The sequence below is a fragment of the Panthera uncia genome, assembly GCF_023721935.1.
Source record: "Panthera uncia isolate 11264 chromosome C1 unlocalized genomic scaffold, Puncia_PCG_1.0 HiC_scaffold_3, whole genome shotgun sequence".
Taxonomy (NCBI): domain Eukaryota; kingdom Metazoa; phylum Chordata; class Mammalia; order Carnivora; family Felidae; genus Panthera; species Panthera uncia.
This window is the reverse complement of record NW_026057584.1, coordinates 61,253,584-61,397,762: the sequence shown is the minus strand read 5'-3', so window position 1 is coordinate 61,397,762 and position 144,179 is coordinate 61,253,584. Positions and strand designations below refer to the sequence as shown.

The window sequence follows — 144,179 nt, the reverse complement described above, 5'->3', positions numbered from 1 at the left end:
TTTTGATTTTGACAGATTTCAGTTCTGAGATACACACAGAAGTGCAAAGACCATAGATGATTATAGGCAAATTACTTTTAGACTATGAAACAGAAATGGAATACCCTATCTACAAGGAGAATCCTGACTCCCATCAGTCACCAGGGGCTCTCAGGAATTAGGGAATTCCAAATGTAATTCCTGAGAATCCCTGGTGACTGATGGGAGTCAGGATTCTCCTTGTAGATAGGGTATTCCATTTCTGTTTCATATCCTGAGCTCTTTTGATAACCATCAGCCAACTGAATGATCCTTTCCGTTTCTGTTATGAGTCTGTATCCCATGAACTACAAGCATAATCTATGCTTCTCAGAGCCATTGGTTGATACACAAGGTTTTGTTCATACATGGTGTTGATAAAAGAAAATTAGAAGACAATAGTGGAGTGGAAGAAGCCATAGGAAGGAGAGAGAGACCAAGGAAGACTGAGAAAGGAAGAAACAAGTTGGCCGGTCTAGTAACATGATCCACACTTACTCTTTAGATACACCCCATGAGGAGCTTAGAGGCTTCCCCAAAGTCAGGGCTGTATCCCTCAAGAGAGCTAGAACTTTGGTGAAGACTCTATCTCTGGCAGAATAGCTGGTACTGTTCCAGTTCACAGAAAACTACACTGTGCGGTGGACACATCTGTACTGTAATGGAAGAGGAGTTCAGGCTCTTGGTCTGCTATTAACTAATGGGATGACCTTAGGCAAGCCATGTAGTTCTAAGAGAGTCAGGTTTTTTTTTTTTTTTATCTGAAAACTGAGGCGGTAGGACTCGGTGACTCTCTTAAGGTCCTTTCCTGCTTGAAAATGGCACGATTCTTAGGATCACTTGTATGTATAGCCGGGTATTCAAGTTTATCTATTGCGAAATGGAACCACCCAACACTTAATTGCCATAAAGTAGCAAGCGTTGTATTATGCTCACACGTTCCGTGGGACAGGACAGTGGGGGTGGCTTGTGTCCCACAGTGTCTGGAGTCTCAATTGGGAATGACTTAGTTAAGGGTGACTCAAAGGCACTGGAATCATCTGGAGGCTGTCCCACTGACACATCTGATGCCTGAGCTAGAATGACGAAGTCTGAGCTCACTAGAGTCTCACAAGCAGAGTGCCTATTTGTGGCCTCCCCACATGACTTGGGCTTCACAAAACATGGCAAATGGGTTCCCAGAGGGAGCGTCTTGAGACTGAGCATCCCGACAGTGAGCACTGCAAAACAGGCAGAAGCTACATGGTCTTTTCAGACCTAGCCATAGAAGTCACTAACACTTCTACTATATATATATATGTGTATATATATATGTATATGTATATGTATGTATATGTATATGTATATGTATATGTATGTATATATACACACACACACACTATATACTATATACTATGGTATACTATATACTATATATAGTAATATAATATATTACTATGTTAATATATATATAAATATACAATATATATAATTATATATATAATAAACAAATCAGTAAGGCTAGCCTGGATTCAAGGAAAGGGGAAGGAGACTGCAGATCTTTTTGCAGGGTTAGCAAGTTCATACTGTGAAAGGGCTGTCATTGCTACCATCTTTGGAAAGACAAGTGGTGTCTTACAATCCTTAAAAGGCCAATTATCTGTCTGGAATAGTTCATAGGCACCATCTTAAATCTTTCTGAGATCTTAAGAAGGTATTTAAAGTCACATCATTGGTCTCGTTTTTACTCTGGGACTGTGTCTTCCTGATAGCACCCTGGATTTGACCTTTGCACTGAGGACCTTTCTTACTTTGAGAATGCTTTATGCCCTGGAAGACTGGTTTGAGCCCTCTAATACTTCCTCTAAATTTTGCTGGAAAATTGAACAGATTCTTTCTCTTCAATCATATTTTATCATCAGCAACTAAAAGAAACCAGTGAGCACTTTCAGCTTCCCGCCAGGAAATCTCCTTAGCCAGATCCACTAGTTCATTCAGTATCTTTCTATTTTTCATGTTACTGCAGGCAACGGTGTTGCTAAACCTTTCATGACCACGTATCAAGGTCACCTTTTTCCACCTTCCAACTATAATCTCCTCCTTGTCCCTCTAGCCTTCACTGACAGCCTACTCAAGGTCCATCCACATTTCACTAACAAACTTCCTAAGGCCATTTGACCTTGAGAGATTAAACACATAGTTAATGGCCAGATAGTATATAGATACGGAACTCTGACTCACCATCTTCTTATGGCTGAGAAACCAAGCCATAATCTATAGTAACCAGCCCAGGAAGCCAGCCTACTATAAATCAGACTTGCAGGAAGTCAGAATGCTGATCACTAGCAAAATTCCAGGAACACAGACAATAACCCCTATAACAATCGGCCTAAAGTGACCAGGACTTGATTAGTAACTGACGGCTCCCTTAATTTTTGTCACTGTTTCCAACTTAAGACCAACCAGAAGAAGCTGGATGTGTACCCTAACCAATCACCCAGGACGATGCCCTGCTTCTAGTTAGCCCACCTACAGCACCCCACACCACCAGTCTCTAATCAGAACAATGTCCTCCCTTTCTTCAACTGAAAGTATCCCACACCTCTGCCTGCCTTTGACTTTCTGCCAAAATGCAAGTGATGGTGAAGTTCTAAATAAGAGCTTTTGCCTCTTCTCATCTAGTTGGTCTTACTTTATTTCCACAAGCTTCCTCCTACTGCTCAGTAAAAAGCCAATGGCTTATGCTTTTGTTTTTTTGGTTTTTTTTTTTTTTTTGGTTTTTGTTGTTGTTGTTGTTGTTGTTGTTATGAAAGATTCTCTCTTCAGGTACCAAATTCTGTTCTGGTTATCTATTACTGCATAAAACCACCCCAAAACTTAGTGGCATAAAATAACCACACCAAAACTTAGTAGAATGAAACAAGTCACTTAGGATCACAGAGCCTGTGGGTCAGGAACTCATCCAGGACAAATAAGAATGGCTTATCTATGCTCCACAATGTCTGGGCCCTCATGTGGGAAAACTTGCATGGCTGGAGGCAGGAATGATCTGGAGGCTGACTCATTCACCTGTTCAACACCTGGGCTGAGGCAACTAGAAGCCCAGGCTCTACTGGGGCTGGTGACCACTGGCTTTAGCTCTTGCCAGCATGGGAGCTGGGCTCTGTGATGGAGTGTCCTAAGAGATACAACCAGACATCTCTTAGGAGAGAGAAAGGCAGAAGCTTCACAGCCTTTCCTGACATAGCCTTGGAAGTCACCTTTGTTGGTTTAGTGAAGCAAATCACCAAAGCTAACCTCGATTCAAAGGGAGGGAATTAGATTCACCTCTTATTATTATTATATTATTATTTAGTTTATATGTTCATTTTGAGAGAGAGAGAGAGTGAGTGTGGGAGGGGCAGAGAGAGAGAGAGAGAGAAAGAGAATCTCAAGCAGGCTCCGTGCTGTAAGCGCAGAGGCTGACGTGGGGCACAAACTCATCATCTGCGAGATCAAGACCTGAGTCGAAACCAACAATTGGACGCTTAACCGACTGAGACACCCAGGCGCCTCTAGACTCACCTCTTAATGGGAGAGTGACAAAGTCCCTCTGCACAATTACACGCGGGGTGGGAGATGCTGTTGCAGCCGTTTTTGGTAACTATGATTTGCCACTACAGATCACCCTCTTCCTGACATCTGTCTACTCATTCATTCCTACTACTTATTTTTACCCTACTTCCTCTCAAAAAGAATTTGAGACACCCAGCCATATTTAGAAGATAGACTGGTGGGTGTGGAAACAGAACAAATGAAGTTGGTTGAGCTCAGGTGATAATCTCATACAGGTATTTGTTTATTCATTCCATAAGTATTTTTTAAGCATTAACAGTGGCTTGTGCACTGTGATCACCTCAGAAGATGTGAGGTGAGCAAAATTAACACAGGCCTTGTTCTCATGAAGCCTAAGCCCCACTGGAGAGGCGGACATTTAAAAATAATCCCACATGTGCTCGCTTCGGCAGCACATATACTAAAAATAATCCCACAAATACGTAACTACAAGTGCTATAATCTTATGAGTGTTACACAGCAACGGTCCCAGAGCTAACTAGTGAGTGTGCAACAGAGAAGTCTGGTTTAGTCCAAGGCATCAGAGATTTCCCTGAAAAAGGTGACAGTTAGGCTAATAACTCAAAGATGACCAAAAAGGCAGGTAACTAAACCAGGAGGTTGCCAGATATGTTACATGAGCCACTGGTAGCACAGAGATGTATTCTTATTGTCATTATTATGCATTTATTTCACAGTTTTGTGCAATTTGTGACAAGTGATATTGCCACAAACCAATATATTGGTTTTCCATATTTGTTAGCACATAAGGTTTTCTTGTAAAAATAAATAGTTTTAAGTTTAACAAAGTTGTCAGTTTAAAGAACAATGGTAAGTTAAATAATAGGGTAGGCGTTACACAAGAAAGATAAATATCATGTAGGTGATGTGTGGATACCTGAAGCTTAGAATGCACTAGACTTGCTATGTTGGGGGATCAGGTAGGGAGGGGAGTCATGGGCAGTAAAGGGAGCATCCTGGTACCAAAACCCTGAGGTGGAAAGGGTGGGGGTGGGGGTCCAAGAAATAGAAAAATAGCCAACACAACTTGAGCAGAAAGCAAGAGGGAATAGTTTGTAGTGAGCTAAGGGAAGCCAGCAGGGCCCTGGTGTTCAGGGACTTCAGTTCAGAACTGAAATCACCAAATATAAAAATGAGCAATTGTACTTTTTTCCCTTAAATATTGTACCTGCAGCAGGTGAATACAAAATCAGTGGTATTTGAGTAGTATCCTTATAACAGAACAAATTTATACTAACTAGATAGCAACGATATTGACTTACAGAGTCTGAGAGCTAATATTCCAGTTGGGACTGGTGTTGTTTCACATGTTTTAATTATCCTAATAGCAGTGGGACATCACTGAAGAATTTGCGAAAGGAGAACGATAAAATCTAGTTTTCAAGGTCTTAAAAAAAGGGAATTTTTATCAATATAATTAATGCATTTGCAAAAATTGTACAGAAGAGCTAATAGTAATAATAAACAATATTTTTGCTCTCCAACCTCTTTCCCACCCCCAGAAACAACCACTTTAACTCTCTTCTGTTGTTATTCTTCTGACAGTTTTCTTATCTTTATATATGAATATATGCTTATATCTCTATTTCTTGATTTATTGAGTTGGGGCAGCATACTCAACAATCACATGTGCTTGCTTAGATTTCTTGGGCTCACCTTTCTCCCAGGCTCACAGCTTGTCCTGCCCAGGCCATCCCAGCAGTGACAACTAAGTCTGAGCTTCCAGTTCTACCACAGGAGGTCTTCAGGCCACATGCCCAGATCTGGCTTCCCCAGTGGGACCAAGGAGGTTCAGTGACACAACCTGCATGGGGATGAGGGTAGTTAACTCTCCAGGCAGCACATTATGACCAATGGAAGACAGAAAACAAAGGCAGATTGCAGATATATTTTCTCTTCTTTTCTCCCTCTGATGGATTGTTCCAGGCAAAATATTTCCACACATTCTGTCCAAAGAGGCCCTTTGTGACTGAGTGGTCACCTGCTGAGGAACCAGCTATGTTTATTCGTGGTACTTCATGAAGCAATAGCCAGTGCAGTAAAGCAACGTCTCTTATCTGCTGCCAGTCCTTTCCTGCTTCTTCTTCCATTTCCCTAAGTCTTGCAGAGCTGGGATGACACATCCTAATAAAGCATTAGCCTTTAAGCTTTGCCTCAGGCTGTTTTCTAGGAAAATTAGGCTAAGACAGATATTGCCAATCTTATCTATTGATTTACAGCTATGACTTAACACCATCACTCACATCTTTCTCCCATGTTCCTATAGTTAACTCATTCTTAGTTGTATTAGCTATGCTTGTAACTTTCAGCTTTGTGCTTATAACTTTACTTCTTTTTGCAACCACCTGAGATAGGACCTCTCGTCTCTGGCATTTTGCAGGATGAAGACACTGGTATCCCTTTCCTTCTTTTACTTCTCTCCCTTTCACTCCAAACCTCTGCATCATACTTTCACATGCTTAAGGTTGACAGCATTTGCATCCTCTTCTCTAATCACGATTGTCCTGTTATTTCCCTAAGTGCTGATTCTAAATTTGAAGTGCAATATACAGTGCCTATGCTATGATGACTGTCTGTTGAACAACAAATGTTTGCTGAGAGTTTGCTGTGTTTCAGGCACTGTTCTGTGGGCTCTAGGGATAAAACCATGAACAAAACAGACAAATCCTTGCCCTTGCAGAGCTCAAATTTCAGTGCAGACACAAAGAATAAGATAAATATGTAAAATATATTGTTGGTGGCTAAGTACTAGGAAGAAAATAAAGCAAGGAAGAATAGGAAGAGTCAGGCTAAGTGGCTGAAATTTTAGGTAGGCTGGGCAGGGAAGGCTGCACTCAGAAGGTAACCTTATGGAAGTGAGGGAGAAAGATAAATGGCCATCTTGGCAAAGGGAACAGCATTTGAAGCAAAAGGAATAGCAAGTACAAGAGCCCTAAGGCAAGAGTGTGCTTATCTTGCAGGAATGACAGCAAAGAAGCTCATGTGGCTGGATTGATCAAGGGGGAAATGTACAGGGGACTAAGGAAAGAGAAGAAATAGGGAGCAGATTGTGTAGGGCCATGTAAGTCCTAGTGAGGATGCTGGCTTTTGTTGTAGGAGAGATGGGACACCTTGAGAGGGTTTTGAGCAGCGGAGTGACAGGATCACTCTTGATATTGTGTTGAGAAGAGACTGATTGGGGGCAAGGGATGAAGCAAGAAATCTAGCTAGGAGAAGATTGAAATAATCTATGAAAGTGATGATGGTGGCTTGAAGTAGAGTGTGGTAGCAGTGAAAAGGATGAGAAGTGGTCAGAATCTGGATATATGTTGAAGGTAGAACCAACATAATTGGTGAATGGTTGGATATGGGAGAAAAAAAAATGGAGTGAAGAATGACAATATGGTTTTTGACCTGAGCAACCACAAGAGTGGTGTTGTCCCCTTACGAGATGAGGAAGACAATGAGAAGAGCAGGCTTTGAGGGAAAAGACCAGGGACCCAACCTTAGCTGGGTTGGGTTGCTGTTTTAGTTGTCTATTACTGCATAGCAAATCACCACAAAACTGCCATGGCTTATGGCATCGGTGGGTCAAGATTCAGAGAGAGCTCAGCAGATTTCTCATTGAAACTATCCTGGTTTTATCACTGAAAGTCCTAAAACCCACTGGTTCCTGGGGCACCCCTCCCAAATTATGAGCTCCGGTGATGGGTGCAGGCTTTGCAGCCAAAGAAATTGGAACTGAAGGCAGCACTGTTTTTAGTGCCAAATGAACATGGCATAAACTATCTGCCTGTAGCAGTTGCTATCACTGATTTTTCTCTTGACCACTAATGCTGGCAACTGTGATTTTTAGTTCACAATAGTGGGTCACCTGTTGTTATGTCCTTTCGAGTGGTACAAGTTAAGTGTACAACTCAAGTGCTTTGTGATCATGGTATTAACAGTCCATGTTTGACTTGGCCTGTGGATTAACTGTTGCGCTTTGTATTAAGATTATTTTGGCCACCTTGGATAATCAGGATAGATCCCCACTCAAAATTTGGTTTAAATGTTGAGATTGATGCACACACCAAGAGGCTATGGAAAAGTTAATTTATTTATATCATTGAAGCATCTGGGAAGAGCAGGGCGGACATCTCCAGCCAGCCCTGGTGCTTTGAGAGAGCAGGGAAAGGAGACAGATGGGCTTGGAGTTTCTATTGCGGTGAGGGAGTGTGGGTGGGATGAGGGTTCCCAGTGTGGGTACAGGTTGTGTGGTTTGAACCTCCCAGTAGCACCAAAAGAGAGAACAGGTTTCGTGGCAGCTGGCCCAGATGTAGGACAGGGTGGGGATACAGAAGGGATAAGGCTACAAAAATGGAGTCAGCCTCCTACTACAGAGATAGCGCTAGGTTAATTTTTAAAACTGTGAATAGTGTGACAGTGTTTTCTAAAAGTTCAGATCATGAAAACGGGAACACCTGAAATATCACAAGCATGGTCGAGATATCACTGAAAGGGAGGTTAACTGTGTGATTTTACGATGGAAGGAAAGACACACACAACTGGACTAGGGCAGTAAATAGCCTGAACAGAGCATGCTGTACAATATGCAGAAAATAATCTTAGGTTGGGCGAGACTGAGGAGGAGACTGTGAAAACACATGCGGGGACTGAATCTCACAAGTCTGGTATTAGACAAGGAAACACTGAATTAATCAAATGTTTGTCCCCCAAAGGTACCAATGTTCAGCTGAAAACAGTGACCACAGAATTAGTTTGGGCATACCACATGAATGAACACACATTATTTGATCATCCCCTTTCTGGCTCTGTGGACCTGAGTAAAGTTATATTTACTGATTCATGGGCTGGAAATAAAATGTCCTGTGGGGCAATCTGAGAACAGATCTGTTGGCCTCTGTATTGGGTTGCCAGGGCTAAACAGTACCACAAATCAGGTGGCATAAAACAACAAACAAATTGTAGCCCCTCACGGTTCTGGGGACTAGATGTCTGAAATGAAGGTGTCAGCAGGGCCGGGCTCCCTCTGAGGTTCTAAGAGGAATCTGTTTGGTGCCTGTCTCCCAGTTTCTGGTGGCTCTGCCAATCCTTGGCATTCCTTGGCTTGTAGCTCCATTGTTCCAGTTTCTGTCTTCATCTTCCCATGGCCATTCCCCTCCCCCTGCCCACCTACCACACCCCCCCACCATGTCCAAATTTCCCTCTTCTTAAAGGACATGGGCCCATGCTAATCCAATATGACCTCATCCTGACTTGATTACATCTGCAAAGACCCTATTCTCAAATAAGGTCACGTTCACAGGTTTCAGATGGACTTGAGTTTTGTGGGGGACACTATTCAACCCAGAATGACCCCTTACACTGTAGAGCTCATTCTGTCAGATCTTACCCATGAATGTACTTTCCTTAATATGTTAAGTAATGCATTGAATTACAGCAACAACAAAAAAAAATGTTTACCCCCTCTTAGGTATTGTACTTATTTTATTTTATTTATTTGAATGTTTATTTAATTTTGAAAGAGAGAGAGAGAGAGAGCTCCTGCACAAGTGGGGGAGGGGCAGAGAGAGGGGGACAGAGGATCCAAAGCAGCTCTCTGCACCCACTGGGCCACCCAGGCTCCCCCCACCACCGTCTTAGGTATTTTAATGTGAAAAATGGAGTCTCAAAGCATTTTCTTGGTTTCTATGAAGATTTTAAGAAAAGTGTAGAAAACAGAAAACAAAAGATTGTTGATACCTTGTTCAAATAAAAACTAGACCTTGCTCATCTATCTGCATATTCAGCAGAGAGTGCAAATGTAAATCCTGGCAAATTCTATTCAGTCTATAAACTTCTCTAATGTAGACTTAATAATGGCAGAGCTGCAAGTCAATGTGAATTTACATTTGACTGTATTCAGTTTTACCACTACATAAAAGACCCCCCCCCCCATGTCTTAAAGGCTGCAGGCAGTTCAGAGAAATGTTATTGGCAAAGGAAACAAAGACTTGAAACAACATACTTATGGGACACCTGGGTGGCTCAGTCAGTTAAGTTTCTGACTTCCACTTAGGTCATGATCTCATGGTTTGTGGGTTCGAGCCCTGCTTTGGGGCTCCAGGCTAACAGCTCAGAGCCTGGAGCTTGCTTCAGATTCTGTGTCTCCCTCTCTGTCTCTGCTCCTCTCCTGATTGCTCTCTGTCTCTCTCTCTTGCTCAAAAATAAACATTAAAAAAATTAAAATAAAATAACCTACTTATATCAGAAGACAGAAAAAAATCATTGTTATTTTTTATTAAATATAAGTAACATTTGTTTCATGCTACTGTATTTATGTTATCTTTTAAAACCACCTTAAGAATACATAGTAAAATAGCCTATAAAATTTAAATATCCAATATAAAGTTTAAAAAGAGATCAAATAAATCGCTATATCTAGGACAAGAAGTAAACTATTAAAATGTTATATTTTTCTCACACATATTATTTAATTAGTCATACTATTAATCACTTCTAAATGCCATTGTTAACTAGTCCTATTATTATTTATTTATGTATTTATTGTAGTATTTATGTTTATGAGCATATATTAATCTCTAGCATTCTGCTTTTGAGAGTCGTTTGATAAAGATTTCAAATAAAAATTAGAAATAACTTCATTAGCTTCTTTAGACCTCATAATCACATTTTCTGTTTATTTAATGAAATTGAAATCTGTAGCCCGCTGAAAACAAAACGAATCTGAAGCTAGTAACCATTATTTTAAATAGGTGGTAGACAATATTTAACATTTTATAAGATGAGGATTAATTGTAACTGAAATAAATATTTCATCATATGATTTAATAAAGTGGGTACTAACTACGTTATTTAATAATGTACACCCTAATCTGAAAGAAATCACATGAAAGCTTTATCTGTAGCTTTTATCTAATGTGTCTTTTAAAACTCAGGAGTCCCAGAAATCCTGCCAGTCACACCGAAAAGAATCTATGCGATTAATTTACAGTGATCTGCTGTTCAAAATCCTTTCTAGCTAATGACGTGGACTTAAGGATGAATATTAGGAATAGCTAAAAAGATTTGCCAGTGTTTAAATATATTTAAAAAGCCACTTCTAGTGTTTATTGTTTTTCACCGATCTTTGCTCCCGTGGACTCTCCCCACAAGAATGCTCTGTGTTCCTGACAGCCTGGGAATGGAGGAATCCAGGTCTTTCCACAAAGACTGTCTCCATCGTTCTCACAACCCTACTCTACAATGTCTCACAACTGAAAACATTTCAACATTTCAAGATACGCTATTTCCGACGCTGCTCCGCGTTAACTGAAATACACATAGAACAGAGAAAGATGGGAAATCTAAACTGTTGATGTTGTCTGGATCCATCACGAAAATGAATCGCCCTTTGGCTTAACCCCGGAGTATTTACACCACAGGGCCACCTCTGAGCTTTGAGGTGGGTGAGAGGTATGCCTTTCTTTTGTAAAGTGAGAGGAAAAGCAGAAACAGGAAAGAGTCCATGCAGATGTTGAGGATCCTGTAGCTGATTTCCTTAAACTATTTTCTTCTTGGAAAGCAACTGCAGTTTGAAGACCACTGGTGTAGGAGAGGGAGAGCAGATGGACTAAGGACATGTGGCAGGGGTAGGGCAGCACTGAGGACCCCCTGGAGGTTAACCGTAATGAATTTAAAATGAAATTAGTCATGTGTTTTCCATTAGCTGCAGTCTGTTGGACTGATACAGGCATGAAGAAGGCAGAGAACTGGATTTAACTGGGGTTGTAGATTTAACCAAGCAAGTAGTCTTGAGAATCTAAAGATGTGATACAGTGACCAACAGGAAAAAAAAAAAAAAAACCAGGAGGAAAGAAAGAAAGAAAAAGTAATCACAGTGCACTACTAGATTCTGCAATAATACATTTTTATATAGACTTTAGCTCCAGACACATCATACTCTCTAAGACCAACCAGTCTATATGATGTCACCTCTCCACCCCCATCCTCTTTGCTATGGATTTAGACCTTTTTTATTCTTATTTTATCTTAGTAAGGGTACTGAGGGAAAGAGGTAGGTGATAAACATATGATGTGCACAGTTTGTCATTTTGAAAAAAAGTTCTCAAATTACATTTTAATTTTTTTAAATTATATTTATTTATTTTTGAGAGAGTGAGACAGAGCATGAGCAGGGGAGGGGCAGAGGGAGAAGGAGACACAGAATCCAAAGCAGGCTCCAGGCTCTGAGCAAGCATTCAGCACAGAGCCCGACATGGGTCTCAAACCCACAAACCGTGAGATCATGACCTGAGCCGAAGTCGGACACTTAACAGACTGAGCCACCCGGGTGCCCCTCAAATTACATTTTAAAAGATCACTCTGGCTCTTAGAGAATGGATTTGGTGGAGACAAGAATGAATGTACTAACCACAGGGCAATGTTGCAGTAATCCAAGGGTGCTGGTAGCTTGGTCCAAAGTGGTAGATGGTGGAAATGAAAAGAAGGACATGGTGTGGAGAGTTGTTCAGGATGGAAAATTGACATGACTGGGTTATGGAATGGAAATGAGGAATAAAAAAGAGGAATTTGCCCAGGCTTCTTGCTAATGGCTATACTCACTACTAAGATAGGGAACACTGGGAGAGGGCATTTTTGGTAGAAGACTATTTCTGTAGTTTTAAAGCTACTGAGCTTGAAGTATCACTGATATATCCAAATGAAGATGTCAAAGAGGCACATGCTGTATGAGTTTCGAGGTGATGTCTGAGAAGGAGACATATATTAGGGAGTTTGATGGTATATCAAAGGACAACAAGGTAAATGAATGGATAAAATCTGTTAGGAAGTGAACACAGAATAAGAAGGGACGGGGGTTGTAGGATACTATAAAAAATGGCCATATGCTCCTCTCATCCTGGTTTGCATGATTCATTGCAAAGTGATTTTGTCTCCCATTTACTTTGACCAATAGAATATAGCGAAAACAGTGTGGGAATCTGAGCTGAGATATCAAGAGGTTTGCAGCTTCTGCTCTTGACTTTGAGACTACCACGTAAGAAGCCCAGACTAGCTTTCTTGAGGATAACGGACAATGAGAAGGAGGTCCAGCCAAAACCCATCACTAACCACCGTACATGTAAATAAGGTCATTTTGGATTATCCAGTCCCCAGTTTTACCATTAGATGACCATAGCTGCATGAGCAACCATAGGTAAGAGCAGCAGATGGGTTGAAGGTCATGATCACTTAGCCAAGCCAAACCCAACTTGCTGACCCACAGAATCATGAACAAATAAAATATTTGCTATGATTTGGGGGTTTTTTTTGGATTTTTAATTTTTTTTTAATGTTTATTTATTTTTGAGAGAGAGACACACACACATTGTGAGCTGGGGAGGGGCAGAGAAAGGAGGAGACACAGAATTTGAAGCAGGCTCCAGGCTCTGAGCTGTCAGCACACGGGGTTTGAACCCACGAACCACGAGATCATGACCTGAGCTGAAGTTGGATGCGTAACTGACTGAGTCAACCAGGCCCCCCATTTTTTTTTGATATTTAAAAAAATATTCTCTATTTTTAAGCCGCTAAGTTCTCAGATAGTTTGCTGTGCAGCAATTGACCACTGATGCAGGAGCCTAGTGGTGGAGAAATTCCAATATTTAAATATTGGACGAAGAAACAGAAGATGGTTTCCTGACCCCCCAAAAAAGTGAAAGAGAGAAAGGGAGAAAATCAGAAAGGTGTAGTGTCACAGCAACAAGCAATAGACCCACAGAAATCAAGGAGTGTTTCATGAATGAGGGAATGCCAACAGTATCAAATATGGCTGAAAGTTCAAATCAGATGAGATGAAAATGCCTGTTGGATTTAATGACATCAAGGTCGTGAAAACTCAGTGTGACATATGGGGCAGAGGGAAAATTGGTAAGTTCAGTTTTAGACAGGTAGAGTTTGAGGTGCATAAGGGATGTCTAAGTACGTGGCTGGATGATATGTCCAGCACATAGTTACATGATCTGAGCTGGGAGCTCAGTGGAAGGTTTAGGGCTAGTCAGCATGTAGATGATACAGCTAGAAGCATAAACGACATCCACGGGAGGCTGTGCAGTATGGCATGGGGAGGGGATCTTGGGGAACACTAAGATTGTAGAGGGTACACACAGGCAGAAACACCACAAAGAGAGGCCCATGAATTAGCAGAACTGGGAAGAAGAGGTGTGTGAAAGCTAAAAGAATAGTATTTCAAAAAGGGGTGAGAAGTAACTGTGTCAGATGCAGCAGAGAGCTCTAGTAAGACAAGACCCAGGAAGGCACCCCATTGAACCTGACACGATTTGCCAGAGCATTTTCAGCAGGGTGGTAAGGCCAGCATTTAGAGCAAAGACTGAACATTAGAATATGGGTATTGATATGTAAAGAGAATCCCAGCAGAGAGAAGGGAGAAAGAGAACACTTTAAATGTCAACTGTTTGGGGTTTTGATTTGGTTTTGTTTTGTTTTAGGCTATTTGACTTGAGCTTGTTTGTTAATCAAGGGGGAAATGTAGTTTAAAATACAACAACAACAATGGGAGCGTCTAGGTGGTTCTGTCGGTTAAGCGACTGACTTGAGCTCAGGTTATGATCTCTTGGTTCATGAGTTCAAGCCCTGCATTGGACTCTGCACTGACAGAGTCAGTGGAATTCTCTTTTGGAGAATTCTCTTTTGGAATTCTCTTTTCCTCCCTCTCTCCCTGCCTCTCCCCCACTCACACACTCTCTCTCAGAATAAACTTTAAAAAAGAATAAAAACAACAATGAAAGGTTATACTCTAAAGGGATTTTTCCCCAACATTTGCTTTTCTAGCTTTCATGAAAAATCCTATATGTATTTAGTTTTTACAATACCACCCTTCATTTTAATATATAGTTGGTTAAAATTCCCACATTTGTTTGTTTTTTCCATTACAGTTTTTATATTAGCTGATTCCGGATTAAATCGCAGAGAGATAAGGGGCTCCTGGCTGATTTAGATGGTGGAGCATACAACTCTTGACCTCAGGGCTGTGAGTTCAAGCTCCACATTTGGCATGGATCCTATTTAAAAAAAAAAAAAAAAGTTGAGGTGGGGCAGGCGATTTTTCTCACTTGGAGTTATTTTCAAATCACAGAGGAAGTATCTAGTGATCCAAGAGTTCCCAAATGGCGCTAAGAAAAGAAGTGAAATTCCCTTGTCAAATACTTTGAGAAAAACTGTACATTTAAAATCTCCCTCTGAGAGACTGACAAACCACATTAGCATATTAAAGCCCCAAGGTGTCCTACATTAAGCAAAACAAACAAACAAGCAAACAAAAAAAAAAAACCTATCTAACAGTTTAACAAATTAATTTCCCCCAAGGAAATTCTTTTTATTCTGTATGTTATTAACATGGCAGAAGAATTTCTTCTTAGCACCTCTCCCCTTAGAACACCTTGCCAGAGCAAACTGATTCTATGTTCTGTGTATTTCTGTTAGATTTTACAATAGAGAAGTTCTTCTCCATCTTATCTCTATATTTAAGGAGTCATGTTACCTTAGGGACTTAGAAGAGTCCCTAGACTATCTACAGTGAAGAATAGTGGTGACACCACCAACTACCTTGGGGACCCCTTTATAACACCATGGGGGAGAGAATTAACAAAAGATAGGACAGAGGATAAAGATGGTTGAGGATAGGTCAGCAAGAGACAATGCCTTTAATTAACATTAACGAAATGTCCTGCTTTGTAAAAGGACTGGTAATTTATTAGAAATCTTTCTAGGGGCGCCTGGGTGGCTCAGTCGGTTAAGCGGCCGACTTCGGCTCAGGTCATGATCTCGTGCTCCGTGAGTTCGAGCCCCGCATCGGGCTCTGTGCTGACAGCTCAGAGCCTGGAGCCTGTTTCAGATTTTGTGTCTTCCTCTCTCTGATCCTCCCCCATTCATGCTCTGTCTTTCTCTGTCTCAAAAATAAATAAACGTTAAAAAAAATTAAAAAAAAAATCTTTCTAGAAGGATATGATTGAGGACAGGATCAAAGTGCCTTTTTACATGTCTGGAGGAAGCAATCAACTAAACTACAATCACTTTAAATTAAGACATACAGTTGGAGATGGTAACATATTTTCAGGTTCTGATGAAATAATCATGACATAATCCTCACAGACATGGGTGATCTAATCATGGATTGAAAGGGAAAAATTGTGGAGAACAGATATGTCAGGGTGGCAGTGTGCAAGCTCCAGCATCACTCAGAGCAGAGCAGAAAGCAATGGGATTCCAGTGTGAACCCTGATGAGGTCTAGCCTGACCGGCAACCAACCTTCCCCTGCCCATCTTTTAAAGTGGTTATTGGGGCACCTGGGTGGCTCAGTCAGTTAAGTATCCAACTCTTGGTTTCTGCTCATGTCATGAGTTCGAGCTCTTTGCAGAGCCCGCTTGGGACTCCCTATCTTTCCTTCTCTCTCTGCCCCTCCTGCTCTCTTTCTCAAAATAAATAAACTTTAAAAAAAGTGATTAAGTACAACCAACTTTTTTTTAAATTGCTCTTTCATGTATATACATACTAGTATTTAAATTCATCCACACATCAAGAATCGGAAGACAATCATCATTTACATGAGGCCTAAAATAATGTTTTGGCTCCAGGCTCCCTCTGCTGTCTCTGCAATAACAGACAAACATTTTATGGCACTCTCCTGACTAGATTCCAGTATTTATAAAAGTCAAATAAACACAATTCTTGTGCAATAATAAAGGATATCCTCAGTATGATAACCAGGAAGTTCAATATTTGGAGAAGGCTGAACAAATTATAAACTAGTTAATGAAATATTACATAGATGGAACCAATGGCCATATGAAGGTCATTATTTGATCGTTTTTAATCCACAAATTGTCACTTCATGTGGTTCAACCTTATATATGAACATTTAATTGTCAGAGAACAGTAAGGGATGTGTATGTGTGTGTTTATGTGTGTGTATATGTGTATGTGTGTTGGGGAGTGGTTATTGCTTTTAATCCGTATTATGAAATGCCCTAAATACACTGGTTAATTTACGTGATGCTTCTTGACCAAAATTAACTACGGGATGTGTTGGGTCTAGTGTCTTATATACAATATAGTACATTCTATAACTTGGGTTTAGAAGAAAGAAATCTGCCTTCAGGTTAAAAAGCGTGAAGATACAAAATGTTTCACACAGGAAAGTAAATGAAAGAAATGTAGAAAAGCCTTATGTTTACAAGAGGAAAGCTGGAAATAAAATAGTTAACAGGTTAACTGTGAAGGGAGGAAGTAGGGCAATTTGCATATACTTCAAACAATCTCACCCTATTGTGAAAACCTGCAAATCCTGGAAAGAATTAGAGGTAAAAGCCAAAGTCAATACACTTCAAATACCCTTGATGTTTCACACTCACTAAGGAGAAAGCATCTCCTGGGTAAGTTCACACTTTGCACAAAATAAATATTAATTCTGTTGTTGGTAATTTTCCAAAAAGTTAATATTTTACAGTTCAGAATTTTATTTCTTAAGTCTGCCTTTGAAGCTGGGAAAATGCTTTTTGAAGTTCTGTTTTCATCGTCCTAGGAATTTAGTCTAAGAATGAAAGATGCTATCAAAGATTTACTTACAAAGATGTTCATCAAAACCTTATTTTCATAATTACTGCCCACTACTTTAGTTTTACGGTTGGATAGTGCCTAATATACAGTAAGCACTCAATAAATGTTCTTGAAAGAAAGAATTACAGGAGAAAAGTTGGAAATTTCCATATTGGAGACTGATTGACTAAATTATGAATAAATTGTGGTTTATACATATTATATAACATATGGCCATTAACAATGTTTTGAAGACTTTTTAAAGACATTGGGGAAGTGTTAAGACATTGGAGAGAATGTTAAGCAAAAAGAGATGCTAACCATGTATACAACATTTAATACAAACTTTATAAATATATGCACATGAAAAGACTAGAAGGAAAAAAGAAGTTACTGACTGAAATGGTTTTTATTTTTTCTTTGTGTTTCTCTGTATGTTGCAAATTTTCTATCATGAACACGTATTACTTTTTTGTAATCAAAAAAACACCAAATGTTAAACATTTTTATGATGTTCTGCTAGCATTCAGATCTGTATTAAAAATTTATCCATTAAAAAATCATGGAGTTTAATAAGAGATAGTTGTTGTGGGGTAATTCAGTATCTGTATGAGTACTTGGCTTTGCCCCTTCACTTTGTTAGAACAAATCCTCACTACATAGATACTTTGGGTAATTTATTCAGTGACCTAAATTCAGGAGCCAGAACTAAATTGTGCTCTACTTTTGAGTATTACACCAATAATAACTTTTGCACAAAGGTTATAAAGGGAGGTGAATTACTTCTAAAGTTACTCAAAGATGAAATGTGATATTTTTTTCATCAGAGAGAAATAAGATAACTATCATTGGTTCAAACAGGCACTTTACCTAAATGATCTTTAATCATTTCACAGCTATCCTGGAAATAGGTACTTTTATTCATATATATAATATTATAGTAGAAGTAATAATAGCTAAGAGTTATTGATCAATGGTCATGTGCCAGACTATATCAGGGACTTTTCTCTCATTTCATATTCTGAGCTACCAGGGCAAGTAGTGTTATTATCCCCATTTTGCACTTGAAGACCTTCAGGCCGAAGGTGGAAGCCAGAGCTGTCTAACCACTCCCCCACGTGGAGAAAATTTAACGACCAAGGTCATTAAACCATTTTTGCCCCTTCTTTCGGGAAGAATACATATTGAAAACACTGCATTCTACAAATGGACTTGAGCTCTTCTGTTGAGGGAAAGAGGGGTAGGAAGAGGAAGTTTAGTTAAATTTGAGGTTTCCTTACATTTCTTTGGAGTGGGATAATGGAAATAGCCAATCAGATGTTACTTTTTTATCAATACTAAACAAATTCATCAAAACTAATGTTTCAAAGGCATTGAACAATAAAATGAATTTCCCTTTGTCTTGATTGAATGAAAAGTCTTCAAATTTAAGACATCAGCTATGTAACGGTGTTCCTATAATAGTGGAGATAGTGGTTTTCTATGTCCGGATCAAACTGGGTATGCATTTGTCTGGGACTCATTGAGTTTTTTATTTAAAAAAAAAAAAAAAAAACCCACAACTTACATTCTGACTTTTTTCCTTTGCCTCCTCCCCTCCATCTAGGAATCCAAGGATATTGAATGTGGACAGACGATTAGGATAACTTAAAGATAACCAAATCTCTATATATTCTTGGTTCCTGAAATGGTCCATTCAACTGGTTCTATTATGATATTGATGATAAAATTTACCGCTTTTAAAGCATCTTCTACATGTCAGAGTAGTATATACTTTGTTATTTGAAGCACAGTATCATCTACCAAAGTACACATTCCCAAGAAGGCACCTAACCCCAGAAGTTAAATAGGGATTATACTCCATATATTGTGGCTACTTAGTGAAATTCGAATCCAGATTTGATTCCAAAAAAAACGGTCATCCTTCAAAACCTGTCGCATAGCAACAAATCGATCCTAGAGACTTCCCGATCCCAAATGGAGAAAAGCAACCAATTCCTTCCCGGAAGCCAAGCTTGAGGCACAATTAGAATTTTCTAATAAAAATGCTCCCCCACCCCCTTTTGTGACCAAAGCAGTTATTTAAGCCGTAAAACCTCCCATTGGCCAAGCTCAATTTCACATCTCAGGACGTGGCCTCCGCTGCTGTGAGAAGAGGGTCTCTGTTCTAATCACTCGAATCTGATTTCTGGGGAATCAAGACCCCCAGGAAACTCATTTTCTTGGGGGACCTCAGGTTGGAGACCAAATCCTGCAGGCGACATTTGTTCATCCACATCTGGAGATAACCCTTTCTCCCAACTCAAGACTTCTTTTATCCCCACCCCCACTTTTCCCTCTCCCCGCCAAGAACAGGTTCAGTTATGGACAACGACATTCCAATCTCGCTCCTTTCTTCACTTCTCAAAGTAACGAGTGCACGTCCGGACGTGTGTTCGAGATTGCATGCATCCTATTCGCAGAGCGACGCAACCGCTGGGCTCTCGATAACCCGGGTTTCTCGCCCTGCCTCCTTTGTGAGTCCCAGAGCCTGCTCCGCCCACGTCCCGCCCCCGCCCTGCCCCTCAGCCCCGCCCTATGTTCGCTGTGCCCCTCTACCAGGTCCTGGACTGGCTCAGCTTCCTCAGCCTGGCCTCGCAGGCCTCGCGGGGTCCCGTCCTGTCCCACCTTCCCCGGCCCGCTCCCTCCACAGCTCCCCGGGTGCGGCCCGCCTCCTTCCTGGCCCTCAGTGGCTCCCCCAGCTCGTCCCGCCCTCGCCCCTCTCCTTCCGCTTCCCTGAGCCGCAACCAGGGCTCCGGCAGCGCGCGGTCTCGTCTCCATGGCGACGCAGTGTGTACAGCTCCCAGCTCAGAACACCGCGCGAACCCCGAGCTGGGCTGGCCTTCGGTATCCGCCCTGAGGAAGGGCGGTGTGAAAGAACCACGGGCAGGTAAGAGGCACCACGAGTGCCCTCTTCCCACCCTCGCGTGCAGCTCGACCCAGCCCTGGCCTCCCGCTCCCCCAGGCGCCGCTCCTGAACACGTCAACTTCTCTGCCCCCTCCAGGTTCGGGCTCTGGGGCTCCACGGCTGCCGAGGCGGCGCTCGAAAAGGTAGGATCCGCCAGGCTGGTGGGGCACCTCGCACTTGGCTTCCTCCTTTGTCTGTAGTCCGGCACTCAGGAAGAGATATAGTATTTGTGTCTACATGGGTGTGAATGATAACTGGGCAGTTCTAACAGGCGGTCTACACCACCATTCTCTGACCTCCCCATTCGCGTGCACCAACTGCTCCCCTCCCCTCCAAAAAAACCATGCAAATGGCCTTGTTGCATCGCAGAACTTCCAGCTACTCCATTTGATCCTCGCGCCTCTCACCCCCTTTAAAAAAAAAAACAAAACAAAAAACACCTTTTTTTCTTTTACTTGTTTTTTTCTTTTTACTTGTTATTTGGGAAACCGCTTAATGGCCAGTAGGAGCCAGCATTCACTGACTGTACTTAAGAGTCATTACTAGACACAACTTGCCCGGCCATAAAAAATTCTTCTGGAATTTGGACAAATTGTTGAACCTCCCTAGACCTTGTTTTCATCTTATGTGAAATGAGGGGCTTGGACAGTGAATCACTTCTAAGGTCCAGTCTTCAGCCTTCTATGAGGTAATGAAATGGACTTGAGATTTCCAAAATCAAGATGCGTGGCCTTTGATTATGAAAACTACTCTGCACTGTGCCCCAATGACACTTAAATCAGCACGTGGAATAATTATAAATTTGTTGTTTGACTTCCCAGAGGGCATAGGTGAATTGCACCAATTTGTTCTTATCCCCAAGAGACTCCTGGAAGTTTTTTTGTTTTTTTGTTTTTTTGTTTTTTTTAACGTTTATTTTTGAGACAGAGAGAGACACAGCATGAACGGGGGAGGGCAGAGAGAGAGGGAGACACAGAATCGGAAGCAGGTTCCAGGCTCCGAGCCATCAGCCCAGAGCCCGACTCGGGGCTCGAACTCGCGGACCGCGAGATCGTGACCTGAGCTGAAGTCGGACGCTTAACTGACTGAGCCACCCAGGCGCCCCCCCCCTTTTTTTTTTTAAATAAATCTGAAAAAGACACTGGAAGTGTCTTTTGTTTCATTCTCTTAAAACCAAATCCAGTGATCCCCAAATCCACCTTAATTTTTTTTTTTTACTCTCAAGAAAACAAAGATTTTTACAGAGGCGAATTCCAACACCTTTGTAGGGATTCCACTGCACTACAGAATTCCAGAGCTTCCTACCCCCTCCCCTCGCCACCATCATTTGAGCTAAATGTTCAATGTTTTCTCCTCCTCCTTTGCTCAATCCAGTCTCAAATTGAAAGCGCTTAGAACTGGCTTTCTTCGAATTTACCTTCAGCACTGTCCTTGCTAGGTGGTAGGTAGTAATAATGGTAATAGGAGGAAGAAGAGTTGTAGTAGTTATAATTACAGTAGGAGATAGGTGCTATTATTTATTATAAGCTATTTATATTAATCCTCATATAACTCTATGAGACAGGTAGTATTTAGTCCTCATTTTACAGTTGAGGGAAGTGAATCCTAGAGAGGTTAAGGAACTGGCTCAGGTTCACACAATTTGCTGAGATTTGAGCATAAGCAATCTGACTCCAGAGTCTGGGCTCCGAGCTCTACATTAAATTGCTGTAAAGGAAAGATATAAAATATGTACGTAGTCACTTTTAAATATGAATGTAAATGATAGATGATCATTAAAACCATTTTTATATACATTTGAAGCTATGCAATGAAGATTGTCCTTGAATCCCATTGTGTCCGTACTAGTCTCCTCTAGGATGGAGGATGGTGCTTAATCAGCTGTCTCCATCACAGTAGCAGGGCCTGAGCATGTGGCTATCTATTTCTTAATTTATCCTTTGCATATTAGAATTCTAGGTGGCATATAAAAACAAATAGCCCAAAAGGAAAAGATAATTGCGCAAATGGAATGGAGGAAAGTGTGTGTGTGTGTGTGTGTGTGTGTGTGTGTGTGTGTGTGTCTTCCAGTATTACAAGAGAAACCTAAAATGAGAATTTTGTGAAATGTGAATTTTGAATCCTGGTAACTCATTTTATAAAAGGTTTTTTGAAACCTACAGAATCCAAATAAAACCTTTTTGGCCCACCCTATTGGCTGCTGGTTAGTGAACACTTACCTGGAGGAGTAAGGGAATGAGATGTTTTAAGTTTTTTTTTTTCTTAGCACTAAGTCTATAACCTGGTGTACATATCTTAAATTGAACCAATCACATTTCAGGTGTTCAACAGCCACATATGTCTAGTGGCTACCATATTGGATCGCAAAGCTCTAGTTTAATACTTTCTTTTCTTTTGCTTTGTTCCTTCCTATTCAACAAATATTCTTTGGGCACCAGTTTATGAGGTGCTTGAGTTTTTCAGTTCCATTTCAGCTAGTCCAAAAAACTAGCTGAACCAACTGAGCCTTTGACTGGAGTTTTTATTGAGAGAGTCCGTTTTTCCATAAATGCTACAATCATATCATATAAAACTCGTGTGTTGTACCATGTGTAGAAAATCTGTATTCATGAGAGACAGGGAGCTCACCTGCAGGGAGAAGCTGAAATGAACAAGGGCAAACCCCCATGCCCCTCCTTGAACATAGCTGTATCCACAATTCCTACTTCCACACAGCTTGGATATTTAACTCAACTCTTGGATTCTATGAGCCAACACTTTTCTTCTTTTGCCTAAGCTAACTTGAACATGGTTTTTGTAACTTGCAACCAAGAGTCCAGACCAATACAGCTAAAAAGCCAAGAACTAAGCCCTTTCTTTTAGAAATGAGCCCATGATGACCCCCACCCTGACCCGTAAAGTACATTTTCATTTACAAAATAAATAGTTTTGAACATACCTAATCACATAATTATGTCTTTATAAATCACTTTGTCATGTACATTTTATATATTTACTTAACTGGATACATTTATCTTTTGATTAGCCATCTTTTGACTACCCATCTTTCTATATTAGTCATTCAGTATTTTTTCTTTCTTTTTTTAAAAAATTTTTAATGTTTTTTTTTTTGTTTTTTTTTTTTTTGAGAGAAAGAGAGAGAGAGAGAGTGTGAGTGGGGGAGAGGCGGAGAGAGAGGGAGATACAGAATCCAAAGTAGGCTCCAGGCTCTGAGCTGTCAGCACAGAACCCTCTGCGGGGCATGAACTCACAAACAGTGAGATCACGATCTGAGCTGAAGTTAGACACTTAACTGACTGAGCCACCCAAGCACCCCCCACCTGCCTCTTAAATGTTGGTATTTCCCAGGATTCTATCCTTGGCCTAGTCTTATTCTACATGGGCCAGGCCATCCATTCCCACTTTTTCACAGCTATCCCATACATCATCTTTTCTCTTAAGTTCTAACTCTCTTTAACAGAATGGAATGCCACTTGATTTTAGATGACCTACAGACATCTCCAACTCAGAATTTTCCCCAAATAAACTCATTATCCCCCCTCCCCCTCCCCAGAATGTTTCTCCTCTGGTACCCACATCTTAGTTATCCATACTAGAATCATCAACTTCTTTTCTTCTCCCTCACTTCTATGCCTAGTGACCCTCAGTTTTACCTCTCTTTTGTTCCCAAGTGGCTTTGTACATCCTCTTTTTTTCCTCTGAACTAGGATTTGGCAAATTTCTTCTGTAAAGGGCCAGATAATATGCATTGTAGGCTTTGTGGGCCATACAGTCTTTGTTGAAACCATTCAGCTTTGCCATTGTATCCTGAAAGCTGCCATTGACATTGTACAAATAAGCATATCTGTTCCAATAAAATTTCATTTATAAAAGTAGGCAATGAGTCATATTTGGCCCAAAGGCTGTAGTTTGCCAGCCCCTTCTCTAAATGATTTCAGTAGCCTTTTAAATGGTTTCCCCCACCTCCTTCTCTCTCAAGTTTACCCTCCACAGGGGGGTAAGATAGTTCTAGTCATATGATGATGCTTCAACGCTTTTGTTTGCTTTCCATTGCCTACTGATTAAAACCCAAAATCCTTAGCACATGGTAATTAATGACTTTTAAAGTTTGTTCCCACATATATATCCAACTTCATCTGTTTCCATTTTCTAAGACACTGCTTAACTATTCTTCCCATTCTGTTTACTGCCTACTTGACTAATGAAATGTCACATTCATTGTGAAGCCTGACTCTTGCTTCCCATAGCAGGTAGTACAATACCATATTCTAGGGATGCTGGTAGAAATCATGATACCTGGGGGAATATAGCAAACCTGGAGGACATTCCTCAGAACTGGATTCTGGAACTGGAAAGTTGTTCGGGTACAGTTCTGTTGACTAGACTCTCTCTTCCTTTGTCTTTCCAATTATGTCTCCGTTGCCTGCTGACTCTCCTTGGGTAACTTCCCATCTGTGAGCTCAAAAGAAGGGATTTGATTGATCCTGTTTGGGCAATATGGAAAATTACCTTAGCGGGAAGCATTTAATTCAGTACTTTGAATCTTGGTCTGTCCTATATATAGAAAACTTAGTACTTGTTTCCCCTATAAAATTCTGAGCTTCTCTTAGCTTCTCTTGTATTCCCAGAACTTATCACAGACATGTTTGTGCTAAGACACATAGTAGGTATTCAGCAAATATTTATTATAAATAGATATTGAATATTGGGACATGAAATAGACATGGAAATTGGGAACTGTCATAACTGTGTTGTTCTCTTTACCACTGGGACTATTGAAAGACATCAGAAGAGTCTGCCCATGTTCCAAAAGCCAGAGGGTATACTTGGTAAAGACTCAAAGGCTAATTAACTGAATGTTGTGATGTTAACATTAACCATATACAATAGAAATTAATATATAAAGTGTGCATGTATATACCATTCTTTCTGGATATTATGACCTCAATTTGACTAGGGGCCACTGGGTGGAGAAGAGAATTGAAGTGGCACAAGGCCAACATACAGCTTACATGCCTGTAAGAGGTGGATAAACAGAGGTAAAAATGGTGTTGTAAATTTTTTGAATTGCTTTTTAAAAAATAGATATACGTTTATTTTGTTCAAAGTTCAAGAGATACAAATGGGCATAAAATAAAAATCTCCCTCCCACCCCAGTCCTGCAACCATCTCTTTTTCCTCCTCAGAGTCAGCCATTATTGTGTTTCTTTTCTGAAAGCATTTCCTTTCAGAGATACCTTTTGCATACCAATTATTATTTGAAAAATACATATTATTTCTACAATGGCTGGACCTCTTTCAGCTCAGTTTAAGCCACTGCTTTAACTCTACCTGTGTTCTCAATGACTCTTTTTCCCTGGAGTCAGTGATCTTTCTAAGCAAGTATCATTACTTTGAGGCTTTGGTGATTTTTTTAAAATTAATTAATTAAAAGTCCTCAGAGCTAGTCTGCTTGTCTCAGTCACAGTAAAACCTTCTCTTTGTTTCCCTAAGCAATCTTAACCAGCCCCATAGGACATCTTTGCAGTTTTTCCTTTAGATAAAACATCAAGTTGTTTGTACAGCATCCCTCCTATGTGCCAGGTGCTATGCTAAACACTTTACCAAATAATCCTATTAAATCTATACAATGGTCCAATGAAGTTGGCACCACTGTGATTCCTGTTTTACACATGGAGGAACCAAGGCCTAAAGAAATTAAGTAACCTACTGAAAGCTTACATGAGAAGTGGTAGAACTGGGCTGTGAATCCAGTCTCTTTCACTAAAGAACCCAAACTCTCAACTATTACTCTGTACTGCCCTCCACCCCATAGAGTTCAATTTTATGAAAGGAAATTAAATGGACATTTCCTAGATAATGATAAATCCAGACCTAGCAGAGCCTGGGTTTCCATCAAGGGCTGGGATCTGCGCATCCTAAACTTTTCTTTTACCAGGTGAAAAGGGGAGAATTGTATGCACTGATGTTTCATTCAGGTAAAGAGTAGAATGTAGCAATCTGGAGAGAAAGGCTGTAAATGTAAAGAAGATGTCTATCCAGATATATGGGTTTCCACAGGATTGTGGAAATCAATAGAAAGTACTTCTCTGGACAGAACATCTTGGATTTCTTTTGCGAAGGCCTTACTTGGTTCCTTATTGCATTGTTTCAGCTTTTGAACTCTATTGCCCTAGAGAAGTAGGGCATTTATGCTAGAGTTTGGTCTTCTACAACTCTTTGTCCCAAAAAGATGCCTTGCTTTTCTGATAGACTTTAGCTGTCTTTAAGTTTCTCAGAGGGATAATCAGGTGGATAATATATATACAATGTGTGACTTGATCAGAATTCCCCAGAAAACAAAGCCTGAGGCAGAAGTTTATGTACTAATGCTTTATTCCAGAGTGCAGATCAGCACAGAGTGAAAATCATTTTGAGGCGGACAGATTTATAAAGAGAAAAACTCAATATAAAATAGCAGTTCTCTTTTGTTGTCCACAGTTTTGGCCCTGAATTTTGTATTCCAGAAATCCTTAGTGGATACTACTACTACCAATTTTTTCAAGTCTTGCTTGGGATGTAGGGACAACAAGTGTTGGGGAAGGAGAGGGCAAGTGAATTGTTATTTATGAAAAATTTAAGTGTGCCCTCTCTCATACTTAAAGCAAAAACAAAAACACTTAAAAGTTGGTTTTTCTCTTTACAGTCAAAATTAAATTTATTCAAATATGTAAAGGGCTAAGTTATAGGAAAATTTATTTAAGGTAACCTAAGAAAGCTAAACATTAACAGAGAAAACCTAAGTACTAATAAATACATAGGGGAACTTAAAAGGTAAGAATTGTATTTTTAAATGTATCTTTTTGGATAAAATCAAAGGTTAATTTCTAAATGTATTTGTTGAAATAATATTTTATTTAAAATACTCTTATCTTCAAATACCATGGAAAAATCTCTTATTCTGGCTTAAATACACTCTATGAAGGCGTTTTTCATAACACGGATGAATTGGAATGTGGCAGATAGTTTGGTTTATATATTGTTTTATTTTGTTAAAGTAGGGGAGAAAAGTGGTGTTGTAAACATGAGCCAAGCTGAATTTATGATTTCTAGGGTCAGCTCAGTAGGAAAAGGGAGTCCTTAACCTGCTGTTGATTGTATTTGGATCTGGATCTAGAGTCCAAGTTATGTAAAACCAAAACAGTAACAGAATTAGAGGCTTATTTAATACATCAGTTTTCTAACGTGCAATATTATTCCTATAGCTCTTTTTACATAAACTCCGAGATGAAATGTGGAGAAGGGGAAGGGTTAATTTCTCTAGACTTTTTTTTAACCCAATTTCATAATCCAAAAGAAAGAGGTTTTTCAGTTAGGATGGAAGTAACACTGCTAAATAAATTCACACACACACACACACACACACACACACAATATTTAATACCCTTCTGACAGAATTCTGCATTGTTTTATTTATATTCTAAATTTGTATAGTGTTTAAAGACTTAGGAAGTTTTAATATTTTGGGTTTTTTTTTTTGCAGGAATTATCAAGACAGATGCTGTAAAGATAAGACCATATATAAACTATTTTTTAGGATACTTTAGATCTCTTTTACCATCAGTTTATATAGTTTTTGAATAATTGACTTCAGTGTAAAATTACATTTTAGCATAGATAATAGAAATGTTTATATAAAGTCTACATAAATTACTTCAAATACCTCAAATGAAAATAATAATGATAATGCTAGTTTTAATTTCTGCTTCTATTTTAGGTACCAAAATATAGACAGAATGGCAGAGTGCTAGTGTTTGATCCAAAGGGTAAATGATTTATTACTTTAAAAAAAAAAATGTTTCATCACCATTTTGTCCTAAATATTAAGAAGATAGTCTACTGGAGTGATTGAATGTGATTGAAGTCTTAGCAATTAAATCCTTTAGTATATTGCCTGTCATTAAAAAACTGCTTAAGTATATTTACCAATCAGGAATTCCTGTTAGGAACATTACTACAGATAAAATACTGAGTTGTGTTTTTCTTTTCTTCTCTTTCAGCAAAAGTGATGCTTGAACCAAATGAAGCAATGTCAGAGTAAGATGTCTCTGGTTGTGCAGCTGATCTATCACATGCCTTTTAAGCAATTAGAACTAGATAATGCAATCATTTGTCACCCAATTAAATTTGAAAGGCCAGAAATGCATGGATTAGCACTTTAATTTTTGCTTCAGTCAAAGCAGTTGTTACTTTAGATAAAAGGACATTTAAAATGAAAAATGATTTTTGATAAAAGTCTAGAGGTATAAATAATATTCACTTCCACTTTTTAAATGCCTAAATACCAAGTAATCGGTATTTTACTTATACAACTTTCATTGCTCATTCCTATTTCTTCTTGGTACTTGCTTATTTCTTTCAGAATATCCCTTTAAATTAATATTTACTTTAAAGATTCTTTATTTACTATGAGATGCATCATTACTACTAAATAAGGGAAACTAATCGCCCTAATTAGTTGAAGGGACTGGTGTTAAAAAGAATCATGGTTCAATTTCAGTATAGTAGCTAAATATTCAGTACTTGCTTTGTTCAAGGCACTGATTCTGATAATTCTTCAAAGCCCTTCCTATTATGATCATCTCCTACCTCCTGAAAAAAATCCTATTTTTTATTCCATGAAAAATGACACTTTGAATGTTGATCATAAAACACATTCATAGATATCAATTATTAACAGATTGGTAGAGTGGTGCCAAACTGATATTATTTGGTTTATTTTGAGTATAATTGGCTGGAAAATTTTTTACCTTATGAAATATATATTTTAATTTTTATATTGTCAAAGCTAAAAATGAAAATTACAGTTCACCTTGGCTTTTGTTGCAAATTATATATTAAATACATGTGTTTATCTTAAAAAGAAAGAATGGCGGTACCTGGGTGGCTCATTCAGTTAAGTGTCTGACTCTTGATTTTGGCTCAGGTCATGATCTCATGGTTTGTGAGTTCAAGTCCACGTCAGTAGCCTGCTATCAGCGCAGAGATTTTCTTTCTCCCCGTCTCTCACTGACCCTCTCCCACTCTCTCTCACTCTCTGAAAATAAACAATAAAAAATAATTTTTAAGAGAAAGAATGTACAACACATCAAAGACAGAGAATCTATGTTTATTTCAGATTAAGTGTTATAGACAACCAGAAAAAATAAATGTCCCATTACATATATCAGTCTGCATGTAAATGTATTAATCTACATGTAAATATCTATATTTAGTATCTACATGTAAGTATCTATATCCTGTTACATGGTTGAAACATATTTAAATTTTAAAATGTAAGAAAATTTTAAGTCTTTGAGGGAAATATGATATAACTTCAATAATAATAGTAGGTCATTAATGAAAATAAAATTACTATTGTATCTGTGAATACTGATGTTCATAGACTGTGATAAGTCAGCAGCATTGGAACTGGAGCAAGGGGCAATTCACATCCTGAGTTAAACCCCAGGGATAAATCAAATGCGGCCTAGGCCAAAAATAGAAAAGCAGAGTGATTACTTGTTCTCTTGATCTCATGAATAATTGTATCTGCATGTCAAACTAATTTTTGCAAGGACAAAATGATCCCTTTTTCACGTGCAGAGAAGAGTTTAGGTTTGGTTTGATTGTTGTTTGGAGTGAGGGAGGAGGAGGAAAATGGTTAGTGTAGCCAGTGAGATTCACAGGTGTGTGGCTTTGTTACCTATGTACCTTACCCAGAGTTTAAGGTAGACAGGGCCACCAGTCCTGGAAAAATATGATCAAGTAGGAAAAAGGAAAATCATAGTGGACCTCTGCTTGAGGAACAGTGTGACCTGCAAAGTTGATGAATTTTCTCCATATAGATGTCTTTCCAGGAGTTTCAAACTTCTCTGCATGCAAAGCCCATATTTATTATTTCCTCTTTTCCCCATGGATCCCGTGTGTGAAAGATTTTGTCTACTCAACAAATTGAACTTAATTAGCCATTTTCAGCAATAAAAATAAAATATATCTTTAATGCTAGACGAAATTTTATAGATCTTGAACCTTTGATCTGTTGGGCTTTGAGTCAAGATTAAAGATGTGGGGGAGGGGTGGCACCTGGGTGGCTCAATCAGTTGAGCATCTAACTCTTGATTTCTGTTCAGGCCATGATCCCAGGGTGGTAGGATTGAGCCCCGTGTCAGGCTCCATGCTGAGTGTAGAGCCTGCTTAAAATTCTCTCTCCCTCTTTCTCTGCCCCTCCCCTGCTCTCTCTCTCTCTCTCTCTCTCTCTCAAAAAAAAAAAAAAAAAAAGATGTGAGGGGAAATGTCTGAAGTAAGTCCATAGCATAGCATTCAATTCTCTGAGGTTAAAAAATTGTGTCTATAGGTTTTCCATAATCGCATGTTTTATCCTTCCTAAAATGAATGACAAGTTATTTTCTTATTTCTATTTTTATACTTTAAGTAAATGCCTCTTTGGACGCAGACCAAGATTGGCAAGCAAACTTTGTACCTCGCCAACACAAGTCTCTCTAAATGTAGCTAGGACGATCTCAGAAAAGTAAGTTTTAATCAATTATGGTTTTAGGCCCATGTTTGACAACTATAAATAATTTTAAAACAAAGTTTAAAACCTAAACTTACTGAAAAAATTATTCCAATAGAAATTTGGGACCATTTCATAAATATGCCCCAAACTCTTAAGATACTAAAATTTAGGTTATCTACCTTCCAGCATAAATATTTCAGTGTCGTACTTGACTGACTCTCTAACCTAAGTAGAAACTAAATTAAATACCTTCCATTTCCAAAGGATATTACATAAAGTAAAAATTTGAATTTTTCTTCAACTGTAACTGTATTTGAATTAAAGAAAACAAATCTTTTAGAGTATACTAGTTATCTATTTTTCTTAAGTGGTTAGAGGCATTATTACCAATAATGTCACTTTCTCAAATGGAAATCAAAAGATTAAGTTGAAAAAGACATTGGACTTTGGGCCTTTGATTCTTTGAAACTACATATGAGAAAGACTACAGAAGGTGAGCAGAAAGGGAATTCATATTTTACTGTTAAAATGATTTTTGTCAATTCTCATGTGTATTTTTATGGCATGTTCACTGCTTCCAAATAGTAATATCCCATTTAATATCAGGCCGTTGAGTATGTTGGCTTCCTCCATGTTGTGTCACTAAGGTTATTAGAGGTATTTCCAATTACTTAAATGCCCAGAACTATACCAGATAAATTCCCTTCCTTAGGGATATAACTTAGTGAATATGCAAGTAACATGTTTCATAGACTCTAAAGCATACATATTTTCTTCACATTTTAACATCTCTTAAAATTGATTACATCTTACACTTAAACTTGGCAGTGCTTTTTCTTTTTAAATAACAGTATGTCTTCTAATAAATACATGGTATCTTAGATTCAATGAAACACTAATTCGTGGAGAGCGGGGAGGCAGTAAAGCTCTTTTATTTAGATTAGATATTAGAGCATTTAAATTCTAGTAATCACTTGTAGCAACCTTTGGCATAATGGGAATCTCACCAGGCTAGAAATTAAATACTTAACTGATTTCTCAAATTTTTATATGTAGAGTTTCTTCTTGGATGCTTTCTTTCACAATTAGAAAATCAAGGAAGGCAGAGGCAGACCAAATGTAAATTAACTTTGCATTTTTCATTACCAGACGGGGGTTTTGCTTTAGAAGCATATACTGAGGAAGCCAAGATTCTATTCCCTCTCAGTGTTAAGAATATCAGGAATTAATATCAGGAATTATCAAGCTGTCCAGCCTGTTTGCTAAATCACTGTACAAGATCACTGACTTAACTGTACTCACGTTCTGGATTCACATGTCAATAACTTTGGGGGGAAAATACTTTACATCTTTTTATATCTTGACATGCAAAACAGAAGTTGAATTTTCTTTTCACTTGGTAAAGGAGACATATTAAAAAGAGTCTTAAGACCTCAGAAAACAGACTTGGGATTCCTTTCCCACCAGCATGAGTACCTATCTTTGTAAACAGAGTGCACCACACAAGAATCCTCTGTCTTAATGCATTATTCTTGACATGAAGTTTCAGGCTGAAAGGCTGAACGGGAAAATTAACCCACTTTTATTTCAGCTACTTAATGGAAAGGCAGGCTACTTTATATTATGACCAAGGGTTGATCTTAGTGTTGGACTCTCTCTCTGAGTGTAGCATTTAGCAATGGTAAGAATTGATTGGTAACCTAGAAAAAACTCAAGGCTAGTGTTCCTAGTTTTATTCCAATGTGTTGCAGTGATGTGCCAAAGACATTCATATAATTGAGTGCTTGTATGCTCTACGTTAAAGAATTCTGAAAAGATTTTAAGAATCATTACACAATGACAGATGCCAGATAGAAATAAAATTATAATTATCAGTAAAAATTATTTTTAATGCTTTTCCACAAAGAAGATATTACATTTTAGCTATTTAGTTTATTATTGATATATTGTGTTTGTATTGTGTGTGTGTGTGTGTGTGTGTGTGTGTGTGTAAGCACGTGCGTGCATATGGATATGAACCCATATGAGGCTTTAAACAGAACCGTGACCTAGGAAAGTATTTTTTCACTATTTATTTTAACATTTAGGAAGGAAGTCTCTTCAAAAAATGTTGAAAATACAGCCTCTTTAAGGAATACTGAAAATAGAGCATCTTCAAAGAATATTGAAAATAAAGATACAGAAATAAATCTACAGTCTAAGCTATGGTCATCTTCCTTCTTAAAAGAAAGCATAGGTAATAATGTTTTATGTGAGTAAATGTAGCTTCTCTTTGAGCCCTCTTCCATGACCTTTGGTATTCTGACAACTCTGTAGGTCTGGAGCAAATCAAAGGAACCTGTGCTATAATTTTTGAAATTCATGTTTCAGATGATTCTGATATGCGAGTATGGCATCCATGCTATACATTATATAAAATGGTAATGATGAGGCATTTTAGAATGGATTAAAATACCAATGAAAGCATTAACTTCCATTCATTCAACAATGGTTTATTGAGTACCATGACTGTTTTAGAAGCTGTGGATACAATAGTTGGCAAATAGGCAACATCCTTGCCTTTATGGAGTCCACATTCTAGTGGGAGATACTCAACTATTAAATATAAATAATAAACAGAAAAATAAGACAATGACAGGTTGTGGTAGGTGCTATAATGCAAATAAATGGCTCAGTGTTAGTAAATTGAATGAGACGGTTCCTGTGACATCCCATGAAGTCTTTAATTCCCTATTATGACCTTACCCTGATGACATCAGCGTGATGAGTCTTGAACAGACCGGGTACCCACTGGAGGATCAGGGTGGCTGTGAGCTGATGGAGACTATTAATGAAACAGAAGCAGGTAGATGGCCTGAAGAGCCCAGCCATCCTACTCTTGGAAGGACTGGTACCTGTTTTCAGGGTAGCATTTTTTGGTTTAGGCAGGTGTTTGCTGTGGAGCCTGGAGTTTTATCAGCTTTTTGATTTTTTAGCCTGCGTTTTCCTAACATTGTTGTCTCTTGAGATCTCCTCGATTTCTTCATTTTATTTACGACACAAGTGTTTCTACATGATTTGGAGTAGCTAATGGCCAAACTCCCGTCCAAGAAGGCATCTCACAAGACTTCCAGACACTCAAAATCTTACAAGAAGGCAAGGTTTCACACAAGTTCAGGTTGAAACTGTGAAAGACCTTGGTAGAGCCAGAGCAGTTGACAAGCTCACTCAGTAGTATTTCCCAAAGAGATAATTTTAGGAAACACATAGTAACTTTTTTAAAAAATTAGTTTAATGATAATATATTTCAGTGTATGTTAGAAAAAGGTAAGACATGGTCATGAATATGGATTCTGGAGCCAAACTGACTCCCAGATCCACCACTTAATTAGTGGCATGAAGTTGGGTGGGTTATTTAACCTCTCGGTCTCTCTGTTTCATCTAAGAACAGAGTGAAAATAGTACACACCTCATTGAGATGTTGAGAGGATTAAATGAGTTAATATATCTAATGTTCAAAAGAGTAATGACTTATAATGTTTGTTGGGATTATTATATGTTATTTTTATTCGTATATCCATCAGCTTCATGGATGGTAATATTTGTGATCTGATAAAACTTATATGTTAAAAAAGTAGATTCAAAGAAAAATACTGAATAATTAGTATAGGTGATACTCATATGGCAAAAATAGATGCAGATAATAAAAGAATTGAACTGCTGGAAAATGTTCCAGTAGATTGTGTCATAGAGACTTTACTTCTTAAATATTTCTCTAATCTACTTCCCCCTCTCCATCCCTATTTTACCAGTTCATATTAGTCATATTTCTCACCTAGACTTTTAAAAGAGACCTCTAACCTCTCTCCTTGCTCTTTTTATTTTTTGGTCTCCCCTCAAATGTACTTTCCACCGTCCTGACCAAGTGTTCCTCCAGAAATGCAGATTTGACCATACTTGTTTTCGTACTTAAAATCCATCATTAGTAGGGTTTACTTTTAGGGTATAGTCCTAATTCCAAGGCTCCTGGCCCATAAGATTCCATTATCTACCTACCCCTCCAGCCATATCTGTCACCATTTTAGTCTCAACCTTGACTCCTAAGAAGTGTCAAAGCGCTTTGAGGCACGTTCTTGTTTCTGTGTTGGTTCATGCTGTTTCCTCTCCTTAGAAAAACTGATCCACTCAGACTGGGCAACTCCTGACCACTCTCCAGGTTGGCATGGGGCCTTCCTTTGTTCTTTTGTTTATTCCACACGTTTTTATCACCGTACTTTCATACTGTTTTATCACTATCCATTATGTTTCTGACTCCCCAGTGAGAGTGTGAATGAGTACCCTGAAGTCAAGAACTGTCATTTTTGTGTTCCTGGGACTCTACATAGTGCTGGGCACTGAATGGGTAGTTATTAGTGCTTATTTTTATTTTTCAGTCATCTGCATTTCACCATAACTATTGTGTTTTGACATTAGAAAAATCATTACTAATGTTATGTAACTTCTGGTTATAGCTAGAATACTTCACATGTCTCTTTTCTTTTTAAAAAAAATTTTTTTTAACGTTTATTTATTTTTGAGACAGAGAGAGATAGAGCATGAACAGGGGAGGGGCAGAGAGAGAGGGAGACACAGAATCTGAAACGGGCTCCAGGCTCTGAGCTGTCAGCACAGAGCCCGACATGGGGCTCGAACTCACGGACCGTGAGATCATGACCTGAGCCGAAGTCGGCTGCTTAACCGACTGAGCCACCCAGGTGCCCCCACATGTCTCTTTTCTAATTTGCGTGTGTGTGTGTTGAGAGATAAAGAACTTTATTCTCAAGTATCCAAGCAGTGACATGACCTGCCTTAGAAGAACTATTTTCTTTTCAGCCTCTCCAGTCTTACTTTTACTCTCCAGGCTCTTTATTTCATATTTACCTTCCTATAAGAACAATTTAAGAAATGTATTTCTGGAGATAGAATAGTATTCATTTCTTTTTTTTTCTTGAAATCATATTTTATATAAACAAAACTGTTTTCCATTTACTATTAAAATTTTAAGAGCCAAACAACACTAAGATTAGTTCAGTGTTTTGGGTTTGTTTTTTTCCCTCTTGGTAGTTGTATTACTTTTTTTTTTTTTTTTTTGGAAATCAGGTAAGTTCATTGCAGTGCTGTTTAGTCATGAAAAAAATAAACCCCAGAACAGGGAGCCATATAGTATATATACATTTTAATTTAGGAGTAACCATTTTTAATTTTTGAACTTTTCAGTATTGATTAAATTATGTATATTCTGGGGTACCTGGGTAGAGTGTCTGACTCTTGATTTTGGCTTGGGTCATGATCCCAGGGTCACGGGATCTAGACCTGTAGTGGACTCTGTGCTGAGCATGGAGCCTGCTTAAGATTCTCTCTTTGTCTCTCTCTGTCTCTCTCTGTCTCTGTCTCTCTCTCTCCCTTTCTCTCCCTTTGCCCCTCTCCCTGGCTTGCATGTTCTCTCTCTCTGTCTCTCTCTCTAAAATAAAAATTTAAATTTAAATTAAAAAAATATGCATATTCTATTTTAGGTCAAGTGGGCAAAGATGCAGTCCTTCAAGAGCAGGAGAAAAATAATAAACGTTGCCTTCAGGATATTGATGATAAGTTATCTGAATCGACAGATGATGATGGTGAAGATGATACCAGTGATGATGATAATGATGAAGACAGTCACCCTAATAAGGATACTCATGCTCCATTAGAGTTAATGGCAGAAGTAAGTTCAACTTGTGCATTATAATGTGAGAAAGTTAAAAATATTAAAATAACTAGTGTATAGTCTTGAAGATTGAAAAAATAGTAAAAATATCCTTGCCCATGTACAGATGCTTACCTAGCTACTCATCTCTCTTACTACCTTCACGAAGTGAGAGGTGAGAGAAGATTCTGGAAGTGACTTATTCTGCCCAAGGCAGAAACAGGAATAAAAGTTTGGGTACAAAACTCTGCAAGGACTGCTTTAAGGGATGCTTTCTACACAACTGGGCACCATGCTAGTTATTGGGGATATTTAGAGATAGGTAAGAAAGATATGTCTTTACCCTTGAAAACTAACAGGTATATATTATGTGTATAGTACAATTTATAATAAAATGAAATCTGTGCTAGTAGAAGTATTTAAGAAGTTCTCAGGGAATAGGGAGGATTAAGTGACTGAGAGTAGAAGTAGGAGAAATGGGATAAAGGAAAGATTTTTGGAATAGTCATTGGAGTTTTAGAAACTTGAAGGAAAAGGGAAGCTCAGGAATTCATCAAGTAAACAAGTAGAGATGGCATTTTTGGCATAGGAAGCATGTGCAAAGGCACTGAAGCCTGAAACATCACATGCAAAAGTTGTACATAAACGTTTACTGATAATTCTATGTAGAAAAAAGCAATTTTGGGGCGCCTGGGTGGCTCAGTCGGTTAAGCATCCGACTTTGGCTCAGGTCACGATCTCACAGTTCGTGAGTTCGAGCCCCGCGTCGGGCTCTGTGCTGACAGCTCAGAGCCTGGAGCCTGTTTCAGATTCTGTGTCTCCCTCTCTCTGACCCTCCCCTGTTCATGCTCTGTCTCTCTCTGTCTCAAAAATAAATAAACGTTAAAAAAAAAAAAATTAAAAAAAAAGAAAAAGAAAAAAAAAGAAAAAAGCAATTTTACCCCAGTTGTGGTATCACAGTCTACCTTTAGTTAATATTATACGTCTTCATGTATATTGTAAGAACTTTATAACAATATATTTTAATTTCCCCCTTCTTATTGTCATGCATTTTACTTCCATGTATATTATAAGCCCTATAATACATTGTTACTATCTTTATTTTAAATGGTCAATCCTCTTTAAAAACATTTTTTTAATTGGAAAATATCTTTTTTGGAACACATTTCTGGTGTTCTTCATAGCTTTGTGTAGAACCCAATTTCCACCTGATACTATTTTCCTTTTACCTGAAAAACTTCTTATCGTTTCTTTTGTATAATGTAGTTCTGTGAGCAGTGAATACTCTCAGCTTTTATCTGAAAAAGTCTTAATATCTTAATTAAAAAAAACTTTTTTAATGTTTATTTTTGAGAGAGAGAGAGAGACAGAACATGAGAGGGGGTGGGGCAGAGACAGAGGGAGACACAGAATCTGAAGCAGGCTCCAGGCTCTGAGCTGTCAGCGCAGAGCCCAAGGTGGGGCTTGAACTCACAAACCATGAGATCATGACCTGAGCTGGTTGGAGGCTCAACCGACTGAGCCACCGGGGCGCCCCATCTTCATTTTTAAAGAATGTATGAGCTAGAAATTTGTAGGTTGCGAGGTTTTTTTGGTGCAGACAGTCCCTGACTTTTAATGGTTCAGCATACAATTTTTCGACTGTATAATTGTGTGAAAATGATACGCATTCAGTAGAAACCATACTTTGAATTTTGAATTTTGATTTCTTCCTTACCTATTGACGTGTTGTATGATTACTCTCTCATGTTGCTGGGTAGTTGCAGCATTCTGCAATTCCCAGCCAGCCACGCAATTATGAGAGTAAACAACCAATACACTTACAACCATTACATTTTTCACTTTCAGTATAGTATTCAATAAATTACATGAATTATTCAATACTTCATTATAAAATACATTTTGTGTTAGATGATTTTGCCCTACTATAGGTTAATGTAAGTGGTCTGAGCATGTTTAAGGTAGGCTAGGCTAAGCTATGATGTTTGGTAAGTTAGGTGTATTAAATGCATTTCCAATTTATTTCAACTTATGATGGGTTTATTCCCATCATAAGTTGAGGAAGATTTGTACTTTGAAAGCTGTTCCATTGTCCAATACTTTGCATAGTTTCAGACAAGATGTCTGCTGTTATTTTTGTCCATCTGTATATGTTTTTTTCTCATTATTTAATTTTTTTTTCTTTTGTATTATTATTTTTGGCATTTTGATTACAATATGACTTGATGTGGTTTTCTTCACATTGCTTCGCTCATTGAGATTCTTGGGTCTATGAGTTTATAGTTTAAACCAGATTTGAAAATGTTATTAAGTCTTCAAATAATTGTTTTTTTAACCTCTTCTCTCCCTCTCTTCTTCTGGGCTCCAAGTTACATGTATGTTAGACGACCCAATGTTGTCCCAAAGGTCATTGATGTTCCTTTTTTGTTTATTTTCTGTGTATATTACATTTTAGAAATTTCTATTGGTCTCTCTTCAAGTTCATGATCTTTTCTTATGGTTATACTCTACTGTTAATCCCATCCTTCCTCCCTCCCTCTCTCCCTCTTTCTCCATATATGTGTGTGTATAAAATTTCAGATATTTTATCATCTCTAGAAGTTTTAAATATTTTATATCAGTTATTTCTCTCATCTATTCATATATTATTTTTAAGCATATGACATATTTATAATACCCATTTTAACGTGCTTGTCTGCTATGCTATCGTTTTTGTCAATTCTAGGTCGGTTTCTGTTGCCTAAGTTTTCTCCATTATATGGGTCATATTTTTCTGCATCTTTGCATGCCTAGTAATTTTTTTTTTTACTAAATCATAGACATTAAAAATTTTATATTCTTTGGTACAAACTTTTGTAGTTTTCCTTGAAATATTTTTGGGCTTTGATCTGGGACATAGTTGGGTTTCTTGGAAGCAGGTTTCTCTTTTTGAGTCTTATCTTTCAAGCTTTGTTGGGAGGGTCCAGGGTAGCCTTTATATTGTAGGGACAGCACTAAGGCAATGCCCTTATGAGGACTCTTCCCAAAGCTCTGTGTATTAAGAGGAACTTCTAATCTGGCTGGAGAAAACATGAGCTCTGTTCAGCCCTGTGTGCGATTCAGTAATTGTTCTACCTGCTCATTCCAGCAATTCTTTCTCTAGCCTCAAATAGTTTCTTCATACTCATATGCAGATGAATTCCAGCCAAAGACTCAAAGAGACACCTCTGCAGATTGCTGGAGCTCTCTTGAAAATATAACATTGGCCTCTCTGAACTCCAAACTGTCTTTTTTCCACTCCAATCACTGGTATCTGGTTCCTTCCTGCCTGTGCTGGTACCTGGAAATAGCCCACACCTGTAAACTGAGGTAGTAATAGGACCCATCTTGTTTCTCTTCTCCAGATCACTATCCCATAATACCTATTGTCAAATTATTGAAAACTCTTGTTTCATATATTTTGTACAGTTTTATGGTTGTTTAGGAGGGAGAAAAATCTGATCTCTGTTAGCTCCATCATGGCTAGAAGCCTCAATTAGAGTTTTAGCATAAAATGCTAAAGTGCTTGCCTTTTAATATAATTTAACCGAAATGCTAAGCCATAGAATCATATAAAGAAATCAGACACATTTGCCGTATTTTCCTCTTAGAATAAAGCATATGTAGAGAGTTTTGAAACTTCCTTAATATTATAAGGTGTTTTAGCAAGGGAGAAAAAAATTGATGCCAAGCATTGGGAAGATTTTACTTAACCTCATCCTTTGACTGAACATCTATATCATTCATGAATTATGAAGCATTCAAAGACCCTATTTGCCATAACCAAACTCTTTGTAGTTGCTCATTTTATTGCTTTTTTTTTTTAATTTTTAATTTTTTTTTTTTTTTTGAAGGAGAGAAAGAGCATGAGCAGGTGAGGAGCAGAGAGAAAGGGAGATACAGAATCTGAGGCAGGCTCCAGGCTCTGAGCTGTCAGCACAGAGCCTGATGTGGGGCTCAAACTCACAAGCAGTGAGATAATTACCTGAGCCAAAGTCAGACACTTAACCAACTGAGCCACCCAAGTGCCTTGTCACTATTTCTTTTGTTTTTTATTTTTTTTAATGTTTTAAATGTTTTTATTTATTTTTGAGGCAGAGAGAGACAGAGCGTGAGCAGGGGAGGGGCAGAGAGAGAGGGAGACACAGAATCCAAAGCAGGCTCTAGGCTCTGAGCTGTCAGCACAGAGCCCAATGCAGGGCTCGAACTCACAGACTGTGAGATCATGACCTGAGCTGAAGTTGGACTGAGCCACCCAGGCACCCCTTATTTCTTTTCTATTTTTTTTGACATTAAATTATAAAAGTAATCCATGATTTCATTTTCAGATATTCAAACAATATGAGATTGCTTATTTTCATATGTTATGCTGTATCTGTGCATAAGATCTTTTGTTTTCAGAATGCATCTCTTTTTAAATTCTCAACTTTTATTTTCAAAATTTTCAAACCTACAGAAAAATTGAAAGATTAGAGACAAACCAAGAAACAGACTCATAACCATAGAGAATAAACTGATGGTTACCAGAGGGGAGATGAGTGAAGGGATGGGTGAAAGAGGTGATGGAGATTATGGAGTGCACTTGTGATGAACACTGGGTGATATATGGAATTGAATCGCTATATTATCTACCTGAAACTAATATAACACTGTATGTTAACTGTACTGGAATTAAAAAAAAACAAAAACAAAATATAGTTAACAACTAAAATCACAACATGAATTTTGATGGAATCCTGCCTAGAGAAAAATCTTAAAGACAATTAAAAAAATTTTAAAGACAAATTGGGAAGTCTCAATTTGAATGTAATATTTTATTACAGAATTACTGTTAATTTTCTTAGATGTGATAAGGGTATAATGTTACACTGAAGCATGAACTTATTCTTAGGAGACCCATGCTTGAATATTTCAGGGTGAAATTTTACAATGTCTGCAACTTTCAAATGTTTCTGTGAAAAATATCTAGACTATCTACACCTTACCTATCAAAAGAGAGAGATAAAGCAAATGTAGCACAATGTTAAGAAGTGTTGAATCTAGGTAAAATGTATACGTGTGTTCATAGTTCTAATCTTTCAATTTTTCTTTTCTTTGTTTTCATCATAAGTGTACTCTCTGATCTGTAATATTCCATTGTATATAATATACCACATCTTCTTTATCTGTTTATCTATCAGTGAACACTTGGGCTGCATCCATAATTTGGCTATTGTAAATAATGCTGCTATAAACATAGGGGTTCATGTATCGCTTTGAATTAGTGTTTTTGTATTTTTTGGACAAATACCCAGTAATGCAATTACTGGATCATAGTTTAGTTCTATTTTTAACTTTTTGAGGAACCTCCATACTGTTTTCCACAGTGGCTGCACCAGTTTGCATTCCCACGAACAGTACAAGAGGGTTTCTTTTTCTCCACATCCTCTCCAACACTTGCTGTTTCTTATGTTTTTGATTTTATCATTCTGACAGATATGAGGTGATACCTCATTTCAGTTTCAGTTTGCAATTCCCTGATGATGAGTGATGTTGAGCATCTTTTCCTGTGTCTGTTGGCCATCTGAATGTCATCTTTGGAGAGATATCTGTTCATGTCCTGCCCATTTTTAATTCGATTGTTTGTTTTTTGGGTGTTCAGTTGTATAAGTTCTTTATATATTTTGTATACTAACCCTTTATCAGATATGTCATTTACAAATATCTTGTGTTCAGTAGATTATCTTTTAGTTTTGTTAATTGCTTCCCTTTCTTTGCAGAAGTTTTTTATTTTGATGTAGTCCCAATAGTTTATTTCCCTTGCCTTAGGAAACATATCTAGAAAAATGTTGCTATGGCCAATGTCAGAGACATTACTGCCTGTGCTCTCTTTCAGGATTTTTATGGTTTCAGGTCTCATATTTAGGTCTTTTTTTTTTAACCTTACAATTTTATTTAGTATTATCAATGTAATATAGGTAGTCATAGTTTTAAAAAGTGTCATTATTCTCTCTTTCTTGAAAACTACTCTGGTTTTTTTATTTTTTGCACGTACCTTTTCATTTTTTAAAAATGTTTCTCCATCCCCCCACTTTCAATCTGCAAGTGTCTTTAGGTCTGAAATGAGTCTCTTGTAGGCAGCATGTAGATGGGTTTGTTTTTTTTATCCACTCTGTCACCCTATGTCTTTATTGGAGTGTTCATTCACGCTCAATGTAATTATTGATAGATTTGTATATATTGCCATTTTGCTACTTGTTTTATGGGTTTTTTTTGTAGTTTTTCTCTAATCCTTATCTTGCTCTCTCTAATGATTTGTTGGCTTTCTTTAGTGATATACCTAGGTTCCTTTTTCTTTATTCTTTGTGTATCTATTTTTGATTTGTGGTTACCATTAGGTTTGTATATAACATCATCTGCATATAGCAGTCTATATTAAGTTGATGGTCACTTAAAGTTGAACCCATTCTTTATTCCTCTCCTCACCATGTTTTAGGTATATGGTGTCATATATTACATCCTTTTATTTTGTGAATCCTTTGACTGATTTTTTTTTAAATTTTTTTTTTAACATTTATTTATTTTTGAGACAGAGAGAGACAGAGCATGAACAGGGGAGGGGCACAGAGAGAGGGAGACACAGAATCCAAAGCAGGCTTCAGGCTCTGAGCTGTCAGCACAGAGCCCGACGCGGGGCTCGAACTCACGGACCGCGAGATCGTGACCTGAGCCGAAGTCGGCCGCCCAACCGACTGAGCCACCCCAGCGCCCCCTTTGACTGATTTTTTACAGAAATATTTAGTCCTACTACTTTCATGTTTCCTACTTTTCATACTCTCACGTATGTTCTTTCTTTTCCACTCAAAAAGTCCCCTTTAATATTTCTTGTAGGGCTAGTTTTGTGGTCATGAACTCCTTTAGTTTTTGTTTGTCTGAGAAGCTCTTCATCTCATTCTATTCTGAATGATAGCCTTACTGGATAGTGTTCTTGGCTGCACGTTTTCCCCATTCAGCACTTTGAATATATTCAATATATTCCACTTCCTTCTGGTCTATCCACTGAAAGCCTTATGAGATTTCCCTTATAGGTAACTATCTTCTTTTCTTTTACTGCTTAATTTTTTTTTCTTTATTACTACTTTTTGCCATTTTGATTACTATGGTGTGGACCTCCTTTGGTTGATTTTGTTAGGATCTCTGTGCCTCCTGGATCTCTGGGTTTCTGTTTCCTTCCCCAGATTAGGGAAGTTTCCAACTATTATTCCTTCAAATAAATTTTCTGCCCCCAATTCTCTCTCTTCTTCTTCTGGGATCCCTATAATGTGAAAGTTATTATGCTTGATGGAGTCACTGATTTCCCTAAGACCATTCTTGTTTTATGTAACTCTTTTTTCTGTCATTTGTTCAGCTTGGTTACTTTCCATTACTCTATCTTCTGGATCATTCATTTGTTCCTCTGCTTCTTCCAGCCTGCCATTTATTCCATCAAGTGTATTTTGATTTCATTTATTATGTTCTTTCTCTCTTATTGGTTCTTTTTTTTATCTCTGTGTTAAGGGTCCCACTGATGTCCTCCACCTTTTTCTCAAGTCCAGTGAGTATCTTTATGGTCATTACTTTAAATTCTCTATCAGGCATATTACTTATATCCAGTTCGCTTAGGTCTCTTGCTGTGATTTTGTCCAGTTCTTTCATTTGTGACATATTCCTCTGTCTCTTCATTTTACCTAACTCTCTGTGTCTGTTTCTGTGTGTTAGGGAAGTCTCTTGCTCTTGTAAGTAGTGGGAAGGACATGCACTTTTAACTAGGTAGCACTGGTCCTCTTCCACAGGGGACACGCAGCTACCACAGAGACAGAGCTGGGCACTCCACAAAGGATGAACAGTCAGGGGATGCAGTTTTAACAAGGTGCAGACGTCCTCCGTGAGAGGTCAGGAGAGGCACTGCTGGCAAGGTTTGCAGGGGTCTTCTGGGGGAGAGGATCTGCAACACAAGGACTGAGGCAGGCCTGACTGGAGGGGGCGGGGTGTGGTGTAAGCAAGGTAAGTAGTGAATGCCAGTGTTGTGCTGGTTCCCACAGGTAGTTGTATGTTTATGATGAGGGGCAGGGGAGGGAAATGGAGGCTGCCAGCTCCTTTGTTCCTGGAGAAGTTCCTCCCCAAACTCCTGAGTTGGTAACCAACTCTCCCTCCCATAAGCTCCAGGTGACTTTCAAACTGTTTACAAGCTGTATCTCTGAAGGATGTTTGCTGTGCTATCTCTTTAAGGGTAAGGGCTCAGCTTCCTATCACCCTCTGAGCTCTCCCAGAGCCAAGGCTGCTGAGTTTTAAAGTTTCAGGCTTTAAGTCCCTCTGGTTGTAAGCACTCAGGAAATTTAGACCCTCTGGTTTTCAAAGGCAAATGCTGTGGGTATTCCTCTTCCCCCTGCAGGCTCCCCCTGTGTGATAGTCTGTTTCTCACCCCTCTCTGGGTCTGTGGCTCACTTCTTCCAGTGGTCAGATCTATGGGGTTTAGGTTCCCACTGAATCCTCACCCTTCTGACCCTCTTTGACGTGGCCTCTTTTCTGTATTCAGTTGTAGAATTTGTTTGGCCAGTCTTTGGGTCATTATCTGGGTTGTTTGCAGTGATGCAAGTGTTACCTAGTTGTATTTGAGGGACAAGATGAATTTAGGGTCCGGCTACTCTGACATCTTCCCTGGAAGTCCCATCTCTTTATTTTGAATGTCACAAATAATTTAATGTAAAGCCACTTTTTTTAAACCTGTCTTCTTAATTTAGCTTGACTTTGAAGTTTTAAGCAATTCTCATGAAAGTCTTTAGCCAAATATCCATTGCATGAATTTCTTAATTTCACAGCATTTTGAACTGTTAAAAGGAAATATATACATACACATTTTTTTGTTAACAGCATCAACAAATAGGTCAGTGCTAAGTACATTTTTAAATTGATTCCATGCTCCTTTTCATTTTCTGAGGCTAGTATTATTAACATAATGCTTCATGAAATAGACTAGATATTAATTGATATTGAGAAATTCTTGTTAATTTTGTTAGGTGTAATAGCCATAGTGTCATTGGGTTTTTAATTTAAAGTGAAATGAGATGATATCTGTAAAAAATCTTAAAACAGTCTAGGCAGACTGGGGAAAAGAATGTATAGTAATATTGATACAATCAGATTGACAAAATATTAATTTTTGAAGATGAGAATTGGAGACGTGTACTTCTTTTACTATTTTTTCTACTTCTGTGTTTATTTAAATTTTCCATAAAGATTTTAAAAATATAAATAGTAGCTATATATGATACTGGTCACATTCTCTGTTATGAATTAAACTAGGCATTGAAAATAAAAATAACTACAATAACAAAACTACTTTAAACTAAAAGGTATTCTTCTGGATGACACTTGAATTACAAATCAAAATCAAAACTAAACTTACAAACTACTTAGAAAATAGTGATAACCACAACACTAAATATTAAAGCTTTCAAAAAGAGCTTAAGGTTTTGAATACTTAAGTGATGACAATGTTGATTCAAAGGGGAATGACAACAAATGAACTAAATAGTAATTCCTAGAAAAAGAACAAAATAAATATAAGGAAAATAAGAAAAGGAATTAAATAAACAAAATTCAAAGTAAATACCAAATTACTATATCCATTTAAGAACAGGATATTTGAAAAAAGAATGACCTAGATAAACCACAAGATACCATAATTAAAATGGAAGGAAACCACAAATAGGAATGAAAATAAATAGGTCTTAATAGACAAAAATAGATTTTAAAAATGTAACGGGTGCCTGGGTGGCTCAGTCAGTTAAGCCTCCGACTTTGGCTCAGGTCATGATCTCACGGTTTGTGGGTTCGAGCCCCATGTTGGGCTCTGTGATGACAGCTCAGAGCCTGGACCCTGCTTCGGATTCTGTGTCTCCCTCTGTCTCTCTTCCTCTGCCCTCCCCTGCTTGTGCTGTCTCTCACTCTCTCTCAAAAATAAGTAAATATTTAAAAAATCTAAAAAAAAAAACCAAAAACAATTCTGTTTAATGAGTTTACCATAGCATTTATTAATATGTGAAAAAGTGGGGATTGTGGTAAAGGTAATGGTTTATAGAAAAATCTGCAGAAGTGTTCTATTTCCATTAGAGAAATGTAAATAATCATACCTGTGGAAGAAACTGAAAAAACTGGTAGAGAACTTCTTAAAATGGTGCCTGGGTATATATCAAATGTCTAGAAACATGGGGAAGTGTCTCTTCTAATACTCCATGCCCTTGTCTCTTGCAGAAGAAGCCTAGTATACCTGCCTATGTTCAGAATATAGTACACACAATCAAGAACAATCATCTAAGTTTAGGGTTATTTTTTAATGGAAGCAGTCTAAGTAAGTTTTAGAATAGGACATTAGTTTTATTAACCTGTAGCCTAAGTAAAAAATATATAAGAATATTTAATTTTATGGGGAGAAAATTATCATGATATGTGGCTTATTTTTAATAAGTTACTGAGGGGCGCCTGGGTGGCTCAGTTGGTTAACCAACTGACCTTGGCTCAGGTCATGATCTCATGGTTTGTGGAATCAAGCCCCACATCAGGCTCTGCACTGACCGTGTGGAGCCTGCTTGGGATTCTCTCCCTGCCCCCTCTCTCTGTCTCTCTCTGACTTGTACTTTCTCTCTCAAAATAAACTTAAAACAAAATTTTTTTTAATAAAAAAAAAAAATTACTGAATAGGGGCACCTGCGTGGCTCAGTTGGTTGAGCATCTGACTCATGATTTCGGCTCAGGTCATTTTCCCAGGGTCATGGATCCAGCCTTGTATGGGGCTCTGCGCTGAGCATGGAGCCTGCTTAAGATTCTCTCTCTCTCTCTCTCTCTCTCTCTCTCTCTCTTTCACTCTTTTGCTCTCCCCCCCACCCCTCTCTCCTACTCACATACATGCTCTCTCTCTCTCTAAAATAAGCAAAAAAAGTTACTGAATAATCCTAGTTTTTGTGAATATGTGTTTAACTTATGGAAAAATACTAAAATGATATGATGAAGATGCTAAAAATAAATATCTCTGGATGGCAGAAATATAAATGCTTTTTAGTTGGGGACAGAATGTGTTTATTTAGCTTTTAAATTCCCTACATACAAAAATATTTACTACTTTGTAACAATAAAAATATAATAAAAGTGAAACAAGGGACGCCTGGGTGACTCAGTCGTTTAAGCATCCTACTTCAGCTCAGGTCATGATCTCATAGTTCGTGAATTCGAGCCCCACGTCGGGCTCTGTACTGACAGCTTGGAGTCTGGAACCTGCTTCAGATTCTGTGTCTCCTTCTCTCTCTGCCCTTCCCCTGCTCATGCTTGGTTTTTCTGTCTCTCAAAAATGAATAAACATTAAAAATTTTTTTTTTAAATAGTAAAATGAAATGAATTACAATCTTAGTCATGTAATTATGGACTAAGTTTACAAAAAAAAAAAAAAAAGCTGTATCTGAACCAAAGGGATATTAAAGTGATGAATGTCTTTACTATCTCTGCCAGTTGAACCAACCTATGTATTCTGAAATTGTTAAGTAATATACATATAGTATGGCTGCAGTAACATAGAGGTATCATACTTGTTCTCTGGTGCCTTGCCATGGGAAGTCCTTAAATATTCTTCATTAATTGATTACAGACTTACTCCTGCAAAAATGTAGAAATATTAAAAGAAAAATATTTAATAAATAATGTAATATTTTTAGGGGGTTTATTATTGACATTTAAATTCTCTCTGAAAGTACTTATCTGAAGAGTTTCTTAATGTTTTCCAGTTCCTGAGAGCAGAAATGGGCCAAGACTACCATTTGGCAAAAAAATTATGTCAGATGAGTAAGTACAAAATACTTTTATGTTTTCTTTTTTTTTCCAAAATACTTTTCTGTTTTCTAATCTTTTATTTGTTTCTAAATGCATTTCATAATTTGTAAGATGGTCTGATTATTATAGCCTAGTAAACTCCCTAATAGTATCTCAGTGATTCCTTAATAGTAAGTTAAGTTGATTGGTGTAAGGACTAATTTAGACATCTAGAATAACTTTGGGATAAACTAAAAAAGACTAATCAGGGGTGCCTGGGTTGCTCAGTCTGTTAAGCGTCCGACTTCAGCTCAGATCATGATCTCACAGTCCTCGGGTTCAATCCCTACATCGGGCTCTGTGCTGACAGTTCAGAGCCTGGAGCCTGCTTTGGAATCTGTGTCTCCCTTTCTGTCTGCCCCTCTCCTGCTCATGCTCTGTCTCTCTGTCTCAAAAATAAATTTTAAAAAACATTAAAAAAAAACATTAAAAAAATTTTTGTAAAAAGACTAATCATCACTGGAAAATAAATAAAAATCTTGACCTTCATGATAATGAGTTAGTTAACTTTATGCCTTTAGTTTCAAAGACATGTCAGGTAGTATAGCAAACCTTACTTAATATGCATTTATTCCACAAATATTTGAGTGCCTCCATGTGCCAGGCACTGTTTTAGACACTGGAAGTATAGCAGTCAATAAGACAGATAACAATCCCACATTTATATCTAGTATCAAACAGATAACAAATTCATATATAACTAGTGTGTCATAAATGATAGGTGCTATGGAGAAAAATTAAGTAGGGAAGAAGGAATAGAAAGTACTAGAAAGATGCAAAGCAGTTTTGAATAAGATGGTCTAGGAAGGCAGGACTCATAGCAAATGTACTGAGATGCAAACATGCCTGATGAGGAACAGCAAGGAGGCCAGTGTAATCAGGGCAGAATACCTAAGGGGAAGTGTGACAGGAGATGAGGTCAGAGAGGTTGTGGTTTGGGGATTATGTAGATTGCATAGCACCCTTTCATAATTTAAGGACTTTGGCTCTTTCTCTGAGCAAAGTGGGAAACCATTGGGCACTTTTGAGTAGAGGAATAATAACGATCTACCTTATTTTTCTTTCTTCCTTTGGTTTTTAGTAGTTTGGCTGATGTATCTTACGCTCAGGCTGTTGTTTCTTTTTCTTTTTTTTTTCGTTTCTTTTTATTTCTATGCTTTGTTTTAGAATTGTTCTACTAACCTACCTGTTTTTGAGTTAACCTGTCCTATCTTCTGCTGTGTTCAATCTGCTGTTAAAACTATCCAGTGAGTTCCTGGGGCTCCTGGGTGTCTCAATCGGTTAAGCGACCGACTCCCGCTCAGGTCATGATCTCGCGGTTTGTGAGTTCAAGCCTCGCATTGGGCTCTGTGCTGACAGCTCAGAGCCTAGAGCCTGCTTTGAATTCTGTGTCTCCCCCTCTCTCTGCCCCTCCCCTGCTCATGCTCTGTGTTTGTCTCTCAATAATAAATAAACGTTAAAAAAGTTTTTTTAAAATGTAATGTAGGAATTGTGAGGATCTACTTTCACTTGCCTCACATAGACTCCCCGCTATGGGTACAGTACTTCTTACATCATTGGCTAAATTTTTTTAAGATTTTATTTTTAAGTATTCTCTACACCTAACGTGGGGCTCGAACTCACAACCCCAAGATCAAGAATCATGCGCTCTTCCAACTGAGCCAGCCAGGCACCCCTCATTGGGTAATTTTTAAAATGGGTTTCTTGAATGCTTTTCGCACTACTTATTTTATATCCAAAATAATTTGCCTTGTCTAATCCTTTTAAGCACTTTTGACCTTTAGAGCCATTGAATAAAATATTTTGATTAAAAGTATTTTTGGGTGGTGCACAAACAGAATTTCTGATAAGAAGGACTCCTTTAAGAAAATCGTGTCCATTCCCATTGTTACAAATAACAAAGCAGAAGCAGAGAGAGGCTAAGCGGCTTGGTCAGCACCATTCAGGGAGCTAGTGGCATGGCCAAACTGGAGCCCAAGCTGCCGCCTCCCACAGCACCCCTCTTCTGTTGGGGGCTGGGGTACAGGTGAGTGAGTCTGTAGTTCTCAGTCCCAGCTCCCAGAGTTTCTTGTGCAGCCTAATAGTGGGAAAATTCATGTATTATATCTCCGTATCCATCAGTCATTTTAGAAAGCCTCTGGCTGAAGCTGATAAAATATATGCACTGATATCACCACATCTGTTAGTCACTTTTGATTGTTAGGCCTATAGTATGTCGCATAAACAGCAGGTGCTCAATAAAATGCTTATTGACCTGAGTCAAACCAGTAAACGTCCATTAAATACCATCATTGAGAATGAAAAAGTTCAAACTGGTCTATCCTAATTGGGTTATGTCCCTGTAAAATTTCTCTCCCTCCCTCCCTTATATCAAGCACAGACTTGTACCAGACATTGTGCTGGGAGCTGGAGAGAAAGCAGGTATCACAGCACACATGCTCTAAACCTTTTTGGAGTTGACATTAACCATGGTTTGGTTTGGTTTGTTACTCCACTGGCTCAGCCAGTAATACTGTTCACTTTTTTCTGTCAGTGTCAAATAGCCTCAGACTAGGATTAGAAGACAGGAAAAGGAGCTGTGGAGGGCCCTAAGACCGGCACCATGCCAGGTGGGAAAGAACACTACTCCCAAAAGAGGAGGATGACTGGAAACGGGGCAGAAAGGTGCAGGGGGGGGGGGGGGGGGGGGGCTGGCTGCATGTGCATGCAAAATAAGATTGGCTACCCCTGAAGCAGATTCCAGCCATTGATGTGAAATTAGGGAGGCCCAGGATTAGCAATGCTAAGCAAGTTCAGGAAAGAACAGAGAGTTGGAGACACTGTCTCTGGGGGGAGAAAGTACTAGTTTGATGCTAATAGGAAACACTTGGCTGAGGACTGACCAAAGTTCCTCTCTATATTCAGAACAACAGACAAAATGAATTTTTTTCATCTAGGATGGCGTCAGGTTATTTTATATGTGAATGCTTATAGTATATTGTCCTTTTTTCTTTCTTTTTCATTTTTTTAAATGTTTATTCAGTTTTTGAGAAAGCATGAGCAGGGAAGGGCAGAGAGAGAGGGGGATACAGAATCCCAAGGAGGTTCCAGGCTCTGAGCTGTTAGTACACAGCCCAATGCGGGGCTTGAACCCACAAACCATAAGATCATGACCCGAACCGAAGTTGGATGTTTAACCAACTAAGCCATCCAGGTGCCCCAGTTTGTCTTTTTTTCCCTATCTTCTACCTCTGCTATAGAACACTCCTTTCTCTCTCTCTCTCTCTCTCTCTCTCTCTCTCTCTCTCTATGTATATATATCTCTCTGTATATATCTCTATATGTATTTATATATATTTATGTATCTCTCTATATATTTTTATATATATTTATGTATGTAAACATAGATTATTTACATATTTATGTATTTATGTGTCTGTATTGAGCACCTACTAATAATGAGAACATTCTTGAATACCTTGTTTAATTCTTAAAACAATTCTATGGGGCAGATATTATGAACCCCATTTTACAGTTGAGGAAACTGAGTCTTAGCAAGGAAAACTAATTCACCTAGGATTAGATGCTAGGTCTGGCTTGAAAGCTTCTGATATCCTACTATATTTCCATTTCCTCATTTGATTAGTAAACATATCTCTGGTCAAGGAGGCAGAGACTTGGAAAAGAGGTACTTTTGTGGGTCAATCAGGCTTGAAATGGCTCCTATGGTCAACTAATATATTTATTTTCTTTGTATCTGAGGCAGTTAATTTACATAAAGTAATGCATCTTTGTCCCTTCTGAAATGTTTTAAAAATTCATTTTCTGAATAAAGCCACTGGTTGCCTGTATGTTTCCTTGCTGTCCAATCACAGTGTAATCATTTATATCTCTGTTTGGCTTCAGGGCTTCCCACCTGGCATCCATTGGTTTCTTTTCTCTTCATCCTGCCTTTAAAAAAAGAAATTGTATTGGGTTCCCCCAAGAAATTTTATTTGTCGGTAAAGGCTTGAATTTTATCTATCTTTCACACACAGTTTTTATATGTGCCTAATATTTCCTCAGCCATTTTCCTGCTATGTCATGCAGAAGTGATATATTGGCTGTATGCCATTTCCTGCCAGGCATTGGAAGCATCCTGGGAAAGTGGTTTTTAAATGGGACTGAAGGTCAAGAATCCCAAGTACTTTTTTTAGTTCATCTCATGATTGACTGTGAGATGTTGTGCCGGTCAATCTTTCTATTTACTGGTCTCTTCACCTGTAAGAAGGGAATGTGCAGCTCACTTTTCTCAGGGCACAACAGTGCTCCTCACAGCAGCCCAAGATTTTACACACAAAAAACATTTAGGCCTGGAAGACCTACTCATCAATTATAATAATTCTAAGTGTTTAACAATAATGGCCTGAGAACCAAAATGGTTCTCATCATTTTGGTCTAACACAATTACAGATGTATCTTCAGAAAAGATAGTTACTCTGCAGTTTTCTTTTCCTTCCTTTTTCTTTTTGAGTAAAATAAATCACTCTTTCCTTTTTAACCTAGAGTATAATTTAAAAAAAAAATTTTTTTAACGTTCATTTACTATTGAGAGACAGAGAGAGACAGTGCTAGAGCATGGGAGGGGCAGAGAGAAGGGGAGACACAGAATCCGAAGCAGGCTCCAGGCTCTGAGCTGTCATCACAGAGCCCAATGTGGTGCTCGAACCCACGAAGAGATCATGACCTGAGCCGAAGTCAGATTCTTAGCCGACTGAGCCACCCAGACGCCCCTAACCTAGAGTATAATTTTATCTAGGCATCAAAGGACTGCTTCCTACTATTCATTTATTCCATTTTTTAATGTTTTGAGGGCTCCGGCTCTGTGTCAGTCTCCTAGGGATGCTACAGTGAACAAGACCAATGTCTTATCTACCTTAGAATAGCCTCCAGTCTGGGGGACTTAGAGCCCAATGCACAACAGAATCCCCCAGCTCCCTGCCCCAGCTCTTTAGCTGGAAGGAGACATCCACTGAACATTTAGGAAGGAGCCAAGCCTTTCTCTAGGTCCAAATCCATTCCAGGAAAATGAATGATAATCAGCAGTTACTTGGTTCTTAGTGCACTAAGGACTGGACTGAGTGTTTTATCTGCATTATCTCACTGATCCATCAAAATGGCCTAATGTGGCCAATAGTATTATTACAGATAATAGAACTGAAGTACAGAGATAGTAAATATTTCCCCCATGGAGACCCAACTAGACAGTGGCGGAACCAGGATTCACATCTGACAGTCTTTCTTCAGGGCCCATATTGGAATCTGTTTATGGACTCAGGTTGGGAACAACTCCCAAGACACTAACTGAATGTGCTAGAGGCTTTTCTTACCTTTTTACCAACTCTACTAGCCTGTCAAAGACTTTCTGATTCATCATCTAGAATGCATATTTGTGGGCTAAGTTTTAAAGCAGATACCTTTCCCTCACTCTGAAAATTGACAATTGTAGAAGTCAACAGTTTTTTTTAAACCATGAGAGTAGCTGATCTCATACTCCAATCCCATGAAATGATCCTAATTCCAATATGAAATTTTCTAAACTGTATTCAAGATTTCTTAATAAGTGTTCAACCAAAAAGGATTCCATGGGAATAGTAAGTTGGGGAAACCACATTCTCATAATGGTCTGAGCATATTAATGGTTCTGTAAAATCCTGCAATTTCTTCTACTGTAAATTTTACCTGATTAACCTCATTTGACCTAGTTTCCAAAATATGTATTAATATCTTAAGAAACTAGCTAGTATCCCAAGGGGCAAATTGAAGAAACTCTGCTCTTGAAAAGGCTCAGAGAATATTTAGACTGCTAATGATAAGTATATTTTAGTCCAATTTAAAATGAATCAAGATACTTTTATTAGAAATCTTAAAAGGTGTCTAAATACCTATAGGATCCTTAAAAGCAGGCACACAGTCATGCTAACCCAGACTGATGGTAAATTATATTGGTAGATTAGGAAATAGAGACACTGGTTTGGTGTGTCAGGATGAAAGCCATATGGGATGAGGTCCTCTGAGCACTGGGGCATAGTTGAACCAGCCACAATTATTTGTCTTACTCTAAGCCAGAAGAATAGCACACTTGATGTTTTAGCGCCCCCTGGGGGCCATCAAGATAGTGCACAGGAGTCACAACATTAAATGGCTAATGCAGAATTATGAATGCCCCTCAAGGCAGGTAGGAAGAAGGTAGAGAGAGATCTGGGGTTAAAAAAATAGCCTAAAGAACTCCAAAACAAAAGTTGAAAATGTTTCTAACCTCTAAAACATTGATAACATACCACCAAGCCCCCCAAAATCTACTGATATGGTCCAAAGATGACACATGCTGTTAAGTAGGCAATGACTAGGGTGTAAACCAGGGTAAAAGTTTTCAGGATTAAGAGAAAAAAGAAACATAAGTTTTCCCTCTTTGAAAGATGAGTTTCTCAAAATGGCATCTCTACCATGGAAGAGCTTGCATTTAAAAAAAATCATAATAAAATTCTGTTCTGTGTTCAGATAAGGTCTCTAAGAAAGGCTGTCTTGTAGACATTGAGTGGGAGAGATGAAAAGCAGGATTAACAGACCTCCAGGCACAGTCTTCTCATTAGCAAAGCCTCCACATTTTGCAGGATATGTACCTTGTTTGTGGGATGATTATATTCAAGAAACACTCTGGCTACAAGGCCTATGAGGAAAGCCTCATAGTGGTGGAGATTGCATTTTTTAGACAGGAGGTAGAAAATATATTGAGCATTATTTCTCTTACAATGCACCTATGATAAGTAGAACATTTTCTCTATTTACACTTTGGTATTCCTATGGTATAATTGGTATTTATTGCTTTGTGCATTTTTACTTACTCTGATTGACAGTTCCAATCTCATTCTGAGGAGTGCTTGCTGAAACACTTTGAAGATTAATAACACACACTCTGTTGTCCATTTTCAGTTCTAATCTATGAACCAGAAAATCCTGAGGCCAAGGAGTTTTTCTCACTTATTGAAGAAATGTTGCTGATGGGTAAATTTAAAAATTGAAATTCCTTCTTTCTCATAGAACTATGAGCAGTCACTATTTAAAAACCTATTATCCCAGGAGATTAGTGAAGTACACCCTCAGAAAGTGGTTAAGAAAAGGCTAACTGGTTGTCTTGGATGGTTTAATGAAACCAACTTGTCCTTTGTAGATGGTCAGGGTGACTCCCTTTTCTCTGTGGGGTAGAACTGCCCAAGTAAATCAGGCTCCCTGGGTACCAGGCATCAGGGACTGACACAGTCTTCACAAGGAACAGAACATGCTAATTTCCACACATGTTAAAAGAGCTATCCCACAATTCCAAGGAAAACTAGTACCCTCTAAATTATCCTACATCTCACTTACTCTTATTATATTTAATTAAGAATTACACTGACAATAGTAAAAAAAAAAAAAACTTTATAGACCTATATTTTAAATTTACTCTAAATCCATAAACATCTTTATACCAGTAAGAATATGGTCTTTGTACTACTATTTTGATCCTACATACAGTTAACAAAGTTCAGCTCAGTCTTCATGTTCCAAAGATAGGTATTTCTTAGTGGAGGGAGAAGCAAGAAGAATTATGATTTTTCAAAGAGTAGAAATATCAAGAACATTTTAAGCAATTTTCTTCCTTTCTATGGCAGAGAAATCTCAAAATCTTGAGGAAGATGATGAAGATAGTGAAGAAGACAGTAGCAGTGAGAGTGAAGGAGAGAGCAGTGAGGAGCTAAGTGAAGAAAGCTCTGATGAATGCGAAGACGGGTGATGAAGGTTGCTGCTATGGTTTAATCTTCATGTATTTTCATTACTGTATACATGGAAATATAAAGGAGAAAGCTGCATTTTAGTCTTGTTCTTTATTTGGCACAGAGTTCTTTTAATTTATCCATATCGGTTTGAGTTCCTTCTTGATATTTAGTTCTTACCTCTATGTGAGTTACTCAGAGAGGAAATTAGTAATTGAAAATATTTACATAGCTGTAATTGTGTACCAGGTGCTGTTGTGCACACATTAGTTCATTTAATCCAACAAACCCATGAGGCTTGGGTTAAAACAACACAAATTTATCATCTTACGGTTCTGGAGGTCAGAAATCCAAAATGAGTCTCACTCAGTCAAAATCAGGATGTCAGCAAGGCTGTACTCTTTCTGGAAGCTCTAGGAGAAAATCTCATTCCTTTCTTTTGCCAGCTTCTAGAGCCTCCACACATTCCTTGGCTCCTGGCCTCTTCCTGCATCTTCAAAACGAGCAACACCTGGCTGAGATCTTCTCACATTGTCATCTCTCTAATTCTCTCTCCCCTCTGTTGTGATTTTTGTTAAAGTAACATTTGTTAAGTAGAGCCCTGGTGTGTCAGATGGTTCGTGATGCTTCCACAAAGACCACAAGGGAAAGTAAAATGAGAAGTTTATTATTCACAGGTCCTGGAGGAGGTACATGGCATGCATCAGAGGGGCCACATAAGGAGGTCAAGGTGCAGACAGAGTGGACAGCAGGACCAGGGGCATGCCTTTATTAGGGCCATGAGTGGAGTGCTTTGGGGGTTCTCAGGCTAAGGCTGGATTTGCCAATTCAAACCAAAAAGATCAGGTTTTAGTAAGCTCCGTGGGGGTCTTATCTAAGGGATGCACAGGGGAAAGAGTTGGGAGGCAGGAGAGACTGTTTATCACCAGGGGCACTGGGGAAGTTATATCAGGAACATACACTTACTTGTGATTCTACAGGCTCTTATCTAGTACATGGGCTGTTATCTAGGGCACGTACTTGAGGGAGAGGCTAGTGTGCTTAGCCACACAAAATGGATGCCAAGGCAGCAATGATATGGAATAGTTGAGCCAAACTCTCAATACCTTGCCTCTTCCTTCCACTTTTAATGACACTTATAATTACATTGGACCCATCTGGGTGATCCAGGATAATCTATAATCTTCCCTATTTTCGAGTCAGTTGATAATTTTAATACAATCTATAACCTTAATTGCCCTTTGCCATGTAACCTCATATGGGTTCTGGGGATTGGAACATAGACATCTTTTAGGGTGGGGGACATTATTCTGCCTACCACAGAAAGTATTGTGTAAATATTCATTTTTTTTGGAATTCATGGTATGGAGCTTGGAAGAAACACTTAGGTTGGAAACAGACCAAACAGACCAAACAGACACTTTGGTTCGACTCCATTAGATAACACCTAACAGAGGTATCTCTTTAATTAGAGACAGTAGTTAAAGGTAAGGAAGTCGTGGCTCACAGGGAAAGTGTAGTCTGAATAGAAGAGGACTGAAAATAAAATGGTCTTAAATGAGGGGGTGCCTGGGTGGCTCAGTCGGTTGAGCATCTGACTTCAGCTCAGGTCACGATCTCACAGCTCGTGAGTTCGAGCCCCGCATCGGGCTCTGTGCTGACAGCTCAGAGCCTGGAGCCTGCTTCAGATTCTGTGCCTCCCTCTCTCTCTGCCCCAACCCACTCGCATTCTGTGTCTTTCTCAAAAATAAACATTAAAGGGGCGCCTGGGTGGCGCAGTCGGTTAAGCGTCCGACTTCAGCCAGGTCAGATCTCGCGGTCCGTGAGTTCGAGCCCCGCGTCGGGCTCTGGGCTGATGGCCCGGAGCCTGGAGCCTGTTTCCGATTCTGTGTCTCCCTCTCTCTCTGCCCCTCCCCCGTTCATGCTCTGTCTCTCTCTGTCCCAAAAATGAATAAAAAATGTTGAAAAAAAAAAAAAACATTAAAAAATGGTCTTAAGTGATAACACCTAAGAGGTAGTCCAAGAAAGAGAAGTGCACAAAGGAGACAAGAACAGCCAGGAGGAAAATCGGGAAAATGAATATAGTGGATACCGTTGGTTGCCCACTCAGCAGCTATCCCTCTACATCTTTGCTAAGAGAGCCCTGCTTCTGTCGGATATTCACTCCCCACACACATAGCCATGGGGCTCAGGAAAGACACCCTCAGCCAACAGTACATGGCATTTCTCTGGTGACCGTTACTGTTCCAAACTCTTCCAAAGGGGTACATGTGACCCACATTGGCCCAACAAGATCAAGGACTTTATTTCATGATTGGGAGGAGAGATGTCTCCATTCCTCTGGTTAAGAACCAGGAAGCACGCTGCCCTACTTTCTGCTGGCAGCCACTTTATGATGATGAGAGGGCCAAATCTTAGGATGAAGCTGATGCTGTGGATGCTACAGCAAAAAGCACCTAGATTTCTGGTGATGTTCAGCCACAATATCAACTGCTCTGGAAGCCAGCCCTCAGTTTGCATTTTCTGTTGAGACGGCTTTCTTATCATTTCAACTGGTTTGGATTGAGGTTTCTTGAATCTGCTGCCAAAGGCATCCTAAGTGATGATGAGAACTACCACAGAAACCCAGGAGGGCTACAAGGTCTGGAAAGGTCTGCTTGGCTAAAAGTTATAAAGAAGACAAGATGAGAACTGAAAAGGGTGTTGGATAGCAACAAAGAGGGGGTTGATGACATTAGGGAGAGCACTGTCAGTTGAGTGGGGTGGGGAGAGACCTATTTCAGTGAGCTTGAGTGCACTGGAGATGAGGAAAAGGAAACCAAGGACTTTGATTATGAAGGAAGATGAAGTATTGTTGGAAGACATAAGGGAAAAGGAATACAATTTTTTAAATGTTTAAGATGAGCATGTTTAGTAGAAAGGATGATAATTACATGTACTGATAGCCTATTATGCATTAGGTACTGTACTAAGCATTCCATATGTTCATGTTTTCAGTCTTCATAGCACCTGCGTGGGGTGGATATTAGTATCCCCATTTACATATAAAGTAACTGAGGTCTAGAGAAATTGAGAGTAACTGTCTAAAGAGCACATACCTGGGAATTAGCAGAGGCAAATCTAGGTCTTTTTGGTGTGTGTTGTGGTTTCATAACTATTTGACCATCTGGTCCGCTCTTATCCACACTGACTGTAGGTTTTTGAAAGTGGTGATAGGTGTATAAGTATCTAATGTATATAGAACTTACTTGGTAAATCTTCATCCTCATTACATTTTCTGGACAACTGCACACACATATAGTATACTCCTTTCTGGGACATTTGCTGTTGCTTTGGCCCAGACCTCTTTGTTGAGCCTGGTGTCAACGAGCGTATCCGGAGTTACCATCTCCCTCATGGCAAATTTCCAGATCTCTGTGAGTGCCTGAGGAGCACACCTCTTGAAACCTGTTCCATGGATGATGCACTTGTGAATGTTGATGGTGTATTCTCTGGTCACTCACTCACTGCTGGCAGAATGGCCCTTCTCGTTTGCCCTTCTTTGTGAGAGAGCCACAAAGAGGGAGAAGAGGGCAAGGTATTCCAATTCAGGTTCAGTCTAATGCTGCCCTACCCTTCACCCCTGTGCTGTCCTCCCTAAGAGGTCAGGAGAGAGAAACAGATTGCAGAAGGGGAGATAGTTTGTGAAGTGAAGCCTAATACTCAGAAAATGCATGTAACATAACCTTAGTTTGAGGTAGTTGGCTCTGTTTGGACTGCTCAGAGTTGCCTCTTAGAGTTGCCTCTCCTTTGTTCTCCAGTATTTGTCTTTATAAAGCCTTCAGTTATCCTACAGTTCTTTATATATGAAGCGGGGTGATAACCTGCATTCCCTTTCATTGAAGTGCGGGTTTTTTTCCTTTAATTTTATCCTGGTTGACATGTAAAATACATATAATTTTGGTATTTGCCTAAAATACTGAAGTTTGACAAGGGTGAACCCTTGAACATAACTCCTAGTGCCAGATGTGAAGGAAAGCCTAGATCTATTGGAAATGTTTTTGGGTTCTGGGCAAGTGTCTTATATCATGAAGTACTGAGAGTTCACAGGAGGGAGGGAGGGAGGGAGGGAGGGAGGATGAGGCTGCCAAGGCCAGACTAAGGAGGGCAAAGATCTCTCTGGTTGGCTTTCCTAATAAACTCCCCAGCTGCCATGGGATATGAGTTATAATGGGACATGGGGAGTATGCAGAACTTGGAGGGACTTGTGAAGTGAAGCACTGGGAGATGAGATTGGCTTGCATGGTCTTGCTCAAAATGTACCCTTTGAACCAGGAGATAGCCTGTAGCAGACATTGTGGCTGGTTTCTCCTACGTCCATTCCAACCTAGATGATACGTCTAAGCTAATCATGGTACTCCCATCCTCCTTGCTATTAGGTTTTTTAATATTTTTGTTTTATTTCAGAGAGAGTGTGAGTGAGCAAGCAGGGGAGAAGGACAGAGAGAGAGAGAGAGAATACCAAGCAGGTGCCACACTCAGCACAGAGCCCAACACAGGCCTCAATCCCATGACCCTGGGATCATGACCTGAGCTGAATTTAAGAGTCGGGTGCTCAACCAACTGAGCTACCCAGGCACCCTGCTATTAGGTTTTTAAAAACAGCTTTTATGAGACATCACTGACATATAAAAATTATATATATATTTTTTAAGGTATACAGCCTGATGATTTTATATATATTGTGAAATTATCACCACAATCAGGCTTGTTAACATATCCATCACCTCTACATAGTTACCAATGTGTGTGTGTGTTGAGAAGATTTATAATCTATCATCATAGCAAATTTCAAGTATACAGTAAGTATTGTTAACTATTATCACTGTGCTGTGCATTAGATCTCCAGAGTTTATTCATCTTGCATAGTTGAAACTCTGTACCCTTTGACCAGCATCCCTTTGCTACTAGTTATTACTAGACACGCACAGAATTCTACCAGTCTCAGCTAATAAAACAAGAGCAGGACTTAGAAATGGACAAGAAAGTGTGTAGCCTCATGGCTACTGGCAGCCATCTTGGTGCTATGAGTTTTTATACTAAAGACAGTGGAGCAGAGAGAAAAAAGAACCTAGTCCTCGATGGCATTTTAACTGACTCAGTTGACCAACGCTGGTTTAATACCTGCCCTATCTCTAAATATCCTACGTAAGACAATATATTTTCTTACCATTTAAGCCTATTTGTTTCAGATTTCCTACAACTTGCAGCTGAGCGAGTCCTACCCAATGTACCTGCCACAGGATAGCAAGCATGATGACTGACAACATCCTCTAAGACTGTAAGCCAAACTGGACTCTTTAGGTTACCCTCAGGATGGCCACTCAAAGCCAAGGAAGGGGAATTGGTGGGTTTTTGTGCCAGTTAACAGTATGTGTAAAATAGAAATACACGCATACCTCATTTTATTGTGCTTTGCTTTATTGCACTTTGCAGATACTGCATGTTTTACAAATTATAGTTTTGTGGCAACCCTGCACTGAACAAGTGTATTGGTGCCATTTTGGTAATTCTCACAATATTTAAAACTATTTCGTTATTATTATATTTGTTACAGTGACCTGTGGTCAGTGATGCTTGGTATCACTATTGTAATTATTTTGCGGTGCCATGAATTGTGCCCATATAAGACAGAGAACTTAACTGATAAATGTGCTCTACCAACCCACCCTGCTATCTCTCTCCCTGTCCTCAGGACTCCCTATTCCCTGAGATACAATAATGTTGAAACTAAACCAATTAATATCCCGACATTGGCCTCTAAATGTTTAAGTGAAAAGAAGAGTCACATGTCTTTCACTTAAAATCGAAAGCTAGAAATGACTAAGCTTAATAAGGAAGGCACGTTGAAAGCAAAGACAGGCTGGTCTCTTGCAAGTTAGCCAAGTTGGGAATGGAAAGGAAAAGTTCTTAAATTGAAAGGGCTACTTCAGTGAACATACAAATGATAAGAAAGGCAACAGCCTTGTTGATACGGGGAAAGTTTTAGTGGTCTGGATAGAAGATCAAACCAGCCACAACATTCCCTTAAGTCAAAGCCTAATTCAGAGCAAAGCCTTAACACTCTTCAATTCTATGAAGGCTGAGAGAGGTGCGGAAGCTGCAGGAAAAAAGTTGGAAGCTAGCAGAGTTGGTTCACGAAGTTTAAGGAAAGGAGTAGCATAAAAGGAGCATATATCTCCACAGCATAAAAGTGTAAGGTGAGGCAGCAAGTACTGATGTAGAAGCTGCAGCAAGTTATCCAGAAGATCTGGCTAAGACATGAATGAAGATGGCTACACTAAGCAGATTTTCAACATAAACAAAACAACCTTCTATTGGAAGAAGATGCCACATAGGACTTTCATAGCTAGAGAGAACGCAATGCCTGGCGTCAAAGCTTCAAAGGACAGGCTGATCTCTTAATACAGGGTAATGAAGCTAATGACTTAAATTTGAAGCCAATGCTCATGCACCATTCTGAAAATCTAAGGGCGCTTACTTGGCAAGGATGCAGAGAAAGGGGAACTCCCTTACACTGTTGGTGGGAATGCAAACTGGTGCAGCCACTGTGGAAAACCATATGGAGTTTCCTCAAAAAGTTAAAAATAGAACTAGCCAATGACCCAGCAATTGCACTACTAGGTATTTATCCAAAGGATACAAAAATATAGATTTGAATACATGTACCCTAATGTTTATAGCAGCATTATCAACAATAGCCAAATTGTGGAAAGAGTCCCAATGACCATCAACTGATGAATGGATAAAGAAGATGTGGTATTAGCCATCAAAAAGAATGAAATCTTGTCATTTGCAATGATGTGGATGGAGCTAGAGGGTATTATGCTAAGCAAAATAAGTCAGAGAAAGACAAATACCATATGATTTCACTCATATGTGGAATTTAAGAAACAAAACGAACATAGGAGGAAATAAAAGAGGAAAACCAAAAAACAGACTCTTATCTATAGAGAACAAACTGATGGTTACCAGAGAGGAGGTAGGTGGGAGAATGGGTTAAATAGGTGATGGGATAGGAGGGCACATGTTGTGATGAGCACTGGGTGTTGTATGTAAGTGTTGAATCACTAAAATCTACACCTGAAACTAATGTTACACTGCATGTTAAATAATTGGAATTTGAATTAAAACTTGAAAAAAATAAAGGCCTTTTAAGAATTGTACTAAATCTACTCTATGCTCTATAAATGGAACAATAAAGCCTGAATGACAGCACATCTGTTTACAATACGGCTTGCTGAATATTTTAAGCCTACTATTGAAACCTACTGCTTAGGGAAAAAAAAAATCCTTTCAAAATATTATTGCTCATTGACAATGCGCTGGGTTACCCAAGAGCTCTGATGGAGATGTATAATGAGATTAATGTTGTTTTCATGCCTGCTAACATATCCTTTCTGCAGCCCAAGGATCAAAGAGGAATTTTAAATTTCAAGTCTTATCATATAAGAAATACATTTTTATAAGACTATAGTTGCCATACATAGTGATTCCTCTCTGATGGATCTGGGCAAAGTAAACTGAAAACCTTCTGGAAAGGATTCAGCATTCTAGATGTCATTAAGAACATGTGTGATTCATGAGAAGAGGTAAAAACATCAATATTGACAGGAGTTAGAAGTTGATTCCAACCCACATCCAGGCAGGAACCTCCACCAGCAAAAAAATTTTTGAATGACTTTGAGGGGTTCAAGACTCAGTAGAGGCAGTAATTGCAGATGTGGTGGAAATAGCAAGAGGACTAGAACTAGAAGTGAAGCCTGAAGATGTGACTGCATTGCCACAATCTCATGATAAAACTTGGACACATGAGGAGTTGCTTCTTATGGATGAGCAAAGAAAGTGATATCTTGAGATAGAATCTACTCCTGGTGAAGATGCTGTGAAGATTATTGAAATGATAACCAAGGATTTAGAGTATTACATAAACTTAGTTGACAAAGCAGTGGCAGGGCTTGAGAAGATTGACTTCAGTTTTGAAAGAAGTTCTGCTTTGGGTAAAATGCTATTGAACAGCATTGCATTCTATGGAGAAGTCGTCCATGAAAGGAAGAGTCAACTGATGCAGCAAATTTCATTGTTGTTTTATTTTAAGAAACTGGCACAGCCACCCCAACCTTCACCAACCACAACCCTCATTAGTTAGCAGCCACCAACATCCAGGCAGGAACCTCCACCAGCCAAAAGATTATGATTCACTGAAAGTTCAGATGATGGTTAGCATTTTTTTGACAAGATGTTTTTAAATTAAGGTATGTACTTTAGATTTTTTTAGACATAATGGTCACAAACACTCAATAGACTACAGTATCATGTAAACATAACTTTTTTTTTAACATTTATTAATTTTTGAGACAGAGAGAGAAGAGCATGAACGGGGGAGGGGCAGAGAGAGAGGGAGACACAGAATCGGAAGCAGGCTCCAGGCTCTGAGCCATCAGCCCAGAGCCTGACACGGGGCTCGAACTCACGGACCGCGAGATCGTGACCTGAGCTGAAGTCGGACGCTCAACCGACTGAGCCACCCAGGCGCCCCTAAACATAACTTTTATATGCACCAGAAAGCCAAAAAATTCATTTCACTTGCTTTATTATGATATTTGCTTTATTGCAGTGGTCTGGAACTGAGCCCTCAATTTCTCCAAGGTATGCCTGCATGAAACTGGTTTGAATGGTTAATTTCTGTATTGTGCAGCTGAGGAGGGGAGGTAGGTAAGAAGAGTTTATTTTTCAATTTACATTTTTTATTTATCCTCTTTTTTTTTCCATGGGCATGCATCACTTTTTTATTGTGGTAAAATATTCATAACATACAATTTACCATTTTAACCATTTTTTAAGTTTATTTATTTATTTTGAGAGAGAGACAGCACAAGCAGGGGAGGGACAGAGAGAGAGAAAAAGAGAGAGAGAGAGAGAGAGAGAGAGAGAGAATCCCAAGCAGGCTCCACACCGTCAGCACAGAGCCCAACCAAGGGCTGAAACTCATGAACTGTGAGACCATGATCTGAGCCAAAACCAAAAGTCGGATGCTTAACTGACAGAGCCACCCAGGCACCCCTACCATTTTAACCATTTTTAAGTGTATAGTTCAGTAGCATTTAGTAATTTCATATTGTTGTGATATCATCATCACCATCCATCTCAAGAACTATTTCATTTTCTCAGACTGAAACCCTATACCCATTAAACAATAACTTCTATTCCCCTTCCCTCCAGCCCCTGGCAACTTTCTATCACTTTGTTGTTCTACTTTCTATCACTATGAATTTGACTATTCTAGGTAACACATGTAAGTGGAATTTTACAATATTTGTCCTTTTTGTGACTTATTTCACTTAGCATAATGTCTTCAAGTTCACTGGTATCATAGTACGTATCAATGCTTTGTTCCTTGTTATGGCTAAGTAATATTCCATTGTGTGCATATATCACATTTTGTTTATCCATTCATCCATTAATAGACACTTGGGTTGGGTACACCTTTTGGCTATTGTGAATAATGTTGCTATGAACATTGATGTACAATATCTGTCCAATACTAAAAACTTTTTATTTAAGCCCTATACATGAAGTGGGGAGAAAATCTGGGAAAAAATTAATAAAAAGGCTAAAAAGATGGTTGTGTTTGAGTGATGAGGTTATTTCACTTTTTTTCATTATAAAGTCATATACTTTCTCTAACAATCACATATTATCTTAAAGAAAAAAAATGTGTTTTTTTTTTTTTAAAGAAAGAAACTTTTAAAAAGAGTTAAGGTAAAACTCACCTGAGGTACAGAAAAGTTAACGCAAGGAAAAAACAAAACAAATCAGTATTTGTGGAGTGTCTATTGTATCTGAGCCATTTTAACACATCTTAGTATCCTTTTTGGTATGCTAGAAGCTTCTAATGAGGATAAATACTAATAAGTAAATAAATAGGTAATTATGTTCAAAAAATAATATCATCTGATACAGAAACTTACTGATCTTCATAGAACAGTTATATTCACAAACTTGCTTACGCTTATGCTTAATTGTATACTTTAAATAGGGATAATTGCAATCCATCACCAATACTCCCCCCCAACCCCCAGTCCCTGTTTGCTTAGAATTGATTATGTAGCTCTCCTATTGCTGAATAACTGTACAAATACACTTTTAACTCTAGGGGCAGAGGGCAGGCCAACCCAAGATGGGCCACTTTGGCATAACAATTCTTTTGAGTTAAAAAGCAATTAAAAAAAAAAAAAAAACAACCAGCAGATTCCAGAAAAGCTCTTAACCTCCTCATCAACTGCCTAAAAAGAATTTAAATAGAGAACTTGAGGTAGGAAGAAAGCAATCACCACACATAACTACAGTATAATATGAACTAGATGTGGTAGACAGGGAGGAATCTAACAAAGCCTATTTGATCAAATCCCATTGTTCCTGAGTAGCTTAGCAGACATTTATTGGTAAACACTGTTCACTCTTTTTCATTTTCCTGTGAATTGCATTCCTTCCCTTTGAAGTCCCAGACCCCTAATCTCTTCTCCTTAGTTCAGGATGACATTATTCTTCTTTTTGCCTGCCTGTCTTTGGAATTTCCTATCTGTGTGGATTTCCTACATGTACAAAATGAAATTTAATTTTCTCCTGTTAATCTGTCTCATGTCAACTTGATTTTTAGTCCAGCTAGAAGGACCTTGAAGAGCAGAGAAAATTATTCCTTTCCAACAAATAGTTGGTTAACTTTCATAAGCTTCTTTCCTTCTTTTTTTAATACTTTAAGTTGCATCCTCTTCTACTCTGAAACAAAGCTCTCTGTGTTTCATGCTCTCAGGTCCCTAAGTGTATCTTCATCTCTAATAAAAATTATTTTAAATATCTTTCCATAAAAAAGATAACTTGAAAATGATTACTCTGTAAAGATGATAAATTTCACAGTTCCCTGTCTACTACTGAGCAGTGTGTTAGGAGAAAAATCTCTTCCTCATCACAACAGGCACCAAATTCAGTTTCTTCCTACTGGCATCAGAAGAACTCAACCAAAGGTGAGGCAGAATCACAAATCAGCAGACATCATCATTCTAAAGCTGCCTTCTCTTAACTTGCAACCCACCAATGAAAAACAGTAAGAAGAAAAATGTTAAAAATCATGTACTACACAGAATTAAAAGAATACTTTCAGAAAGTTGTCTCAAAGTAAAACTTGTTAAATTGAGATATTTTACAACCTGTTAAACCAATGGTTTAAATACTAATAAAACTGGCTGATCCTTCATAGGCTAGTTGAGGTTTTGTAGAGGGCTCTGACTTTTTAAGACTTATTTCTTCCTTCTCTACATTTTCTTTTCAACTCCTCTGAATCCTGATATAACAAAAAAAAAAAAATCGATGCAAAACAAGTCCCCACACTCACTCCACAGTTGCTAGGTGCCTTCCAGATGGCTGCCTGAAGATTTTAGGGATATATTGTCTATTCAGCTGTTCCAGTGGTTGCCTGTGGCTTGTCCCTGGCTTTGAAGTTGAGATACTGTGCCTGTAGCCTCAGTGAGAAGATATTGACCCATTTAATCCACATATTTAGGGATTGCTTGAGATTTCAGGCTGTGCAGATCTAAAGGGTCCCTGATTTATCCAAAGGCAAAGAAAACAGGACCTCAGCCTTGTAACTGAGAGTAAGATAGAAAGAATGAGCTCCAGGTGACTAACTACTTTGGGGAAACCCATGGTACTGATTTGCAGATGTTATAGGTGAGAGTCTTGGCTGTGAATACATTCCAGTGAGCTCTTACATGTAAGTTTCTTACATAAAGTTTCTTGACATAAAGGGAACTGAGCTACAGCAGCTCACATGAATCCCTCCCATTAACTTTCCAGTTTTTCTTCCCCGTGTACCTGGCCAGGCTTAGGGAAGAAACCCATTCTGAAACAGAAGTTTAAATGATCAGATTCTCCATTACTGCATCAGAACCTTCCAGAACCTTCTCATAAACAACAGTCCCAGGCACATACATCTAAAAAAAATAAAGGCTAATACCTGTTATTTTAAATAGTTAAGGGCTTTTACACTGAAATAGATAAAATATTACTGTACCCACTCTACCATTCCATATTGTTTCGCCAAAGCATCTCATTTGGAAAGTCAACTTTCTTCCATCCCACTCCTTTGGGAAAGGACTGATTTGTCCTAGTTTTTGTTGAGGGAAGAGCAGAAAACGTGAATACATCTTAAGAGCTCTCCATCAGAATTGCAATCCAGATCTGTTATTTCCCTGGTCTCCACTTTTGCAGTGAAATACCTTGCCTAATATCAAAGAGTTCCTTTCCTCAGGCTACCTTTGGGGTGAAGCTCCATGGGAAAGAAATGGATATTCACATCTCCTTCTCTTTCACCAAAGGGATAGAGATCCTAGGTGTTTCAGGCCACTTCTGGCAGCATCTCTCAGCCTTTTAAACAGCTCTGCTTTGTGAAATATGGCAGGGTATGAGTGGGAAGTGGGAAGGGCCTGCAGTTTTCCTTGAAGAGCTGCTTTCTTGTGGAGCCGTTGTTTTCTCTCAGAAATTGTAATCTATCGCCACCTGCTGGTCCTTCTGTCTACGTGTTTGGAATAGCAGGAATTGAGTTTAAGACTTACACACGATTTGCCCAAATACAAATCACTCTGTCCTCCTTGATTAATTTCTTTAATATTAGAATATTTCATCTTTTGAATACCAAGGAGGAAGGGACCATTTGACGATTATCTGAGGAACTCAGCGCTCTCCGATAGGAGAAAAGACTGTAATTTCCGGAGTCCTTTCCAGCGTTGTGTCTGAAATTCTGCCTTCCTCACCACCCTTTTAACCCTTTCCTGCCTCCCAGGAGTGAGTATGGCGTGGGTTGTTTTCTTTTTTTTGCTTTTTTTTGTTTTTGTTTTTGTTTTTTTTTTGAGGTGGGGGTGTCTATTTAGCTATGGTTCCCAAAGAAAGTACAGAATGATTTGGGAACTATCTTTAAAGTACACAAATACACCGAATAGACTTTTAGCTTCGACTTAAGAAAAGCCGAGTGTAAGGTTAGCAACGCTTTTCACAGCCCTGGTCTCGGGAGACAGACGTTTAAACGGTGAGCACTGCCATTTTTTCCCCCTCTTTTTCGGTCATAAATTAGATACTTAAAATAGACCTAAAGAGCCAGCTGAAATGAACCAACACCGTGACTCTAAATTACCTTTCCTGGAGGCTAAGAATGCTAAATGCGTCAAAAAAAAAAAAAAAAAAGATTGACGTTTCTTATTTACTCACCTTGACGTGGACCATATTTTACGCATAAAAATCTCACCCGCATCCTGTTTAGGCGCCCCTTCCACGCCTTACTCTCCTCCCACCCTTCCCTTTTTTCTTTTGCTGAAAGGCTGTGCTCCAAATCCAACAGGAATATCTTTAAACATCCCTGGGGAAGGGCATTGTGGGCGGAGGGTCGTGTTCCCAAGTTCCAGCCATCGCTGACCTAAAGGAAGGTTGTCCTGAGTGGACAGGATCAAGTAGCCGAGGCTGCAGGCTCGGAAACCCCTAACACCCCGGAGAGAACGGAGGACTCGCACTCGCCCACTCCGTCTGCCTCTGGGCGCCGTGTTCCCCTTTCTTCAAAGCTCTAAACCTTACATCAAATGCAAACGAAACAGCTGGGCGGACACCACTCCCTTCCGGACCACCTCTCACCACCGGTTCGAGTCCCTGTAGAGAATATCTATTTTCCACCCTCATTGTCCAAAGCATCTCCCCACCACCCATACCGGGAGTAATAAAAGATAAAAAGAATAGCGAAAAACAAACAAAAATACGGATTCCAAATGTTCTAAAGAGCCAAAAGACAACCACAACCACCCTCACTACAAATTCTTACCGAGAAGGAGAGGGCGAAATACACTATTCTCCCACCCCCCACTCCAAGAAGGGAAAAACACAGCAGTTAACAGCAGGGAGGGAGACGGGCAGGGTGAGTGGGGCGGGTTGGCCAAGGGCTGGTGACTGAAGCCGACCAAAGGGAGGCCCAAGGGACCGAGCTGCGTGCGCTGTCCTTGGTTCTGAAAGAGCCGTGCCCGCCTCCCAACTTCGAGTGCTGGAACTGGCTGTAATTTCAGGCCCTTAGTTCCTTAACATCCTCGCAGAGCCCAAGAGTCTGGATTGGAATGTGGAATAATCAGCAACTAACCCAAACCATGAAGCCCCCAACTTGGTGTGGGGGGGGGCGGGGGGGAAGGGCTTCTGTTACTCTCCCTGCCTACCTGGAATGTCAACTCCATGAGTACAGAGATAATATAAGTTGCTGGGACAGTGTAAAACTCCCTGAGAATAGTGCCTCTCACGAGGCAAATGATTAATAAATATTCGTTTAATGACTAATTACTAATATTTAGTTAAACATTTTTAAAGTTTATTTTTGTTTATTTTGATAGCGATACAGAGAGCAAGTAGGGGAGGGGCAGAGCGAGAGGGAGAGAAAGGATCCCAAGCAGGCTCTGTCAGCACAGACCCCCCATGCGGGGGTCGAACTCACGAACTGTGAGATCATGACCTGAGCTGAAATCAAGAGTCAGATGCTTAACCCAATGAGCCACCCAGGTGACCCTAGTTAAACATTTTTAAGTTAAGGAGAAGACTTCATTCCCTCCCCCTCCATAAAGGAGTGAGAGGGATGTCCTCGCAATTGCGCGGACTCAACTTTAATTTGTGATACCTGCTCTTATAGATTTCTTTTTCCAACGAGATAATTTCCTTAGCTAAAACGTTAGGGGTGAACGTTTTGGACAGTGGGGTCAGAAGAAGGAGTGGTTGGAAATTTCTGAGTCTCAAGCCACAGGTGAAAGTAAACGAATCTTCCTTTCCGGAGAATCTCCGGTCTTAGGAGAAGGTTGAGGAGACAGGGAGAGCCGGCATCTTTCTGAGACAGCGGACCCCGAAGGGTATCGGGATTTGTTGCCTCCTCCCGACAGTCGGCTTGCTCCGGGCGTCCTCAGTGATTTAGCACCGGCACTGGGCTCTCTGATTGGTGCAACATCTCCTTTAGGGAGGCTCTGGGAGGGGACGTGGGTGGAACTCCCAGCCTCATTTCGGAGTAAACCGCACTTTTCGTGTGTTGCGGTGCCCGGTTTTGAAGGGATGTTTCCTGCTTTGATTGGGCACGCCCACCTTGCCCAGCCTGGAGCTCTGGCGCTCAGAGCTGAGGTTACTGCCCTACCCCGCCCCCCCCCACCCCCGTTCAGGATGCTTTTGTGTCCTTAAAAAGTGCCCGAGCTTTTATTGCAAGGTGGAGAGAGGACGACAGTATTTTCTTTAGTATCAAGGGCAACGCGGTGATTTCAAACCTCAGAGCGCGAACCCTCTTACTGATGGGACTATATCTTCTCAGGGCAGAATCTTCGGTCTCTATTATGGAATTTTCGGTGATTAGTAAGATTTTCTGCATCCCCACAGTGTCGTGGTAAAAGGAGACAAGACTATTCAGAGAGAAGGTGTGGGCTTCGGTTGGACCAGCAAGGCCGCAGACTTGTCCATAAATAACCCCTGCCTGCTGCACCGCCAACAGGAGGCGAAAAATCACTGTGAAACGAATAAAGGAATCACTGGTTACACGATATCATCCAGATACACACAAAGATCAACTTTTTTTTTTTTTTTTTTTTGCCCCAAAGAAAAAGAAATTGAGGAATTGGAAAGAGGAGAACATACATTAGCGACGAAGGTGGCTGAGGGATGGCTTGACCAGGCAGGAGAAGAACAGAGCCCAGACAGCCCTTCCAGGTGTTAGCTCCCGCCGGGAGGAAAGACCCCGCTAACACAGGGCCTCGCGGTCTCTGAGCGCCTGGCGCCCCCTGGTGGAAATTTTTCCGTGAACGCCGTTTTATTATGAGGGGCTTCTCCCAACGCGGCAATTCATTAAATATGTTTAAATATTGCAAAGGGAAAATCCTTTAAAAGCGCAAAATCGAAAGAGGAGTGAGGAGAGTGGGCAGGGCAGGGAGTGACTGTCTGCTCCCCACCCCCACCCCCACCCCCGCCCCCTGGGGCTCGGGTTTCCCGTTTGTCTCAGAGCAGCGCTCGTGCGTGTTATTAACCTTCAGATGTGATCAATCAGGAGGACTTCTTTCCCCATTACCAAGGGGACCAAAGCAAGCAGGGAGTGCACAGTGGATGGGAAACGGGACCTTTGCTCTGCGGATGGCAGTGGGTAGCGGTACTCAGTTGAGGTACTTCGGGGAGGCTCTGAGCTGGATGAGGAAACTGAAGGGAAAGGAGTGGGGGTCTCTCCGGGGGTCTGAGTGTTCCCCCCTCATCTCTGCCTCCTTTGCTTTTACGACAATCCTGGTTCAATAGAAAGCCAGTGAGGACGCAACCCCAGAGCTCCCTTTTACTCAAGAAAGAGTCATCGGGTCGTAGATCCGGGAGGACAGCGAGGAAAGAAAGCCACTGCTCTAGTCTTCTCAAAAGTATGGGAGGGGGAGGGAAAGGGAGAGAGGGATGAAGAAGAAGCACTCAACAAGGCAGAACTCTTCACAGAAATTATCTTTTCCATCGTCTTACCCGACACTCTGTTTCAAAAAATAGAGCACGTTGAGTACAGCCTGGATTACTCATAGGGCCTTTTTTTTTTTCCGGGCCCCAAACCGTGATCTGGATTTATAATCGCCCTTTAAAGCTCCAGAGGCGATCAGGCACCTGCAAAGGAGCCCCACCGCTCTGCCGACGAGCTGCCCCCGCAAGCAGCGGCCTCGTGATTCCCCCGCCGAGCCGGTCCCCGCCTCCCCACTCCGCCCCCGCCTCCCCCAAAGCCTAGCAGCTGCCTCTCCCGACTGCTCTCTTCTCCTCCTGGCGCTCGCGTGCGGGACGGTGCTGGAGGGAGCGAGGAGGCAGCTGGAGGTGACGCCGGGAAGATCACGCCTGTGGCAGGACCGGAGCCGAACGGTTCGCTGCGCGCTGCGCAGAAGAGCGGCGGGAGCGCCCGGCTTACTGTCGCCTAGCCCAGGTGGGTAAGCGCGCGGCCGCCTGGACTTCCCAGTGCCCAGCTTCAGCTCTTCAGCTGGGTGCTCTTCACCCACGGTTTCTTGGCCAACCCCCACTCCCGGCGACCGCCATCTACCCTCCCGAGCAGAACGCGTCCCGCCCGCCCCACTCCTGGCTCTCCCTTGGTGCGCGGCGCAGTGACCTCCGCCCTCACACTCATCCAATCCCGCACCAGCGAAATTCACGCCTAGGGATGTCCAGAAGCTGAGACCTGCGCTGAAGTGGAGAGAGAACGATTTTCCCCAACGCTTCCTGGCTGTGAGCGCGGATCTCACCGAAGGGCTCGTGGGCAGCGGCAGCCAAAAGGCGCGACTCGGAGCGGTAACCTGTTACTTCCCCAGAAGCGGCGGTCTACCGGCTGTCTGCGTTGCTGTATTGAGTGCGCGCGCAGGGCTAGGTGTGGGGTCCCAGGGTGCTTGTGAAGGCTGTGGCCGGTGGCTGCTACTCTGCAGAGTCTTAGATCTACCCAGATTGGCCCGCACTCTCTGTCCCGGGGCCTTCGGTAGCCATCGCGCCAGCGCCGAGCGCAGTACAGGGGCGTCGCGCACCGATCCTAGTCTGCCGCCTTCAGCGCGCAGAGGGCAAGTTCGTTTCTCCGGTAATGTCCTTTCTTGGCCCCCTCAATCTCCGGCTTTGTACAGCGACAAATCCTGGGACCTCAGGGAGTTAGGTGGAGAGGGAACAGAGAAACCCGGACGGAGCCTCATCCTAGGCTTCCAGATGGCTCAAAGCGGGGTGGGACAAGGTTTCCGACCCGCTGCTTTCTTGCTGTCTGGAGTGCAAGGTGATTGTAGTTCTTCCCCGATCAAGTCAGAGAGAGAATGTAAAAATATGACTCTTTTTTCCCCTCACCTTGTCTCACCAAAGTCCCCGGTCCCCGGAGCAGTTACCCTCCTTCTTTCCAGGGAATTAGCCAGACACAACAACGGGAACCAGACACCGAACCAGACGTGCCCGCCCCGTGCGCGCTCCCCCCGCCTGCCCGCCCTCAGGCTGCTGAGAGCCCAATGGGGCTGGTCGTGGCTCGGCTGGAAAATCGCACATTGAGCCTCCCGTGCCCTCCTACCCCTATCCCCCGCACCTCCGCGTTTTGCACTGGCCTTGGGCTCCCCTAGTCTCTGCGCTGCACTCCAGGTCACCCCGCTCCGCCGCCAGACTGGAGAGCAGCCCTGGGCTACGTTGCCCGCGCCAGAGTCCCAGAGATCGCGCGCACGTCTCCTCCTCCCCTCGGCGCACCCCGGCCCAGCGGGTTAGGTGCCCTTCCTCCTGCCTCTCTGTCCCGAGCCCAGACTTCTGGGGGAGCGTCCGCGCCCCCAGCTGCTCAGTCGCCTCCCGCGCAGGACCCCGGAAGCCCTCCCCGCACTGCTCTCGCTTCTCTTTGCAGCCTGTTCCTGCGAGCGACTGGCCGAGGACCCCGGACAGCAGAGGCCCCAGGACGACCGAGCTGATGGCGTCTTCGACCCCTTCTTCGTCCGCAACCTCCTCGAATGCGGGAGCGGACCCCAATACTACCAACCTGCGCCCCACAAGTAGGTTCTGTCCCAGTTTCCTATCAAATAGACTGCGGGGAAGATGGGAGCGCTGGGACGTGAGGAGGCTGCGCTGACGGAAAGGGAAGGGGTAACGCAGAGATGATGGAGGCTGGAAAGAGATGGGGCCCTGACCTGGGTCCTGGCCAGAGGTCGTTTGACTGCCAGGGATGCCAGGAGATTCTGGGGCGCTGGAGAGTAGGAACCACACAAGGTTCGAGCAGCGGCGATCGTTGGGGGCTTCGCTTCGGGGGAGGGACGGACAGAGAGAGTATTGTTTTTGTTGTGTGTGGTTTCTTCGCTTGGTGGGACGACTGGGGTCAGGGCAGAGGGCGGTGTGAGGAGACTGTAGCCTCGGCGGGAATAGAGTTTTCTGTCTCCAGCTCTCGTTGAGCGGAGATCCGGCCCCCCTCCTCCCTTCCCCCCGCGCTGTGCTCGAAGTCTATAATCAGCGGAAATTTCGACGTTAATTGCAGCTTTTAGAAAACTCGGGGTCCCTAATTGCTGGAAATTTGCGTCGAGCTATTGACGAGTGAGGGAGAAGCCAGGAGTGAGAAAGGTGCATAAAACGGTTTGAGATCGAGCCTCGACATTTCAGGCAATTAATTACATCTCAGACCAAAAAAAGAAAAAAGAGAAAGAGAAAAGAAAAGAGAAAGCAAGGATCGGGCAGCAACCTGAATGGAGAGAGGTGGGGAACTAGGAAGGGGCAAGCAGCTTTGCTAGGGCGGGAGGAGAGGGCACCCATCCTTTCTCCGGGGCAGGAGATCTGTTAGCAATTGACAGATTTGGAAGAGAGAAAAAAGGGGGAACCAGATACAAGGCGGGAGGGGGGGGAGGGCTTTATGCTTCCCCACCTCTAGCTCAGTGTGCTCCTTAGCCCATTTCCAGAATCTGTCTTTAATTTAGATGTATTTCCTACCTTTCTGTGGAAGTGTGGCGATGAGGGAATTGTTTTTCTTTTTTCCCATTTTGGATTGGTATGCGCCCTCCCCCCCAATCTATCAGCTCCAGTAGTAACAGCCCCAGAATTTCTATGTAAGAGGGGCTTAGGAGTGGCAGTGTGGTTAGAAGAGCTTATTGCTACGCTTTTATGGCACTTTCTATAAGCTTGAGAAAATGTCAATTGTTCCCATAAACGAAGGTGGGGGATTGTTATCCGGCAAGCCCCCTCTCCAATTCTTTGGCGCAGCTACTGGCTCCTGGCCCCGGAGACCGGGGTTTAAGTCCTGAGGTTGCGTTTCAGTTCCCTTTGCAGCTCCCTCTCCCCGCCTCCCAGGCGGGCTACAATTACCCACACAACAAAGAGGGGCTCGGGAGAGCGGCCAGCCCTGGTGGCACGTGAGCCGGGCACTGGCGGCCGAGCTGGCCGGAACAGGCCGGGAGGAACGCGAGGCCTGCCCGCCTTTGTCTGTTGCTCTGGCCTTGATGGATTTCTTTTCCAGACCTCTCCACATTTCCCGCCCCTTTTTTGTTGCCTGATAGGGCTGGGCGATCGCTGCGTTCACCCACCTCAGAGTCCTGCCCGCATCCCACCCCACCCCCGTTAACCTTACCCCCGGCGGTAGCCCACGGTCTAACGCACACGCCCAACCTCGGGTGCGAGAACCAGTGGAGGCGCTGACCTGAGTCCGCACCTGGCCTGGCGCGCCCGGAAGCCACCGAGGCAGAAGGAAGGTAGTCGAGGACCCTGCCTGGGAAGAGCGTGCAGCACCTGTCCTGAGAACGCCGTCAGTCGCCCCCCAGCAGCCCAGCTGCGGAGCCGGCATCCTAAGCTGCAAGCGCTTGCCCGGCTCTCTACCGGCTCTCACCCTCCCTTGCAGACACACCCTCTACCCGCCTGCTGGCTCCGTTTCTCTCTCCCTCCAAGCTCTCCTGGGAGGTGGCCTTGCTTGATCCGCACAACCTTACTCGGCCTCCTGCTCCAGCGACCCCTTCTCCCAGCTCTCCGCCACTCGGGCTCCTGGACCTTCTTTGAGCCAAAGGGGATCACTCACTTCCTTTCCCCATCTTTCTGTCCCTTTATTTCACTATAACCCCCCCAACTCTGAAAGGCAGTGCAGTGGGTCTGAACGCCAATGTCCCAGCTGAGTAACCTTGGAAAATTCGCTTAACCTCTCTGAACCTCAATGTTTTTATTTGTAAAATGAGTATTAAGATTAACACTCTTCTTGTTTCACAGGGTTGTTCTGAGTATTAGTGGAGATGCTGTTTAAAGCAAAAGCACTTTATTGAGTGGAAATAGCTCTTTACCCGCCAGGTATTATTATAAGGGTTTTGCTTTGGCACCGATTTGCTGTCTGAGGCAGGAACTCCATCTGTGACCTGCTGTCTCACTGACGTCGGTCTATTTCTTCTCCCCGCTGGGGCTCTGTTGTGCCTCGGGTTTAATGGATGTCACTCTCCTTATCGCCACCAACATTCGCGCGGGGCTGAAAGGCTGGGCCAGGGTGGGGTGGGGGATGGGAATGATTGGAGGCGCCTTGCTTAGAGAGATACGAAGGGTATTTCACGCTGGGCCCACCACACCAGTTAGAGTGCGGGCGCCACAGGCACCCCCGTGCACCTTCCTGGAAGCCGAACCTCGAGGGCAGCATAGACCCTGAGGAGTTTGAGCCTGGTAATGAAGGAAAACACAGCAGCAGAAATGGTCTGCCATTCGGACCCGGAGGAAAGGCGCCCGATTCCCTTTGCGTTCTCCAGCTCCACACCCGAGACGTCCGAGGGAAGGGTTAATGAGGGGCAGGTTGGGAAGAAGGGATCGGAGATGAGGACCGGAGGCGCACTATTGTTTCTCGATTCTGGGTCCGACTGAAGAGCAGCCATGCGAGCCCGATCATCTAGTCAAATACTATTTTTCACCCAATTAATTCCTGAACTCTTCCGCGACCCCATTTCATGCCAGTTTATTTTAAGCTGCCACTCGGCTGGAGACCCGCCAAGAAATTATGAGACGTTTTGGTCCCAGATGCCTCTGTGTTCCCTTTCCGGGCTGCTGTGGTCGCCCTTCGAGTCCGCAAGGCGGAGGCCAAGGGACAGGGCCTGGAGGGTGGGTCCTGGGTAAGGAGCGGCCTGGCCCCGTCTTTTGCACGTGGGTTCGGCCCTGTCCCACTCCGATCCTGCCTCCCCAGCTCCCCTGCCAGTGTCGCTTGGAGAGACGGGCGGGTCCCATGGGTTCTCGGCCTTCCAGAAACCCCGTTCTATAACTGAAAGTGGGAACAGGAAGGGAGTGTGATGGACCCTCGAAGGGCACGAGTCTGCCCGTCGGCCCACGGATCTGGCTTCTTGCTCCTTTCACGAAGGAGTTTTTATTGAGGAGCACTGGCGAAAGACCTGCCTCCTCCTCCCCAGAACACATTTGCCCTCGACCCGGTCCCCCACGTTCCTAATCTCACTGATCGCACCTCTTTTGCTTTTTAGCATATGACACCTGGTGCGGCGTGGCCCATGGATGCACCAGAAAACTGGGGCTCAAGATCTGCGGTGAGTGAAAGGGCCCGCTGGGGCCCGGCGGGCCCGCGCAGCTCGCGGGTTTTGAGGGTTTGGGAGAGTGGGGTGCACGCAGGAGATCCAATCTCTTGGGTATGGCTTTCTAAAGCCCCGACGCCTAGCGAGACGCTCCTCTACCTGTCTTAACCCTCCTCCGCCTTTGCTTGACCCGGCCGGGAGGGACCATTTTTGCTGGAGTCCGGGACTAACCAAGACCCAGCGGGACTTCCCCGGTCTAAGGCGCAAAAGCGCGAGCACAGCGCCCCCGCGCGGCAGCCGGGCTCTTCTTGCCCGGCGTCCGGGTCGTTCCTACGCGTGCGCTCAACCTGCGGCCAGAGGGTCTGGTAGAAAAGGTCAACTAGTCCGGTTTTCTTGGAGAGCAGGCTTAAGGCACGGTTTCCGCCTGAGGCGGAGGCTGGCAGGTCGTGCCCCCTACCCCCGCCAAACGTACGTTGAAAGTGGCCTCCCCAGTTTGAGAATTTGCTCCGATATGTCATAACGGATTCAGATTTCGTTCTTTCATTCTTTGCCTGCAGCCCCCCCGGTGGCCTGCCTGGGGGAGGTGTGGGCGGGCGCAGTCCAGAGGGTTTGCGGAGCCTGCCCTTGAAGGAGAGGAGGGTAGGAAAACGGGGCAGGCGGGGGCGTGGGGCCGCAAGAGGAGAAAGGGGGTGTCGGGCACGATTTGCCAAAGAGGAAGAAAAATAGATCTGGGAGCTGGAAAGGAGAAAGAACCTTTCTCCGGAGACGTGATGGTCTGAAATGAAAACGCCCAAGGGCTGTAATTTTTTTTTTTTTTTGTAAGGGAAAAAGGAGATTTGTTCGAAGGGACACAGCTGAGTGGCTCCGGCTGAACAATGAGGACTTGCTTTCCTTGCTACATTTCACCGTCTAAAATCTCTAACCTTATCGGGCCAGAAAATACGGACGGGCAGGGGGCGGAGGGGCGGGGGAAGATTAACGAGGGGCTTATTAAAGAGCCATCCGTCAGCGGCTGCGCGCGGGAGATAGCGGCGGAACGAGTACGGGGCACGCCCGCCCCAGCCGCGAGCGCGGGCCGGCCACGGCGTGTTCCCCGGGCCTGCTCTTCCAGCTTCTCTGCGTCCGGGGACCCGAGGAAGGCGGCAGCTGGGGCCGGAGCAGACCGGGGGCATTTAACGGCTTCTGGGAATTACCCTGCCTCCCCCGCTTTGCCGCGCGGCGCCCTCCCTGCGTTTCCGGGGCTCTGTCCCTTTGATCCAACAAGCAGCATTCTCGGTGAGCAAGCGTTGCTCGACTAGACCCAGCCATCTTCCAGGGAAAGCCCAGCCCTGCCGCGCGGGGCGGCCCCGGGTTTGACCCTCTCCCCAGCACGCGAGGCCCGCGGGGCTAGGCCGGGGCCGCGTCCGCGCGCGGGGGCAGCTGGCCGCAGCCGAGCTTTGTTCTATAAATAGCTCCCTCCCCCCGCTGCCATTCCCGGCTTAATGGCCCGTTTCGCGCCGGGTCCCTTCGGCGGCCGCGGCGCTCAGCTTCTGCAGCCGTCATTGTCATGCAGCCGGGCAAGCAGAACTGAACGAGCCCTGGGCGCCCGCCGCGGTCGCGGGGAGGGCGGGGGAGACTTGGGATGAGCGCGGCCTTCCCCGCGGTCCTGCGCCTGCCTGGCGGGCAGCCTTCGTCCACCCGCATTCCCTGCGTCCGTCCTCGCGCCCCAGGCCTTGCCCTCTACGCCCCCCTCTCCGAGTCGGGGGAAGAAAAGGTCTAACTGCCCCCTTCGGGAGACACACCTGAAACGTCTCTAAAGGGTAACTGGGCAAGAAAGAGTTGAGCTTCCTTGGGTCTGAAAATAGGAGTCCCCGAGTTTGCATCAGTTTCGCCTGAGGAAGGACTCTGGAACATTTGGAGGTGACCATCCCCAGAGAGTTTCTTCTTTGTTTCTAAACACACACGTACCCCGACACTAATTTCAGAGAAGTCGCAACCTGTTTGACAGGAGGAGAGGCCTGGTAGTCTGTTGAGGGGAAATTGCCTTCTGCTAATACGCAAGCTTTGGGGGCCACGCGAGAGGAGGCTTCACGTTAGGTTTGATTCTGAAAGGAAACAAAACCCCAGGCAGATTTAGTTTCCATACTTTGGGCCAACTCTGGCTGTCCAAAGTGAAATCTTCGGTGTTGACCTAAATCTGCAGCCTTCCCACCTCGCCCACACACAGACACCCCGGCTCCCTTCCCCCCAGACATTCACCAGCCTGGATGCCGCCTTCTTGGCACTACCCAGGTTGGTTTGACCTTTCACATTAGGACGGGGTAAGAATTAATGGTCCTCTTCCAACCTCCAAATCCCCATTGCTCTGGGTGACGCCTCTAAACATCTTCAGTGCCTTGCCAAGATTCAACTCCCACCCCCTCGCCAGCCTCCCTTCCTTGGAAGCCAGGGACTAAAGCTGCAAGGAAGGCCCTGGGTCTCCCCGGTGATGCCAGAATCCTCTGGGAAAATAATCAGGTAGAGAAAACCCAGGGTCTGCCAAGATGTAGAGTGGGGTAGCTACAGGCATGGTGGTATGACTTAAATAGAACGCGATGCAGGAAGCCCAAAGTTTGGGCTCTGGGTTCTGCTAACTTCTCACTGTGTCCTTGGCCCTCCATCACTTACGTACGCAGAGTTCTAAAACTGGTTACTAGTTACAGCCTCCGAGCTGGTTTACTTAGCCACATTTGGAAACAACTGGCTCAAGTCAAGTGCTTTCTGGCTCCCTACACTCTTTCCCCACTCAGTGGGCCCCCAGGCCTTTGAGTTTAGGGGTAGGGGTAAGGAATCAGCCTCAGGATCTCCTCACTGCCCAGAGGAGGATTCATGACAGGGTTCCCCTCCTGCTCCTGATCTCCCCTTAAAACTAGCTAGAGTGCTACAAGCTTGCCTCTGGTTTTCTCTTTGCCTCTCAGGAATGTTGAGCTGGATTACCAGTCACTCACAGGCTTGAACTAGGTTCTCACGGGTGGTATGCAGAGCAAGAGAGAATACAGTCTGCTTCAGTGTCAGGGACCCCTGCTTCCAGGACCCCTTGCTAGCCGGGGAAGTTGCCAAAGCACTGACTTCAATGTCACCCTCCACCTGGTCATCCTTGGAGAAGCATACATTTCTTTCCAGAGCCTCTCAGAGCCATGAGAGGTCTGGATCATTTACCTTTTGTGAGGCTCCCAATGTCTTAGAAAACAAATACCTGCCAAGAAATTGTTATTCTGATAGTAATATGCAGTAAGAATTTATATAGCAAATTAATGGCTTTAAACACAATTTATGATGCAATGTAAGTGTGCTATTCATAAGTACAGGATTGATAGGAAACATTGATTCCTAGTGCACTCCAGGAAGTATGGCCCAAGGATGAGATGCAGATTTAAAGTTGTGTCATAATTGTCATCTCTCAATACTATCAGGACACGTCTGGGAATGCCTGTGTCAGCACCTCCTTTGGAGATAACATCCCAAGCCTACATCAAGGTCATAGGTCCTGCAGCTGCCCAGAGGAAAGGCGTTTCTAAGGGGTTTCAAGGTAGAGACTTATGGCTTTCCCAAAGAGTGAGTCAGAGCCAACCAGAGGTCAGAGACCTAAAGAGTAAGAGTTCACCCAGTAGGACCTCATTTCCACTACGCCACATGGTTGGTCTTTTTAGCCTGGCAAATTCCATAGCTCGCTGTTCCAGGAGCAGGTGAGCAGTCTTGGAATTCATGGGCCAAGTGCTCCTGCATCCCTGTGGCAAATGAGTGCTGGCTCCAGATTTTGAACTCTGGGGGTTGTAGGGGAAATTCAGAAAGTAGGGGAAGAGGAGAGGGAAAGGATACAACCCCCATCTTTACATCCAACTGTGGAGCTTTATTATAGTGTCCTACCCCTCTCCTGATGTCCTTTGGGGCTCTAGCAATAAGTTTACAAGGTGAGTGCTGGGAAGAATGAACGGCCTGCTGCCTATTCTTCCCTCCAAAAATAGCCCCCCGCTCCTGTGTGTGGGAGGATTCCAACCACTGCAGCCTTCCCCCTGCATCCCTCCTTATTCCACCCCTCGCCACTGAACTGCAGTCCTGGGGAAGTAAAGCCGCATTCCCCAGATTAACTTGTCTCTCCTTGAACCTCCTGGGACTTTCCGCCAGAGCCTGCCTTGTGATGTGCATGACTCCCCAAGGATCTTGGTACCTACAAAGACAGCTTTGGGGTCACCAAGAAGCTTAGAACGTTCTTCTTCTTTTCTGTGTGTTGCATTTGGGGCTAAGATTGAGGCAAGGTTGGAGGAGATGCTGAGGGAAGGAGTGGGTCTGCAGGTCCCCAGCCCCAGAAGGAATGGGTGTAGATACTGAGGGAAAGAGGGTGCTCCTCCTTGGCAGAGTGTCCGGCTCTTTTGCCTCAACCTGCTTCTCTGTTGGCCACTGGTGCTTGTGCTGCTCACCTCAGATGGGAGAGATTTCTCCTCCTTCTGAGGAGCAGAGGTGAGGTGCTCTGAGTCCCACCCTGGGCTCGGAATTCAGTCTGTTTAGTTCTAGGATGGCTTTCTAGCTTCACTCCAATGTTGGTCACCATCTGCCAAACTGTAAGTTTGTGGAGGGTGGGAGATCTGTCTCATTTATCTCTATCTATCCCCTATCTTAGATGCTTAGCAAAGTGCTTTTCCACAATAGATGCTCAGTAAGGGGGGCGCCTGGGTGGCTCAGTTGGTTAAGTGTCTGACTGCAGCTCAGGCATGATCTCGCACTTTCTGAGTTCGAGCCCTGTGTTGGGCTCTGTGCTGACAGCTCAGAGCCTGGAGCCTGCTTCGGATTCTGTGTGTCCCTCTCTTTCTGCCCCTCTCCTGCTCACACTCTGTCTCTCTCTGTCTGTCTCAAAAATAAACATTAAGAGGGGCGCCTGGGTGGCGCAGTCGGTTAAGCGTCTGACTTCAGCTCAGGTCACGATCTCGCGGTCTGTGAGTTCGAGCCCCGCGTCAGGCTCTGGGCTGATGGCTCGGAGCCTGGAGCCTGTTTCCGATTCTGTGTCTCCCTCTCTCTCTGCCCCTCCCCCGTTCATGCTCTGTCTCTCTCTCCCCCAAAAAAAAAAAAAAAAAAAAAAAAGTTGAAAAAAAAAATTAAAAAAATAAATAAATAAACATTAAGAAAAGATAGGTGCTCAGTAAGTATTTATAGAATTAAATGTCGGCACACATAAGGCCTTAGGCTTCCTTGTCTCTTTCCCCAGTACCTTTATTCAAGGAGAGGGGGTGGGGTGGAGACAGCTGCATGTCATGTTTGGGTCAGAAAAATTATACTTACATTCAACCCTGTGAGCATTACCTGGTGCCTGAGGAAAGCATGTTCCCTAACCCCTAGTGCTGGTCCTCCCTGACTCCTCCCTCTGCTGGTCCTCACCTCCTCCTTCCTCTGGTTGCACCTCCCATAAACCCAGTGCCGGCAGCATCCTCTCCAATTGTGTCCTTCCCCTTAAAACCCCATCCCGGGGCTAGTTACTGGAGTGGAAGCTGTCCAATCGACTTAATTCTGAGTTCAGTGTCATGTTCAGAGAGGAGGATGGGCTTTGCTTACTGTTTTCCTCTCTTGCATGACTGGGTCTGTGCCACTGATGACACTTGGCATTGCCCCTTCCCCGCCTGGAGGGCAGCAGTGCCAAAGCCCTTATATATAAAATGCAGATACTCTGCTTCTTCTCACGAGAAGCAAGAACCCTGCTTGGAGAGCAGATCTGGCCTGGCAGCTGACCCTCCAAGGCTGGGAATTTAGTGCATTCCCTCTGACCCGGCATCTTGTGCTACAGGCTTCCTGCAAAGGACCAACAGCCTGGAAGAGAAGAGCCGACTTGTGAGCGCCTTCAAGGAGAGGCAGTCCTCCAAAAACCTGCTTTCCTGTGAAAACAGTGACAGGGATGGACGCTTCCGGCGCACGGAGACAGACTTCTCCAACCTGTTTGCTCGAGGTAGTCCCCACCCTCCTACCCTCTCCATGCCCCCCAACCCTCACCAGTCCTATCCAGTAGGTGCTTTGAGTTTCTTGACTTTTTCCTGTAATTATACTTCTGTTATCAAAAATGTCATTACTTTTTCTGAACTGTCAAGAAACTACCTTTCCAATATTTGAACGAATAAACTCCCTCCTTCCCTACTGCCCAGGACTTCATCGTTGTGGATCCTGGATGAGGGCAGTCAATAAAAACAGTCAACTCTGAAGACACTTGCAGGGGCAAATATGGTTTCAAAGAATCTCTGAATGTGAAGAAATCTTACATATAAGAAAATCCAGTGATTCCCATGGTAGCAGTTATCCTTCAGGGTTGGCAACAACAAGAAAATCACTCTGTGGGAAGCTGTGTGGCTGGGCCTAAAGACCAAGTGCTGTTCTGAAACTCCTTTTCCTTTTGGAGATCTTTCACTAATTACTGCTGTCCCCACAACTCTGGTCTCAGGAGGGTTTTTTCAGCCTCTCCTAAAACAGCTTGAAGGTAAACCTGCCCCCTTCCATTAACTCCCCACAGGCCATAGAGGCCAGACCCAAACAGTCAATAGGACTTCACTGAACCTCAGAGATAATCCGGTGAATCGATACAGAGCCTCATGTACAGCCAATCAGCTCTTGCACTATGGCTGACACCTGCAGCTGGGCCCCCTACAGTTTTCCTCCCTGCTTAACCCAGCCTGACTCTGCCTCCCACAGGCTAGAACCCAAAATCACCCCCAGATATCCCGAAGTCCAAGCTCAAAGGATGAGGTCAAGAGGGAGAGAGATGGGAGTTCCCTCTCCCACTTTTCTGAGCCAACCTTCTAGCTCTAGTTTTCTATCCAAGGACACTACAGAGGACCATTCTGTTCAGGGGAGGACCTCAGCCTCTGCCCACAGAGCCCTCACCCTCTGCCGTCAATGATCAAGCATATCATAATGCCCAACCAAAAAGCCAGTGTCTTAAACAGATGTAGAGGGACATGCCTGGTCCCAGGGGAGCAAGACAGAGGCTCCTTCCATCACATACCTGACGGGCACTCAGTCAGCCTGCAGAGTGGACCACAGTAGGAGTAGGCTGCTCATGGCTTCTCAAAGCACTCCATTCCACTTACGAGCAGCCTAACTCTCAGACAGTCTGTAAACCTTCAGAAAGTCTATGCACAACTTCTGTATATAGACATATGTGCATTTTTCTGGGGAGACGGCACATCAGATTCTCAATGTGTATACATAACCTGGAATATACCAGGTCTGTAAAGCTGTCGTGGCTGATATTAGGGATGTCTGGACTAAGGCAATTCAGACATGAGCCAGGCGATAACCCCTTGTTGGCTTTCCCCCTCAGATCTGCTTCCGGCTAAGAACGGGGAAGAGCAAACTGTGCAGTTCCTACTGGAGGTGGTAGACATACTCCTCAACTATGTCCGCAAGACATTTGATCGCTCCACCAAGGTGCTGGACTTCCATCACCCGCACCAGCTGCTGGAAGGCATGGAGGGCTTCAACTTGGAGCTCTCTGACCACCCTGAATCCCTGGAACAGATCTTGGTTGACTGCAGAGACACCCTGAAGTATGGGGTTCGTACAGGTAAGAGTGAGAGCCAGGCGGACGTGCAGCGGGAAATTCGCCCCCCATTGCACCCTTGCCAGTTGAGGACAGCAACTGGCACAAACTCTGTTCAAGGTGAAGTTCAAGGTGAAGCACAAACTCTGATGAGGGAAAGCTGCAACATGTTCAGTGACCACAGAACGACCTTGGACAGTGGCAGTGGGTGGAAGGCCTAAGTCTGGCAAAAGCTCATCATCATTTTTTGTTGTAAACATAAATTAAGAAATACAAACTCATGGTGCTATTTCAAGTTCTGTAAAAAGAGTTTTCATTCTTGGTTTTAGGCTCTTCCCAACCTAAAAAGAGGAGAATGACCTGTCCCCTGCTTCTTTTCTCTCCTCCATTTCATGCCTATTTCATTCTGATAAATCTTACCCTTGCCTGCCCCTAAATCAGGGGAGAATTGGGCCCATTTCCCTCTAATACAGAAGTATTAGTTTTCTAGGGCTGCCATAGCAAATTACCAGAAACCAGGTGACTCAAAACAAGAGGAATCTATTCTCTCACAGTTCTAGAGGTTTAGAAATTTGAAATTTAGGTGTGCAGGGCTATGCCCTCTTAGAAGATTCTTAGGCTCTGTCCTTACCTCTTCCGGCTTCTGGTGGATGAGGGCATCCTTGGCTTGTAGATGCATCACTCCGGTCCCTGCCTCCACCTTCACATGGCATTCTCCCTGCGAATGTGTCCACAGTTTTCTCTTATTTTTTTTTAAGTTTACTTATTTATATTTAAAGAGAAGGTGTGAGTTGGAGAGGGACAGAGAGAGAGAGAGAGAGAGAGAGAGAGAGAGAGAGATTGACTCCCAAGCAGGCTTCATGGTGTCAGTGCAGAGCCCGACACAGGGCCTGAACCCACGCCCATGAGATCAGACCTAAGCCAAAACCAAGAGGCAGGTGCTTAACTGACTGAGCCACCCAAGTGTCCCCAAAGTTTTCTCTTCTTATAAGGACACCACTCTTTGGATTAGGCCTACTCCACTCCATTATGGCCTCATCTTAATTTGATTACATCTGCAAAGACCCTCTTTCCAAATAAGGTCGTATTCACAGGAACCAGGGACTAAGACTTGATCATATATTTTTGAGGGACACAGTTCAACCCACAACCCCTTCTGTTGTCTAGGAAAAGATGTTACACACATACACACCATTTGCACCTGACTCTAACCTCTGGAGTTTAGACAATCTGAGTCATTAAATCCTATTTCTAATAGGAGGCCTTTGAGGATGCCCTCTTGCCTCCTTTTCATGTTATAGAAACCCTCTCTAGTCAATGGTCCTGGCCAAAGTGGTTACTTCCCAGGTGCTTCAAGTTGAAGGACTTTTTGGATCTCTGACTGGCTGTTTCTAAGCCTAGGAGTTGAGCAATGGTTTCTCCTTCCTGCTGTTTTTCCCCCACAGCAGCTTGGCTTTCCCGAGCTCTTGGGCAGACAGATCTACAGGAAGTGGCAGTCCATGGCATAGTTGCCACCACAGGGGAGCCCCTGGTAGCCCCTTGTTCTTTTTATTCTTTCTCCCTCTCCTCTCCTTTGTTATCCCTCTCACTCCTCCTAGTCACTTGAAAGATAGATTTAAGGCCAAGACTGGGAGGTTGGGGGTGATAGAGCTGAGTGAGACTATTGCGTGACAAAAACCAAGTGTTGGAATGAATAGGCTGGCCAAAGAAGCATTTTTAAATAAGGAATCCCAAACAGCTTTTGAGGTGTGCCAAGACCACTGAAACGAGTGTGGCTTGCTTGAATAACTGCAGGATGGACAAGACTTAATTATGCTATAAAGTCTTTGTTTGATTTAAAAAAAATTTTTTTTTTAACGTTTATTTATTTTTGAGACAGAGAGAGACAGAGCATGAACGGGGGAGGGGCAGAGAGAGAGGGAGACACAGAATTTGAAACAGGCTCCAGGCTCTGAGCTGTCAGCACAGAGCCCGACACGGGGCTCGAACTCACGGACCGTGAGATCATGACCTGAGCCGAAGTCGGGCGCTTAACCGACTGAGCCACCCAGGCACCCAGTTGTTGTTTGATTTTTAAAGAAAAGCCTGCTCATCAGTTTAGTTGCGGCTCACCTTGGTCTGATGGCTAACCTATCCCTGATGGAGATCAAGTAGTGTTATGTAGCCAGACAAAAAAGAGTCAGGATTCTCCATGTGTGTTTTAGCTAGACTTGCTTTAGTCCAGTGTTTTTTATTTTGTCAAGTCACTCTCCACACACTTTCTCAGACAGGTGAGACCATGTGCTTTTATCACCAAAGCTCAGAGTAGTGTTGTCCCTCAAAGAAAAATTGATTTGTCATAATCGCAACTCGTATTGCCTCCAAAACTGAAGCATCACATGGTCATAGAAGCATGGACTCTTATTAGACCAGTGTATGACTCTACTTAGATATTTAGCCTGCAGCCCTTCACCCCTGTTCCTCTGAGCAGCTTCTGGGAGCAGATATTTGCGTTTATAGAGTTTGTAATCTCTCAGGCAGTGTGAAACCTGTATCTCAAGGTGTTGACCCTGGGAAAGTATACTATTGCTGCCAGACGAAAATACAGCTCCTGGTGGCTGATCTGTAATTTAGATATAGATCAGAGTGATCGGGTAAACCCCACAGGTAGCTACACACAGTGGAAGGTGTTTTTTTAAGGATATTAATAGTCAGCCAAAATAATAACTTGGGTTTTAATAAAGTGAAAACAGACTGATCTGGGTGCAGTTTGTAAAGAGATGATATTGGTATTGGAAATTTCTTTACAAATTAACAATCTCTGGGGGCGCCCAGGTGGCTCAGTCGGTTGAGCGTCCGACTTCAGCTCAGGTCATTATCTCATAGTTCATGGGTTCGAGCCCTGCATTGAGCTCTTTGCTGACAGTTCAGAGCCTGGAGCCTGCTTCGGATTCTGTGTCTCCCTCTCTCTCTGCGCCCCCCCCCCAACTTTCTCTCTCTCAAGAATAAATAAACATCACGAAAAATTAAAAACAAACAAAACCCCCCACAAATTAACAATCTCTGAAAAAGGAACTAGTATATATAGATTCTCTGTGACCTGAGACAGAGACTGGTCAGCCCACAGTCACGGTAGATATACCAACTTCCTTGGTTTTTCTTTTTTAACTTTTTATTGTGGAAAAGTTTAAACTTTTCCAAAAGTAGAATAGTACAATCAACCCTGTATACCCAACACTTTTATCAACTCCTGACAACTTTGTTTCACCTATTACCCTCCCTTCTCTATTATATGGAAGCAAATCTCAAAGATATTATTTCATCCATAAATATTCTTCATTCTCAAGAACTCTTTAAAAAATAAATAACCACAAGAGGCTCCTGGGTGGCTCAGTCAGTTAAGTATCTGGCTCTTGATTTTGGCTCAGTTCGTGATTTCATGATTCATGGGATCAAACCCTATGTGGGGCTCCGCGCTGACAGCACGGAGCCTGCATGGGATTCTCTCTCTCTCTCTCTCTCTCTCTCTCTCTCTCTCTCTCCCTCTCTCCCCCTTCCCCCCTGTCTCTCTGCCCCTCCCCAGCTCATGCATTCTCTCTCTCTCTCTCTCTCTCTCTCAAATAAACGTTATAAAAAATAACCATAATATCATTGTTAGATAAAAAAAATCCAAAATTTACAGTTCCTTAATATCAAATATTCAGTCAATGTTTAAATTTTCAATGGTCTCATGAATTTTGTAATTCATAAATTATAATTTTATAATTCATCCCCCACATTGCAATTGCTTGATGTGTTTCTTAGTAAATTTCCCCCTCCATTTTTTATTCATTGAAACACTTTGAAAAATAACTTTCTCCCCCTACCTGACTTTAGGCCATGTGCTGCTTAGCACCACACTTATCATCTGTTACTTCACTGAATATGGAGAATTGAAATTGAAGTTGAAAATAGGTCATTTTATTACTTGATAGAAATTTGGAGGCAGAATGCTGTAGTCATAAGATAAAAGTAAGATTTTAGACAATTTTGTTTCCTTCGTATATTCAACAGACAAAGAGATACTGGTTCACTTTTTTTCTATAGAATTTTTTAAATGTTTATTTATTTTTGAGATAGACTGCAAGTGGGGGAGGGGCAGAGAGAGAGGGAGACACAGAATCCAAAGCAGGCTCCTGGTTCTGAGCTGTCAGCACAGAGCCCAACTCGGGGCTTGAACTCGTGAGCTGTAAGATCATGACCTGAGGCGGAGTTAGACACTTAACCAACTGAGCCACCCAGGCGCCCCAATATGGTTTCACTTTTATTTGAGGACATTTGTGTTAGTCCATCTATCATTGTCCATCTTTTGTGTCTGCCATAGAGATGGCTTGTTTTGATACATTTTCAAAAAGTACAATTGCATTTATTTATGATAAATTCTATATACATATATATATATATATTCAGTCTTGAAATGTTTATTGTTGAAAGTTTTCAAATGGATATTGCATGTCTTTCAGTGGATATAAACAAAATTTGTTATGTTGCAGGAGATCTCATAGATTCTGCTGGCACTGAGCAAAGTGGAATCATTTTTTAGAGTAATCTACATAAATATCTGGAATCTGGCCCCATACTTACACTAAGCTTACTGTTTATACTTCTTTCATTTTTTTCCCCCTGAAGATCAGTATTATTTTTTGAGGACTGTTGAGATTCAGAGATTGGTGTATTCTGATATAAGAAGTCATAGTCTGGATATTCTAAATGAGTCGCCATCACATCTAAGGAAGAATAGACATTTTCAGAGAGGGGTCTCAGACCAGGAACATTCAAACACCAGCTCTCTGACAGTTATTTCAGAGGCAAAAGCAATTTCTACTGGAAGCACAGCAGTCAGCATCTCTCTCTAATACCAGTTCTCTGTCACACACCCCTAGATAATCTATTGCATTGACACCTTCATGACAGCCTAGCCAAGCCTGCTGATGTGGGATTGAGTTTTCCTGTGAATGCCAAGTTGGCCAAAACTTGGCAACAATCCTGAATTTGCTGAGAACAAAGCCTGTTAAAGCATACTTCGTGTTATAACCGGTTTTAGGGTTATATAGTAATAATAATTATTTTACCAACAACTTGATGAGTGAATGAAGCTATATTTGCCTCTGTTTCACAGAGGAGATGCCACGTTATCTCAGCAATAAGTTTGGTTTAAGGGTCACCTGACTATGTATGGACAAAAACACACTAATGCTTGACATCATATTTGAGTGACATAGAGACCCAGAGACATCGGGGCCAGAGCTCGCACCGTCCCCGGGCTTGGTTTGGGCCACAGAGTCACAAATCCTCTCTGAGTCCTGAAGGCTCTCCTCCATCAGTAAATGTTGATTTGGGGTTAAATCCTTGGGATGTTCAATTAAAAGTTGAAACATTTATGGATAAAATCAGGACCACTCTATCCAGATTTGTAATTAAAAAAATCATTATGACAGAAAAGTTCATCTGAAAATCAATAAATTAGATACTGGAAAGCTTATTAGTTTCATGACATAGGATTTTTTTTTTTTAACTTCAAAAGCATTCTGCTTCAGGGGCATCTGGGTGGCTCAGTTGGTTAAGCATCTGACTTCAGCTCCGTTCATGATTTCACGGTTTGTGGGTTTGAGTCGTGTCAGGCTCCATGTTGACAGCTCAAAGCCTGGAGACTCCTTCGGGTTCTACGTCTGCCTCTCTCTCTCTCTCTCTCTCTCTCTCTCTCTCAAATAAATTAACATTAAAATTTTTTTTAAGGATTCAGCTTCAGAAACATAAGTTTTGGGAACATCACTGATGCTAAAGTTTGGAATAGGGTAGGTCAATCTGCCCTCCCTTCCCCCATATCCTTGGGAAGTCCTGTTAGACTCTTGGGATAAAGAGCCCATCAGTGTGGCCAGCCTTTGCTTGGAAGATAGCTTGAAAAATCTATGTTTGCCTTGATGCTTGCCTGTTACTCATTTCTCCAGGTCACCCTCGATTTTTCAACCAGCTCTCCACTGGACTGGATATCATTGGTTTAGCTGGCGAATGGCTGACGTCAACTGCCAATACCAATATGTAAGTTCCGCATATTATTTTCATGTAAGCAACCAAGATGTGTGATTATGGCTTGTTGCTTTAAAAGCCCACTTCCAATGGTTCTATAATAATGTTATTACAGTTACCTTAGTCATCTTTTCTCTTAAAATCTTTTAAGTTTATATTAGACTAAGAGAATCCATGTCTCTTAAAGATGCATCTAAAGAGGTCACATTTTGGTGTATGATCTTGGTCTGTTTTCCCACCTAAGTACATTTGTCCTCATCACTTAGGGCATATTTCCTTCACAGTTAAAGCTGCCAGAAAGCCACAAACTAGTTTGACCCACCTATTGCTTACCTAAAAGTTCTAGAACAAAATTCAGCTGGTAGTGATATATATTCCTTTCAAAATAACTCATTGTTTTTCTGAATTTGACATTTTTTTCTGTACTTGAGTTGGCAAAACCTTCATTTGTTTCCAGTTTCCTATAAATTTATATGAAACTGACTCTAAGGCCCTGGAGGTGCAAGGATTTCCTGGGTAGTCTTCTTGCAATCACCCCCACAGACTCCTTTATATATATACTCCCTCTTTGGAGACAAGGACAGGTTACGAATTGATGGAGGGTCGTTATAGCCTACTGAGTACTGTCTTTTCTCTGAGTACTACGATCATGCTTTACCACTATCTATACACCCAGCCCATGGCACCACATTCTATTAAAATATCCAGAGGAAAATAATAAAACAAGTTTCTAACAATAATTTTTAAAATAACCATAGAAGAATTACATTAGTCACCGTGGAAATATTTAGAAAATAACCACCCACTTTCTAAGTTCATGGTGAAGTAGATTTGAAAAATGAATATAAGTGAAAGGGTGGTATTGTTTAAGATGAGAAATTCCATTTGACATCAAGACAGAATGTAAGTTATTAAAGTTCGAGATATTCTATTTTTCTTCAACAAATTCCTACTGGCCACAAAACCTGAGAAGGCACTTTAAAATTATCTGTTGATACATGTGTGTTCCAAAGCTATTTAATGCTGTGACTCAAAATATTTAGCTACATTCAGAAAGGTTTTTATTAATTAAGGATTCCTGCGTTGTTTGCTAATTTAAAACAGCAGTGACCGATTTTTAAAAGCAAACGTGACAAGTGAGGTTTTTAGTGCTAAAAGGCACAGGAGATTAAATTGATTGAAAACAAAAATGATTTTCATGCTCCCTGTTTGCAAGTCATGGTCAACGTCACAGAGTGTGTATGTTGGAGCACCGAGGCTATGAAGAGACAAGAGGAATTGGGATCAAAGATACAATTGCTTGTTTGGCCTCCTCTAACAAAAAAAAAAACAAAAAAAAAACCAAAAAAAAACTCGCCTTTGCAACCTTTACTGTGGTATGATTTGTGAGATACAAATATATCAGCAAGCCCAGACATCATGATGTACTAATTATAACTTGAAAAAAGACACTAATGCTTAATTGGAACATCTCATACTAAGGAACAATTTTAAATTAGGAAGTATAACTTTAAAAAAAACTTAACTGTTTGGAAAATAAATGAGAAAAATAGAATAGGTAGAAAGGTATATATCCTTTAAGGCCCAAGTACTCATATTAACACAGGCACTGAATTCACCCAGCATCTTTAAGTGTGTATCCTGTAGGCTTCTCAGCTGCAGTTTCCTAACATATATGGCCCATCTCAAGGTAAATTAAAGGAACTCGCTCTTTTGTGAGTTCATGACCAGATAGTCTCCTAAAAGGCTTTTCTTCAACCAAAGAGATCTCACAAATTCTCCTTTTTGTGTGTCCATAAAATCAAGTCTCTTACTCTTTCCTTACCTCAGCTCAGCCATGAAACACTAAAATATGTCCCAGCCATCTGAGGTCAAGGCCAGTCCAACTAAATGGCACATAGTAATTGCAGCTGTGCTGAACACAATGGATATTTATAAAATATGATCCGATTCCAACAGATCGATAGAGAAGGTTATTTAACATAGTGAAATAGTTTCTGTCAGTTCTAGAGACAAGGCATTGTCTGAAGAAGTAATAACTATTATCTAGAAATTGTTCTAAGTCAGTTCCCCTGGAAGATCATGAAATGTGGTAGCACTGTCAGGAGCTTATGCAGAAATTTGCTCCCTTGAGACAGTTCCTTCTCCAGCTGGGGACAGTGTTCAAAATAACCTGGGAAAGAATGGCAAAAGGATTTTTCTTTGGCAGAGTAGGCAAAATTAGTGACATACTCATTTTGTTGGCCTGCTCTATCATTGCGTTTGGGTGGCACTGGTAATAGAAAGTAATGACTATATTCCTCAATATAGTCTTTCAGAAAGAACTATGTGGTCTCCTAATTTGAGTGGCAAAGCATAAGGTATCTGACTGTTCACAGAAAATAGAACATTTACGTTCATGCGTTTACACCTGCCTGTGCATGTAGCTTTGAGATCTGTTCTCCGAGCAAGGACCCAATGAAGATCCAAAGAAAACTTTACAAATGTGTAGTTGTCCATGGCACGTCCAGCTCTTTTCTTCCAAAACAGGAAGCCACCGAGCACAACTCTGCAGGCTGAGCAGTGCCCAAGTGCAAACAGCAGCCTTCCCTCATGCACCTGACAACAATCCGTAATCTTAATGGCAAGATCTATCACAGCCCCTTGTTACGAGGTTATGGTTTCAAGTATCTAGTGCTTTATTTTCATAGAAATTACGCAGGAGAAATTTTCTGTGGCAGTTATCAGTCATTTTATACTGCTAGGCAAGTTGTTAGAGAGGAATCTGCAGTAAGCAGTTATTCATCATAGAGAAGCAACTGGGAGGTAAAAGACGAATTCTGACTCAGAAATATACTGAGATCTTAAAGCAAATCACTGAATTTTTCTGAGACTCAGTTCCTTCTTCAGAAAATGGGAGATAATAATATCCATTCTACAGAGTGGTTCTGAAGACTGGAAAGGCACCAGTCTTAAGGGCCTGTTGTATGCAAGGTGCAGTGAACACGCCTAGGAGAGGCAGCCACTACACAGGCCACCGTTGCCATTTGAGATGCCTCCCAGCTCTTTTGTTTCTGTCTCTCATCATCTCTGGACACCAGAGGGGCTCTCTAAGCTTCCTCTCAGATGTGTTATCTTTTAAGGTGAAGATGGGCCAGCTGCCACATCTGTAAGGAGGAGAAATCTAAGAGGAGTGGAAAGTTAGAGAGTCTACATAGAAAATTATTTCTCTCGTTAAAGAAGTTCCCAGTTTGACAGTCACCAGAGCTCCAGGTTCCTTGTGCTTTTCTAATCCATATTGTAGCACATGGCTTTCATACTGAGAGTCACCTCATGGTGCAGGCTGGCTGCTGGAGCTCTAGCTATCACTTATGTGTCCCAGAATTAGGAATGAGGGAGGAAGAAAGGAAGGATGAAAGGGAGGGAGAGAGGGAGGGAAGAAGGAAGGGAGGGAGGGAGGAAGATGAAGGAAAGAAAGGAGGGGAGGAGGGGCGTGGTCAAAAGGGGAACACACTCTTTCTTTCTAAGCAACCTTTTCAGAAGCTCCACACAACAGTTCCCATAGCATCTCTTCAGCCAGAACTTAGTCCCATGGCCACACCTAGGGAGGCTAGGAAATGTAGTCTTTGATCTAGGTGAATTACAACCCTGAATAAAACTGAATGAAGCAAAGGAAAATTGATACTGGTTAGCAACCAACAGACTCTGCCACAAGAGAAATAGAAGCCTTAATCAATTTGCCTTAGTTTGGAATGAATCCCACTAGGAAGTTGAGTTGAACCACTAAAAAAGGGCCGACTCACCACCCTACTCTGAACATAGAAAGACTCCGAACTCTCCTTTAATGTCACTCATGAATGTCACCATCCTGTTTTGGTCCCTAATTTCCAGTCCCGTGTTCTTACTTCACCCCAGAGCTTTTTGAAGGTTTAGTTCCTTGTTCTCTGATTCTGAAATGTCATCTTATATGCTGACTTTAGCATCTAACCAGCTTCTTTTGAATCCATATTTGACCTTGGCTCTCTGGGCTTTATTCACTTTCGTCTGTCATTTAGGGAAGGGGTACCTAACTTGGAGTCCAGGTTGCAAGAGGAGAATCTCCTATAATTGCAATACAAAAATGATGTGCATATCCTTATTTTCTTTCTGGAGAGAGGGACCATAGCTTTCCATAGGATTCCCAAAGGCGTCCATGACACCAGCTAAGTTAAGAGCCACTGCTCTAGGGTGAATTTCAAGGCCTTCTATAAGGCTTTGGGCACAGGCAGACTCCCAGTTGTAAACACGGTTCAGGATGGGAAGGTAGGATCAGAGAAGTATCAGAAGTAGGGAACATCCTGTTAGCCCATCTGTCAGGCTTAGCTGAGGATCAACAGCCATGGACCAATCTGTCAGCTTCCAAGAGAGGATGTCAGGACTAAAGCCATGAATCAGGATAAGCTTGGTGTTAGCTGTGGGATAACTGGTCCTTTAGACCTAGACAGGGACTGTCAAACAGGATGCAACAAGACCAAGAAACAAATGCTGGATTCATCCTTGTAAGCTTCCTCACCAAAGTTGGAAATGGTATCTAACATCTTTGTTTCCTCAGTATATAAGATGCTACCTGGCAGAGAATAGTCACTCGATAAGTATTTATTGAACAAAACTGAAAGAAAATTTTAGCAACTAGGAACCTGGTATAGATAAGGAGACTGAAATAGTTGAGATAAAATAGTCTCATGATCAAACTCTCTAGACTCTTCCTCCTAATCCTGAGCGTAATGGCCTATTCCTGGTCCTTGGGTAGAATCACTAATTCATGCAAACCTGGGACCTAAATTGATTTAAATTATGAAGCAGACCAATCCCCTGGCCTTCAGTGCCATCCATCCTCCCTTCCCCCATGCGGTTCCTGCCCGGCCATCTAACATTGACTTGACTCCAACTCAGCTTTCATCTAATCCTCGATAAGGTTCTGATATTGTGGTGTATGATTCCATTTGTTCCTTGCCTTTTCCCAGAGAGCCTTCTCACTCGGTATTGTGAGATTCCAGCACGCACACTGACACCAGTACCTCTCCACCACACACACGTTTTTGCCATTCCAACATTTGCAAAACTCAGTGGCACTATCGATACCACATTTGTTCAAGAATGGTTAGAAGCACATCATGAGTTTGCCTCTTGGTACACTCAGCAGCACAGGCTAAACCAGGAATCCTTCTCTTCTTCTTCCTTTATCAGGCCATCAGACATGAGGGAGTGTTGGTTGCTACGGTGATGGGGCTCAGAGCAGAACCAAAGCATGATTGTGACCTCCAGAGGTGATGGTAACTGAACACGATTTCCAAGGGTCCTCCTCCTAAATTTCAAGGGTCCTCCCAAGGAAAATGGACATATTCTTTTTGGAAACAGAATTCTTCTACCAACAGATATATCCTGAGGGTCCTCCAGGATCTCTTTGTTGTCTTTTACCCTTTGTCCTCTTTTAGCACCAAGTGATTGATTTGATTGCTTCCCCCCCCCCACAATGATCAAAACTTAGTAGCTTCACCTGTGTCTTATTATACAATTGTTATTTCATCCTTGCAAACAGCTTTTCTAAATCATTAAGCCAACAAGAATTCCCATTAGTACTCGGTATTGGCATTCAGCCCAAACACCCTAATCAGTGATAAAGTCTCCCCATATCACTTGGCTGAGTCAATCTAGGAATCTCTCTTGAGCAAGCATGGTCTGAGCTGAGCCCACAATAGGCTCTAATGCTTAAGAATACCAAGCAAAAAGAAGAAAGACAAAGAGCCTTAGAGTCAGTAAATATCTTTTTGTTTTCTGGCTTAATTTGCAGTGGATGGACCTTCTCTGATTTCTCTTAAGCCCTATCCTTGGCACCACAATCTTGTTTCAGTGACTGGTCTACTTGACTGTGCTTCTGTTCTCAGTTGCTTCAAGAAGAGTATGGCTTGCTACTTCTAAATCAGTTTGTTAGAAGACAAAGCTAGCCTGCTCAGGTATCCAGTACCCACAGTCAGCTGTGTATGCCAGTTGACTATTCTTATTATTTATAATTGGTAATTAGAAAATCATCACTTGTAATTATTCTTGACAGATATTGACTTCAGAGAATTATAGAAACATAGCTGTCCTTGGGGATTATTAGTAGAAAAACCATGTAGATAATTATATTGAGATCTTTAAAACCTGGGTCAATATTTCCAATTAGATTCACAGTTAGGTTTCAGATGTTTACATTGTTTTTAAAAGATAGATTTTGGCTCTGAGTTTTATAGATTCTACAAGTATGAAACTGGCAGTCGGTTTCGGTCAGTTGCAAGCCAATTTTATGTAGAACTTAGAATACATTTTTTCAATTAACATTTGCATCGTCTTACATCTTAAAGGTGAAGGAGATCCAAGAAAGTCATTTTCCTTCCTTCTATTTCTCTGGGTGGACCACATCTAAGACATTCCATTCAGATAAAATCTATTTTGTTGGTGAAAAGTCACAGGGCAGGTATTTCCACCACCTCTCTAGGTAACCCAGGCTGGTTTCTATTTTATGATTGGTGACTTAATACATTTCCAGGAAATAAATTGCTTTAGTGGTTTTGAGTACCTGTTTTTAGATCCCAAGTACAAATACTAAACCAATTATCTGTGTTCCCCAAATAAGTGGTTTGACTTCTTTATGATCATTTTTTTCCCTCACCGCCTTTTCAGGTTTACATATGAAATTGCACCAGTATTTGTCCTCATGGAGCAAATAACACTTAAGAAGATGAGGGAGATAGTTGGATGGTCAAGTAAAGACGGTGATGGGATATTTTCTCCTGGTATGTTTCTCTTCTCTTTTCCTGACTCTCCTTGAGATTTGTAGCATGGATCCTTGGGATCCCTGAGAACCCTAAACCCAAAATGAGTTTGTGGAAGAATCATGACCTTAAAAAGAATTTTTTTACAATACTCCTACCCTATCTTCGTCAGAGTGAAGGCTAGCAAGAATGCTGCATTATATACATACTATCTAACAGAGCCTATGCCTCACCTATACAAACTGACCAAGGTTGTGTTCAAATCATGCCACACCACACCAGTCTGTCAACAACAATTTGATCGGTCTGAGGATCAGTGAATCAAGATTATCAATTGACTAATCGATTGCAGCCAAAATAGTGTGTCTACTTTGAATCTCTAGTTTGATGTAGATACAGTAAGAATCTTTAAAACAAGGGCAGATATTCTTAGAGGTAAGTAGGACTGTGGAATGGTATCAGAGGTGGCATGATTGTTGTGTACAAGGGGAGGAGAAGAAATAAGAATTACAATTGTCCGGGCTATTCAAGTCAACCATGAATTTGCCTGTTTAATTGTCAAGTAATTGATGCAAAAGTGATTAGTTTGTGTTAGCCAGCCATACCTAGATAGTTACCTCAGTTCTCCTTATGTCTTTATTTAAGTAAACACGAGTTTGGTTTTAATAAACTTAGAGTTCTCCTAAATGACTCAGTAACTCAGTTGAGCTGTTCTTTGAGAAGACTATCCAGGCAATGTCACTGTTTCCTTCTGTAGGCTTCATTAGTCTCTCTTTCTCTGTCTTTCTCGTTCAGAGAATAGATTCATCTTTGTTCAGTAAATAGATTGAGCAGAAAGTGAAAGCAGGAAGGTTGTAACTCACCTGTCTCTTTGCAGCCACTGCCTTTGCCACCTCTTGTATTTCTGTTTAGGCTTCAGGTGGAACAGGCATTGGAGTACATGAATCACCTCCAGCCAAATTGCCTAGATGACTTTGGTAATGAGTGTGACTACTTGTATTCCCAAGGCAAAGGGGTCAGAGGGAAGCCCTGGCAATAGGGAAGCAAAAGCCATCCGGATATTGTCCCTCCCCTTTCTGACCTCCTCCCTTGTCTCTTAAGACACCAGCTCAACCTTAATTATTAGAAACAATAATGATGGAGCTCCACACCTCCCCGTGTATCCTCTTGCTCTTAGGGGGAGCCATCTCCAACATGTACAGCATCATGGCCGCTCGCTACAAGTTCTTCCCGGAAGTTAAGACAAAGGGCATGGCAGCTGTTCCCAAACTGGTCCTCTTCACCTCAGAACATGTGAGTTGTGTGCTCTTCTCATGATTTATGGTGTTTTACAAGGAACTGTCTGACTTCTGACCTCAAACCTCTGTTTGTTGCAGAGTCACTATTCCATAAAGAAGGCTGGAGCTGCACTTGGCTTTGGAACCGACAATGTGATTTTGATAAAGTGCAATGAAAGGTAGGCAGGGGAGAGTGAACATTAGGTTCTTGATGTATTAAATGTGTTCATCTGTTAAATTTGTTTTATTGTGCTTAAGCACTGACTCAGTACAGTGTGCCAAGCTGCTAATGGCCTGTTGAAAATATCCGATTAAATTACTTTTTGCTGCTGCTGCAGTTTTTCTCATGTGCAATCTCATTGATTCTTCATTTTAATTTCTCTCCCTTTCTAATAATTACAGGGGGAAGATAATTCCAGCTGATTTAGAGGCAAAAATTCTTGAAGCCAAGCAAAAGGTATGTACCCTGTGGCGCACCTGAACTCCAGCAAACACAAAATTTTAAAAATACTTTCTTTCTGCCCTAGACAATAAAGGTCTTTGATAATATAAGAGATAACTTTGTTGTTTTTCTAAAATTATATTCTCAGGTATTTGCTTATTTCCAACTTATGAAATGATTTCACTTTAAAGCTGTGTCTATACAATGTCATTTTTTTTTTAAATGAGAAATTCAGTCACTAAGCCACTTGTCCTACCTTTATTATGCCAAGTGATTGGTTTGATGTACTTCAATAAATCTACTACCCAAGCATCGTGAAGATACAGCCTAATTGAGCCTTTTACTTGCTACTTGTTAGCTATAATCTCAATTTAACAAATACAAATACCATTTTAGCTTTAGGCTTCTGTTTAGCAAAGTGCTCCCATGCCCTGGAAGATGGTTCACGGTACTTGGTGAATCAGCCTTAATAAATTCTATCAAACAAACAAACAAAAAGTCGCAGAGAACAGAGGTACTCCCAAGGGACTGCCAGGTAGCTGTCAGGCATTTACCAACTCGTTGTTTTGGTTACATCCTTGTACTGCGTTCTCCAGCTATAGCTGTTTGCTGGTCAGTAGAGGAGATGGATAGAAATGTCACTCAGACTGCGCAAGGGTCATAGGTGGAGCTGGACTTGAAAAAGACGTAGGATTCCCAGAGTGCCCCAAGTCTGTCTTAGCTCTGTTACTCTCCTTACTCGTTTATTTCTTGTTCACATCAAAATTTTACTGTGCCCACTATTCATGAATATTTCAGCTTCCGCCGTGTTTTAAATAAACAAACGATGCCTCAGGATAATGATTACATCAATGCACTTAGAACAACATAGCTTCGGGGCGCCTGGGTGGCTCAGTCGGTTAAAGTCTGACTTTGGCTCAGGTCATGACCCCGCAGTTCGTGGGTTCGAGCCACATGTTGGGCTCTGTGCTGACAGCTCAGAGCCTGGAGCCTGCTTCAGATTCTGTGTCTCCCTCTCTCTCTACCCCTCCCCCACTCATGCTCTGTCTCTCTCAAAAATAATCGTTAAAAAAAAAAAAAGAACATCATCGCTTCTAAAATATACAATACCCAGATGATGTTCGGAGCTACATGCCCATCACTCTAAACACTTATTATTACTCTTTCCTGCTTTACTATTTGCCATAGAACTTACCACTATCAAACATACTGTATATTTTGCCTGTTTAATTTTGTCTGCTATCACTCCCCACTAGAATGTTAACCCATGAAGACAGAAATCTCCATCTGTTGCATTCACTGCTGTATTCCCCTACAGCTCTGCAGCAGGCCTGGCATGTAAATGTCACACCAAAACTATTTGTTGAATGAATGAGTAAATGGGCCAACGAAGAATTCTCCCAGACATAGGATCTGACACCACATACGCTTGGCTGATCTCTGCTGGAAGGAAATGCTACTCCAGTTCTACTTCGTGTGGAAAGGAGAAGGTTGAAAAGACTAATCAGCCTGTCTCTCTTCCTTTCTAGGGATACGTTCCCCTTTATGTCAATGCAACTGCTGGTACAACTGTTTATGGAGCTTTCGATCCGATACAGGAGATTGCAGATATATGTGAGAAATACAACCTGTGGCTACATGTCGACGTAAGTGCCATAACTCACAGAGCGGCCACTCCGTCTGGGGGTGGAAACAGCTCCACTTTATGATTTGCCAGAAGTGGCTCCCAATGCTCCAGCCAGCCCTCCCTCCGCATCATGTTAGTTCAGCCCTTCTGCAGCGCCCCCCCCCCCCCCCCCCCCCCATCGGCCGTTCACGCCAGGTTTGCACTGTACAGCTGTGCATCCCCTGGGACTCATCCAGCTCCTCCCTGGCCCACTGCTGACTTCTGTGATTCTTGTGAGGGTACAGCCCCACCACCTTTCCAGCAAACTTTTGTCAAGACAAATGGCTACCGAGTGGAAGATAGCTGGTTTCAGAGGGAAAAGCGTACAAGATACGGTATATAGAAAGTAGCCATGAAGCTGGACTCTCCGCCCTCTGCTTCCAGTCCAGCCATTTATGACCCTTTTCTAAAAACAAACATGTATCTGCTACATGTAGGAAAAATAAGGCAGTGTAAGGACGATTTTCTCAAGTAAGAGATTCGGTCCCCAATTTTGCCGGAAACACACACGTTTTCCACATGTGTGACTGGGTGTATTTTTTCCCTTCTTCTCTCTCCATTCTCTTATGGAGATAACTTCTCACAACTGGACAATTGGGTAATCTGCCCAGTTCTTTGAGCACATAACTAACAAAGGCTGTGCTCACGCCCCATGGTGTCCCCGGATGCTCAGTAAACCTGCATCGGGGTGCCTGCAGAAATGTCTCGCTGTTGTGGGACCTCCAAGCCTGGCAGAGCTGCCACTTCCTGAATTTTTTCAGGAGCCCTTAGAATTCTACCCCAGGGAGAATCGGATGGCAGCCTCCCGTCCTTCGGGTCACACCCGGAGCCGTGCTGGGGCTCACGGAGTGCCCCTGGCTTTCCACAGCACTTTGGGCCTTTGGGTCTTGGCACCATTGGCTCAGACCCGACTTACCTGTGTCAGTCACACAGCCGCTCTGAGGTTAACCTGAAGGAGCTTTTGAAGAAGTGACGAATGATAAATAATTGCAACTGCCACTGGTTGAACAGTCAGTGTGGGTTCCTTTTGTCAAACAGACTTTCGTTTTTCACCATTTACATTCTGTCTCATATTTTACTAGAAGTGTGGAGTGATTGCTTTTGGATTCTTAAACGTCTCTGCTCCCCTTCCCTCTTCTGTCTCTGTCCTCACAGGCTGCCTGGGGCGGTGGGCTGCTTATGTCCAGGAAGCACCGCCACAAACTCAGTGGCATAGAAAGGTAAGGGCCTGAGCTCGGGCCACCTTTCATTCAGGCCATCAAGCATGCTGTGCTGCCTGGTCCACTGATGTTCCCTACCCTGATTCCCAATGTCTTATTTCAGTCTGACTGAGCCCACATCGGGTCAGTAGGCATTCATTTGAGCAATTATCGTATGCTAGGCACTGAAAAAAAAATTAAAAAAAAGATTCTCAGTCAAATGAGTCCTCCTGAGTTCACAAATGAGAGACATGTAAAGACATGTAAACACTGATACACAATGTGATAAGCACTACAATGGATGCGATTTCTGGGTGCCCATGTGGCAGAGAAGAGAAACAAAGCAGTGCAGGGATCTTGAGGCCAAATGAGAGGCTGCCAAGGGCACAGAAAGGGGCACTGATTCATTTCATTCTTTTGTCTCATTAAATTCGCTGCTGGGAAAGGGGTAAGACACTTAGTGGATCTAACGAATTTACTTTCTTGTTCACCGTTTAAGTTCAGTGGGTCGTCCTAAGCCAAATACGATTTTCTTTTTCTTTTTTTTTTTTTTAAACGTTTATTTATTTTTGAGACAGAGAGAGACAGAGCATGAATGGGGGAGGGTCAGAGAGAGGGAGACACAGAATCCGAAACAGGCTCCAGGCTCCGAGCTGTCAGCACAGAGCCCGACGCGGGGCTCGAACTCACGGACCACGAGATCATGACCTGAGTCAAAGTCGGCTGCTCAACCGACTGAGCCACCCAGGCACCCCACGATTTTCTTTTTCTAACTGGTTCTACTTTTTATTTTTCCTGGCCCAGTAATCTGAGCCATTTCTACAGAAGCTCCCAAACTGAAGTGCTCCCCCACCCCCACCACTTTGTTCCCCGTTCTCCTCAATTTACTGATTTTGACTTGGTGGTCAAAGCCTTTGGCATGTTTGGATCTTGCATCCATTGGAAATGGCAGTCCCCTCTCCTGTCACCTACAGTGGCTGAAGAGGCAAAGAAGATTTCCCAGAGGAGGAGGGAGGCAGCAAGACCCATCTGGGCTTTTCCCCAAATACTCATTGCTGCCAGGACACCTCCACCTGGACATTGGGGAACCAGGACTCTGCCCCGCCAGCTATAATTAAGGCTGCTTCTTGTGCTCACATGCTATAGCTAACCTGGCACATTTTGTGTCAAGAACAGAAGCTTCTGATCAGAGAGAATGCAGTCATAAGCCAGATATGATTTTAACCTGACTCCAATGTATTGATCCAAAATGAACTCACCTTGATTCATTTATTCATTCAGCAAATATTTGCTGAGCACCTGTCAGGAGCCAGGCAGGTATGGATGTGAACACTCAGTTCCCTGCCTCAGTCCAGCCGTCTATGGCACTTTTCTAAAAAATGTGTAGCTGGTACACATAAGAAAAATAAGGCAGGGTCTAGAAGCCATTACCAACTAAGAGATTTAAAATCTTCCTGAAGCTTACTGTCCAGTAAGGTAGATGTTCATAAATGAAGACATGTTTAGTCTGTCTCATAGGAAAGAAAAATCAAGTGGGGTTAGATAACAGTGAGGACAGGGTATGCAATTTGAGACAGGGTAATCAGAGAACCTTCCTGAGGACATGATATTTCAGCGGATACCAGGATAAAGGGAGACAGGAAGCAAGGATACATAAAAGAGTATTCCAGGCGGCAGAAGGGCAAGTGCAGAGTCCGTGAAGTCCGACTGTTCTTGGCAAGTTGGAGGACCATCCAAAAAGGCCAGTGTGGCTGGAGCAAAGTGGGAGAGGTGAGAGCAGACCAAGGTGGAGAGGTAGGCAGTAGGGAAAGCATGCCAGCAGCTTCTCCCACAGTAAGGACTCTGGCTTGAGTTTTAGCTACCTCTACTGTGCCTCTTCCCTTCTGATTCAGTTTTGAAAGGCCAGTGTCAAGGTGAGTGGGACTGGCTCTCTGAAGCATAACTATATGACACTGTGACCTGGAGGATGATATATTAAATGTAGATGAACGAGTCCAACTGTGCCTTAGATTTCTCAGCCAATCTCCATTTTCCACCTTTGAGTCAAGGAAAACCTAAACATTTTGCACAGACTTTTCTAACATTTTATTTTATTTATTTACTTATTCTTAGTTTATTTATTTATTTTGAGAGAGTGCGTGCACCCGACCTGGGGAGGAAGAAGAGAGAATCCCAGTCTCCACACTCGGTGCAGACCCGTCTTGGGGGCTTGGTCTCATGGCTGCAAGATCATGACCTGAGCCAAAAATCAAGAGTTGGATGCTCAGCCAACTGAGCCGCCTGGGCACCCCCTAACATTTTAAAGCGCATGTGTCTTCTAAAGGAAATTGAAACCATACCATATCTTATTACTTCACATTTGTAACAGCAAAGAATCATTTACTTCAGACCTCTAAGACATTCAAAAAACCATTTAAGACATTTTATGAGCTCTAAATAGAGTTTTTCAATGAATCAGTGAATGATAGCTATGAAAAAAATCCATTAGGAGTGCCTGGGTGGCTCAGTTGGTTAAGTGTCTGACTTCGGCTCCAGTCATGATCTCACAGTTTGTGAGTTTGAGCCCCGCGTCAGGCTCTGTGCTAACAGCTCAGAGCCTGAAGCCTGCTTCGGATTCTGTGTCTCCCTCTCTCTCTGCTCTTCCCCAGCTCATGCTCTGTCTCTCTCTCTCCTTCAAAAATAAATAAACATTAAAAGAAATTTTTTTAATTGATTAAATCCAATCTTTTAAATATGGATTGACACTGATGATTTTTACTGAAATAAACATTTAGTAACCTTTTCTTACAATTCTTCACATGTCTCTTTCACAAAGGTTAACTTATTATGCACAAAGGGGGAAAGTACTTCAGGCCTAACTTCTTCTTGAAACACCCAATAGTCACATATACACTAAATTATTTTCCGTCTAAAGGACCTTAGCAAGATGAGGAGGTTAAAAATTCACAGCAAGGATTTAGCTCTAGGAGAAACAGAGGCAGTAGAATTCAGAGTCAGTTGCTATGTCTGGAAAGCATCCTTCACAGATACTAAAGTGCAGAGCCCAGCTGTGGGCCGGGCCATTGGGAAGGAGTCCGTAAACCACTGAAGCAAGGTAGCCAAGTTTCAATCATCATACACTACACTTAGTTGTCTCTGTAATGTCCTAGCTAGTGTGCCCCTTAACCATTTTACTGTGTCTGAATGACTGATGTGGTTGCTAGGAGACTGTGCTTGGTGAGCTGTCATTGCAGCCTAAACTGGCAATATCATCCTCATTTGGCATTTCAACAATGCTGCTAAGTAGTCAAAGTCTAGAATTATCCGATCGTTCCTTGCTTCATAGTACCTCATAAGTAGTGTCGCTCTTCGTAGTACCTCATAAGTAGTTGGTTAGGTCAGCATCACCAGCCCATTTTGTAAATAAGAAGGGGAAGGCAGAAAGAAGCCAGTCTGTTGCCCAGAGGGAGGCAGGCTAGCGGAAGAGTTATGAGTACGGGCTCTGCAGTCCGTCTCCCCGGGCTTGACTCTCAGCCCCAGCACTTCCCAGCTATTCAGCTTTGGGTGATGTATTTCACCTTTTCATTGCCCGGTTTCTCCATGTAAAGTGGAGGCGATAATAGTCGCCGCATCACAGGGTTGGTGTGAGAAGTAGATATTTCAGGAATGGTTCTTAGAATTTTGTATTTATTCGCTCGTTTATCCTTTGTTAAGGATAACTTCTTATTTTACAGATAGGAAAACTGAGGCACAGAGGAGTTATGTTACTTGCCCAAACTAGCAAATGTCAGAGCCGGGATTCAGACTCGGGCAGTCTGGCTCCAAAACCTGACTCCTTAACCATGATACCATAGTGATAGAATGCCTGTAAAGCTCTCGGGACAATAGGACACATAACAAACGTTCTTCATAAATGTTAGTTATTGTTAACAGCAGTGATTTAGAAGAGGCAGTCTGCAACTTAGGCCCCTAAGACTGCCTGCAAAATATTTGTTTACTCCTTGATTAGTCAGTTTGGGGGACTAGACATCTAAAACATATACCGATTCTGGTTGCGGTGGATGGTGTTTTCCTCAAGAGGACGGTTGCCTCTTGCTGACTCCTGCACCTTCTTCTCAAAGTATCATGTGCTTCTTGCAGGGCCAACTCAGTCACCTGGAACCCTCACAAGATGATGGGCGTGCTGTTGCAGTGCTCGGCCATCCTCGTCAAGGAAAAGGTCTGTACTCCCTCCAAAGATGAGCTGGCAGCCCGAATGTCCTTTACGAGGCACAAGAAAAGCATGGACTGTTGTTTTATTTTTATTTGTTGGGCAGTACTTGACGAACACACAAGACTGGCAGCACCATTGAGACAACCATTGCTGTTCTTTCCTGCCCTTGTCTCTCAGCCTTCAGCCAACTAGTGCCTCCCGTTGGCTCCTGCCCTTCCTGCCCTTCAGTACTCAGGGCCCTGTCAGTGACGGAAACTATTAGGGCACTTTTTCATTGCGTGTTCCTTCACGTTTGTATAAACAAAAGTGAGAGCTCAAAAGTGAGCTGCAAACTCTCACCTCAGTGAATACAAAAAGGGCTCACTGGAACCTACTGCAGGTTCTTAGTGTGAATTTGTGTTCCCAAGAGCTGAAGTAAATTAGGCGGAACAACAGCTGCAAATGTCAACTTAGGGCAACTAGGAATGTTGGCTAAAAAGCTTCTGTTAAATGAGTTAGTTCTTTAAGCATCTAATAATAAGACCCTGCTCTCAAAGCACTGTTGCTCCAGTAAAATGTTTGCACACGAGGCATTCCAAAAATCTGTCTCCAGTTTGTAGGAGCCAGAACCTGCCCAGGCTCTTACTCCTTTCTTAATAGAGTGTCTGGTAACATCACAGGAGATCCTGGAAAAGACTAGAAGACTTTTGGGGTGGGAGGGGCACTTTTGGGGAGGAAAATTCTTCATAGCCTGAGACTGTCCCACTCCCTGCAGGAAGTTTATATCCCCAACCTTTACCCACTGAACACCATAGCACTTCCCAGTCTTGGAAACAACCCCAAACACCCCCCCCACACACACACGTTTCTAAATGCCTCTTAGAGGCCCAGTGGGTCCCTTGTAGTAAGCATCTGAGACAAAAAAAAAAGAATCATTTTCTAATCAGGGTGACAGAGAGAAAGGGGCAAAGGTTTTTCCAAGGGTGGTTTTCAAGAAAGACATCAGAACAAATGCAAGGCCTCATAAAGACTTTAAAAGAAAGTTGCATGTGATCCCAAGTCCCTCCTTCCTACCTACCAGCCCTGTTCCAAACCCACCCACGTCTCTGACCTCTGAATACAAACTTGTCCTATGTCTTGACCTATGATGCAAATTTGTCTTGATTTGCACGATAGGGTATACTCCAAGGATGCAACCAGATGTGTGCAGGATACCTTTTCCAGCCAGACAAACAGTATGATGTCTCCTATGACACTGGGGACAAGGCAATCCAGTGTGGCCGCCACGTGGACATTTTCAAGTTCTGGCTGATGTGGAAAGCAAAGGTACGAAGGGGTGAATTCAGGAAAGAGAGCAGAAATGCAATTTGCACAGGCTGGCTGGCAAAAGAGAGGCAAAGGTGTATCACAGATAATTTAACATGTGTGTAATCGATATCTAGATAATTGAGTTAACCGTATTTTCTTTGTTTGCGAATGAGATCACTTTATCCCTTATGTCAAACTCTCCCTCCTTCCATTCTGTGTTCTCAATTTGAATTAACACGAAGTTTTCTTGTAACTTCCTCTTATAACAACTAAAAATTATGCCAAAAAAGGACTTCCACTGCAATCCTTAGGGATGCTGAAATTATTTAGTGCAGATGTAGAGAAAGAGATAGAGATAAAATTACTGTGTCATTCTATGCAGAACTCTGAATTTCTTATGAGGACTCGAATCATGGGTTATATATGACAGTTTTTAGTTCTATTTAAATAATAGCTTTCTCATTATTTGTACTTTTTATGTTCTAGAAAATGCATATTTTATTCTGAGAAATCCTGCTGCTAGGCTAAGGCATGCTGTGTCTGCATTTATTAATTTTTCAAGTTGCATTTCTGTGTCTAGGAATAAAAAGCAAACTATTGGGATTTCCCCCTAAATTTGGGTGAGGGAGATTACCATTTTGACTATTTGTTTCAGAAGTATTTTTATACAATCAAGTAAAGGCAATTTTCATTTCACATCTCTTTATTGCAACCGTTGTTTTTACTTACCTACTGTAAATTAGTTTTAATAATATCCACACTTGAAATTGTGTCTACTAATACCAAAACAATGAAGTTTTCCAGTGATACATCTCATCAAATGTTTCTTCTGTAGAAGGATTTAATGGATTATTGGTTTTTTCCCCTCATTAAGTCATTTTGTCTTAATATAGAAATAGTCTGAATATGATTTCTACCACTAAGTAATCATGGGTATTTTAAGCATATAAATAGCCATGCACTGCAAGAAGAGAAGGAGCCCTATCGTTTAGAAATATAATGGCCACGTGGCTTACATCAGTAATTTGTGTCTTCATTTTGCCTGACAATAACCTCTTGAACTGTCTGCCGGGAGTTTGGCTCATAGTGAATGGGTTGCTGAGATGAGACCCTGGTGCAAGCTTCTTTCTCAAGTGGAAAATAGACTGGACAAGGTGTACACTCAACAGTGACTACTTGGGGAGGCTCATGCTTTGCCTGTGTTGGACTCTGCCCAGGCCCATTAGCAATCCACAAGCCAGCCTTGCGCGTCTGCTCCCCTTGTTAACACTGACCCACTCAACAACCCCCATGCTGCTGTTATTAATCAGCCGTGCTGGTTTTTGAAACTCATGCTCAACCAGTTTGTCAATAACTAGAGCTGTTGGAATCTCAGGGCATGTACGGAGACCAATGGCTTCCCCATCTGCTTGCCTGCCTATCACCAAAAAGGGATATAATACTGTTATATGGAAGATAGCCTGCCAGGGAGTTTGGGGACATGCTTGGCTAGAACTTACTGCTGGGAAAGGTGGATTCTAAAGTAGTATTGCTCAAACTATTTGTGGTGAAGAACCGGTTGTTTGGGTTTTTTAAATCTATCATGGACCAATACAGTAAAGATAAATTACTAGAAAAATGAAAGTAAAAAGTATATAAGGCTTAAACATCAATTTTTAAAACTAGATTCAGTAGACATAAAATTACTCTGTCAAAATTATATTAAGGTTTCTTACTGCTTAATCTCAATTTCTTTTTTTTAAGTTTATTAATTTTGGAGGGGGGGGAGACTGTGAGTGGGGGGGGCAGCAGAGGGGGGGGGGAGAGAGAGAGACTGTGAGTGAAAGGGAGGGGGGGAGGGGGAGAGAGAGAGAGATGAATGAATGAATGAATGAATGAATGAATCCCAAGAAGACTCCGTGCTGTCAACACAAAACCTGAAGCGGGGCTTGATCTCACAAACCGTGAGATCATGACCTGAACTGAAATCAAGAGTCAGACGCTTAACCAACTGAGCCACCCAGGCGCCCCTCAATTTCTGTTCTTACATTATCTTGCACCAGTTACAATTTGTGGACTGTCCTCAATCCATAGGCAACAATTTGAGTACCACGATCCCAAAGCAAACTAGCAACAGGCTTCAGATCCAGGCTGTGAGTAACTAGAGGGAAGCTAAAAGCCCTATTGACAATAACTGCCCAGAGACTAGAGTGCCTTCAAAAGAGAATAGACACACTTTATATTATTGGGTGCAGTGCTGTGAAGAAACTGTACTCGTTTAATTAAGCAGTTCTTTTTAACCATCTCCAAGAATACTCTCGTGTATTTCCAATAGATAAGGTCAGGATAGCTTTCTCAAACGCCCGTCACAGGAAAATACAACCCATCACCAACAAACATGACTTTTCTTTTTCTAAACCAGGGCACAGTGGGATTTGAAAATCAGATCAACAAATGCTTGGAGCTGGCTGAATACCTCTATGCCAAGATTAAAAACAGAGAAGAATTTGAGATGGTTTTCGATGGTGAGGTAAGTTGTCATCATGGACTAGATGCACAGCATTTCCAGAAAATCTAATGAGGGATGCTCCTGAAGCCATATTTTCCCACATTGCTGGAGGCTACTTCTGAATTTTTGTCTTTATGTACTTTTCATTTAATTCCCTCTGTGTCTATGAACTTTTCTTTTGATAGCTTTGGAATGACTTTTGCCATTTGCCTTTTCTAAAATTGTCCAGCTCTTGACCAGTCCTTTGCAGACAAGAAGTCTTTCCTTGGCACGTTTGAATCCTTTATCTTTCCTGGGTGTGTATTATCAATCATTGTGTTGAACTTCCGTGATAAGTATTTCTCAGTTCCATGAAGCTTATAAGATGGGTATATCCTTGTCTTCTAAGACTTGTTCTAAAATGAAGTTCTACTTTACATAGATTCATTATGAGGAGAGCAAGATAAAATTGCTTCTGCTCTGAGTTCATATCCACATTACACATAATAAGATCCTTGTCATACAGGTATTGACTGAATCCTTGCTTTGTGCCAGGCCCTATGCCCTGAACTGGGTTATATAGTAGTGACCAAAACAGATATTGTCTCTGCCCTAATGGAGCTCTCAGTTGGATAAAGGAAGTTGGAATAGGAGCCAGTATTTAATAAAAGGAAATCCACTCATAACCCATTATAATATAACACCACCTCCATTCAACTTAGTCTATTTGTCAGGCAGCCTAAGCTATTAGGAACACACTAGAGAGTCACCAGACGAGGACGAAAAAGCCCTGAGCAGTTCAACTTAATGATACAGTTCTCATGCATTTCACCTATGGGACCACACTTGGATCATTTACACTATTTTAAACATTCTACTAGCAGATTAGAGACAAATGTGGTGTCTCAAGCCAGTTAGAGGAAGGCACAGTGATAGCAAATAGCAGCCTAGGAAGGAAATTGAAAAATTATGTCAAGAATACAGAAGAACTCTGAAAGGATAGGAGTTCTTAGAACAGAGACACTAAACAGTTCTAGGCATCTCAGTGAGGTCTGTCTTATGGTTTAGAGCTGGTATTAATATTCATTATGATAATCCTGACTAATCAACGAAAGATTCAGAATTAATATAATAAAACTCACAAAATATTCACTATCAAAATAAACTGTGTCCAGCATCTTCTATATATGAGGCACTACAAAATGGCAAGATGAATAATACTCTTTAAAAACTACCCAAATGTAATGATTTTTTAACAGTTCAATGTTTAAAAGTGGTAAATATAGTCATCTAGAAAATTGGTTATGGGAAACCGCTCTCTTGCCAGATATGACTGGACAAACTAGGTATTGTTCTCCCTAGTATAGAAATAACAATGCTTTCAAAATGGACTTGAAGCCCTTTTTTTTTTTTTTTTTTTTTTAAATGTGTGTGGGATTTTTTGTTTTGTTTTGTTTTGTTTTTTGGTCTGAGAACCTTCCACCAAGGGTACATAGGGGTTTGGGAATAGCTTTCTTTCAAGTTCTCATAGTTTTCTGTTTTGTTTCTTTGTTTGTGAAAATTTCTGCAGCCTGAGCATACAAATGTCTGTTTCTGGTATATTCCACAAAGCCTCAGGGGCATTCCAGATAGCCCTGAACGACGGGAAAAACTACACAGGGTATGGACTCTTTTCTTGTCTCATCTAACCCTCTGCAATTTCTCTGGCTGGTCAGAACACTTTATGTGTCCTTCTAATGGAAGAGAAATAAAAAATAAAGACTTGGGGTAGTAGGGAGCCATCTTGTTATATTCTTTTTGGCTCTGGATTGTCCCCTTGCTGTGATTCAGATACAGCGGGAACCTCTAAAGGACGCACCCCTGTCTTAGTTTGGTGTTGCGGTATGCAGGGCAATCGAATGATATGCGTATTCCTGGGAACTCCTGTATTAAACTGTGTCTATTAACATATCTTTTAAGTTCAAGTCTACTCTAATATTGCTTCATTCCAGTTGATTTCTATATCGATTTTATTATTTGTAGTTGTTGATATTAATACTTAATTTATATAATGTTTTAGTCATCTAACAAATATTCATTGAGCATAATCTATGTGCCAGGCAGTATCCTGGGCTCTGGATTATTCAGAAGCCTTAATTTGTGTTGCAGCCCATAAGAGTTTTTTGTTTTGTTTTTTATTTTATCATTGTTCTATGACTGACTTTCAAAATTCAGTCACACAGTAGTTTCTGAGGGAATTTATGATAGGATAGACTTAGTCATTGGCTACTAACTACTGAAGAAACTAGAATATAAAATATTTGCTTTTATACCAGTACAAATGCAAATAGCAAAACGTATATTGCTCTTTTTTTCAACTAGGAAATGGTTTGCATTGTTAAGAGAGTTGTGTTAATATTGGTCTTGAGTTTGGTTTCGTGTTTTCCGTCACAAGGTGGCCCCCAAAATCAAAGCCCTGATGATGGAGTCTGGCACGACCATGGTTGGCTACCAGCCCCAGGGGGACAAGGCCAACTTTTTCCGGATGGTCATCTCGAACCCAGCTGCTACACAGTCTGATATTGACTTCCTCATCGAGGAGATAGAAAGACTGGGCCAGGATCTGTAATTGCCCTCCATAGAACATGAGTTTATGGGAATCCCCTTTCCTTCTGGCATTCTAGAATAACCTCTATAAATTGCCAAAACACATAAGCTATTTCACTGAGGGAAAATATAATATCTTGAAGACTACTGTTTAAACATTACTTAAGCTTGTTCTAGTATGTAGGAAATAATGTTCTTTTTAAAAAGTTGCACATTAGGAACACAGTATATATGTACAGTTATATATACCTCTCTCTGTATATGTATATGTATGTATAGTGAGTGTGGCTTGGTGATAGATCACAGCATGTGTCCCCCTCCAAGAGAATTAACTTTACCTTCAGCAGCTACTGAGGGGCCAAACATGCTGCAAACCTGCTTGCCCAACAACCCCAGGGAAAGATGTTTTTCAACATGTTGTGTCATAGGGACCAAGGGACATACTGTTGGTGAGAGTTGACTTTGTTGTCAGTGTTTCTCCTAACTAAAGTGATGACAGATGAGACAAAGTACCGCTAGATGACAAGAGTCACACCCTCCCCATTAGTATCCTGTGAGGGGAAAATTGTAGCAGAGTCATTGTTACAGGTGTACTGTTGCTGTATTTTTAGAGACTAATTTGTGGAGATTGTGTATATTTCTGTTGTCTGGCCTTTGGGGGGTAGGGGAAGAACACATGTAATGATTTCAATGACTGTTTAAATTGTAGGTAAATGAAATAATTGCTTATTTCTATTCAGAGATTTACCATGTTAAAGAGGCATCTTGTATTTTCTTCCCATTTGTAATGTATCTTATTTATATATTAATGCAGTAAGTTCAGAAAACTGTTTATGGTATTTTCGTGCATTTGTGAGCCAAAGAAAAAAGATTAAAATTAGTGAGACTTGTATTTATATTAGAGTGCCCTTAAAATAATGATTGAAGCCTAAGTTTACTGTCTGTAAGAGAATTCTGATACTGTACATAGAATCATCTATACGGAAATCCCATTACTTAAATAGCATCTGGTCTTCTATTACTCTCTCCGTCTGGCTGTGTGTCTGGTGTTCTCAACGCTTTTCTAGTAACTGTTGGATTATAACTAGATCTCCTGTAATTTTGTAGTAGTTCATGACCAATCTCTGTGACTCGCTTAGCTCAAACCTAAGGCAACGTTTCCGAAGACCTTCTGAAGAGCTCCGATAAACTGACCAGGCTCACAACTGTTTTTGAGGAAAGGAAATTCACACTGTGCGTTTTAGAGTATGCAAGAAGAATATAAACAAATAAAAATATTCTCCATGGAGAATTGGAACAAAATTTTCTCCTAGTTCGTGTTTGACACACAGAGCTTTCCAGTGATGGTTACGGGTCACCACAGCCCATCCCCTTTCCACCAGCTGACTTTAGGTGACGGTCAGTAACCTTCTTAAGGGTACTGGGACTCAACCCACTGTCATAGGTGCCCGACCCCCTGATCTGTACAATCATTATGACTGTAATTAAATAAAATTTGCAATTCAAGCCTAGAGAAAGAAAAGCCATCCCTGTTTCTCTTTTTCCTATTTGCATCTTGGAGTTCCATTCATGCAGTCATTCGACACATGTTTTCTTCCTCTGTCGCAGCCACGATTCTAGGCACTGGGGTTACAGTAGAGTGCATGGCAGACAAAGTTTCCTTCTAGTAGGGGTCTTACAGAATTTGGCATCTGTGGTATCTGGATACTTCTAAGATCACAGAATCGTGCCTCACTGCTGCTTATGCTTGAGCAGTGGGCCCAATTCACTTTCTCAGGAAATACGTTTGGGTGCTGGATTGTTAGGAAATAGGGCCCATTTTCTACAACATTCTATTTAGCTATAATAATACCATTTCACTCATTTGGAATACAAGGAGTTCTCTATTCAGCACACACAGGGGTTAGATAAAAGTCCTTTGTAATGAGCATCCTGACTTCACATGTAACTGTTGTAGTAAACAGAGTCCCACGGGGAGATGATCACAGTCACTTTATTCTATCTGCCACTGTTCCTTCAAATCCTCTCTGTGGTATGATTTTTTCCACGCCCCTGTTTGAATTCAGGTCAATCCCAAAGCTTTGCTGGCCTCTCAGTTATAAGAACAGTTTCATCTTAGCAACCAAATGTCCAGCTCAATGTAGTAAGACTTCACGTTTTTATACAACAGAGACCCTCCCTCGGCCTGACAGTGTTTTAGGCTGCAGTCCTGCAGTGGCATGGGGAGAGGGGCTGGTGTTCAGATAAGGTCAGCTTCTCTTTTTACTCTTTCAGCTCATCTCTGCTCCCTAGCTGCTGCGTTTCCCCTAGAGGCAGAGGGATTAAAGTAACAGAGGCACAATTTTAGGTAGCTGATAAATTCTCATCTAGCATCAGGGCCTCTGGTCCATGAGAGTTTTTTTCTCATGGGACCATGAGGTAGGGAGGGGGTGGAATGGGGATTTTTTTTAATTAAGGTAAAGTCAAAGATACAATTAAATTCGTTCTTTATAGTGTACTGTGTATAGTGTTCTGCGAGTTCTGACAAACCCATTCAGTCACATAACTACCACTACAATAAATTTCCCCACGTCCCTTTGTACGCACCAGCTCTCCCAATCCCTAATTCCTGGCAACTTCTGGTTTCTTTTCTGTCCCTAGGGTTTTGCCTTTCCCATCATGTAAATGGAATCATATAATATGTAGCCTTTTGAGTCTGGTTCCTTTCACTTAACACAATGCATTTGAATCCATCCATGTTTTGTCTGTATCAGTTGTTAATTCCTTTTATTCCTGCACAGTGTTCCATTTGTATGGATGTGCCAGTGTGTTTATCCATTTCCTCACAGAGGGAAATTTGGGTTGTTTGCACTTTGCGGCAATTAAAATAAAGTTGCTCTAAATGTTAGTATGCAGACTTGTGTGTGAACATAGGTTTTCGTTTCACTTGGGTAAATGCCTCGATATAGAATTGTTAGATCATATGGTAAGAGTGTGTTTAACTTTACAAGAAACTGCTATACTGTTTTCCAAAGTGGCTGTACTGTTTGGCATTCTCACCAGCAATGTACCAATTTTCCAGTTGCTCTGTATTTTCGCTGACAGTTGTTCTTATAAATTTTGACACATTTTAGTCTTTCTTTTTTTTTGGTTATGGTTTTATTGAGATATAATTTACATAACCATATAATTCACCCCTTTAAAGTGATAACTTCCTGGCTTGTAGAATATTCCCAGAGCTCTATGTCCATTATCACAATCAATTTTAGAACATTTCTATCATCCCAAAAAGAAGCCTTGTACCCATTAGCAGTCATTCCTCATTCCCATACAAATATTCCCTCTAGCCCCTGGAAACCACTAATCTACTTTCTGTCTACAGATTTGCCTTTTCTAGACACTTCATATAAATGAAATCACACGAAGGTGGTCTTTTGTGTCTGACTTCTTTCACTTAGCATGTTTTCAAGGTTCATCCATGCTGTAGCATTTATCACTACTTCATTCCCTTCATTGCTGAATAATATTCCATGTAGAGATATACTACATGTTTTTTAAGTTTATTTATGTATTTTGAGAGAGAGAGAGCACACGCAAGTAAGGGAGGAGCAGAAAGACAGGGAGTGAGAGAATCCCAAGCAGGCTCTGCAACGTCTTCGCAGAGCCTGAGGCAGGGCTCGAACTCCTAAACCCTGAGATCATGATCTGAGCCCCTGAGCTGAAGTTGGATGCTTAACCGCCTGAGCCACCCGGGTGCCCCTATACTCCATTTTATTTATCTATTCATCAGTTAATGGACATTGGGGTTATTTCCACTTTTTTGGTCATTGTAAATGATGCTATTAGGAACATTTGTGTGCAAGTTTTTATATAGACATATGTTTTTGAACTAATAGTGGTATCTTGCTGTGATTTTCATTTGCTTTTTTATGAAACACTTTTGATGAAGTCAAGGTCTTTCCTCCTGAGACCGCTTAGGACTCATGCTCAGCGCTGGCCCCCTTGACAATCTACCCTGTGCAAACCATTTGTTGGGAGCCCTTCTCCTCATGCTGTACTCTTGGGTGGTGTCCCTTTTATTTATAATCAGTATGTGGGGGGCCCCTGCGTGGCTCAGTCTGCTGAGCATTTGACTCTTGATTTTGGCTTAGGTCATGATCTTCTGATTTATGGGGTTGGGCTCCACTTCAGGCTCTGCCCTGAGCATGGAACCTACTTGGGATTCTCTCTCTCTCTCTCTCTCTCTCTCTCTCTCTCTCTCTCCCTCCGTCCTGCTCCTGATCCACACATGCATGCACTCTCTCCCTTTCTCTCTCTCTCTCTCAAATAAGCTTAAAAAAATCAGTATGTGGAATATATAAGGAGGGTTTTGGTGTGGTTTTTTGTTTTTATTTTCTTTTAAACAGGCAAGTAAAGGATAAATAATAACAGAATACTTAAGTACCCACTTCTCAACCAAAGAAATAAAACATTATCAGTACCTTAGAGCTGTCCAACCCATCATGAACCCTTTTTACCTGGATGTTTCCTCTTTCCCGAGAAATAATTGCTATTCTTTTTTTTTTATGTTTTTTTTTTAATTTTATATTTGAGAGAGACAGAGAGACAGAGAGCGAGCAGGGGAGGGGCAGAGAGATGGAGACAGAATCTTAAGCAGGTTCTAGGCTCTGAGCTGCCAGCACAGAGCCAATGCGGGGCTTGAACTCACAAGCAGTGAGATCGTGACCTGAGCCGAAGTTGGATGCTTAACCAACTGAGCCACCCAGGCGCCCCAGAAATAATCACTATTCTGAATTTTATGTTAATCACTCCCTTGTTTTTCTATGTAGTTTTACCACATGTATGAGTCATTATTGTTTAGTTTTACCAGGTTTTGTTCTTTATAGAAATAGAGTAATACAGAATATATGTAATTCTATGATTTGTCTTTCTATTCAACATTATGATTTTGTAGGACCAGAGCTAACCTATAGGGGGTCTTTGTACAGTTAAAGAAATTTAAAAGGCACCGCTCCTCCCTTCAGGGACAGGCATCCCTGTGCTAGTGTAGAGCTTGGCCCATAGAGCATGGAATAAATTTCCGTGCCTACTGAACCCATGGCCACAGCTTGCAAACACAGCCTTACATAGTAGCTTCATGTTGTTGAGATTTACCTTTGATGATGGTTCCAGCTGGGATTCATCCACTTTTATGACTATTCTATTGTATGAATATACTGAAGTTCATTTATCCATTTGATCAGGGGCGGATATATGAATTTTTTTCCAGTTTCCTGCCTTTAGGGCCAATGTTGCTATGAGCATTCTTGTACTTGTTGGCTGGTGCACATGTTAAAAAAAAAAAAAATTCTAAGGCTTATGCCAAGAAGTGAAATTGCTGGTTCACATTGCTGAACTTTACTGAGTAAAGCAGAGTGGTCACACCAAGTTGTGCATCAACCAGAAGTGCACATTTTTCCATAACCTCACCATCATTCGCCTTAATATTTTTGCCAGTCTGGTGAGTATGAAGTAGTATCTCGTGGTATCTGTCTTACCCTGATTAAAAATGAGGCATCTATTCACATTTTTATGAATTATTTGTGTTCTCCCTTCTATGAAATGCCTAAATCATGCCCTTTGTCAATTTTCAATTGAGTTGTTTGTCTTTTTCTTATGATATTTAGAAGTTCTTTATACATTCCAAGTAACTAATTCCTTTTTGATTATATGTTTGGCAAATAGCTTCTCCTAATTTGGAGCTTGCCTTTTCATCTGATTAATGGTCTTTTTTGAGATACATAAGTTCTTAAATTTAATGTAGTAGAATTCATCAGTACTTATCTTTACATTTTCTGCATTTTTTGTGTCTTAAGAAATTCTTCCCTAACCTGAAGTCACAAAGATATTTTCATATATTCATTGGCTTCTAAGTATTATCGTTTTATTTCACATTTAAGTCTTTAATTTGTCTTATTTAATTTAAATGAACTTATTTATTCATTTTTTTGGTATCTGGTTCTTCTTCAAGAGTGAGAGCTATTATTAGCCCTTTACTCTTTCATATAAATTTCCATATAATTTTAGAATCAATTCATCAAGATGCCCCCCCCCCCAAAAAAAAACCTGTTGGAATTTTATGGAATCTGTGGATCAGTTTGAAGAACATCAGCATATTTTCAATATTGAATATAGTAACCATAAGCATAATACATGTCTCCATTTAACTAGGTCATCTTCAGTGTCTTTCAATGAAGTTTTACAATGGACATGCACGATTTTTGATAGATTTATTCCTAGGTGCTTTATAGTGTTGTTATTGTAAATGGCATCTTTTTTTGTTGGAGTATAATTAACATACAGTATTATATTAGTTTCAGGTGTACAATATATGACTCAATGATTTTATGTTACTCAGTGCTCATAATGATAAGTGTATTCTTAATCCCCTGATCTATTTCACCCCAAAATGGCATTTTTTAAAAATTACATTTTCTGACTAATTGTTGCTGATGTATGAAAATACAATTGTCTTTGGGGTAATGATTTTGTATCCAGAAAGCTTGCTAAAGCTCAAATAACTTTAGTTCTTTAGTGTTTTCCAAATTGAGAAATATACCATCTATGGATAATGACAGCTTTGTTTATTCCTTTCTGATCCTTATACCCCCTTTCCTTGATATGCTGCACTGGCCAGGATACACAGTACAAAGCAGAAAAGAAGGGTTGGTAATGGGCACCCTTGCCTTAATCCTGATATTAGAGGGAATGCTTTCATTGGTCACCATTCAGTTTTGTTTCCTTTAGGTTTTTTCATAGATGCCCTTTATTGGGTTAAAGACATTTCTTTTTATTCCTAGTTTGCTAAGAGTTTCTGTAATAAATAAATGTTTAATTAATGTGGCATTACTCATAAGCAATTTGTTTTCCATGTCTTTTTTTTTTTTAACTAAAACAGTTGACAATTTTATTTTCACATTTCACAGCACAAATGAAAATTGTTTTTTGTTTTTTGGGGTTTTTTTTGGTCCACTATTCCCCTGCCAAAATCATTCTCTCTTTGATAGGAAGAGGGAAGAAGTCTTCCTTGTCATGTTGTTAGAAAACACCCAGAGGGGTGCCTGCGTGGGTGGCTCAGTCAGTTGGGCCTCAACTCTTGATTTCGGCTCAGGTCATGATCTCACAGTTGTGGGTTCAAGCCCCATATCAGGCTCCCTGCTGACAACACGGACCCTACTTGGGATTCTCTCTTTCCCTCTCTCTCTGCCCCTCCCCTGCTCATATGTGTGTGCTTGCTCTCTTTCAAAAAGAAAAAAACCAAACATTAAAACAAACACCCAGAGTCACAGCACCATGGTGTCCTGGTGAAGTAGAACAAGTAATATAAAATGGATATAAAGAGGCTCCGGCTTCAGGGGCTTGTGTGGCTCAGTCAATTAAGCCTCCGATTCTTGGTTTTGGTTCAGGTCATGATCTCTGGGTCATGGAATCAAGCCCCATGTAAGTCTCCACACTCGTGGAGCCTGTTTGGCCTCTCTCCTGCTTTCTCTGCCCCTTCCTCTCTCAGTCTCTAAATAAATGAATAAACATTAAAAATTTTTTTAATTAAAAGAGGCTCCTATCTCTCCTTATCTGTCTGATAGAGCCATTTATTTATGAGAGTAGAACTGCTCATAAGTTACCCAGTTTTTATGGGTTTTTTATTGCTTACCCTGAACACTACCATTTGAAAAGTTACTAATTTTACTCCTCATGAATCATATAAGAGCATTAGAATACTTTTACTCTGATCATCATCCTCCCAATATATATGCCATTGTTAGCTAGCATCTTAGGTCTCTCTTTTTTAACAGTACAGTCTGTATATTATTAATAGTTTTATTTGATAGATTTTTGCTTAGTTATATACACATATTTACCACTCTATTTATGCATGATACCTTCTTCCATCTCAGACCTTCCATTTGGGTAATTTTCTTTTTCCTTGATCTGCATGCATTTGAACTTTTCTTTATTGAAGCCTTTTAATAGCCCCTGTCTGAGAATGGGCTAACTTTACTTCCTGGACATCATTTGTGAGGCTGGCTTAAAAGCACATGATCCAAGTGATTTGCTGCTTGAAGCTGGAAAGGGTAACTATTAGATAAGGCAGACTTTGTTAGACAGGAAATGTTTCAGTCACATCAAGGGGCCCTGCTCCTAGGCATTATGGGGACTCTGTTATCTCTTACAGATACAGGAAGTCAGATACATTCATCAGATTTACCTGCAAGAATCTTAAAATCCTTTAATCTGACCAAATGATGTAAGGCAACTTAACAAAAGGGATCTCACTATATTTTGAGCTGCAGAATACAAGGTTTATAATACAAGATTGCTTTAGTATTCCAATAAAACCACTTTCAAAATGTCTCCTGATTTCCTCAGCCTCCATAATCAACATCTGTGTTTTATGTTTGCCTGGCCTCTATTTTTTTTTTTTTTTTCTGATCACATCACTCTAATTTTCCTTTGACAGTGTAATTTGAAGGGATGAGACCATTCCCTGATTCCAGAGATCGCCTGACTCAGATATGGCATATCAAGGCATTCCATCCCCTGGACCATAGGGATGGACACTTGACTCTAGACAGGCTGAGGAGATTCCTGAAGTGGCGTCATGAAGCCCCAGACAATAAGGATTCCATGAGTAAAGCAACATGTGAGAAGCCCAAGGAATCTTGGCCTTGACATAACAGATGGAACGGGGGCCCCACTTTGAAAGCCTACCCTGTGTTCACCCTAAGATTCTTTACTAAGGCTGAGTTTGTCCAAAGGGCTATATTAGTTTCCTCTTCTTTCTGTAACTACTACAAATGTAGTAACTTAAAACAACATAAATTTACGTTTTTACAATCCTGGAGGAAGAGGTGAATTCCTTCTGGATGCTCTAGGGGAGACTGTTTCCTTGCCTTTTCCAGTTTTTAGAGGCTGTCTGAATTCCTTGGCTCATGGCCCTGCTACACATCTTCATCTTTGACTGTCCTGCCTCCTTCTTTCCATTACAAGAATGCTTGTGATTACATCGGACCCACCTAAATAACCCAGGATAATCTCCTCATCTCAAGCTCCATAATCTAATCGCATCTGCAAACTCCCTTTTACCATGTAAGGTAACATATTCCATAGTTGAGGGATAAGGACACGGACATCTTGGGGACATCCGTCTATGGGTTGGATCCACCATGAGTTAAATGTGGATTAGGGACCAAGGTACCTCCTGACAAAAACTTCATCTGAGGAGAAGAGAGAGTTAATGGTCCAAGAACAATAATTTGGTATGAACGGAATCTCTTAAATTCAACAGAGAAATGTCTTATTAACAGATTAATTTTTGAAGAGGGAGACCTTTGATTATTCCTAAGAACTATCAGAAATCTGACGAGGAGATGCTGAGAAGTTGTTTCACTACATACTGTGAGTCATTTACAACATAAGCTGGCATGACTTTGTAGCCACATAACAGAATGGGATCTGCATGAGGATGTCAGGGAAAAGGCCATGCCTTATGTCTGGATCTCACATTATTGGATTAAGTTTGGCTTCAACAAAGACTCTAATGATGATGGCTTCAAAGTGGTTAACTTTCAAGGGTATTTCTTCCCAGTCATAAATACATTTCAAGACTCAAGGGAAGAGAAAAGGGTGAAAAAGGACAGTGCTATCCGCTGCCAGCACGGCAGGTGCTTCTGCTCCAATGCCAGGACTACTTGGCCATCAGGATGCTCGTCGGGTCACTCCAGCAGGCATGAACGGAGGAACAACAGGCACACCAAATGGCAGGAGGACGTGGCTGGGTGAGTGGTTTCAGACTTTGCCTGTGCTCCTGGTCCTCAAAGCATGTGTGTGTTGAGGGAAAGGAAAGAAGGCATGAGGGATGGTCTTGTACTCTGTAGAAGGCTTCCGAGTGAGGTTTTTCAATTTGTCTCCCAATCCGTGTTTAGATCCAACTACAGAGTCAAGAAGTAGTAAGACCGCATTCTAAAGAGAACTGACCACCATGAAGTCACTCGCCCTGCTCACAGCTTACACAGAGGTGGTAGAAGTGGCCCTTCTAACACTAGCCGCGGCCTCAAACAAGACTTCTGACCCCACCACCTCCCCAGAGGGGACAGAAGGACTTTGTCAGGGCTGTGCTTAGGGGCCCAACACCCCCAGAGAAGATGGGAGCCTGGCAGTAGAGGGGGAGGAGGCATCCCAGAGGAGTGACTCGGGTCACGGTCCCGCCCCTGCCACGTCAGGTCCCTCCCCACACAAAGTCTGGTGAGACGGGAAGTGGACTGAAGAGCTGGACCTGGGCTGCCTGATGAGCCTCTGAAGCCCGGGAGGTGAGGTGAATCAGGGCAAGGAGAGTGTGAGAGGACCAGGCCTGGCCTCGGGGGTGGGTACGCAGAAGGACCCTGTCGTGCTCCCAAGGGATAGCATTCCCAGCGAGACCGCGTGGAAGGTTCTAGAAATCGCCACGGAGCATGCGCTAACGGCGCGTAAGGCGGGCCACAGCCCGAGTTGGGACATGCACTTCCCCGCGGAGTCTCGCTCTCGGCAGCAGCTCTGGATTTGGGTGCGAGTGTATGGTGTGTAGAGAAGCAGGTGGAGGGGTTGCTGAAGTAGTGACGCCTGCTGCGGGTTCATTGTGGGTGTTAGAATTGCCCTGTGTCTCAGTCGTGAACGCTTGTTGAAAATACACGACCGTGTAGAATAAAGTCTCTGGGAGAAAATATGCCAACTTGTAAACAGTGGTTATTTTTAGAAGACAATTAAGAATGACCTTTTTAGTGTTAAAAAAAAAAAAAGCTGGACTGTCATTTACTAATCGAGAGTGATGAGGCAGTTATGGCTTGTAAACTGTCGCTGAAGGGTCCATTGCATAATGAGAAAAAAGAGGTTCAACAATTGGGACCAAAGGGTGAAAGACAAACAGAACAGTTTCACGTTTTACTCCGCTGAATTAGGATTGTTCAAAAATGCTTACAGTGAATTTACAATACTAACAGATTAAGCGCCAAGGACCTTACTTACCCCCTGATAGTAGGCAAGCTACCCTACCCTTTCCTACAAGGGAAAAAAGCCCTGGAGAGAGGACTGTTTCCACAAATGACTTTGGAGAACCAAAACAAAGGAGAGGGCATGAAACTGGCCCAACCATTTTGTGAGCAGATGAAGTCAAAGAACTTCCACTAGATTCTTAAGCACTTACACATTGGAAGGAAGGAGCAAAAGGGGTCCAATCAAGGAAACGGCTCCATGTGCCACGGCGTCAGGGTCCTTTCCCGATTTAGTGGAGTGGCCACGGCCTGCAGATGCAGGAGAGCATATCCCAAGCCAAGGCTGGCTGGGCAAGCACCTCCTTGGGCCTTTGGTGTATCACAGCAAGAGCCACAGAGGGAAGGAGACCTGGAGAGTGCACCCCAGTCTGGCTGGAGGAAATGGTGAGTTCCCCCTGGGACCTGAAGGACAGCACCCCTACCTGCACTCGGGGGAGTGTGGGGGCTTTCAGAACTAGCTAGGAAGAATTTGAGCAGGCCTGGAGTTCCCTCTGATAACAGATAGGGGTAGCCCCAAAGATACTGGGTTTTGCTAGTAATGCTGTGACCCTGTTTTTACTCATGTGGCCTGGGAAAACGGGTTACAGAGAATAAGCTGCTATAAAGAACCCAGAGACAAAATTCCAACCAGGAGGGAGCCATGTCCTTTATCTGTGTAGCTTCAGTTTTTACTTTGTGGGAGCAAATTCACAGGCTGAATGGCAGTGTGCTCATTGCCTGCACCAGTACTCAGGCACCCCATAGTCCCTGTAGGTAAGTCCTGCTGAAGGGATAGTAGACATTTTCTTCTGCCACTGCGCTGCCTTCCAAAGTAAATTTAAAATGGAACAAACATAAAAGAGAGACAGAGAAAGGGAGAAAGAAGAAAAAGAAAAGAGAAAAAAACAAACCTTTGGCTAAGCTTAGTTGTGGGCCTTGGAGAAAATCAGCTGAAAGGAAGGAATGGAATGAGGTGAGGGTTACTGGTGCTCAGCAGGCTCCAATTACAACCCAGTGGCAAATTAAACTAGTTTGGCAATCGTTTGGGACTCAAGATAAAAGAACAGCCTTCTTGCCTTACTCCGGTCAGGGGAGTCTGAGAGAAGCTGGAATCCTCCAGGGAGGAAGAAGTAGAAAGGTGCTTTGTTTGAATGTTAGTTTTAGGATTGGAAGTCGTGGGGGTGGTGATGATGGTGAGTGGAATAAATAGAAAGGAAAAGAGAAAAGCAAAAGAACACTTCCTTTGTGCTTTTTATTTTAACAGGAAAGCTTTCCGTCTTCAGACTCTATAGACGCCACCTAGTGGGCAAACAACTCGTTCACACTCAGCACGCATCTGTGGCTGGCCCAGGTTTGATATTTCATATTTACTTTGCTTCACTTGCCAAATGCAGGGGTGTAAATGGTGTTTTAGTCCCTCAAAGGCTGCCATCCATTGGCGTAGAGGCAGCAGCTGATTAAGGCTAGTGGAAAGTGGCCCAGGAGTGCCAGGGACCCCTGGGAGCTGGGATAGACACAGGGAACTCAGCTGCCAGACTTAAGGCAGGAGTCTGGAACCCAAGAGGCAGAAGACTGTCCGGGGCCTACAGCTGTCGGTGGTTAGCAACAAGCTGAGGGCCTGGAATCTGGGGCATCTGATGCGGTAGGTTGGAAGTCTTAAGGCAGAAGTCTGACATTTAGAAGGTCATTATTATTTCAAGACAGTGGCACCAGCTGGCAGAAATACAGTGGTGAGATTCATCCTAGGCAGGGACTGTCCGCTGCCCATTCTGTATTTTATTTCAATATGGGTGCCTTCTGGGGCTGGAAAAGATTTGGGGGGACCACAGGAGTCTGGGCATAAGGAATATTTCAATCAGTCTGAATTTTTTTAAGTTGAGGTATAATCAACATATAACATTATATTAGTTTCAGAGGTACTCCGTGATTTGACATTTATATATATTATATATTTGTAACCACCACAGTAAGTCTAGTTAAATATCTGCTACCTTACATGGTTAAAATTTTTTTGTGATCAGAACTTTAAAGATTTATTCTCTTAGCAGTCTTCAAATATGCAATACAGTATTATTAACTATAGTCACTATACTGTACCTTACATCCCGAGACTGATATATTTTGTAACTGGAAGCTTGTACCTTTTGATCCTTTTACCCATTTTTCCCATCCTCCACGCCCTGCCACTGACAGCCACCAATCTGTTCTCTGTATTTATGAGCTTGGGTCTTGTTTTTCAGATTTTACATATAAGTATAGTATTTATCTTTGTCTGACTTACTTCACTTAGCATAATGCCCTCAAGGCCCATCCATATCATTGCAAATGGCAAGATTACCTCTTTCTTATGGCTGAATAAAATTCCAATGTGTAGTTATACTACATTTTCCTTATCCATTCATTCATCCAGTGATGGATACTTCCATGTTGTAGGTTGCTTCTATGTCTTGGCTATTGTAAATAATACTGCAGTGAACATGGGAATGCACATATCTTTTTGAATTTTTCTTTGTATAAATATCTAAAAGTTGGACTTGCTGGGTCATATGGTAGTTATACTTTTAATTTTTTTTGTTTTGAGGAAACACTGTACTGTTTTCATAGTGGCTGCACCAACAATGCATTAGGGTTCCCTTTTCTCCACATCCCTGCCAATGCTTGCTATTTCTTATCTTTCTGATAATAGCCATGCTAACAGGTGTGAGGTGATACCTCATTGTGGTTTTGGTTTGCATTTCCCTCATGATTCAAGATGTTGAGCATCTTTTCATATACCTGTTGGCCACCTATATGTGTTCTTTGGAAAAACATCTCTTCAGATCTTCTGCCTATTTTTTTTAAGTTTATTCATTTATTTTTGAGAGAGAGAGAGAGAGAGAGCATGAGTGGAGGAGGGGCAGAGAGAGAGGGAGAGATAGAATCCCAAGCACGATCTGTGCTGTGGCCCAGAGCTAGGTGTGGAACTCAAACTCACAAACCACGAGATCATGACTTGAGCAGAAGTCGGGTGCTTAACTGATTTTTGAATCTGATTGCTATTGTGCTGTATGAGTTTATATATTTTGTATATTAATCTCTTATTAAATGTGTGATTTCCAAGTATTTTCTCCCACTTGGTAGGTTACCTTTTCATTTTATTGATGGTTTCCTTTGCTGAGCAGAAGCTTTTTAGTTTGATATAGTCCCACTTGTTTATTTTTGCTTTTGCTGCCTTTGCTTTTGATATCAAGTCCAAAAACTCACAGCCAAGACCTATGTCAAAGAGCTGACTGCCTGTGTTATTTTCTTGGGGTTTAATGGTTCCAGGTCTTACATTCAAACCTTTAATTCATTTTAATATTTGTGTATGGTGGAAGGTAGTTGGCCAGTGTCACTTAAATTGAGTTTATGGCATTTACAATCAAAAGAATCCCAAATAATACAGTTGCTAAATCCTACTGCTAAGGGCTATGGAGAGTGCTGGTAGTCAGAACTAAAATGGCAGTAAGGCAGTAAACATGATCACTCTACCTACCTGCCCATAGCCCCTTCTAAGGGACTGTCCTGCCTAAAATATCCTGATGATCTAAGCATGTTATTTCAACCTAAAACTTGGCCAAGAGCAGAGTCTTGATCCCAGGATAGTTAGGATAGGTTAGGTTGTATTGCCTTAACAAGTAATATCCACAGTATTAGTGGCTTAGAAGACTGTGGTGGAGAGAGGAGTGATGAACTGGGTTTATTTCCTGACCATACTCCATGTCCATGACATGCCAGGTTGGGGTTCCTCTACATACTGTCTTCCATTCCAGACAGGTTTTAGATGCAGCCCCCTACTGGAGTATTGCTGGTCACTACAGCAGAGGAAAAATATGGCTGAGATAATACAAAAAGTTGAATTGTCAAATCAGACTCACAGGGATCCTTGATCCTAGCCAGTACTAATATGTATTGATTATTCAAAAGATACAGGCAGTCCTAAGATACAAATGAGACCTCAAGAAACTTGGGCATGCCAATGCAGTTTTTCCTTTCTGTATTAGGACACATTTTTGTTCAGATTTAAAATTTTAAGGAAGGCTTCACTTGGAAAAAGGCAGACTTTCAGTTATGAAATGTATACAGTTTATACTCTAATCATTACACAGTTTATTGACAGTTTTCCAGTGTCAGAAAATGCATGCCCCAGAAATGCATACAATTCAGATTTGTTTACCTTAAGCAATCAAGACAAATCTCCTACTAAAAGCATTCCATAGGTGATGATTCTCTATGTGTCATCAGGAGGTGTACTTAGCACATTTACAAAGAGTAATTCCTTTCTTTTAATCCTCTCTACCACCTGTGTGTATCCCAAGGAGAAGGAGAACTGTTTGCAGGCCAGCTGCTAGCCTCTTCTTTTCTGGTGATGAATCATGCTTTGGCTCTTAAAGGCTTCTACATGGAAATGAAGCAGATCACTTTTACTTACATTTCACTGGCTAAAGCAAGTCCTATGGCCAAGCCTGGGATCAAGATGAAGGGGAAATATAATCCTTCCTCAGGGAGGGGAACCAGATATTGTTGAACAGTTATACAGTCTACCACAGGCAGCCAATCCATGTTCAGAAAGGGAGACACTGATATACAGATTTGCCTTGTATTTGGGTGATGTTGACTGCTGGCAAAGATAAACCTCTTAATTTCAGGTGTTTAATAAGAAATGCTTATTTCTTCAATTCTAAAATTGATATGGAACCACAAAAGGCCCCGAATAGCCAAAGTAATTTTGAAGAAGACCAAAGCAGGAGGCATCACAATTCCAGACTTTAGCCTCTACTACAAAGCTGTCATCATCAAGACAGCATGGTATTGGCACAAAAATAGACACATAGACCAATGGAATAGAATAGAAACCCCAGAACTAGACCCACAAACGTATGTCCAACTAATCCTTGACAAAGCAGGAAAGAACATCCAATGGAAAAAAGACAGTCTCTTTAACAAATGGTGCTGGGAGAACTGGACAGCAACATGCAGAAGGTTGAAACTAGACCACTTTCTCACACCATTCACAAAAATAAACTCAAAATGGATAAAGGACCTGAATGTGAGACAGGAAACTATCAAAACCCTAGAGGAGAAAGCAGGAAAAGACCTCTCTGACCTCAGCCGTAGCAATCTCTTACTCGACACATCCCCAAAGGCAAGGGAATTAAAAGCAAAAATGAATTACTGGGACCTTATGAAGATAAAAAGCTTCTGCACAGCAAAGGAAACAACCAACAAAACTAAAAGGCAACCAACGGAATGGGAAAAGATATTTGCAAATGACATATCGGACAAAGGGCTAGTATCCAAAATCTATAAAGAGCTCACCAAACTCCACACCCGAAAAACAAATAACCCAGTGAAGAAATGGGCAGAAAACATGAATAGACACTTCTCTAAAGAAGACATCCAGATGGCCAACAGGCACATGAAAAGATGCTCAACGTCGCTCCTCATCAGGGAAATACAAATCAAAACCACACTCAGATATCACCTCACGCCAGTCAGAGTGGCCAAAATGAACAAATCAGGAGACTATAGATGCTGGCGAGGATGTGGAGAAACGGGAACCCTCTTGCACTGTTGGTGGGAATGCAAACTGGTGCAGCCACTCTGGAAAACAGTGTGAAGGTTCCTCAGAAAATTAAAAATAGACCTACCCTATGAACCAGCAGTAGCACTGCTAGGAATTTACCCAAGGGATACAGGAGTACCGATGCATAGGGGCACTTGCACCCCAATGTTTATAGCAGCACTCTCAACAATAGCCAAATTATGGAAAGAGCCTAAATGTCCATCAACTGATGAATGGATAAAGAAGATGTGGTTTATATACACAATGGAGTACTACGTGGCAATGAGAAAAAATGAAGTATGGCCTTTTGTAGCAACGTGGATGGAACTGGAGAGTGTGATGCTAAGTGAAATAAGCCATACAGAGAAAGACAGATACCATATGGTTTCACTCTTATGTGGATCCTGAGAAACTTAACAGAAACCCATGGGGGAGGGGAACGAAAAAATAAAAAAGAGGTTAGAGTGGGAGAGAGCCAAAGCATAAAAGACTCTTAAAAACTGAGAACAAACTGAGGGTTGATGGGGGGTGGGAGGGAGGGGAGGGTGGGTGATGGGTATTGAGGAGGGCACCTTCTGGGATGAGCACTGGGTGTTGTATGGAAACCAATTTGACAATAAATTTCATATATTGAAAAAAAATTAAAAAAAGAAAAAGAAAAAGAAATGCTTATTTCTTTTTCACATTATAATTCAACATGATATTTGGCAGGTAGCTTTCCACGTGGTAATTCCAGATCCTAGTCTCCTTCCATATAATTACTCCACTCCCCCTTATGGCCTTAGAGTTCTCTTCCAGGGAAAGAAAGGATGAAGAAGTGAGAACAGGTGCTTCTGAAGAGCTTTGGTTCATAAGTGACACACAGTTTCACCTACACGCAAGGTTGACTGTATTCCCAGACTGTAAGGCTACTTCCCAACCACGACTCTACACAGTGGAGAGGGAACAAAATCTCTGGTGGAAGCCAGCCATCTCTGCTGCAAGCATAAAACATGAGGCTAGAAAGGCCTTCCTCTTGGAAATATCAACTGGCAAACACTAAAAGAATTTTCTAATTTGTGATGGAGCTGTAGCTAAAGGAATATATCCGTTAGAATTGGGTTGAGTTGTGGATGGGGGAGGAGGAGGGAGCAGCTTTAAAAAAAAGTTTGTTTTTTTTTATGTAAAAGTCTAAAAATGACCATCCCAGGTCTAGGGTCATGGCTTGCTTCATGAAGATGTCAGGGATCAAGGACCCTTCTATCTTATTTTAGAAGGCATGGCCTCCATTCCCAAGGAAAGGCTTCTTCCCAGTTCCATGTCCAGCCATCTGTCTATGGCTGTCTAACCAACAAGAAAGGATAAAGAAGGGAATAAAGGGCTCATACCTCCTGTCATTTTTTTTTAAAGGTTCCTGGAAATCACCCTAAGATACTTGTGTTCGTATTCCACTGGCCAGAACACAGTCATGTAGCCAAATCTAGATTCAAGAGAGCTGGAAAATGTGATCTTTACTCTGGTAGGCCAGGTAGTTAATAAGTTAACTGCTGGGGAAAGAACTGCTCTTTTATTTTTTATTTTATTATTTTTTAATAAAGCCTAATGGATGGGATTGGACATGAACAGGTAGTCTCCTTGCAGATTAACCTTAATGAGCAAGAGTTAAAGATAATTCGGTTGCTTTTCACAATATAATCACAGAAAATTTGAATCTTTCCCTGTCGTGCAAGAGAGCATGATTGGTGGAGTGGGGATCTAGGTACAATGGTATATTAGTTTCTTAGGATTGCTGAAGCAAAGTACAATGGACTGAATAGCTTGAACAATAGAAATGTATTGTCTCACAGCTTTAGAGGCTAGAAGTCCAAGATCAAGGTGTTGGTAGGGTTGTTTCCTCTCAGGGGCTCTGAGGGAAGGATCTGTTCCAGGCCCTCTCTGGCTTGCAGATAGCTGTCTTCTACCTCTGTCTCTTCTTATCATCGTCCCTCCACACGTCTGTCTCTGTGTCCAAATGCCCCCTTTCTTACAAGGATCCTGTCGCATTAGATTAGGGCCCATCCTAGTGACCTCGTTTTAACTTGTTTTCTTCTGTATAGACATTATGTTCTGAGGTACTGAGATTAGGATTCCAACATATCTTTTTTGGGGAGACACAATTCAACCCATAACAAATAGTGGAGGATGGGATGGCAAGAACCTTTATAAATAGCAATGTTTAATATTCAGTTTAAATGTTCCATTCATGTATTTTCAAAATTATTTAAAGTTAGTTAACATACAGTGTAGAATTGGTTTCCAGAGTAGAACCCAGTGATTCATCACTTACATATAACACCCAGTGTTCATCCCAACAAGTGTCCTCCCTAATGCCTATTACCCGCTTAGCCCATCCCCCTACCCACCTCCCTTCCAACAAACCTCAGTTTGTTCTCTGTATTTAAGATCTTTTATGGTTTGCCTCCCTCTCTGTTTTTATCTTATCTTTCCTTCCCTTCCTCTATGTTCATCTGTTTTGTTTCTTAAATTCCACATATGAGTGAAATCATATATTTGTCTTTCTCTGACTGACTTATTTCACTTAGCATAATACATTCTAGTTCAATCCACGTTGTTGCAAATGGCAAGATTTCATTCTTTTTGATTGCCAAGTAATATTCTGTTATGTGTGTATATATACGCACACACGTCATCTTCTTTATCCATCAGTCAATGGACATTTGGGCTCTTTCTGCACTTTGGCTATTGTTGATAGGGCTGCTATAAACATTGGGGTGCATGTGCCCCTTCAAATCAGCATTTTTGTATCTTTTGGATAAATACCTAGTAGTGCAGTTGCTGGGTCATAGACTAGTTCTATTTTTAATTTTTCGAAGAAGCGCCATACTGTTTTCTAGAGTGGCTGTACCAGTTTGCATTCCCACCAATAGTGCAAAAGGGTTCCCCTTTCTCTGCATCCTTGCCAACATCTGTTGTTTCCTGAGTTGTTCATTTTAGCCATTCTGACAGGTGTGAGGTGGTATCTCAGTGTGGTTTTGATTTGTATTTCCCTGATGATGAGTGATGTTGAGCATCTTTTCATGCATTTGTTAGCCATCTAGATGTCTTCTTTGGAAAGAAGACATGTCTTCGTGCATTTCTTCACTGGATTATTGTTCTGCTCATTTAGATATAAAACCCCTCTATTACCCCAAATCTTCAGTAAAAAGTCTGCCATGTATGTTAGAGGCACTTTGGAGAATGTGAGTGAGGAAGTACTCTTGGTGTGCTGATCCCACTCTGTCTACTCTCAGAGTAAGCCTGGAGAGTGCATGCCCCTAAAGCATCCGTCAGCCACTCCCAGATGAGGACATGTTGGTGGGTAAATACAACTTCCTCACTCCCTGGTTGGGACAACTCTGAGGTTTGTCCCTCGCGTCATCTCCAGAGTCCCCAGTGGCATGGACCACCAGTTGCCCACAGTGGTAATGTATGCTTTACTGACTGACTTTGCCTCCTGACCTCACATCTCCACTCCCTCACTGGTGTTTCCCCGGGGTTACCTCGCAAGTAAACTACTTGTGATCAAAACCTAGCCCGAGGGCTTGCTACTAAATGATCCTACACTTAGGCAGTGCCCAAAAGTTTGAAAACTTAAACTGAAATCCAAGAGCTTTATAAGTATGCTTAGGAAAAATATCTCCATATTTTTAATGTCTGTTAATGTCTTTAATAACCTCCTGTGGTGGAGAGCCAATACTGTGTCAGAGTCTCTTGTTTCATTCATGGGCTTTCAGCATAAAGTTTGAAAAGGTGGAAACAACAAATAATTGTATTTTCAAAGTTCATTTTTAGTTTGCTCCCTGCTAGCACCTTAAAACAGATGGTATCCATTCAAATGAAAATGAGGTACAAAAGTGATTTTTATTAAAATTAACATTCAATTTAAGTTTTGCTTTATTATGCATACCACAAATAACTGTGTGAGTTCCCTGTAAATAGGGTGTATATTCGACATAATTCATAGTTATTCATGCTCTACCAATTACATTGAAATTATGACTGGAGTTACCACAGAACCTCAATAATAATTACTATATAATTTGCAGTTTTCCGGATTGGGGAGCTCTTTGGAAGCTGCAAGTAACTAGCCAATTGTTTTTAGAGAGTACAGTAATGACTGTTATTACAGAGGAGTTGAATGAAGCTCCTTTTTATGCCCTGAAGATTACTTGATAATTACATTTGATGCTATCATTAAAAAAAAAGTCAGCAACAGATAAACAGAGAGCAAACTAACTATAATAACAGTCCAATAATGTGGGCCAATATCGTTGGCTGTGAAAATTAACACAATCTGCCATCGATTTTTAGTTCTCTAATGGGAACACCTGCATATACAAGTACACTTAATTAGATGGATTGCCTTGCCTCCTGAATGGCATTAGAAGAACAATAAGTGAAATTGAAGGGAAGATTTCTGAGATTTTGTTTGTGATGTGAAAGTACAGTAAGGCCACAGAGATGATTCAAAGGAAGCCAGCCCCCCTCACCGCACCCAAAACGAACACAGCTCCATCCTCCCTTCAAAGTCCTCCGTATGGTGCTCTGATCATCCCGGCATCTCTTTTCAGTAACCTGACCCTGGACTAGAATGTATTACTGTGGCCCACTTCTCAGAAAATCTCTATTTTCTATAGATGAAGCCCATTAAAAGATTTCTTACTTGTAAGTACTTGAAAACAGTATTTCTCCTCTACTGTTTTCCCTTTTAATGTTTGTTTATTTTAGAGAGGGTGCACGCACACGCACACGTGCACACATGCGCCCGTGAATGGGGGAGGGGCAGAGATATGGGGGGGGGGACAGAGGATCCCCAAGAGGGCTCTGTGCTGACAGCAGAGAGCCCCGTGCAGGGCTTGAACTCACACAAACCATGAGGTCATGACCTGAGCCAAAGTCAGACGCTCGACCAACTGAGCCATCCAGGTGCCCCAACTTTTTTCCCTTCTAAACTAGGCCTTCCTAGACTTTGCCCAGACATTTTTTATGCAGGGCGATGCTTCTCATAGGCGCTGACCCCAGGCTAGTGTCAGGGATTCCAAGTTTGCTTTCAGTCCTGTGAATCTCCTTTCCCCTTTCTCCTCCTCTCACCTTTAGGGCATGTCTGAGCAAAGCTTATTTTTATGACGTGATCTTGTGCCATCCCTGTGCTACCTTTCCCAGTGCCAACTGCTCCGTAAAATTAGCTCCAGGGGGTGAATGAAAGATTCTCTCCCCATCTTAAATACCTCAGCCAAGGCCAGGGCCGACACTGAAATCCAGAGCCAAGGCCAGGGCTTCTGAAATGCAGTGTCCTAGGCTGCACCTCGTCAAGTTACCTTCCTGCAACTCTTGGGTATAGCTACAATAAGTGCCCACCGTCCTGACCTCCCTGCTGGAAGAAGAGAAGTCCCTGCCTGAGAACAGCCACAGTGACAGCATCAAGACAGTCTCTGCCACGCTCATTTTCTGCGGCAGCTAACTCGAAGTAAAAGCTCCTGCCTTTCACTGGTAGGTTGCCCTGGGAACCGCCATTTTCAGTCTATTAAGATCTTTGTTCATATTTTGTCTCGCTGCTAGTATTGGCTCCTGTTTCTAATGTTAATAAGACTTCCACCAGCCGGCTCGCTGAAATGGCCCTCTTATACTTTTATTCAACTGATAAACTCCAACCACTTTATGACAAAACCATTTTATTTAATGGTCTCCAAAAGCACCCCATAAAATGCTTCACGAGTCCTTTCTTGAGGCCTTTGTAGCAAGACCTACTAGACTTTCAGAATTCCTGTGACCAGAGTCTCATCTACTTCTAGAAGACTCTAGGTGGTGGAAGGACCCCCTATAGAAAATCTACTGGCGGTATGGACGACATGACAGACTGATAAGATGGCTAGAAAGGCTGAAGTAGACACAGTTGGAGGTGCTGCCCAGCTGTCCCTCTGTCAGGAAACTTCCTTCCTCCCCTTCTTCCATAGAATTGGGCCACCAGCAACTGAATCAATTCTGGTACACCATCCGTCTGGCCTCAGTGATTGGTGCAGAAGTGGGTATGTGACCCACAGAGGACTCTTCTGTGTCTTTTCTATGATAGCTAGATCTTGTGAAAGAGAATAAATCTCTTCCCTTGGCATGACAAAGACTGCAAGTAGCCAAAAACATGGAGAGAGAGAAAGACAGAGTGAGAGAGTATCTTGATAATATAATTTGACCTATTGGGCTTAACTGTGCTGGAAGAAGCCAATACATGTGTTGTTTTTTTTTTTTTCCTTAAACTAATTTGAGGGAGTTTCCTGCCACATGCAGCTAACAGAATTCCAGCTAATAATCCCATTTATTTTACAGATGAGGAGCCTAGGAGTTCAAGAGGTTAACTGATTTACCTAAGTCCACTCATCTAGTTAGTAATATGGCCAATTGGAAAGCACGCTGTAAAAGAATGTGACGTGAAACATCTATTCGTGCTGGGTCAGAGAAAAAGGACCCTGTTGAAAGCTATTTGGATGCTAATTCTGTCATTAGCTCTTCCAGCTCCATGCCAACCAGCTCTCCTATGTCATCTGAAAATGTGATAAGCAGCCAAAAAATGTCTAAGCCACTATTAATATTCTTAAACAAAAGTATATCCCAAGTGCAGAAACCTTCCTCCAAAATGACATTGACCCACTGACCAATCTTCTTTTGATATAGCTGTTCAGTTGCTTGCTAACCCACCTAACTACTGTCACGCAGGCTACACCCTTGCTACTCAAAGTGTGGCACGTGGACTTGTGCAACACCATGAAGCTGGTTAAAATGCAGATTCTCGGGCCCCACTGCAGACCTCCAGAATCAGAATCTGCATTTTAACAAGAGGCTCAGGGGATTCACTGCACAATCAAGTTTGAGAAGCATGGATATTGGTTCTTCACCTTAACAACACACACACACACACACACACACACACACACACACACACAATTTTGCCACATGTAGTAGTCCCCATTTATCTGAGGATTTGCTTTTTGCAGTTTCAGTTACTGGCAGTCAACCACAGTCCAGAAGCAGATGATCCTTCTCCGGACGTATTGTCATGTCAATAGCAACCTAACGCTATGTCACAATGCCTACATCATTCACTTCACTCCCTCTCATCAAATAGGCATCTTATCAGCTCACATCATCACAAGGGTGAGTACCGTATAATAAGATATTTTGAGAGAGAGAGAGAGAGATCACATTCATGTAACCTTTATGACACTATATTGTTATAATTGTTCTATTTTATTATTAGATATGTTAACCTTTTACTGTATCTAATTTATAAATTATTTTTTTATCACAGGCATGTATATATAGGAAGAAACATAGCATATATGGGTCCGGTACTAGCCACAGTTTCAGGCATCCACTGGGGGCCTTTGAACATAAAGGGGGACCTTTATCCTTTGTACCTTTAATGAGTTGATACATACATGCCCCTTATCTAAAAGTCAGGCACTTTTGTGGAAATAAGAAATACAGTAGTTTGATGTGTCTCTTTCTTGCTGAATCTGTGCAAGCTTGTATTGATCGCTATTGATAAACTATTTTAATGAAAAGAAATATTGCCTGGGCTTAACACCAAATTGCCAGAACTACAGATTAGAGTACCTTTTTTTTTTTTTTTTTGACTTTTGGAAAATTGGGATCACATTTGCCCTTCTTGAGTCTTTCAAAAACCACCCCAAATATTCTTCCAACACATTCTTCACACTTCCTTAAAGATGGCAAAGGGGTTCAGCGATTTCATTTGCAAGTGTTTTCGGTATTCTGGAACTCCTCCAGGTTAGGTCATTCAAGCTAATTTAGAGCATCTAGGTCACTGGATTTCAACCCTGGCTGCACATTAGAATCACCTGAATCATTAGAATCACAGCTTTAAAACTACCTGTGCTTGGGCCCCTTCACAGGCCAACTGAATCCACATCTTGGGGGGCGGGGGGAGAGAGTATCAGCAGGGTATTGCTTTTTTAAGCACCCCCAGGTGATGCTAGTGTGCCAGCAGAGGTAAAAGCCATTGAAAAGAGGACTGAGGTTTTTAAAAATCTAATTCCCAGGGTGCAGAGAATCAGAATCTCTGGTCGAGGCTCAAGCATCAATAGTTGTAAGCCCCCCAGATGATCCTTGGGTGCAGCGGGACAGAGAACCACTGAGCTGGGTGAGCCCAATAAGCTCTTCTCCCCTAATTGAGCGCCTTTCCTGATGTCAGAATTTGTCCCATCCTTCTTTCCTGTCTGAAGGGAATTCCCCTTGATGAAGGAATTCAAAACGAAACAGAAGTTCCTGATGCCTTTCACAGAGTTTGTTTTTCAGTTTTATCTTGGCTTTTCTTTATTTCCTCCTCAGTAGTGTGAAATGTTCTTAAAAAATACTTTTTTAAATTTTTTTTAACGTTTATTTATTTTTGAGACAGAGACAGAGCATGAACGGGGGAGGGTCAGAGAGAGGGAGACACAGAATCTGAAACAGGCTCCAGGCTCCGAGCTGTCAGCACAGAGCCCGACGCGGGGCTCGAACTCACAGACCGTGAGATCATGACCTGAGCCGAAGTCGGCCGCTTAACCAACTGAGCCACCCAGGCGCCCCTTAAAAATATTTTTTAATGTTTATTTATTTTTGAGAGAGAGAGGGAGACAGAGTGTGAACAGGGGAGGGGCAGAGAGAGGGAGACACAGAATCCAAAGCAGGCTTTAGGCTCCGAGCTGTCAGCACAGAGCCCAACGCGGGGCTCGAACTCACAGACTGTGAGATCGTGAACTGAGCCGAAGTCGGATGCTTAACCGAATGAACCACCAAGGCGCCCCTGAAATATTCTTGATTTGACCAGCTTGTCCCTAAGACAACACTGCCCAGTCCTCGTGAAGCCTATCATGTCCCTAGTTTAAGAATCTAGAAACATTTATGGAGTAAGCCATTTGCATTCCGTCACCTTAGTGCAATATCCTTCCCAGACTTTTCCCCACACCTGCAGGACAGTTATGATTGACACCATTAGGCAGATGAAGAAACTGAGGCTCAGAAAAACTAAGTGACTTGCTCAGAACTATACAGCCATTAGGTGGCCGAACTAGGATTTGAATCCATGGCTCTTTGGCTCTAAAAATCATACTCTTTTTCATTATGGCACAGTTCCTCCCACATTTTTTGGGGTTTTTTGTTTTTTGGTTTTTTTGCTCCTCACAATTCTATTTTTAATTAAAATCTTAGGTGCATAAATTTTCCAGTATACTAAATTCTTATCACAGATAAACCAGACCAGGCATGGAATATCTATCACTGATTCCTAGAGAAGTTGTATTAGCATGACCTGGAAGCAGGCAATCTATTCCTTTCTATAAGTCATAACTACAAGAGCGGACCATGATATCTTCAAATGTTTGCACGAGTTTTTAAGCCATGGGAGTACAGTGCTTATAGATCTGTTTTCATTATAGATCTATTTCCAACGTGTTTTCTAACTTATTAAATAGTATTTTTAAAATACCATAATTCCTTGCAATCCTCTCCCCAAAAAGTAGAAATCTAAATCCACATATCTCACCTATTAACTAAAATCTTATTTCTAAGATTTAGGTATAAGGTGGCTAAGTGGTCTCCATTTTCAAGGAAGAGAAAACATAAAATTGGTTTGACTTGTATTTGAGGGATTTAGATTAAATATGAGGAAGTTCTTTATTATGTTAAGTATGGGGAAGAGGAAGTTTACCTGTCCACCTCTAATGGGCTTTTTCAGTGAAATCAGGACTTCATGAAAAGTGGAGAGAGGAGGAATAACATTCTACTTCTTTAGGGATGGTTTATTTTGCACTGACAGTTCTGGGCTGTTTGAGATGCATTAGGACAAGTTGGAGGAATCCTGGCCTGCAACCTAGAGAGAGGCAAAGGTGATCATTTCTTCTAAGATAATTCTCATTGTAGTATTTCAGGACTAGAGTAAGGTGTCAGAAATGGGAAGTGAGGGACATGTCTGCCTTTTAAACGTTAAAATGCCAGAGAAATACATTCTGGATCGGAGAACGTAGGGTCAAAGTCACTTCAAGAAGACCAGGCTAGCAAGGTTCCACTAGAACTTATTTTCATGTAATTTCTGTTCTTCATCCTTTCTGCTGCCTGGAATGGGTTGAAATGGATGGAGCTCTCTCAGTTATATTGGATCATGAGATGGCATTGAGAATAGAAGCCACTTTGATGAATATAGCAAATAAAAAATAGAGGGTCTATTCCAGACCAGAAACTGTTCTCCATCTGAGGCAGACATTATGCATTCTTCTGTTACATGCAGCCCAATCTAGTCCACTAATAGATTCACATTTTGGTAAGCTCTTGAGCCTTCTTAGCCCAGGGCCCCATGGAAAGCAAGGAGTAGAGATCCATTCAAAGAAAAAGTACATAAAACCAGTTCAGGAAAAATATATAGTAGCCAGATCAGCTCAGTAACTGAGGGTGTTACTGAACTGAAAATATTCTGCTAACCAGCTCAAAGATGGTAGTATCGCCCTTTCCTGACCAGAAGAAAATGATTTTAACTCTTATTGGATTTTGGTCCACGTTCCTGGAGGAAGCCTAAGGGAGGCTGAGTGAAGGCACCAGGGGAGCAACTGCTGTCTAAAAGCTCCACTGCAAGCAGGCTAATTGCCCCCTCTATAGATGTAAAGATTCAGGACTCAATTCAGAGTGTTATTCAGATCCCAGTACTGACTGAAGTAGTGAGGTCTCTCGGCGTCACCTTAAGAGCTAACCTTTTGGCAAGGGCAGCGTAAGAATCTTTAATTACTCTTTTCTTTAACTGATATCAGCTGATCTGTCCATTTGATACAACCTGCACTGAATGGAGACTCGTGCATTTAGTCTTCTCCTGGCCGTGGGGCTTGCTTAATTATTCTTGGCATCCAGTTTATCACCTTAGAGCCTTCCTCATGAAAGACATCATTCACACCTCAGAGAAAGGAGCTCTTTATAATATGGCATTTTCTGGAGAAGATTTCACCTACCAAATGGGAAAATACAGCTTGTCAGCCAGACTGGTGGAACGTTTTTCATGCTCTGAAAGTTTTCTTCCAGCTATTCAGCAGGCTGTGTTCTGGGCCATTTTCAAGATCTACTGAGAGCCAGTGACTGCTTGTGCCCACAGACTGGGCTGCCACTCAGCCCTCCTGGTAACACTTCTGTGCTTGAGTCCTCTTCAGAAATACCGTGTTGCTTTAGGAGGAGCAATGAACTGCTCTGGGTTCAGATTCTGACTCTGTCCCTCACCCTGAAGTGGCCCGGGATGACACCTTTAGGCAAGTCAGTTAATTTCTCAGGGCCTCAGTCCACTTATTTGTAAAATAAGTGGTTAAAGTATTAACGCTTTCAGCTTAAAATACTGTAATTTTGTGGGTTTTCTTATTGGGAATAGAAAAATGAAAACATTTTGCTCCGCATGAGCAATTATTTTTTATTGCTGAAATAAAACACATACTTTGCCAAAAGCACAAATGTATATTAGCAGAAAGGTTAAAATGTAAATTTCCACATTCTCACCACTGTTCGTATTTTATATTTTTCCTACATACTTTAAAAAAATTTTTTTAATGTTTTTAATTTATTTTTGAGAGAGAGAGAGAGAGAGAGAGAGAGCGAGCATGAGCAGGGAAGGGGCAGAAAGAGAAGGAGACACAGAATCCAAAGCAGGCTACAGGCTCTGAGCTGTCAGCACAGAGCCCGACGCAGGGCTTGAACTTGTGAACCACGAGACCATGACCTGAGCTGAAGTTGGATGCTTAACCAACTGAGCCACTTAGGTGCCCCTCCTACAGACTTTTAAATAAGCATAAACATGCTAGAAATCTTTTTGCAAAAATACCGCATCCAATCACCTGTTCTGTGGTCTGCTTTTTCACTGAACAAGATATTCAAAACATTTCTCTGTGTCAAATATGTATGGAGATATATATATATATATATATATATATATACACACACACACACACACACACACACACACACAAACATACACATCATCATGTTAATGATCACACAGAATTCTCAGAATGTAGCACAATTTGTTTAACTAAACTTCTGTTTTTTGCTATTGTAAATATTGCTGTATTGAAATCCATGTATGTATAGTTGACCCTGAATAATGCAGGAGTTAGGGGCATCAACTCCTTGCTCAAAATCCACATATTGTTTTTGGCCCCCTAAAACTTAATTACTAATAGCCTGCTGTTGACTGGAAGCCTACTGGTAATGTAGACTGTTGATTAACACATATTTGTATTATATGTACTAGATGTATTCTTACAATAAAGTAAGCTAGAGGAAAAGTGTTATTAAGAAAATTGTAAGGGCTAGAAAGTACATTTATAGTATTTATTGAAAAAAAACCCACATGTAAGTGGATCCATGCAGTTTAAACCTATATTGTTCAATGGTCAACTGCACATCTCGTGTAATGTCTTTTTCCTTCAGATAATTCCTAGAAATGAAGTTCCTGAGTTTGACACTACCCTTTTGAGGATTTTATACATGTTCCAAGTTGTCCTTGAGTAAGTTGTATGAATTTACTTTCCCCAAACGTAAGAATGCCTTTCCCCATCCTCTCTCTGATTCCTTTTATTGCTTGTCTTTCTGATAGGTATATCCTATTCCTTTTAATTTTGCATTCTTTGGCAAAAAGTGGGATTTGTTCTTTCTGTGTATTTTTCTTAGAGATTTGTGTATTTTCCCTAGAAAACGGTCTATGTCCTATGTCCACTTTTTTCTGTTGGGACTATGTCTGGGGTCTCTTGTATAGGCATAGCTGCTGCCACCTTACCATAGAAGATGGATGAGACATGACAGGTGAATGGGCGAAGAGGGAGGGAGTCCCCCAGGAAGGCAGGCAAACCCATGTGCTCCCACATGGCCCCCGGCACTCCCAGCCCCTAGGTAACATGCTGCAGACACACAGAGGAAGATGTCAAATAGGTACCCCTGTGGATGTGAGGGAAAGGAAGGAGCCCTTAGGTGACTACCTAAACCTTGGTTGTCACAGTAGGGTCAGGACACAGGGCGATTCAGAGCAGTCCAGGAGCCATCACGTAGAAAAAGTGACTAGGACACAATGAGTGATAGATGGGGAGGAGGAGGTACACAAAATGTCCAGCTGCATTCAATATCCACCACATATTTATGCTTTAGTTATTTGATAAATATTTGAGTATTTACAATGAGCCAGGAACTGCACTTGCCAAAAAAATTAATACACTACAGGGGCACCTGGGTGGCTCAGTCTGTTAAGCATCCAACTCTGAATTTTGATTCAGGTCATGATCTTATGGTTTGTGAGATCAGGCCCCACGTCAGTGTCTGCACTGGCAGTACAGAGCCTGCTTGGGAGTCTCTCTCTCCCTCTCCCACTCCCGCTTGTGCATGCTCTCTCAAACAAACATTTAAAAATAAACGAACTACAATAATATTTTTACCTATATAACTATTTGTTTTTTGTTTCTTCAAAAGGATTCCATTTTTAGCATTCAGCAGCAGACTAGGGAGTATTTAATTTCATTTGAAACAGAATGCATAGTCAGAACACTAAATGGGATGGGATCTGAATGGATGAGTTGAATACTTCTCCAAGTGATATGTTGTTCTGATAGAACCTTGTGACTAGACAGGACCTGGAGATGACATGACGATTTGCAACGATGCCTTAAATGGTTTCCTTGGGGCTGGGAAAGTGCTAGAATGCTTGGTCAGCCAACTCACCATATGGGAATATGTTTTCACAAAAGGCAAACTATTAACAGACTGTTTTGAGTAGTAGTGGATGGGACTAGCAATGGTAGTGGAACGTCTATCAGTTTTTACGGTAAATGTATATTACAATATTTTGTGAAGATCTCCAGACTATTGACATGAGAGAAATGGAAACTTCTGAATATGACCCTGTGGTAGCTGGTCAGTAATTCACTACAGTTGACTCAGAGAAGATTTCAGACTCAGTAGAATTCAGCTGCTCGTCCTTGCCTGT

General features: G+C 41.6%; 2 protein-coding genes and 1 long non-coding RNA gene across 8 annotated transcripts; all 3 read left to right on the top strand.

Annotated features, from left to right (window-relative positions):
- The first annotated feature begins 19,180 nt into the window (after positions 1–19,180).
- On the top strand, positions 19,181–56,136 carry ERICH2 (glutamate rich 2). Of its 4 annotated transcripts, none has more exons than XM_049616040.1 (11): positions 19,181–19,424; positions 19,544–20,117; positions 20,233–20,278; positions 27,892–27,940; positions 28,175–28,211; positions 30,589–30,684; positions 32,760–32,908; positions 36,204–36,391; positions 48,184–48,241; positions 50,802–50,877; positions 55,220–55,291. In XM_049616040.1, the coding sequence occupies exons 2-10, from the start codon at positions 19,552–19,554 to the stop codon at positions 50,858–50,860; spliced, it is 1,248 nt and encodes a 415-aa protein (XP_049471997.1). In that variant the 5' UTR covers positions 19,181–19,424; positions 19,544–19,551; the 3' UTR covers positions 50,861–50,877; positions 55,220–55,291. The 4 variants fall into 4 exon arrangements, with proteins under 4 accessions (XP_049471997.1, XP_049471996.1, XP_049471998.1 ...); XM_049616039.1 differs by lacking the exon at positions 50,802–50,877 and adding an exon at positions 55,939–56,136 and having other exon boundaries at positions 19,222–19,424; XM_049616041.1 differs by lacking the exons at positions 19,181–19,424; positions 27,892–27,940; positions 28,175–28,211; positions 50,802–50,877 and adding an exon at positions 55,939–56,136 and having other exon boundaries at positions 19,732–20,117.
- A 2,198-nt stretch (positions 56,137–58,334) lies between these two features.
- LOC125911847 (uncharacterized) lies at positions 58,335–65,692 on the top strand. The gene is made up of 3 exons (XR_007454483.1): positions 58,335–58,681; positions 61,272–61,360; positions 64,697–65,692. It is a non-coding gene; the product is annotated as an uncharacterized LOC125911847 (long non-coding RNA).
- Positions 65,693–74,486: 8,794 nt separating this feature from the next.
- Positions 74,487–113,585, top strand: GAD1 (glutamate decarboxylase 1). 3 transcript variants are annotated; one of them, XM_049616046.1, is made up of 16 exons: positions 74,487–74,627; positions 78,048–78,110; positions 83,887–84,045; positions 85,411–85,653; positions 91,596–91,686; positions 98,356–98,468; positions 99,625–99,740; positions 99,824–99,903; positions 100,127–100,181; positions 101,696–101,812; positions 102,988–103,052; positions 107,151–107,229; positions 108,379–108,528; positions 110,912–111,019; positions 112,548–112,637; positions 113,412–113,585. In XM_049616046.1, exons 1-16 carry the CDS (start codon positions 74,546–74,548, stop codon positions 113,583–113,585), a joined length of 1,785 nt encoding a protein of 594 aa, XP_049472003.1. In that variant the 5' UTR covers positions 74,487–74,545. The 3 variants fall into 3 exon arrangements, with proteins under 3 accessions (XP_049472003.1, XP_049472001.1, XP_049472002.1); XM_049616044.1 differs by lacking the exons at positions 99,625–99,740; positions 99,824–99,903; positions 100,127–100,181; ... (5 more) ...; positions 112,548–112,637; positions 113,412–113,585 and adding an exon at positions 96,880–96,965 and having other exon boundaries at positions 98,356–98,444; XM_049616045.1 differs by lacking the exons at positions 99,625–99,740; positions 99,824–99,903; positions 100,127–100,181; ... (5 more) ...; positions 112,548–112,637; positions 113,412–113,585 and adding an exon at positions 96,880–96,959 and having other exon boundaries at positions 98,356–98,430.
- Positions 113,586–144,179: the final 30,594 nt, after the last annotated feature.

Excerpts from the sequence above, each read along its gene's own strand:
- GAD1 (XM_049616046.1), top strand. The coding sequence starts at position 74,546 with ATGGCGTCTTCGACCCCTTCTTCGTCCGCAACCTCCTCGAATGCGGGA. Across the intron at positions 103,053-107,150 it reads AAACTCAGTGGCATAGAAAG|GGCCAACTCAGTCACCTGGA; the intron begins GTAAGGGCCTGA and ends TGCTTCTTGCAG. Across the intron at positions 108,529-110,911 it reads GGCTGATGTGGAAAGCAAAG|GGCACAGTGGGATTTGAAAA; the intron begins GTACGAAGGGGT and ends TTTCTAAACCAG.
- ERICH2 (XM_049616039.1), top strand. The coding sequence starts at position 19,552 with ATGGACAACGACATTCCAATCTCGCTCCTTTCTTCACTTCTCAAAGTA. Across the intron at positions 36,392-48,183 it reads CATTAGAGTTAATGGCAGAA|TTCCTGAGAGCAGAAATGGG; the intron begins GTAAGTTCAACT and ends AATGTTTTCCAG. Across the intron at positions 48,242-55,219 it reads AAAAAAATTATGTCAGATGA|TTCTAATCTATGAACCAGAA; the intron begins GTAAGTACAAAA and ends GTCCATTTTCAG.